Consider the following 134,583-nt stretch of genomic DNA (forward strand, 5'->3'; position numbering starts at 1 on the left):
CATTGGTGACACAGAAAAGGGAGCTTTTACTGCTCTTTCAGGAGGCTGAACTTGAGCTCAGACATGCCAGGCCCTTGGAGGAAACTTTCCCACCTTCTAGTGGACCACAGGAGAGAGGAAAGGGAGCCCCTTCCTGATTTTGCTTAAACTCCTGTTCTATCAAAGGCTTGAGTGAAAAATGTATGATGAACACACTGTCCCTGCAAAACAGAATGTATGTCAAGGCTTGTTGAAATGGCTCAAGGTGCCAAACATGGGTTTCAGCTTCAAGGACCTGCCAAAAGGGGATGTTTTTCCTGAATTTCCTAGCTAGCTGCTCATTTTTCCATCAGAGACCCCCTATTTTACAGGGGTGGTTTGGGGTAGCCCTCCCTGAAGGCTAGGATTGGACTGGAAGACCTTTGATACCTGCTCCATGAAGAAAGCCAGAATGACACAGTTGGAGGAAGTGCTCATAGAGGAGGAAGGAAGGAACTCCTAGACAACAGAGTGGAGTTTAAGGAAGAGAAGGAAATCAGCCCTTTGTATGAGAGACATTTTCCATAATGAAATGCCATAGGGGAGAGAGATGAATGGAGACTTTTTGCCTATTTTCCAGCCATTCTGCCTCTCTCCCCCCTGTTCTACTCCTACCTTCAACAATCATTCCAGGGTGGTCACTGATCAGCCTCAAATGGGCACATGTGACATTGCACAGGTTAGGCCAAGCACAAAGGTAACACTGACAGAATATGGAAGACTTGGGGGAAGGTTGACCAAGTCTACCCCAACCTAGTGAATTTCTCCTCTGTTCCAGAGCTGTTGTGTTTTCTCTCCTGAACCCCTGAGAGCACGGGCATCACTTCTGAGTTGTGGGGCTCCTTGATGAGGAGATGAGGCAGGATGGGCACTTAAAACAGTCAGCACTAGACAGGGCCCAGACCTGCTGAAAAAAACAGACCGTATCATATAAGCTGGATGAATGGCCAGCTAATCACATTGTTTGTCCACCCTTCCTATCACTGGCTAAAAAGACCTTTCCAGAAGCTAAACAGTCTGAGTCCCTGCCTGCCTTCTGGCCCCACCCAGCCTATTGCTGGCTGTGGGTTTAGGAGACGGAGAACTATTGGCCTGTTTTCAGTGGACCTGATGTTCTGGTGTCAGTGAGTCTGGATTGACGTTTCCTGGCATTGCCTCTCCCATTGCCAGCGGCCCTGAATCCCCCTGCAGCACGTGCCCGTGTCCAACATTTCCTGGGCGGCCGTGGGATCCGGTCAGTGCCGAAATCCCACAACCTGGTTTGGATTAGAGGGAACAGTTGTTTTCTCAAAGATGAGGGGTAATTTGGAAGGGCAGGGGAGTGAAAAAAAAGGCTTTGGTCTCTGCTGGAACTCCCTTTGCTGTAACCAAAATCATAGACCTACGACCTGTGATGTTTGGATTGATTGAGGAGTATGTAATTTATTATTTTAGCCCAGTTTAGCCTATTATTCTCTATTTATGCAATGCTCCATACCCACGGCATGGGACTGGGAGTTAGGAGAGCCGCGTTCTAGTCATGGTTCCTCCACTGCTTTCAGCATAACCCTGGGTAAATCACTTAATTTCTCTGTGCCTCTATTTTCTCATCTGTAAAATGGGGATAAAATGCCTGCTTTCCCTCTCTGATCAGACACAGGGGCTCAATCTCATAACCCTCCATGCAGTCCCAGCATTTACCACAGTCACTGGTACCAAAGAAGCACTTAATAAATATCACAATTATATTGGTAAAAGGTTTTACAAGCATAGGAGGGTATGGTACAGTGGAAAAGCACTTACTGGAGTGCTTTGCACACTTTAAGCACTCAATAAATACTGCTGAATGAATGAGCACAGACCTGGGAGTGTCAGCCTTCTCTCTGACCTCCCTTCCTCCTCTCTCGCCCCGCTCCGGTCTATTCTTCACTCCGCTGCCCGGCTCATCTTCCTGCAGAAACGATCTGGGCATGTCACTCCCCTTCTTAAACAACTCCAGTGGTTGCCTATCGACCTCCGCTCCAAACAAAAACTCCTCACTCTAGGCTTCAAGGCTCTCCATCACCTTGCCCCTTCCTACCTCTCCTCCCTTCTCTCTTTCTACCGCCCACCCCGCACGCTCCGCTCCTCCGCCGCCCACCTCCTCACCGTCCCTCGGTCTCGCCTATCCCGCCGTCGACCCCCGGGTCACGTCCTCCCGCGGTCCCGGAACGCCCTCCCTCCTCACCTCCGCCAAACTGATTCTCTTTCCCTCTTCAAAACCCTACTTAAAAATCACCTCCTCCAAGAGGCGTTCCCAGACTGAGCTCCTCTTCCCCCTCTACTCCCTCTGCCATCCCCCCTTCACCTCTCCGCAGCTAAAGCCTCATTTTCCCCTTTTCCCTCTGCTCCTCCACCTCTCCCTTCCCATCCCCACAGCACTGTATTCGTCCGCTCAACTGTATATATTTTCGTTACCTTATTTATTTTGTTAATGAATTGTACATCGCCTTGATTCTATTTAGTTGCCATTGTTTTTACGAGATGTTCTTCCCCTTGACGCTGTTTAGTGCCATTGTTCTTGTCTGTCCGTCTCCCCCGATTAGACTGTAAGCCCGTCAAACGGCAGGGACTGTCTCTATCTGTTGCCGACTTGTTCATCCCAAGCGCTTAGTACAGTGCTCTGCACATAGTAAGCGCTCAATAAATACTATTGAATGAGAGGACCTGGATTATAATATTAGCTCCACCACTTACCTGCTGTATGACTTTGGGCGAATTACTTAAATTCTCTGTGCTTCAGTTTCTTCATCTGCAAAATGAGGATTCAATTCTTGTTCTCCCTCCTACTTAAGACAGTGAGCCCCATGACGGAGCTGATTATCTAGAATCTATTCCAGCACTTAATAAAGTGCTTGGGCACATAACGTGGCTTGGTGGAAAGCGCATGGACTCGAGAATCAGAGGACGTGGGTTCTAATCCCGGATCCGCCACTTATCAGCTGTGTGACTTTGGGCAAGTCACTTTACTTCTCTGTGCCTCAGTGACCTCATCTGGAAAATGGGGATGAAGACTGTGAGCCCCACGGGGGACACCCTGATGACCCTGTATCTACTCCAGTGCTTAGAACAGTGCCTGGCAGATAGTAAGCGCTTAAAAAATGATGGGCTCACAGTCTAAACGGGGAAAAACAGCAAAGCAAAACAGAACAAAACAAAAACAAGACATCATCAAGCTAAATAGAATGAAGGGGATATATACCTCATTAACAAAATAAATAGGGCAATAAATCATATATACAAATGAGTACAGTGCTGAGGGGAAGGGGGAAAAGCAGAAGGTGGAGGAGAGGGGAGGGGGACCACCCCCTCGGGCTCCCACGTGCCCCGCCCAGCCACGCCCCTCACGTGGCTGCACACTCCTCCCCTTCAGTCTCCCACGTGCCCTGTCCCCTCAGGCTTCCCCTCGCAGGCCCTGTCGCTGGCGGGAACTTCGTTTCCAGGGCAACGAGCCAAGCCCCGAGCTCTGACAATAATAATCACAGTATTTCTTAAGCACTTACTATGTGATGATGATGTTGGTATTTGTTAAGCGCTTACTATGTGCCGAGCACTGTTCTAAGTGCTGGGGTAGATACAAGGTAATCAGGCGGTCCCCCGTGGGGTTCACAGTCTTAATCCCCATTTTACAGATGGAGTAACTGAGGCACAGAGAAGTTAAGTGACTGGCCAAATTCAGAGGGCAGACGACTGGCAGAGCCGGGATTAGAACCCATGTCCTCTGACCTCCAAGCCCGTGCTCTTGCCACTAGGCCATGCTGCATTTCTCATCTTAAATGGGGCAGTATTTGGGAGGGCCCGCTGCGGCTCTCCCCTTCCCTTGGCTGTTTGGCGGCCTTAAAGCTCGAGGTTTCCTCAGCAATCGCCCTGGAGAGGAAGCATCACCTTGCGCAGGGTGGGGACTTCAGTAGCACCAGAAGCATAGCTGGCACCTACCCCTACCCCCTCCCACCTGCACAGATTGTTGGTTTCCGGTGCTGTGACCACCCCATGCCTACTTACTCTTGTACCCTCCCAATTGCTTAGTGCAATGCTCTGCACAAAGTAGGGGACCAATAAATACTGTTGCTTGACTGTGGGAAGACACTTTTGAGGCCCACGTAAGGGAAGGAGGATGGAGCACTTGGAGCAGGCGGTTGGGATTGTCCCATATCAAATGTATTCAAATGTTTCCCATTTGGAGGAACACTGTACTAAGTCCAATAAAGTGGATTCCATCCCCGCCCTCAAAGAGTCTATAGTCTAGTGGAGGAGACAAGCAGGAAAATATTACCCATGAACAGGCAGAATGTAAGAGATATGTAGCTATGTTTGTATGTGTGTGTGGGGTCTATACCTAAGTCCTTAGGAGATACAGACTCAAGTGCATATGTGAAAGTAGGAAGGAAAATTGATGAGCTTTCCTGGAGGTGTGATTTTAACAGAGCTTTAAAGATGGGGAGAGTGGCGATCTGTTGGAGGTGGAAGAGGGTGAGAGATGAGAGATCGAGGCACATAAGCCAGTTGGTATTAGAGGAGCAAAGAGTGCAGGCTGGCCTAAAGTGGGAGAGGAGCAAGTCAAAGTGTTTGGGGGAAATCTGAGTGCCTTTAAGCCAAAGGTGAAGCATTGAATAGGCATGTTAAGCTCAAGCTAAACTTATCCAAGTGCCCACCAATCCTGGGTCTAGGGGTTTCCAGATAAGGCCCGCACTTGGGCTTTCTCACCTCTGCACCTGGGGGACTCAAACCTTCTCCCACTCCCAGCTTCATAGGTGATTCCTTTCAAGTTGGGGGGGATTAGCCTTAGGTTTCACTGTCCTAGTGACTGATGGGAAGAAGCAGTGTGGCTTCCTATTACCAGAAAACCCTGCAGCCACTGGATTAAAAATATCATTATATTACTGTTAATACCACAGCTCCATCTCTGAGGAATAAGGCTCAAAAAGACCCATAAGGGTAGGGAAAATATTTTTTAAAATGGTATTTGTTAAGCACTTAACTATGTGCCAGGCATTGTTCTAAGCATTAGGGTACATATAAGGTAATCAGGTTGGACATACTCCATGTCTCACTTGGGCTCACAGTCTTAATCCCCATTTCACAAATGAGATAACTGAGGCACAGAGATCTTAAGGGACTTCCTAAGGACACACAGCAGGTAAGTGGCAGAGCACAATTAGAACCCAGGTCCTTCTGACTCCCAGGCCTGTGCTCTCTCCACTAAGCCACACTGCTTACCTCTTCTTGGTAAGGGGCCCCTCAACATTGCCCCTTGAAGAAACTTGTGGCTCAACAGAACAAATCAATTAATGGTATTTACTAAGTGCTTACTTTGTGCAGAGCACTATTCTAAGCACTTCAGAGAGTACAACAGAGTTGGGAGACACATGTCTATGGCCCAAGGCAAAGTGGGAAGTGGCATGTGAAGCTTTATCATACTCTGCACCACTAGCAGCTGTCTTATTTATAATCTTTGATTTCCCCCACCTCCACAGGAACCTCAAAAACAAAACCAACTCACTGTTTTGGAAAAATCATTTCACCAGTGTAGTTCAACAAGATATTTTATTGGTCCAGCATCGGCAAAATATACAAATTTCTGAAAGGCTTACCCTGTTTATGAGCAAGCATAGCTTTATTCCAGGCAACTGTTTCAGACAAATATACAGAATGCGGCTAACAGATCACATACAGTAAATTGAAAAAAAGAGAGGAAGATAAAAAACAACAACAAAAAAAACCAAGCCACAAAACTCTGCAGGACACAAACACTTTAAATAAATAAATAGCAGTTTTGCTATCAAAATAAAAAAATAAATCTCAAATATTACAAATAAAAACAAGTCATTGGTGTGGTTCAATCCGTTCCTTCCACTCAACTCTTAAAAGCTTTGCTGGCATCTATTCTAGGTATTGAATCAGGATAAAGACGCAGAATTTCCGTGGAACAAGAAGAATCAGCAGTCCCAGCCAGGTATATGCGCCGCGAGGTCCAGAATCCTGCTACAAATCCAGAACACTCAGCTTCCCCGCCAGCTAGTTCTCTAGACAAACTCTTTCCCTTCCTCCTCGGACTAAGATCCCCACCCTGTGTGGTAGTTTTAACGCTTTTGGACACACAATGATAAAACAGTAGAGAAAGATTCCATGGTTGAAATGATTCAAAATTTAAAAATAATAATTTGGCTATGCCTGCAGACCTTCAGTCAACAAAGTATAGACTGAGCTGAGGTACAGCTTTGCCCCCCCATAAGTCACAGAAAAACAAGGGTGCCAGGAGGCAGAGAAGCTGTCCCCTTCCTCCCTAATCCAAAACCGGGTTAGGTCTGAGATGGTGGATTGTCTCCACAAGGAATCAAGTGGGGATGGGGGGTGAGGAGGAAACAAAAACCAGAAAAAAAAAAACATATAGACATCTTCTACAAGAATATGTGTTTATACAGCCTGGCTGCCAATAAAAATATCTTCTAATGGTCAGGGGTGAGGGGCAGGAACCCTGGGTGAGGCCGTTGATGGGCAGAGCACCCGGGCACACAGGTCAAAGCACTAGCTGAGCACATGGGTCATCTCTGCTGCCACTGGCAAGCACCCACAACCCAAAGCCTCCTCTGCCTGCCCACCTTCTAGTGGGGGTGGGAGGCCTTATGCATAGAGAGTGTGGGTTTCAATCCTGGCCTGGGGCCTGGCTGTTAAAAGCCACCCAGAACACTTGCAAGCCAGGGCTTCAGGTCCTACCACCCCCACACAGGGGGGAATTGAGGGTCTCAAATGTAAGTTGGGCTGCCCTCGGCCTCACCCCAAACACGGGGGTAGCAGGGAGGAAGTCATGTAGCGGCCAGGCTTCCCTTTGGGAAACCACCCGGATGAGGACAAGTGGTCCGGAATCTGGACAACTTGGGCCGATAACCCATTCCGTTACCCTGCCCCACACTCTCCCTAAACCATCTGCTCTGATGCTTCCGCCCCTCGGCCCCGCAACCCCACTACCCAACCCACAAACCTTCATAATTCACACTGGCCCCAGTTAGGGACCCAAATAGCTATGTTCCCCTGACTAAAGGTGCAGATTTCTATTCAAATGTTTATGATGAAAAAGTGCAAACACAAGCATTTTAAGGAGAACAGGTTTCTCAGGTAACTTCCAGCGCCTCCCTCAAAGGCAGGGCCAAAGCTGGAGTGGAGGCAGTGAAGGCACTCCACACACTGAGGTCAGGGAGAGGGAAGGGCTGGTCGTTGGGTCGCTACAAAGGAAACATTTTAGTCTCAATCGTTCGTTCCAGCCCGGCCCGCTCAGACCAGGACATGGAGCTTGCCAGGGGTGGGACAGGGAGAGGGGAACCGTGACATGATACAACCCGAAGGCAAACTCATCTGACCCAGGGTTCTCAGAACCAACTTGTGCTCTTGCTCTTCTCCCCAGCTGCCCTGCCAGCCACTATCTTCAACCACTCTCAAGGAAGCACCGTCTTCAAAGGCCCAGTCGGTCTTCTGACTTTTCTAACCCTGGGGCCCACCAGGCTGCAGCCAACAGGGACGCAGCCTTTGTCTTTTTCTCCGGCCCCATCACGGTGAGTGGAGAACAGGAGTGCAGCCCCCAGATTCGCTCTCCCTCTCACCTGATCTTCCCACCCACCCACCCACCCAAGTCATTTGACACCCCTCAGAGGCCCAAGTCAGGCACCATCCTGGAGAATCGGGATGAGGAGAGAAAGACAGGAGACACATACAGAAGTGAACTCTGCCCTCTAGGCTCTGAAGCCTCTCCAGAAGGGTGATTGGAAGATTTGATTTCTACCACCTGGTAAGCACTCTTTGTGCAAACCCTTCCCCCCAACCCCAACCCAAGATTTTGCAGGTGGAACAGCATTTGCAGGTGGAATTAAATCCATTTTGGGGTACGGAAGCAACAGCTGGGATTTCGGCCTTGGGGTTTAGGTGGGTTCTGGCCTCAGGTTGGGAGGAGGAGCGTGAGCCAAGCTTCAGAAATGGAAATGGAATGGTACAGGTTTTGCTTGCTTCGGTGCCCCTGAGGAAATCACGACGGCTTCTGGGAGTCATTCATGTTCTGTTGGGGGAGACAGAGGGGACAGATGTTGTTAGATTATTCGTTCCCATCAAGGAGCTGCAGAGAGAGCAGTTTCATGCAGGCGGCCCTTTCCCCCTTCCTACTACACAACAGAACACCGCAAAGCACCGGCCAACAAGGCAGCTCTCGAGGGGGTAGGGTGGAGGCAACGGGGGTTCCGGGAAGGAAAAAAACTAGTGTACAACAATCCATCCAAGACCACCCAAACAGGGAACTTGCCAGGATGGAATATGCCCTCTGGAACAAAGGCTCCCACTACAATCAATAGTATTTATTGAGCAATTACCATGTGCAGAGCACTGAACTAAATACAATCAACTGACTGACTTTGGAGACTCCATCACAATTGAGTTGGTAGACACAACCCCTGTCCTCAAGAAGCTGACCAGTATCCTTCCTCTTCCTCTGAAGGAGAGGGAGGAAAGAGGGTACAGTGCAGCGCAAGGAGATTCAGCTGTAGTTTTAGGGAAACACTTCTTTGGGACTGAGTGACCCACAGTGAAATGAAAAGGGCACAATAATAACACTGGCATTTGTTAACCGCTTAGTACGTGTCTAGCACTGTACTAAGCCCTGGGATAGACGCACAACTGGACGCCTCACAGAGTGACATCCATCTCGCACTCGATCACTCCAAAGATCCGCTGCCGCTCTGCGGATCCATCTTTCCCCTTCTCCCCCGCAGGTGACTTGGTCGTCGGGAGCACCAAGTGAGGACCAGGGTGCCAGAAAGGAAGCCGGAGCCCTCGTGGCTTGTGTTCTAATTGGTCCCTTGGGGCTCTGAAAGAGTCTCTCTCCCCAACCCCTCATAGCCACAGACAACAAATGACACATCAGGCCCCCACTGACAACACCCAGTGTCCCAAATTGGATTAAAAAATGAGGGAGTAGGGAAGTCCTTTGGCTGTTAGACTGTGCACCCTTAGCCATTAAGTTACATGTCTGGAAGGCCTGCCACCATTTCGTTTCCTCCAACCACCTGTTTCAGCTGGGTTGGAAGGACCACCCAGCTAATCACCTAAAGTTCTGCCAAGACCAGCCCCGCTTCCACCCCTGGCACCAGCTCAGGCAACTCAGAGGAAGTTCTCCATCCCCTGCCTGCTCTACATCACTTTCATCTCAGGGCCTCCCAGAACCCAGGAGTTGCTGGCTGAGCGGTTTGGTCTCTGCACCCTAAATCAGGGGTTTGGTCCTTCCAGAGCCACTCTGCCAGGTCCAGACACCAAGGTGGGTTCCAGTCCAGTCTGGCAGCTTGAGGATCTAGGTGGAATCTAAACTGCTGACTTGACCTCGGGTTAGAGCCCTGTTTTGCCGAAGGGAATAACCCAGGAGAGTCAGCTCCCAAATTAGCGGGGATTGGGTAGGGATGCTCAGAACCCTTGGGCTGTCCTGCCTAGCAGTGGGGATTAACCCAATTACCATTTCACCAGCCTGCAGGGAGAAGCCTTGCTTTCACTAGCATTGAGTTATGGGTTGGTTTTTTTTGGTTTTTTTCCACACTAACCTGGAACGTTCCCCACCTTTCAGCCAAACCAGACCAGGCTTCCCCTTCGCACCCCTTCCCTTCCTCCCCTCCTCCCGGACGACCATGCTCCACAGACACGCCAGAGAACTGCAAGGCCAAGAGTACACATCACGGCTGCTCTCCTTCCAGACACACTTGGACAAGGAATGAGTGACAAGTGGGACGGAGATGGGGAGAGGGGAATGGAAACAACCACAACCCTTGTGGTCTTCTCTGGCCCGAGATGACAGATTCACATTCTCTGGGACAGCCAGTCTGAGCACAGGTCAGCACATCATTACTCAGGGGAGGATTGGTGAGAAGCATGCGGGCGAACTGTTTACCTTTGGGAATATTAGCAAAGAGAAAACTGAGAAAATGTGACAGACACTTCCTCTTTTAAGCATAAAAAGGGAGAGGAAGACATGGGGGGAGATGCCCTTTAGATTTGGACTTCAGGTGTGTATTAGGAATTGGAAAGCAAGAGCCCACGATCCCAGTCAAAAAAAAACTTCCAAACCCTCATTCACGAGTGCTTGAGATTGGAGCAGCCCCCAAAAACTGTATGCCACCTCCCCCGCCCCCCCCAACAACCCCCACATTGTCCAAACCTGAGTTAGGGGTTTGGCTCAGTCTAATCTCAGGACTGAGGCTTAGGTCCTGCTCTGGCCTACCTTCTTCATACCGGAGGCTTCCCGGGGCCGGAGCAGGGACAGCCACTACCTCAGTTGCTCACTGGTGAAGCTTCACCAAGGCACCGGGAACATGCCCAACTGGGTGATGGGGGACCGATTCCACCCTAACAGGTGGATTCCAATGTGAAAGGCCAAAGGAAGGGTCTGGGGAAACCACTACAGAAAAAAAATAGCCCCACAGCTCAAGGCTGGAACTCCTAAACCTTTGACATGGCAGTTCACGAGTGAGAAGTTCTACCTGACGTTAAAGGGGTCGGGGCGAAAGACTTGAAAAAACACAATCCTTTCTCTTTCTAGGCTTTTCTAGCCAGCACCACTGCCGCCCAACCTCTGAATCCCCCATATGCCTAAAATCAACTAGTGCTACGCTGGACTGCAACAGGCCAGGAGATAGGCAGGGAAGGAGGAACCAGCCCCACGCACTGGACATGTTCAACGCTGGGGCTGGGAAATAGGATCGGGTTGGGGTGTCAGGGGTTTCCAGCAGACTTGGTGGCCCCTGAAAAATCAGGTGCAGGCTCTGCCCACCCCGCCATCACGACTGTGAAAACGCCGCTAGTCTTCCCAACAGTGACTGAACACCCAAGAGCACTGAGCAGGGTGAGGATGTCAGTGGTGGCAGTTTTAGGACCCTGGAAAGAACGGTCAAGCGACACCGAGTCATTCACCTCCCGGGACCCAAGTCTCCCTTTGTTCCCACGCCTGGGCAGATCCAGGCTCCAATCCAGGGCAGCTCCAACTTTGGAGCACAAGAACCACCCTGTCAGTCAGGACAGTGGGTGACAGGCAGGGGGAAAAAGAATCACAGAGGAAATACTTACAGACAAGCTTTCCCTAGTAAAGGCTGCAGAGAGAAAAAGGGAAGAAAGGAGGTCAGTAGGAGGACAGACAGGACGAAAGGGTGAATCTGAATAAGCGGAGTCTGTGCTGAAATGCCATTATTATGGCATTTGTTAAGCAACTTCTGTGTCAAGCACTGTTCTAAGCGCTGGGGTAGATGCAAGTTAAAGTCAGCAAGGCCTTCAGCCACAAATCAGGGCTCTGCACCCCAGCAACACTGACTGACTATTGAAAGACAAAGGACTGAAATGAAAGTGAGGGAGGAGAAAGAGGGGAGGAGTGAACTAGAAGGAATCCCTGAAAACACGACCACAGGGGATCATGGGACCCCATTACTATTCTATCTAGGCACAGTAGCAGGGCTTTAGAACTGCTCTTTGGGGTCCATTTGCTAAAACAGGTTCTAGCTCTAGGACCAATTACAAACCCACGGATGAATCTCCGATTTCTTGGTTAAAAAACAATAGATAAAAATTAGCTTCCTGCTTCTGGAACCAACTTACCCCCCAGCCCACAGTAACGGCCCTGTGAGACTTTAGTCTTTCATCCTTGAATAGTAAGGGCCAGAAATTCAATCCAGACATAAATTTTACCCCCACACAGAGCCTGCAAAATAAACAAACCCCCACATTTGTTTTTCCTCGAGCTGGGTCGGTGGCTATTTCATGGCTAGCGTAGCCAGTCCACTCCGGCAGAACTGGCCAGGCTGAGTAGAACGAAGGCCCTTCTGCCTGTGCAGCTGAAGCCAGCCCAGGGTTTCCCATGTCAACAGCTCCCAGGACCAGTCTGTCTGTCCTCTGGAGTCAAAAGCAAGAATGTGGGAGAAAGGCAAGTAGGAATCCTGGGTTTAGCAACAGGGTTAAGACAGGGTCTAGGAGCTACCCTTAGGCCTCATAGAAACCAAGCCCTGAGGGCCAGGAGGAAGGTCTGGGTCCACTGCAGGCCAAGGGGCTTGTTAGGGCTGGGGTCTCTCACACACAGGTGCCTAAAGAGGAACTGTAAGCAAGGGGGAAACCCAAGAACCCAATCTCCTTCGCTTTGTCTCCGCTCTGCCTGGAAGGATTAGATGGAGAGGCAATTTAGAAAGCAGGTTAGAGCAGCTGTGTCGAGAGTCAGAGAGAAGATAGTCAGTGGGGACATCTCCATGCACGCACGGGCAGACACATATGTGTGTGCACGCGCGCGCGCGCGCGCACACACACACACACACACACACACACACACAGAGCAACGAAACCCCGTCACGAAGCCTCCCCGGATCCGGAGCCAGCAGCCTCCCTCCCACAGGGCAAGTGCCCAGAGATTAGCTGGGTGGCATCCCACCCTCCCGGGGTTACTGTGCTCCCTGCCAATGGATTTAGAAGCAAAAGGAAGACGAGGGAGTCAACTGACTTGTCCGGCCAGCTGGGTGGGCACCTCCTGGGGCAGGCAGCTGGGCAGGGCGGCAGAGGTGGAAGCCATATGCTCCTCAAAGCTGTTGATGCGAGGCTTTTTGGTGGGCTCGGGGCTGGCTAGCGGGGTAACACTATTGCGTCTCATGAGCGGATTAGGTCCCTTCTTTGCTTCCTAGCGAGACAAAGACAAAAGAGAGAAGGCGACAGTTACGGTGGGAAGGGGAGGAAAAAAAGGTTCTTGTTCTGGGTCTTAGCCCCCAACCAAATCGAGCGACAGTATGTACTGAGCGCCTGTGTGCAGAGCACCAAGGGAGGGTGCCCAGAGTTTGGTCTCAGGGGGCTGGGCCACTGCTGCTCAGCCAACGACCTCCGAAAGTAGTAGAGAACAAGGGGACATTCCCCCATCCGCTTTTCCCAGATCATTCCAAGAAACACACACAGGGACAGACATGAGTTTAAGGAGCAGGAAGAGGGTGGCGGGAGAAGGGGAAGGAGGTAACACCCTCCCTTCTAGCTCTGGAAGTAAATTTCCACCATCCAGCAGAGCCAGAGAAAGAAGACGAGGGAGAGGGAAAAGAGGGAAAGGAAGAGAGAGGGGCAGGCTCGCTCCTTAGCTTGCTCTACAGCCACCAATAGGGAAAGAAAGAGAGAAAACAAAGCCTTCAAAAGCCAAGCTTGCAGTGGATAAGAGGTTCCCAGCATACCATCTAGGGAGGGAGACCCAGCAAGGGGGAGGGGAAACAGGAGGGGAAACAGCTAAATCTCTGGACTCCTGCAGCTGTCCCAGATGCCTCAGGGCACTGTGGGCCTTGGCCCCACAGAGCCTCAACAGGACACGCCAGCCTCCAGCCTCACTGCGTGACCAGGAACACCTGTGCAGAGCTGCTAGTTTAGGGGAGGAAGTGGACCAGCTCATGCAATGAGCTCAAGGGCAGGGATTTCTCCCTAACTCTCTGCAGTGCAAGACTCTGCCCTCCACTGACTGACTTCTAGGTCTGAAAGGGAATGAAAGGATCTGGGCGGGGGGCACGACACCAATTTTCCAAGAGGATTTAGTTATGCGATGGGGGAAGGGGTAGGCTATTAGTCTTGTCTAAGATCGCCTTTCCAGAATTCAAGGTAGGTTCAAGTCCCTGTTTACCTTTTTGTTCAGAAAGACATAAATCCTGCCTGAAGCAGAGGGCTAGACTCAATGACCCACAGAAACTTCATTAGCCTTATGCTTTTAGGATTCTTGTGCTAGCAATAGAGAAGTACGAGGGTGAACTGTCTCTCTCTGTGATCCTGGCAAATCAGGTAAGTTCTCTGCCTTGGTTTTCCGTATCTATACAATGGATCTGTTAAAGGAGGCCTACTCAAACACTTTGCAAACCTAAAACTTCGGCAGCAATGAAGCTGGCCCAAGAGTCAGTGTGGCTCACTCAAAACCTCAAAGTAAAAAGAGTTCTCTAATTGTCTTAAGTATGGTGGGGAAAAAAGTCTGGCCCTCAGGCTGGAGCCAGCAACCTAATCCAGGTGGCAGCCTATATCCGTGGTTAATCCAAGTTGGCTCTGACAGGAACTCCTGGAACGCCAGGACTCGCTCCCTTCCGGAGAAGAGAGGCGGGGGAAATTCCTAGGATGTCTCCGGCCGGCTGGCCCCGAGGCAGGTAGGAGCCGCCATGAGCAGGAATCATCGTGTCTCATGTCTCCCAGCCTCTCACTCTTCCTTGGCCTAGTTCAGCCCCTTGTTTGGAAGGGAAACTTTCCTCTTGTAGCAGAGCAGCTTGGTTGTGAACCTCAGCCAGGGCTTCTGGCTGTGGCCCATCCCCTGCACACCCTTAGAAGAGGATGTGGGTGCTCAAGTGTACAAATTCTATCTCCCGACAAGGGCACTTCACTTGGCTGGGGGTCCACTGACCAGGTCTTGGCTAAGTTGGTTAACCAACTGGCTGCCTGCAGCCTAAAAAAATACTCCCAGGCTGGAGAGTTGGTGAGCAGTCGGGGAGAGATAAGGGGGGGCGGGGAACCTGGGTGGACACAGCTGGGAACGAGCTCCTGATTGAGCTACCTTCGAGAGGTGGGCTCCATGGAGGGCAGACCAATGATGTTTCTGCCTAGCTTCCCCCACACCACAACAACTTGCCGTCCTGCCCCTGAGCACAAAAAGTACCAGAGCAATCGCATTTATCACAAAGCCACCAGAAACCAAGGGAGTGGGGCCAGGTGAGGAAGGTGAGGGGAGAGAGAGTCCACTTGTTCCAAACAGACGCACACACCCCTCCACCCCAGAGAAACTCAAATAGAGAAGGAGAAGGGAGAAGAGAGAAGATCATGAGCCAGGTGGAAGGTAAGAACAACAGGAAACAGATACAAAGAAGAAAACAAAGAAAAGGGGTAGGTAGAAGAGAGATGATCATGAGCTAGGTGGAAGGAAACAACAACAGGAAACAGAAAGATACAGAGAAGAACAAGACAAAGAAGAGACAGTCACCTGGACTGACCGAAAATTCATGGGTTGGTGAGTAACACAGATGGCAGGGGATAAGGGTGATAATAGAGAGAAAGATGGAAATGACGCAGACTCTTCCTCGCTTCCAGCAGCCAGGGGAGGTGGGTGGGGGGCAGGTCCCAGTGTGGGGAGACTAAGCAGCAGCCGCAATTGACTGCAGACTCACCTCAGTCCTCTCACGGTGCGTGTTCACAGCTTCCACGTTCAAACAGATGGATTCCACACGACAGCCTGCAGGGGAGGGAGGGAGACGGGGGCCCTGTTGAGGCAGGGAATTTCGGCCGCCAAAGCTTCTTCACCACAACCCAGGGCATGGTCCCAGGACAAGGGACATCTTCCGGGGCCAGGTTACGTACCATAGGCGACAGGGGTCAGCTTCAGCACTGTGTGGAGGGGGCACTTCAGGTAAGGCATCTCATCTGAGGAGAGAACAGACCGACCCCATTGAGACCAGATACCTCCCAAGTCTCGATGCCTTCATCCGAGAGACCCTTCTGCCTCTCTGGTAGGTATCATTACCCAGCCCTGAAACATCCCTGGAGCAGTAAAGGGATGGAGACATCAGCTCTCCCCCTCAAAGCAAGAGGCGTCAGGGGACTCTGAAGTGTGGGTGGCTACAATGCTCTCAGAAACTGATTAAGATGGAGAGAGTCCTGAACTGCTTCCCCCTCAAGGGCTGAGAGACAAAGAGCCCTTTCTCTCCTGGTAGCAGTTTGGCATAAGAGAAGCTCAGGGGAACAAGGAGAGGGAATTCGATCTTAGATCCCGGGGTCAAACCCGCCAGTATCAAGCAATGCTTTTAGAGGAGACGTGTTCTGTGAAGTCACTCTCCCTGGGTCCAAATTTTCCACTCATCAGTCTCTCTTCCTCACAAACATTAAGTCCGATAAATATCTGTTCCCTCGCTGCCTTGTGAGGTGTGAGGAGACTAAGATTCCCCTGAGCATCTGGAGGGCAGAGGAGCCAGGAAAACCCTCCCCTCTCCAGAAGGCAGGAATGACAAGAGAGTGTGAGTCCCGCCAGCTCTCCCACCTCCATACCCTGGCCTCCCTGGCTCTTACTGAGCCTACGGGAAAAGCAGGAGGGGAGAATCACAGGCTGTTTCAACTTCTGCCAAGGAAACGCACACCAACTTCCTCTGACCTTTCTTTGAGTAGGGGCTGGGACCACCAAGGCCTGGGACTTCCGCAGAGGGAGGGGGGCCAGGGTGGGGAATGTACCTGCACTCTTGTCCAGGAAGTAAGCAAGGAGGCAGCGCATGACCGCCTGGTGGCAGATGACCAAGACGTTCTCCTGCCTCTCCAACTCCATGATGACTGGCTCCAGGCGTTGAACCAGGTCCTGGTAGGACTGAAAGACGAGAGGGTCATTGCTGCAGAGCCCGACCTGATACTGCCCCAAGGTCAGTGGTTTCCAAAGCACATTGCCTAAGGCTCCTAATACCATGCTGTGCATGAGATAGGAGGGTTAATCTCAAGCTCAGCCCCAGTTTGGTGGCCACCCAGCTATGGCAAGGGACATAAATACAGAAACGAATACCGAGTGCTACCGATTGCCTGCGACTAGAGCAATCTCCCCGTCTTCCTTTGCTTCTGCTCACTTTCCCTAGGGATCTGCTTAAAGACTAAAGGTATTTCCTTGGATTTGCAGATAATGTGCTCTCCATTACTCTCATGGTCCCTACTCAGGCAGCAGACTTTGGAAGCAAAGAGATTGGTGGCTGGAGAGCAGATCAAAGCCAAAAACAGGAATGAAGAACAAAGAGGAGGAAGGCCTGGAAGATACATCAAACCCAACTTCCTTGGAGCCCCTCTCCGTCCCCCCATCCAAACCTGACTCTCAGGTGGGAAACACAGCACTCTCAGCAAACGTACCTCCCCTGACGGATATCGGTAATAGTACTTGTCTTGATCACGCAGAGCAAACTCCTCCGGATATTTCTCCTTTATTTCGTCGTAAGTCATTTCTTCGCACACACCCTGCAGCGGGGGAAACCCACGCATCACTGAGAGGCAACTGGAAGCCAAACCCTCTGGCAAGCCAGGGGAGACCTACTGTGAATTCCTAGAGGGGGCCTGTGCCTCTGGGTCTTATTCTGGGAGGGGCGGTGGCCAGAAGGGGTTCCCTAACCCAAACTTATCACCACATGGGTCACCCTCTGGGAACTAGAATTTCAATCTCTTTCATTCAATCATATATACTGAGTGCCTACTCTGTGCAAAGCACCGTATTAAGTACTTGGGAGTCAGAATTGCTTGGCTCCCAGAAGGGACAGGGTGGACCACCAGCCCCCAACTCAGAGAGGGCAAGGGTGGCAACCAATCCTCAAGTGATCTTTGACTTTAGCACATTTTCACGGCTGACACCCTAGGGGGGCAGCAGGGTGCAAGGAGGAATCTGAGACACAAAGGCTCTTAAGACTCATAATGCCAGAAGCCTCTTCCAACACCTCCCCACCACCCACCAAAGGCTGCTGTCAGCTGAGATCCAGCCCAGAGTTCACACCCAGGACTCAAGGAATCAAAGCATCCAATCTTCCACATAAGTAAGTACTGGGCCTGGGCCTAAGAACCAAATAGTGGGTCTGATGAGAATCTAAGTACACTATCTCCATGTGGCTTGGATTCCACAGGAATGGTGACAGGGAAAGGGAACTCTGGTTAGTCCATGGCAGGCAGATGCTGGGATTCAGAACCTCCCAAGATGGGACTGAAGGGAGGGCCACTGAGTGGGATTTTTCTGCTAAAATCACTGCAAAACCCATCTGTGGAGCCGGGAGCCCGCCACCCTGCCCTAATCTGAACCCAGCCGGGCCGGGGAGGTGATTCCTCCACGCCTTCCCGCCAATCCTGGGCCCTTACCGCATCGATCTCATTGAGAGCCTTCCACTGCTCATAGGGCAGCTTGAGGGATTCAGCCGTCTGGATGGTCCTTTTCAGCTGACTAGTCCACACCTTAAGGTCCTTCAAGTTCTGTTCCTCCACGAACTTGCTCAGGGCAGTGGCAAACTGGGTGGGAACAGAGAGGCCCACAGTGAAGAGTGGGGTTACTGCCTCACCCCACAAACAGGAAAGACCAGAGAGTTATCTGTTCCACCTGCCACACCACCCTCTGTGAGGAAATCCCAGCATTCGAGTTGTGCAGACATGCCACTGGAGCACGTACCAGCTACGCTCACGTGTCTTCAAAGAGAAGCAGCGTAGCCTACCTGGGTTCAAATCCCGGTTCCTGACTTGTCTGTTGTGTGACCTTAGGCAAGTCACTTCATTTCTCTTGGCCTTAGTTCCCGCATTGTAAAATGGGGATTAAGACTGTGAACCCCATGTGGGACAGGGACTGTATCCAACCCCATTTGTATGTACCCACCCTAGCGCTTAGTACAGTGCCTGGCACTTAGTAAGCGCTTAACAAATGCCACAATTATTGTTGTTATTATTCAAAGCACACAAGAGTGCAGGTCAGGTGGCAGCAGCAGAACAAAATGCACAGCCAGTGTGCCCAACCACAAGAGGTACGTCACCACCCCCTCTCCTCCTCTTACCTTCTTGCCCCGACTGGAGAGGCCCAGGTCCCCACCGATCAGCCCCTTGAGGTTGGACTCACTCTCCCCATGACGACACAGGTAGATGGTGCGGGGTTGGACGTGGATGTTCATCAGGTAGTAGACGATTCTGCTCTGGATGTGATCCTGGACCCGGTTCACCAGGAACCGCCGACCGACGTCGATTACCTTGATCAGAGACAGCTCCCTGACAGAGAAGCCACCGTGACAAGGATCAGCCAGAGAAAAGATTAAAGACGGCGGGGACCGGGGACTGCATTATTTGACTAGCCCTGGTTTGGACGATCAGCTTTCCACTGCATTAGTATGATGATGGCTCAATTGTAAGCCATAAAACCTGCTCACGCAGTTCATTTTTCTTGGGAAGATTAAGGCATCCAGAGATTTATGGTAAGAGAACAGTCAATAAATACTATAAAAATTAACAGATAAAAAGCAAAAACATTTCTAGCATTTCCTGGAATTACCGATCATGGTTATCTGGGTCCAGGGGTTGGTAGCTGGCTTGGTAGCAATTGATTCTCTTCATGAAGTCGTCCATGGCATCTGTGGAGTTGCAGCCTCGATAATCTGGGCTAGAGAGTTTAACTTCCTGCAACAGCACAAAAGGCAGCTGGTGAGTCACACTGAAAGGCTTCTGGGCAGATTAATCAGGATTTGGGGACATCACAGAAAATCTCACAACTGGGATTTTCCGAATGCTCCATTTCACCATAGAAGGGGGATACTCAGTCACCAGCTGAAATTTGAGAGAACAGCTGGGCAGAGGGCACAGCCTTCCAGCAGCACTCAGGGGCAACTAGGACAGGCACTCAATGGATTCGTTGGGAGCTGTGTCTCTGGTGGTTTCCTATTTGATACCTGTTCGGGGACTGAATCACCAGCAGCCCAACTCAGCCCACCAGACCTGGGATTCAATCAATGCTATTTGCGTGCATGGCACTGAACAACTCGTACAACAAAGCAGGATGACAGGATTCCTGCCCTCAAGGAGTTTACAGTCTGCCCAAAAGACTAAAAGCTCCTCCTGAAGTCTGAAAACTCCTTGAAGGCAGGGATTGGGTCCCCCCATACTACTAAACTGGACTCTCCCAAGCTCTTTGTACAATGCTCTGCACAATGTAAGCACTCAAATACCAACCTGGAATCTCAGTTGCTGGAGCTCCTCCCCATCCAGCCTTCCTTCCCTCCAGTCCAGAAGACCTACAGTCCACTTGCCACCCAGTCCGTGGGACTCCCTAGGCCTTCCGGCTCTCCTACTTCTGCTTTTGCATCATCTGCCTGACAAACAGCATCCCTACTGCAGCATGCGTGTGTGTGTGCAACCGCAAGCACAAGGTGGGGAGAAGTGGTCAAACCTGCCATCAAGTTGGCTAAAACGTTGATGGGTGGAAAAGTTGAAAAAAGTAGCTCTAATGAGGATTTTGCACTATTTAAGTTTCACTGTTCCCCGAGCCAAACTCCAAAATTTACTGTTTAGACTCAGAGCCCAATCTCGCAAGATACAGTCCATTTGACCATGGTCTCAGTAATCTTCCTAGTGGATCCGGTCAGAGCCATTCCAAGCTGTCCTTTATCCTAGAATAGTCTCCTCCAATTAAACTGTAGCCCTAAGCCACATGCTCCTTAAAAGCTTTCCCTGATTAACCTCACTCCTTCTCCAATCTGTCAGCCCAATCTACAAACCACGACTCACTCCTGTGATTCCTGTAACTACTCTGGCCGTCTGTGGGTTTGTCGAGGAGGGAGTAGAAGCTCCCTGGGGGCAGGAACCTTGGCTATTTGTTTAATATGGGCTCGAAAGCCTAGAACAAAGCTAGCAATTCAGCGAAGACTTGTTGGCAGACATATGCTCTCCTCCTCTTCTCTGCTTTCCAAAACCCCCACCTCCTCTGATTCTGGGAACTCTGCCCACAGGGCTAGTATGAGGATGAGACTATGAAAGGACTTCACATCACAGAAAAACCAGGATGAACAAAGCAAAGCTCTGGAACATGTGAGTGCAAATCTCTCCCGTTACTACAGTCCAATGTTGGCAGATTTAATTAACACGAGGATTGAATGGGCTTAGGGGGGAGTGGCTATTTTTGACTCCATTTGGTAAAAAGCCATTATGCGGCTGGAACTGGCAATGTGCTCTGGTAGGACGGTGGAGAAAGCCACAGAAATAAAGGATCTGCTCCAGGGAAATTCACAATGCTCTTCTGTTGGTGTGAGAGGTGGCAAATGGTTGTTGACCCATCTCGCCCACTCCTCACAGTCTTGCTCTGTCAAACTTAACAGGACCACAGAGGGAAGCAAGAGAGGATTAAGGGCAAAAAAGCACAAAGCCCCCTGGGAATTACAGTCCCAGGCAAGCTTGGGATATAGCCAATGGAAGTTTTATTAAAGCACTTGTAGCCCTGGTTTCATCAGTGGTATTTACTGAGTGCTTACCATGCACAGAGTACTCAGAGTACTTCTGAGGACAACAGAATAGAACTGGGAGACACGTTCCCAGCCCACAGTGAGCTTACAGTCTGGGCGGGGGGAAACTTTAATAAAAATGATTTATAATATGTAACACGTTTCTAAGAGAAAGGACACTGCTCCGGGAATCAGACCTAGTCCTCGTTCTGCCCGCCGCTGGCTCCTGAGGTCATAGATGGCACGTGCTCTTTAGCAGTGTGTTGTACACCCTGCCTGCTCTGCCCTCCGTGCATTGGCGGGCAAATAACCAGAAAAGATGAGAATATGTGACTCTGCACAAGGTACTACTATGATCACTCCTCTGCACAGGACGGAACGCTGAGCTGGAGCAGCCAGTAGACCACTCTTCAACGTGGGTATCTCTGGGGACCCGAGTGGGCGAAAAAGCCCCAAGATGAAGATTCTCTGATCCTTACCATAACATTAGTGGCCACAACGGTGGGGTCGTCACACACGGATTCAATGAAAAACACCTGGAAAAAAATACAAAGAAAAAAACACTGTTTTAGGAAACTAGAGGTGAAATACTAGAACCAATTTCTGAATTATTCTGTACCCCTCTCATAGACAAGAAGAAAAAACAAACTTTCTAGTTCCACAGTGAAGAATAAAAATGATATTATCCCAAATGCTCGAGCTGACCCCAGGCCAAAAGACAGCATGAATAATCTGGAAAAATTCATTCTTCCATTTTTAATGAAATACATTTATCTGTATCAGAGAATTTGAAGATGTCTTGAGTTTACAGATTGGAAAGTAGTATTCCTGACAGAATTTAAGGTCACTTGCTCCATCATTTAACTCTACAATAAAGTACAGTACTCCGTCCTGCTTTGTATTCTCACTTATTCTCATGTGTCCCTTATAAAAGCCTAGATAACTGAATTTGGGGGTAAAGTTAACTTGATTATGTTCCCTGCCCTCCTTGTTCTCTTAGCTATTTTGTGTCACTAAATGTCACTGCAAAACAAATTATCCTGGCCCCATTTTACCATGATCCAGTCAGGCTAAGGGGCTGGCCTGAGTTGACAAAGCAAGTCAGCACTGTCTCTAAGCCCCCCACCTGCACCTCAGTCTCTTGTCCCATCCAACCCCTTAGGAGAAGTCTGGGCTCACCTTGAAGTCATTTTCTTTGGAGAAGTTGACAATCAACTCTCTTCTCTCTCTTGTAGTGTTGGTAGCATCAAAAACCTTTATGGTGACAGGAGAAGGAGAGAGTTTTGAGCTTTCACTGTAGACATTTCCAACCACTTCTTTGAAATTCCCTTAAGAACTATCAAGGACAGAATGGGGGCTTATGGTTGGTCCTTTATTGGAGGTTCTCTGCACTCAACGAAACATGCCAACTATATTTGGCCTAGCAAAGGGAATGTGCACCTTGGTTGGTCATCTGCACACACTGTAGGAACATGTAACTCCCTCTCTCCCTTGCTCACAAGTCAGCTGCTCTAAAAATGAGTTAAGCAGAGGAAGGAGCCACCCAGGCCTGATGTTAACGTGCAACATTCAAATGCCAGAAACTTCATTAACTGCTAACCCCAGTGTCCGGCAGCCATGCCATTACAGAGAGTAGGTCAGAGTGGAGGGGAGAGAGAGAGAGACTGCAAATGAAGCATCCTTCGAAGGAGTCTCCCTTCCTGATTGAGACACGGAGCTAATGAGCTCAAAATTTGGCATCGGATGGGGGAGACCAGCTGGCACCCCGACTTACCGCAATCTGGCCGCCTTCCTCTGACAGATATAGTTTGACATCTCTCAAGGCAGCTAGTGCACACTGCCTGTGAAACAGAAGGCAAGCATGAAAGGGGGGGCAGGGAAGGCTGGAGGTGTTAGGAGGTGAAGTTCTTTGCCAGGAAAGGACAACTGACCTGAATCTTTTAGATGGGTAGATTTGGGACTAGGGAGAATAAATCGCCTTCCAATGTCAACAAACCCAAAAGATAAACCTGCTTTTCCCCTCTACTCTTCTTATGAGGTTCTGCCACGAATAAAGACTCTCTTGACACCAGCACCCAACTGTGAACCTCTTTTCTAGCTTTTTGAAGGACTATCCAAGGGAGACTGATGCTGAAAACACTGGTTACACAAAAAGCAACAGGTTTGGAGAGATTTAAACAGTTTGAAGTTCAGTGATTTTCCAAGCAATCACCCTGCAAATCAGTGGCTAAGGCAAGACAAACCTCACAGCCCTGGCCTCTCCACCCAGCACTCAGAACCCCACACTGCTCCACCCACTTCCGAAAGAGCCCAAGACTGACACAAAGACCCAGCAGGTGCGCTGAATATTCAGGCTCTGCACAAAGGAAGAACTTAGTAAGTGTTCATGGGGACAAGTCCTCAGACCCTTCGAGGGCAGAGGAGGAAAACTGAACTCAGCCCGCACTGACCTACGGACTTTCATGGCCTCCTCGTTGTCAGGGCGGAAGAAACTGTAGGAGCTGTAGTGCCTGACAGCTTCCCGGCGGTATTCTCCCACGTTGAACACTTCAAGGAGGGGAGGAGAAGTTAGAGAAAGTATAGTTAGAGAAAGCAAGATGCAGTCAATACACCATGTGCCTCTTAAGGGGACCCCAAAATTGAGCCAGTCCCGACTGGGGAATTCCTATAAAGTCTCCTTATCCCCACCTTTCACCCTGCATCAGTCTGGTATCTCTGGGGGTGACTTCTCTCCCCATTTCAATTGTTCTTGAGGGCAGGGAGTGTCTCTTCTTTACCGTGGAGCCTAAACCCCTAGCATGGTACTCTACACCCTGTGCCAGTCTCTTGAGATCAGTCGAGGAGACTCGGACGAGGTATGTGGCCTTACGGGTTGGAAACGTGTCTTAATTCTGTTGTACTCTCCCAAGCATTTAGTACAGAGCTCTGCAAATAGTAAATATTTAATCAATATCATTGATTACCTTTTGTCGGGACCCCAATCCAATTGAGGTAGCGGGTCAGCTTCTTGGAGATGTAAGTCTTTCCTCGGGCGGGCAGCCCAACCATAACTATCACTGTGGGGGAATTGGTCAGCTGCGGCCCGCAGGCTGGAAGGAGGAGAAAGGAAAACAAGGTCCTCTCTGTTAAAAAAAAGTCTCAGCACAGTAGCAATGCACAGAAATGAAAAATGAAGCTTTAGTTACCTGTCGCTACTCAGATCTCATTTACACGATACCTTTTTCGAGGGGCTCTGAACTTTGAATGAATATCTTCTAGTCCAACATAGCCTCAGAACAATAAACTGGCACCCCGACCCTTATGCCTAGCTAACACGGCCACCCTTGGGTTCTTTAGCACCATGGAATGGGGTTGCAGGTTCCAACTCTTAGTCAGGAGCCCTAACGACGTGGAGGGCTGAGGAGCTGACCAAGGCCAGGTCAGGGGACGGAGGACGAGGGACAAGAGTATCCCCTCTTAACAGATATGGAAACTGGGCCACAGCAGAGGCTTGAGTTGTCTGGAGCCTTACACTAAACCGCAGAGCCAGAGACCCAGTACACATTATGACCATTCTTGCCAGCCTCTCTAAAAAGCTGACCGAAAAGGAACAAAATAGAAGTTCCCAACCCCATTTCCCTCAAGCAGCCCTGGGGATCCAAATAATGTCATCCCAGTCCTCTGACAGCAATCTAATTCTGCCATCACCCAGGCTTTCCTCCCTGCTTCCCGGCTGGGCCCCGGGCAGTGCTGACTCATGGCTGCAGCGTGATCGGCTGAATGAATGGCAGGTCAGAGAGGACAGCAGACGGGGCCCAGGGTACCTAAGCCAAGCACGGGGCCCTGCCAGAGCTGTTCACCACAGGGAAGCGGGAAGGCCCCTGCCTTCTGCCTTTCCTCCTCTCTATTTCAACTTTTCCAACCTGCTTCTTGGAAATCCATTAACCCAAGAGGACTAAGGAAGTAGTGGGAAGGAGGGCAGGAGGAACTGGGGAGGATTTCTAAGGCAGGGACATGCCTTGCCCACAAAAATATGTCACCGGGTCCCTTCATATTACACAGACTGTCGCACACCTTTTCTGACTAACTAACCTGCTGGGCAGAGCTTCCTTTGAAGCAGGAGAATGAAAGCCAAAGGGTTTGAGCCAAGGAAGTGGCCCTGCCTTGACTGAAGAAAGAGAAGCTTATCGCTTCTCTGGCCAGAAGCTGAGCTACACAAGTCATCAGAAGGGCTATTGGTCCCCTCCCCAGCCCTCTCCTCTCTCCGGGGAGCTTCACAATCACCCCTGGAGTAGGCAGCTTGTTTAGACAGGGAGATTAATATCATACAGACGGGAAGGGGAGGGGGGTAGCAGTGGAGTAAGAAGAGGAGCCCTAGGATACGGTGATCTTGCTTTCTAGCCAAGGAGAGTTTTAATGACAAGAAACCTCACCTTTAAGCTATGCCTCCTAAGCAACCAGTTAACTGGAAGGAGATGCTATCTGAATTCAGCCTATAGTATCTGAGAATGCCATCCTATGACTAACTTCCCAGCTCTGAGAAAGATGAGCATGAAATCAGGCCTAGGGATGTTAAGAAACAGCAGGTCAAGGAAACCCTATTTGAGTTGAGAGGCAACTATTGGGTCAGTGCTTGTTCCCGCTCTCTTTCCCAAACCCAGTCTAGCAATACCAAAAAGGACAACACACAATAGGCAGCTGCAGAGTCAGTCTTCCCTGCTGAAAACTCCCAGTGACCTAGATGCTGTTGACAGATTTCTGGCAAGTAGGAATTTTTCCCCCAGTACTGGGCAGGGCTATCAATGCTTTCGCCACTCCCGGGCCACACACACCGGTAGGGAACAATGGCAGCGCCACCAAGAGCAATGGGCACACAAGCCAAGCATGCTCGGAGGACTCAGAGGAAGCTGGCAGAGCCCGGGGGAATGCTTCAGCAGCAGCATCTTACAGACTAAGAGACAGGCACTGAGCCACTACATGCTAAGTCAGAGGCAGAGCACTAGTGGTCCTGACTCGTGGGCCAGTGACCCCACCGCGAGATCCGTCTCACCAAATTCTCCCCCCTTCTTGGCTGACAGCTTGGCAGACAATCTTCCAAGATGCTCCACTAGCTTGGGCAATGGATGAATCAGGCAGCAGCTCAGGTGTTCTGGGTGGCAGTATTCTATCACCACCTTAGTTTTGTTGGGGGTGGGGGAGGGAGGAGATACTAATTTTCCCACCTTTCTCCCTATTTTCCTTATTCTCCTCAGGTTTGTCATCCCCCAAAAAATCTGATCCCTCTTGCTGTATGTTAAAAAAGATGAATTATTTCAGCATTCCCATAATCCTGTTTTTTGTTTTTTTCCACTGAAGCAAAGTTACCAGGAATCCAACTCCAGGAGCTCCTTAAGAGCATGGACTACTTTTAACTCCTGTGATACTCTCCCATGCTCTTGGTACCGTGCTCTACCCACAGAAGATGCTGGGTAAAGGCTGCCAACCAATGACGTCCTTAACTGCCATTCCTCTGCACCTCACCTCTCACCATCCAGGGCTGATGTTCCTCCTCCCTATCTACCTTTCCCTACTGAAAGTTCACCCTTCCTCATCCTCCCCACAAGCCAGCTTAATTGGGTCAAGCACCAGTCACATGTTCACTAAATTGGAGGGACGATCCCCCGGAGAGCCCAGTTCATGGAACCAACCATACATTCCCCTTCTCCATAGGTAGATACTATATGAAATGCCAAGGCCCAGTATCGTGCCATGCAAGCGGCAAAAGGTAAGAAATGAAGTTGTTCGAACCCTGCAATTACTTAAATGGAATTAAGATTGTTTTAACTTCCCTGGCTTAATCCTACCATGCTTTGTCATCAAAAGTCATGGCGTGGAGGGGTCGGGGAGGGGAGAGACAGGACGGGGCATGAGGACCTAGATGCAGGTAGGGATGAAAATGAAAGTTACCGGCACATCAGCTTTAACCTTTCTATTATGTAACCAGCCAACACCAAGGAGATCTCTTTCACTACAATCTTAACTCAGTGTGTCAGGGGCTCATCAGAAAGGAATGCAGGAAATCCTATCAGGGACTGCCAGGTAGTGACCTGATAACTAGAAGTATTCAAGTTGATTCAATTGGGTGCAAAGCCTGGTCAAATGGGATTAGATAAATCCAGGGATTGCTGGGGCTTGCAAGGTGTGAGATTATTGGAAGGGGAAGAGGAGACTCTCCACTTCCTTTACAGATTCTCCATCTGCAACCAGGGGGACTTCATACACAAACCCCTGAAAAATTACTCTGGCTGCCTTCAAGCCCAGTTCCCTGGTTGAGTTAATTCCACAAGGGTGAGAGCAATAGATTTTAAGGTTTCATTCTGTATCAATCATCCCAAAGGCCTGATTCCTTCCCCAAGCTTAAAATGGAAGAACCCTCAGGTCCTGCAACAAGAGAATTCAGCTACTTCTGTGCCAATCTTCCCTGCCTGACTGGCACCATATGCTCTTCCCTAGATGTTGCTATTTCTCAGCTAATACAGACAACAGCAGGCATAAACCTGGCAAATTTTGATGTGTTTGTCTATTTGGATCTAATCTCTCCCGCTTCCCTTTCCCCTCCATCCTTAAATTGCATGCTCCAAGAGCAGGGAATATACCTGATGCTCTTCCTTCTGCTCCCACTATTCCTAAGTAACACTCATAATAATGTTGGTATTTGTTAAGCGCTTACTATGTGCCGAGCACTGTTCTAAGTGCTGGGGTAGATACAAGGTAATCAGGTTGTCCCACGTGGGGCTCACAGTCTTAATCCCCATTTTACAGATGAGGTAACTGAGGCACCGAGAAGTGAAGTGACTTGCCCAAAGTCACACAGCTGCCAGGTGGAGATGGGATTAGAACCCATGACCTCTGACTCCTAAACCTGTGCTCTTTCCACTGAGCCACGCTGCTTCTCTTCACTCATCTGCCCCGTTAGTGCCGGTCTTGCTCCTGTTGCAATCTCCACACATGCCAACTTGTCATTTTGAGCATAAGGGCATAAGAGAGCAGGTTTCTAAGAGCTAATACCCAGAATGGTGACTTTCTGGTCTATTTATGATCCTGATTGGAAATGTTCAGATCTGTTTAGAGTCCTGGGAGGAGCAAAGATGGGAGTCCAGTTCAGGAAACCATAGGTGTGGTCATTCCCTCTGCTACTATGGCACTTGTCTGAATACTCAGCACCGTGTTCTGCTCTCATTAAGTGCCCAATAGGTAATACTGATTGATTGGATTACCCATTTCTGAGGGCAGTTTGTTAAGAGCAGCAACAAACTCAAATATTTTTTTGAAAAATTAATGGAGGAAAAAAATTCATTGCTTATGTCAGTAGCATTTCAGGATCCTCTCAAACCAATTAAGCCGTTTGCCAATTCACAAACTCACCCAAAAACCTTCCACTTGGAAAATTCCTTCAGGCATTCTTAAAGGAAGCTCTGAGCTCTGCATGATCACCAAAATGCACCGTAGACAGAGGTCTGAAGTGGGAAAGTCTGATAAAAGGACTTCCCAGGGGACTAGTCTAATCGATTTTTTTCTACATTTCTTTACTGGGACACGTGAAAGATTCTCCTTCAGCTCCCTCCCCAAGTTTAGGCGATGATAATAATAATAATAATAAATTGTGATATTTGCTAAGCATTTGTGTGCCAGGCACTGCATTAAGCACTTGGGTAGATACAAACTAGTCAGGTTCGACACTGTCCCTGTCCCACGGGACTCACAGTCTCAATCCCCCTTTTACAGATGAGGTAGCTGAGGCACAGAGAAGTGAAGTGATTTGCCCAAAGTCACACAGCAGACAGAGCCAGGATTAGAACTGTAAGCTTGCTGTAAATAGGGAACGTGTCTACCAACTCTGTAATACTGTACTCTCTCAAGCCTTTAGTACAATGCTCTCTATACAGTAAACACTTTTTTCATAAACTGGCTGTTGTCCTTAAAACATCTGGAAAGCAGCAGCTGAAACCACGAATAAGGAAGCCTCTTATAAAGATGCTAACGGATTAAAGGAGAAGGTCATGTACAAAACAGTCAGAAGGCAATAAAATAAAATAAAATATAAGATACATCTGGCCACAACAGGTAGCAGGCTCTCAGCATCTCTTTTCCTGTGGCAAACTGAAACAGCTTTGACGGCCACGAGGAAAATGAAGCTGCTTGAGGTACTTTAGTAGACAAAGACACCTAATCAGAAATTCCGGGGGCCCCAGGCACTCAGAGGGAATGTGAGCTCAGTCCGAGTTTACGAGGCTGCACACAAATGCACACTCCCGGGGATTCCAAGAATGGGAAAGGGCAAGAGACCATCCATCAGCCTTCAAGCCGACACCCCACCCCCCACCCCTCATATACGCTGAAAGGAGCTGCCCGCGAAGGCTACTGCAGCCAGCAACTTGGCTTTAAAAGGCTCACAAGCTCTACGTGAGAGACGTGCAGCCCAGTGGAGGTTTCATGGATCGGCATCAGAAGGTCGAATTAAAGCATCGCTGCACATTGGCTGGTCGCTCCCGACAAGAAGTCAGACAACTGAATTAATCATTTCACCCAAGGCCACAGAATCCCCCAAATCCCTTTGCAGATTCTGACTGGAGAACTACCCTCTCCATGGACCGTGCAAATCTCGCCTCAAGAGTTCAAGATCACCCTCCACTCCCGCACTATTTACTCCAAGACTGATGTCCCCCCACCCAGCCCCAAAATAGATTTTTACTTTCAGAATTTGCTTTGTCCCAAACAGTACTTCTGCACTTTCTATGATCCAAGGAGATGTACTGAGAGAGGCAAACGTTTCCCAGAAGAAATGGTACAAGCAGCCCAAATAAATCTGCAGTAGTCACTGGCTACTGAACGACAGAAAATAATAATAATAATTGTGGTAATTAATAATTGTGGTATTTAAGTACTTACTATGTGCCAGGCACTGTACTAAGTACTGGGATGGACACAAGCCAAGCTGTCCCTGTCTCACGTGGGGCTCACGGTCTCACAGTTGTGAGCCCCAACCCCTATTTTACAGATGAGGGAACTGAGGCATAGATAAGTGATTTGCCCAAGGTTACACAGCACACAAGTGGCAGAGCTAGAATTAGAACCCATGACCTTCTGACTCCCAGGCCCGTGCTCTATCCACTGCGCCCTAGGCTTTGGGGGACAGGTACAATTTGGGTAACTCGCCCAAGGGGGCTGGCGCTTTGGCTGACACACAGCATTAGTTCAGCTACTTCACTGCCTGGAACCCAATCTTTTTGAGAATTTGGAGCTCGCGGGGAGCCACCCACTAAACTTGCTCTTTTCACCCTCAAACCAGGCTCCTTGGCACCTCGACTCCACTGATATGGAAAGTGAGTACTGTGTGCGAGGTGAAAGCTGGAGCTGTTCCTTATCCTGCAGGTGCTACTTTCTTCCCTCCCCCTACCCTCTCACTCAGTTTGTTCCAGCCACTAATATTCCCAAGGCTACCTATTCAGAGTCAAAGTGAAGTCACAAGTAGAGGCAATTATCCTACGTCAGCCCAGAAAAAGATTGCAGGTGAGGATTTTACCCAAATCATCTAGACAGTCACCTCAATATTCCCTTTCACTTCGGCTCTAAGGACCTGGGCAGTTATTGAGCACAGTTACTGATACAATCAGTTTGGAAAATCTTGGAGATCCAGAACAACTGTGACGCTGGCACCTTTAGCTCCAGAAAAGGTGAGAACCCCAACCCACAAGGGGTCCAGGACATACAACGCTCCTCAAACATTTTGCATTTAGCTGGCAGTGCAGGGAAGTGAGTTACATAACTGCCGAACCTGAAAATGTTCCTATACAAGTCTCCTGACCCAACCATGTCTATTATTCCCCAACGATTCAGTTGCAGTTCTCTATTACTGCATTGCTTAATGGGTTAAAAGTAAAAGAGTACGAGGTGATGCAATACTTATGTCTACATAAGATATCCTATGTATGTAACATGCAGCATTAATATCTGCTTTTCAAAAGAGATCTTCCTTGGACCGCTAAGCCACGGTCTCTTCCTTTCTCTACTCAACCTGTAATTTATTTTGGTGTCCCCGGCTAGACTGCAAGTCCTGAAGGGCGGGGATCTTGTCTATTTAATCTATTTTACTCTCCCAAGTGCGTAGTACAATGCTGTACATAGAGCGCTCAATAAATTTTGACTTATTTCACGCCCCACCAGAAGCGGGGGAGAAAAGGAGAAGCGGGAAAGGTGGTGCAAACGATGAAGAAGGGAAAAGGTTAAAAAACAATCGTGCAACCCAGTCTTCAGTTTAAAACGTCTCCCCAATTGCCCTTCTCCCCGCCACTAGGCCCGGGCCTTTGCAGCAGCCGGGGAGAGGGTGGCAGGAGCCTGGGCAGGTGGAGCAGGAGCAGCCCAGGTAGGAGGAGCAGGGGCAGGAGGAGGAGAAGGAGCCGGGGCAGGAGAAGTGGGAGCAGCTGGGGCAGGAGGAACAGGGGCAGGAGGAGGAGGAGGCACAGGGACAGGAGGAGGAGCTGGGGCAGGAAAACGGGAGCAGTTGGGACAGGAGGAGCAGGAGCAGCTGGAGAAGGAGGAGGAGTAGCAGCAGCAGAGCAAGACGCCGGACGGATGCACCGGCCGCGCTGGTGACTTCGCCAAACAATCCCACTTCCCCCCTTCAAAGCCCTACTGAAGGCTGACTTCCTCCAGGAAGCCTTCCCAGACTGAGTCCCCCTTTTCCTCTGCTTCCCCCCTCTGCAAAGCACTTGTGTATATACATATTTATAATTCTATTAATGATGTGTATATACCTATAATTCCACTTTTATTGATGCTATTGATGCCTCTTTACTTGTTTTGATGTCAGTCTCTCCCCTTCCGTGAGCCCGTAGTTGGGCAGGGCCTATTGGTTGCTGAATTGTACTTTCCAAGAGCTTAGTACAGTGCTCTGCACGCAGTAAGCACTCAATAAATACGATTGAATGAATAACTGCTCTCCCTGGGAGAACTGCACTGTCCTTTCCAAGCGCTCAGTACAGTGCTCTGCACACAATAAGCGCTCAATAAATACGACTGAATGAATGGCTCTGCTCTCTCTGGGAGAATTATATTGTCCTTTCCAAGTGCTCAGTACAGTGCTCCGCACACAATATGCGTTCAATAAATAGGATTGAATGAATGACTCTGCTCTCCCTGGAAGAACTGTACTGTCCTTTCCAAGCGCTCAGTATAGTGCTCTGCACACAGTAAGCGCTCAATAAATACGATTGAAGCAATGTACGGGAGCTGGCCGGGGGGACCCCCGCCTCGGCCCTCCTCCTCCCCAGCCCCGTTTCCATCCCAATGCGGCGCCCGGAGAGAAGCGTGTATCCCCCTACACACACACAAACACACACACCACACACAACACACACCACAGGCCCCCGCGCACGACTTATCTGTGGATAAGTGGAGACGAGGAGGGGGCGGGTTTTTCATTCATTCCATCTGAGCGCTTCCTCTGTGCAGGGCGCTGTATTGAACGCTTGGAAAGTACAATGCAGCAACAAAGGGAGACAATCCCTGCCCACACCGGGTTCACAGTCTTGGGGGGGGGGGGGGGGAGATGGGGCGGGCATCAATAGAAATGCGGCAGAGGCCAGGCGTGGCCCGGCTCCCGGGGCACCAGCGGGGCCCGAGGACCCATCCGGGCTCATTCATTCATTCAAACGCATTTATTGAGCGCTTACTGTGTGCAGAGCGCTGTAGTAAGCGCTTGGAATGTACAGTTCGGCAACAGAGACAACCCCTGCCCAACAACGGGCTCACAGTCTAAACGAAACAAGCAGTCAGGCATCAATACCCTCCAAATAGATAAACGGAATCATAGCTACAGACACATCCTTAATAGAGTAATAAATAATGTATGCAAATATAGACAAGTGCTGTGGGGAGGGGAAGAGGGTAGAGCAGAGGGAGGGAGTAGGGGCAATGAGTAGGGGGACTCGTGGGGGTCCCCCTCCTGCATTGTACTTTCCAAGCGCTCAGTACGGTGGTCGGCACACAGGAAGCGCTCAGTAAATACGATCGATTGAATGATCGAATGAATAACTGAATGAATGAGCCCCCCCTCTACCTGCCCGCTCCCTCCCCAGACCCCCGGGCATCCCGGGGGGCCGGGACACAGACACACACATACACCCCGGGGGTGGGGAGAGGGGGTGTCCGTCCCTCCGGCCTCTCCCTCCCCCAATTTTCGGCGCACGCGGCCCCCTCCCCATCGCACACAATGGCCCACCCGGAGGAGGGGGACTGGGGGAGGGTTGCTCGCACAATCTGCAGGCGAGGGATCCCCCGGCCGCCGTACTCACATCTGCGGGGCAGAGCCGGCCGGTGGTCGACAGGAATCCACAGCTTCTGGATCCGGCTCTGGGTCAGCTCCATGGGCATCTTTCCCGAGGGCTCTCGGCTGCCGCACCCTCCCCGTCCCTCTCCCCCCGCTTGCGTTGGCAGAAAGGGGGGCGGCGAAAATGGTCGAGCGCCGGGGTCCCAAGGCCGCCGCCGCACGCCCTTCCTCCAACCGAGAGCTGAAATTCAGAGAAAGCCTTGAAACGGAGGAGGGAGAAGGGCAGAGCCACAACGGCGGAGCTCAGCCTGAATCCTTCTTTCCCTCCCGCCCCCCGGGGCTTCTCCAGCGGCGGCCTGGGAATCAGGGGCTGCACATGGTGCAACGAGGTTTAGCTCAGCACCCTCGGAGCTGCTGCGTGCAACCCCGGCTGGCCCAGCCCGACCTCCGGGCTGCTGCGCAAACCGATTTCTCACTCTGTCCTCTGTCTCTGGCCGTTCCCCTTCCTTCCTCCCTTCCCTCTGTCTCTGGCTTGCGCGCCGCACTGAGCGCCTCGCTGGCTGCTGCTATTTCTAAAGGTTTGACGCCGGCCGGTAGAGCCGGCGGCCCCCGCCCACGTCAGCTAAGGGGGCGGGGAACATACTTTCGGTCCCAGCCCCCAGGCGGCGAGACAGGCGAGGGGGAGGAGGGAAAGGGGAAAAGAGGGAAGGGGGGAAGGGGGGAAGGGAAGAGGGAAAGGGGGAAGGGGGGAAGGGAAGAGGGAAAGGGGGAAGGGAAGGAGGGAGGAGGGGAGGAGGCGAGCAGAGGAGGACGCCCCGCTGCCGCCCCCTACCAGCTCAACCCTGCAAGTGCAGCCGCCCTGCCCTCCCTCCTCCATCCAGCCGACGATGATGACGATGGTATTTGTGAGGCCCTTATTACGTGCCCAACATTGTTCTAAGCGCTGGGGTGGATACAGGGCACCCCCCGTTGGCCCACGTGCGGCTCACAGCCTTCATCCTCATTTTACAGATGAGGCACAGGGAGGTTCCCAGCTCTGCCACTTGTCAGCTGTGTGACTGTGGGCAAGTCACTTAATAATAAGGTTGGTATTTGTTAAGCGCTTACTATGTGCAGAGCACTGTTCTGAGCGCTGGGGGAGATACAGGGTCATCAGGTTGGCCCACGTGAGGCTCACAGTTAATCCCCATTTTCCAGATGAGGGAACTGAGGCCCAGAGAAGTGAAGTGACTTGCCCACAGTCACACAGCTGCCAACTTCTCTGTGCCTCGGCTACCTCATCTGTAAAAGGGGGATGAAGACTCTGAGCCTCACGTGGGACCACCTGATTGCCCTGTATCTACCCCAGCGCTTAGAACAGTGCTCTGCACATAGTAAGTGCTTAACAAATACCAACATTATTATTATAAATTAAGTGGCTGGCCCAGGGTCACACAGCAGACAAGTGGCGGTGCCGGGATTAGAACCCACGTTCTCTGACTCCCAAGCCCGGGCCCTTTCCACTAAGCCTCGCTGCTTCCCATCACCCCGGAGCCCTGGGGCCTAACTGTAAACCTCGGTTAAAACAGGTCCCCGAAATCTCCAGTTCCATCTGAATGGGCGTGTTCTCAACCGCCCCCCCAGAACTGGGCCGGGCCCAGGAGGGTGAAGACTTGGGCGCTGCCACAGATTCATTTGTTGCTGAATTGCACTTCCCAAGCGCTTAATAATGTTGGTATTTGTTAAGCGCTTACTATGTGCCGAGCACTGTTCTAAATACACAGTACTTGGTACACAGTAAGTGCCCAATAAATACGACTGAATGAATTCAATGGGGCAGAGATGGATGGGTGGCTAGGTTTGGTGCTGGAGGGTTTGTAAGAAATGAGTTCAGTGGGATCCTTAGATGGAAATCAAATGTTCCCGGGGGATGGGGGTAGGGTCAAAATCTGGGAATGGGAGGGAAAAGGGAGGAGGAGGAGGAGGTTTTAGATTATAGTCTTGCCTGAGCCTCCATTAAGAGGTTGGCATTTGAGACCCCACCTGGGGGGGGAAAAAAACCCCAAAACTGCTATCATCTGGGGAGGGTGGGGCACGGCCAGTCTGGACCAGACGATGTCCACCCGGATGATGGGGAAGGAAAAAAGGAGATAGAAGGTTTCTAATGCCTCAAGCGTCTGGGAGGCAAGTGTTCCAGTGAAGCCGATGGAGAAACGACTGCCTTTCTAGGACAAGGGGAGGGGAGAGTGCTAGGCGGCGGTGGCACAGGTCATCAAGCTCCAGCGGGATACAGGGCGAGAGCCAGGAGAGCTGGCCAATAAGGGCTCGACGGTTGCCCCACCCATCCCAACGGACGAGTCGCCTTTGCCTGCAAAATTCTGGGGCGCCGCTGTCACCATGCCCTTGATCTCACCTTCGAATTACTGCCGGGTTCTAGGCCTCAGGGGGGCCGCTCCGCCACCATTTGTAAAAAGGGAGGCACATCTGGGGACCCCGTTTAGCCCTTTCCCTATCACCTTAAATAGCAGGTCATGTAAAGTACTTTTGGCTCATATGTAAAATAAAATACATCGATACCCACTTGTATAATGAATCACTCATGGGCATTGAGTTAGCGATCGTGATCTAACGCTGTGTAATTCATATGACAGTTGTTTAGGTGCTGGCCTTGACAGGACCCTGCCTTATTTGGAGTAGGTATAAAATAAAACAGAGATAAAATGGTTATTTCGTTTTTCGTCCTATGTATAATTCTCCACTTGCCTCTAGCCCTCCGTACCTAAGAACTCAGGTAACTGCCCCCCCCCCTACCATTTATGTACAAATCTTGAAACTATGTTGCTTCCCCCATCTATAATTTATTTTAGCCGTGTCTCCCCAGGAGATTATACATTTCCCGAGGGCACGAATGGGGTGTGAACCCCACTGTACGCTCCGGAGCGTTTAGAACAGTTCTCTAACCCGGAGTAAACGCTGAGCTACTATTCACACATCGCTTAAACACACTGTAACCCATTTTTCTCTGGACTATTATAGTTAACTCTCCAAGTCGGTAGAAACTATTCACCGCGCAGTACGGTGTCCACTACAACCGGACCTAATTGATAATCGCCTCCTACATCTGTAGCCTCATTCATACATAATTCCCTGCACATAATCGGAATGAGAATCTGAAGCGAATTGGTCTCAGGCTTGGAGAAAAAGGGTCCAGGAGCCGGTTGGAAATTTCAGGAACTTTAATTGGAGGGGAGAAAACGGAAGAGCGCCGCCAAAGGAGAGCTAAATTTCAAAACGAAGAGGGTTGGGCGGCTCCTGCTACACGACACGTCCGCCAGGGCTCCCAAGAGAAGCCGCCCTCCCGGCTGGGCTGGGCTGGGCTTGCTCGGCTGGCTGGGCTGGGCTGGGCTGGCCCGGTGGCTCGCTTTCTCTCCGGCCTGGCCAGCTACCGGGATGTCGCCTCGACCCCTGCCCCCACCCTTTCTCTTCCAGACCTCCCCAAACACAACCCACAACACACACATACTCTCTCTCCTGCCCCTCTCCCCCTTTTTCTCTCCCTCTCCCCCCCGTCCCTTTCCCCCCCGTCCCTTTCCCCTTTTCTCCTTCTCTCCCCTCTGTCCCTGTCCCCCCTCCCTCTTTTCTCCCTCTCCCCTTCCACTTTTCTCCCTTTCCCACCTCTCCTTTTCTCCGTCTCCCACCTTTCCCATTTCTCTCCCTCTCTCCCCACCTCCCTGTCCCTCTTCCACCTCTCTCCCTCTCCCCCACTTTTCTTCCTCTCCCACCTTTCTCTCCCTCTCCCCCCTCTCCGTCCCTCCTTCTTTCTCCCTCTTCTCCCCCCTCCCTCTTCCTCCGTGCAGGGGCACCGATTTCCCGGTCAGTTCATTCATTCATTCATTCAATAGTATTTATTGAGCGCTTACTATGTGCAGAGCACTGTACTAAGCGCTTGGGATGAACAAGTCGGCAACAGATATCCGTGCCCCCGCCCAGACCCCGGCCACCCCCTTCTCTCTCCCTTCTCCAGCCCGCTTTGCTGACTGTCTGCTTTCTGCAACCCCCAGCAGCTGCTCAGAAACCTGAGCGGCCGGGGCTTGTTGTTCTGAGGGGCCAAAACGGTGCCAGGGAAGCAAGCCACCCTGTCCACCTTCCCCTGGATTGAAGACCGGGGCTGGAGAAAACACTCTGGAAGTCGGGTTAAATCAGGGAATCGGTTATCAGCTAATTGGGTCAGGAAAATACATTCCTCGCGTTGGAAACTCATGACAAATCTGCTCTACTGTGTAATTTTTTTTCCCTTAATACTGGTAACACGAGAGATTTGTTTTTCCCCCATTTCAAAAAAACCAACCGAGACATGCCAATGACAGCACGCCATTCTCCTGCCACGGCTACTAGTTATCTTGTATTTTGTGCATCAGCACCGACACTCTTGGAAGAGATGGGGGGGGTCTGCTTCTGCCTGCATCTCCTACTTTTCAATTCCTCTTACTTCAACTTGCTATTTAACACCACCATACCACCCAAGACTTTCATCGTAAAAAATGAAGGTCATGGGTCTCTTGCCCCGCCCACCTCCCCAGCGGCAGAAATGACAGTAATCACGACGCCCGAAAGTAAATTCAACTCTTCTAAAAGCCTCTCACTGGGCAGCATCCAAATTGGCCAGCACAAATCCGCAAGGGAAGCGTTTTCTTCGCCCTCCCGCTCCATGCTAGGCAACAATTATAGTGTCATTCCAAACAAGCAACTTTGGAAGTTCGGGGGTGAGTTTCTGACTGACACGTTTTAGGAAAAGGAGGGTGGAGGGGCCCAGGCAGATGTAGTATGTTGATTTCTCCCCTATTTTCTACGTCACTCGGAGGTAACTGCAGCATCTCTTCCTCCTGCTCCCCTTCTCACTCCACATAGGCCCCCTCTCCAAAAAGGTTCTGTAATCATAAAACTCCACCTAAGTGAAATCCTCCCTATACCTGCCTCCTTCTTAGTCACACAGATTCTAGGAAGCGTGAAGACGGATGAGATGTCTTGCAATCGGTAGCTGCCAACAATGGGGGATACGAAGTGCCATTATTTGATCTTTGAAAATGCTTGATGCCTTTGAGTGAGAAGGTAAAATGATTCATCCACCATGAAGCACAGGGGACCCTCCCTCCTTCCCTTTCCCCTCAAAAAAAAATTATAACTATGGTATTTTTGTTCTCAAAAAGATGAACAGTGTTTTGGGGTTTAAAAGGAAATAGCATCACCCACTCAGTTCAGGTTGAAGATGTACTTTGGATTTAGTGATGCACTGTGGCAATCGACTGCACCGGGCAAGGCCTCACTCAGCTCACCACTGGCTCCTTTCATTTGAAGGGTCAGTAATAAAGTTGCCAGATTCACTTTCCTGTCAATCATAGGAAAATGCATTGGTCGGGAGAGGGAGATTGGGCTGAACCAGGCTCTGGTTGTGTGTGATCTCCCTAGCCCTCCAACTGCTCTCCCTCAAAGCTTCCCAAGACCAGTGCTCTCTCCCTATCACTCTTTATCACTTGCAAGGAATGTTCTGACAACCAAACAGGGTCTTTCCCATATTATTCTATTAGAAGCCCATCCGATTTCTCTCAAGACTGTGAGCCCCAGGTGGGACAGGCACGGTGTCCAACCCGATTTACTTGTACTAACCCCAGCTTGGTACAGTGCCTGGCAATGAATAAGTACTTAACAAATGCCAATATTATTATTTCCCTGTTCTAAGGTGTATATACGTGTCACGTGCCACGTGAGAAGCAGCGTGGCTCAGTGGAAAGAGCACGGGCTTTGGAGTCAGGGCTCATGAGTTCGAATCCCAGCTCTGCCACTTGACAGCTGTGTGACTGTGAGCAAGTCACTTAACTTCTCTGTGCCTCAGTTACCTCATCTGTAAAATGAGGATTAAGACTGTGAGCCCCACGTGGGACAACCTGATTCCCCTGTGTCTACCCCAGCGCTTAGAACAGTGCTCTGCACATAGTAAGCGCTTAACAAATACCAACATTATTATTATTAGTTGGGTGACCCCCAAGCAAAATCACTTCTCCATAAGGCCTTCCCCAGCTAAGCACCCATTTCTTCTACTCTCCCTTCTGTGTCACCTTTGCACATGGACTTGCACTTGGATTTGTACCCTTTATTCACTCCACCTTCAGCCCCACAGCTCTTATGTAGATAGCCATAATTGATTTATTTATTTTAAAGTCTGTTTCCCCTTCTAGACTATAAGCTCTTTGTGGGCAGGGAACTTGGTTACCAACTCTATTATAGTGTACTCTCCCTAGCTCTTAGTACAGTGCTCTGCACATAGTAAGTGCTCAATAAATGATTGTTACTATTTGTGTATGTGTGTATACAGTACTGTATAGCTGTCAATATTTGAAGAAAAAGCTGCTGATAATGTGTGGTCACCCACTGGGGTGTGTGAATGTTGTTGAAGGATACCATTGGGCACACCAATATAGTGTGTTATGTATCTTTTCTCATTTCTAATCCAATCAGGTGATCACTGCTGATAACCTGTCGTAGGTTGGGAAAATATTTTACATTCTTTGAACCAAAAACCCTAAATAAAACATTGTTTTCATTGTCTTTTTAAAAAATAAAAAATACTCCTTCTCTTTAACTATCCAAATGATTGCAGTAGCTAATTCTTGAGTATCCACAATTAGCGGAGAAATTGTGCAGCTATTCAAGAGGGATATGAAATGGAAAAGGCTGAGCATCAAGGGTAAGCAGCCTGTAGTCAGTGGAGCCTGAGGCTACTGTTATGGGTGTGACACTGCTACAACAACATAATAATAATGATGGTATTTGTCAAGTGCTTACTACGTGTCAAATACTGAGGTAGATACAAGCTAATCAGGTTGGACACAGTCCCTGTCCCACATGAGACTCACACTCTTAATCCCCATATTGAAGCAGCGTGGCTCACTGGAAAGAGCACGGACTTTGGAGTCAGAGGTCATGGGTTCCAACCCCAGCTCTGCCACTTGCCAGCTGTGTGACTTTGGGCAAGTCACTTAACTTCTCGGTGCCTCAGTTCCCTCATCTGTAAAATGGGGATTAAGACTGTGAGCCCCACGTGGGACAACCTGATTCCCCTGTGTCTACCCCAGCGCTTAGAACAGTGCTCGGCACATAGTAAGCGCTTAACAAATACCAACATTATTACATTATTATATTACAAATGAGGTAATTGAGGCCCAGAGAAGTTGAGTGACTTGCCACGGTCACACAGCACACAAGTGGTGGAGCCTGTATTAGAACCCAGGTCCTTCTGACTCCCAGGCCCATGCTCTACCAGGCCCATGCTCTATCCACTAGGCTGTGCAGGAAAAGTCAAAGGGAAGACAGGCACAGGGTTAGTAAGAGCTTAGTCATCTGTCATAGATAAAAACTAAAATAAATGATGGCATTTGTTAAGCGCTTACTATGTGCCAAGCACTGTTCTAAGCGCTGAATAGATTCATTCAGTCATTCAATTGCATTTATTGTGCTTACTGTATACAAAACAGTGTACACTCAATTAACTCAAAAAATTTTTACCTTTAATACCAGTTTCCATTTTCTCAACTTAAATCAATCGATGGCATTTACTGAGCAGAGCATTTAACTAAGCACTTGGGAAAGCACAATACATCAGAGTTGGCAGACACATTCCCTGGCCACAACCAACTTATAGTCTAGGGGACTTTAGAGTTGAGTGTAACAGAAGTAAGCCTCAAAATGACAACAGAATCCCTAAATTTATTTTAAGCCTCTCTCTTATCTTGAGGCCTTTTACCTGGTACAGCCAGATGGAACTCACTATTTCAGCACCCAAGACTGTGATCACTGATCCTTTGAGTATCCCTGAACCACCTCCTCCTCCAACCTGGAAGGATTAGGTGGGTATTAAGGATTTTCCTCTGCTGCCTTAAAGCATGGCAACGGCATCCACTCTGAGAAAAGCAAAACTGCCCGGATGCCAGCAGAAGCTTGGAGCCCCACTGGATTTCAATGGCCAATGCTTTTTTCCATTTTACCAGATGATTATGCCTCTATTTATCCCTTAATCAGTAGCTCCTAGTAGGGCCATGATGGGCACCGAGTTTTGGTGAGGTCAACAACAACCACACAGGCTGCTCCTGCAATACCAGGTGGGGAGCTAGTGGGTGCCAAGTGAGCGGGGCCCAGAGCAGAGGCCGCCCCGGAGACTGACAGGAGGGGAGGCATTGAGGAGGGGGAAGCCTAAATTCAGGCGAACAGTGAGAAGGCTGGGACGAGAGAGAAGGCTTGGGGGAATGAGGAAACTCCCTTGATAAAGATAAAGATACGTTGAGTGCTGCAAGACCAAACACAGCATTATTTCTTCTGAGAACCATCGCCCAGTGACCTCGTACCTACAGATCTTATATATGGCAAATGCTATGAGCTCCAAGGCGAGCGTTATGAGCCGGGCTGTACCTGGATATTCTGGACTCTCCACCTACCCTGCTCCCTCCAAAAGAAGGTGGAACTGAGGGATACATCATAGCAGTCTTCCCAACAGTAAAGATTCAGTGATTTTTAAAGCAACCAGTACTTATGATCACACCACTTATTGGAAATTTAAACATTCATTTTTTAAATAAGAGACTGATTTTCTTTACAGTGGGGCCTTGTGTGTGTGTGAGTATGCACTTTACAATGAAAACACAAATGACCCTGATATACTGTAAAAAACATCAGTCTTTATTGAACTAACAATTCACCGACTGAGTAGAACATGGATAGAGTCAAACACATTCTCTCTTCTCCACTTCCCACCCCACTCATTATTATGCTTGAAAACTCTGAAAAAAAGCCCCGCACAGTATTCAGTTAAAGTGCAATACTTAAAAATATGCAAGAATTCCATAGCTACAAGTGGAGAAGCAGCATGGCCCAGTGTAATGAGCATGGGTCTGGGAGTCAGACGACCTGGATTCTAATCCCAGGTCTGCCAATTGCATGCTGTGCAACCTTGGCCAAGATACTTACTTCTCTGTGCCTCAGTTCCCTTAACTGTAAAATGGGGATTAAATACCTGTTCTCCTTCGTACTTAGACTGTGAACCCAATGCGGAACAGGGACTGTGTCCGACCTGATTAACTTGTACCTACCCCAGCACTTAGAACAGTGCTTGATGCGTAGTAAGTGTTTACGATTGAATGAATGCTTAATAAATACCATAAAAACAATTCTGAGAAACATCCCCCCTCTCCCTTTCCAGTCCTCTCATCATTTTGGTTTTCTCATCCTACTCACACTTCCAATGGAGAGAGTCCCTTAGCCCAACAGCAGAGAGATTGATCTTTGGGTAGACAAGATCTGGGGCAAATTTATTTACCTCTTACAAATTAATGTTCAGAAAGGAGAATTATGCTAGAAAAGGTCAGTCTGGAGGGTTTTTTGCCTGTATTCTGAAATCCTATATTTACCTGAAAAAGGACTATTGTGTCAAGGATTCATTCATTCATTCATTCATTCATTCATTCATTCGTATTTATTGAGCTTACTGTGTGCAAAGTACTTTACTAAGCACTTGGAATGTACAATTTGGCAACAGAGAGAGACAATCCCTGTGCAACAATGGGCTCACAGTCTGAAAGGGGGAGACAGCAAAACCAAACAAGTATGCAGGCATCAATACCATCAAAATAAATAGAATCATAAATATATACTTATTAATAAAATAGAGTAATAAATAATATATACAAATATACACAAGTGTGGTGGGGAGGGGCAGGGGGTAGAGCAGAGGGAGGGAGTAGGGGGAGTGGGGAGGGGAGGAGGAGCAGCGGGAAAGGGGGGGGCTCAGTCTGGGAAGGCCTCCTAGAGGAGGTGAGCTCTCAGTAGGGTTTTGAAGAGGGGAAGAAAGTTAGTTTGGTAGATGTGAGGAGGGAGGGCATTCCAGGTCAGTGGTAGGACGTGGGCCAGGGGTCGAAGGTGGGACAGGCAAGAAGGAGGCACAGTGAGGAGATTAGCGGCAGAGTAGCAGAGTGTACGGGGTGGGCTGTAGAAGGAGAGAATGGAGGTGAGGTAGGAGGGGGCAAGGTGATGGAGAACTTTGAAGCCAAGAGTGAGGAGTTTTTGTTTCATGTGAAGGTTGATACGCAACCACTGGAGGTTTTGGAGGAGGGGAATGACATGCCCAGAGCATTTCTGTAGAAAGATAATCCAGGCAGCAGAGTGAAGTATAGACTGGAGCAGAGAGAGACAGGAGGATGGAAGATCAGAAAGGAGGCTGATGCAATAACCGAGTCGGGATATTATGAGAGATTTGCCCATTTGTATTTTAGTAATAATTTCAGTAATTGCTCACACATTCTCCCTTTGGGGGATTACAACCAAAAATACTGTGAGGATAATCTGTTTTGCAAGTGCTGAAAATAGTTAATCCATCAATGGTACTTAATGAACACTGTACTAAGAGCTTGGGAGAAAGCAGTACAACAGAGTTGGTAGACATATTCCCTGCCTACAAGGAACCTACAGTCTAGATTCATTTTTGGCATTTGGATTCCTGAGAGTTTGTCAACCTTCAGGCTCACAAACATTTTTCTTGATCTATCAATCAATCCACCAATCAATGGTATTTATTGATTACTATGTGCAGAGCACTCTACTAAGTGTTTGGGAGAGTACAACAGAATCAGCAGACATGTTCCCTGCCCACAAAGAGCCCTTCTGATTCTCCACAACACAGAGCTGATGCATTCAATGTCAGGCCCAAAATTGTGGTTTTCTGATCAATAATAGCTCTTTGAAGCCTGTCCCCTTCCAATATTCATTTCTATTTCAAATCCCTGCCTTCCTTTCACCCCCATGCTCACATTGAAAAGCTGGTCCTATTGGCATCAGTGCCATTTGGGGTTTATTTCCTACAGAAGCAGCATGGCGTAGTGGATATAGTAAGGGACTGGGAGTTCCCTTACTATAGGTCATGAGTTCTAATCCTGGCTCCGCCATTTGTCTGCTGTGTGACTTTGGGCAAGTCATTTCACTTCTCTGTGCCTCAGTTACCTCAGATGTAAAATGAGGATTAAAGTTGTGAGCCCCACGCGGGACAACCTGATTACCTTGTATCTACCCCAGCGCTTAAAACAGTGCTTGGCACATAGTAAGTGCTTAACAAAAACCATCATTATTACTCAGTGCCTGAGTGACCTCATCTGTAAAATGAGAATTGAAACTGTAAGTCCCAAGTGGGATAGGGACTGTGTCTAACCTGATTTTGCTTGTATCCATCCCAGTGCTTAGTACAGTGCCTGGCACATAGTGAGCACTTAATAAATACCATTATCATTATTAGTTTTTTTTTTTTTTTAGAAGTTTTGCTTGTGGCAGACCCAACTTCCCTGAGAGCTGAGTGTCAGGGCCAAACTAGGCAAACTAGGCCAGGGCAGTTGACGGGGTGAGAGGTAAGAGGTCTTCCCCCTTCTAGACTGTGAGCCCATTGTTGGGTAGGGACTGTCTCTGTTGCCGAATTGTACTTTCCAAGCGCTTAGTACAGTGCTTGTCACACAATAAGCACTCAATAAATACAACTGAATGAATGAGGGCTGGGGGAGGGACAGAGGCAAGCAATAATATGCAGAAGTGCTACCACAGAGCAGTCACTGCTGAGTAGGGAGAAAAGCACAGCTGTCCCCTGAAGACACCATCAGAAGTTGCAAAACAGAAACATACATCGTGTCACAAGGCCCCATTGCAATGTGAGCACTGATGCTAGTCTAGCTGTTTGATGAGCAAATCAAAAGCATAAATCTTCTCTCTACCCCCATTCCCTTCACCCCACCAAAAAATTTCGGCAACTTGGACTAGAAATGGAGAAATCACTCTGATTACAACTTGGGAAAATCCATCCTGACTCAGTAGCTTAAACACAAGCCCCAACCTCCCCTTAAGATTGTTGACCTCAAAGGGACTAAAGGTTGTCCTAGACTGTGTGCCCTGTGTGGGACAGGGACTGTGTCCAATCCAATTATTCTATATCTGCCCCAGCGCTTAGCATGGTGCTTGGCATATAGAAAGCACTGAACAAATATCACAATTATTATTATCGTTGGCATGGGTTATGGAGGTGGAGAATGTTAGGAGGGGACAAACTGATAAGCCCCACTGAATGCAATAATGGGAGAGCTCTCCTTCCAGGATGCCCCAGGCAAAATGAGGGCTACACCTGACAAAGCAGTGGCCTCAGCCTCAATCAATCAATCGATGGTATTTATTGAGCACTTGCTCTGTCCAGAACACTGTACTAAGCACTCGGGAGAGCACGATTGAGTAGGCAGACATGATCTCTGCCCTCAAGGAGAATTCAGTTTAGTCAACTGAGTTTACAATCCCACCTTTGGTGAGTTCCCAAATAACCAAATAAGCTACAGTTGGGGAGATGGCGGGAGACTCAGAGATTTCATTACCTGCCAAAGAAGAAGAAAATCCTAAAACATGGCTCCCAAACACAAAAGACTTGGAGAGCATTTTAGTAGCTTGTGTTTGATTCCTGTGCTGTAGTGACATCCCCTCATATTGATCATCATGTTATCATTCATTCATATTCAATCATACTTATTGAGCACTTACTGTGTGCAAAGCACTGTACTACGGTATATTGGCAGATGGATCACAAAGAAGTTTCAGGCCCTGATCAAGGTCACCCCAGGCAGGGATGGAGTCTGTGAGGGCCAACGCCATTTATTATATCAGGGCCAGACTCCACCTTTTGTTTACTCTCAGTCTGACTTTCTTTCCATGTAGCTGTACATTCCCATGGCATTACCTCTAGGCTCAGGAGACTGATTAGCTATCACCTGCCCCACAAACCATTTGCTTTATGGCACCCTGTATCCCTGGAAACAGACTTTGTCAATGAGACCTATTCAGCCTTCTCCATCCCATCTCCTCCCCCCTAAATCCGGGCTGCCGTCTAACCCTTTCTGACTTTGCCCTTGCTGCCTCAGGATTCAGCAAGGTGAATCAGGCCAGAAGGATCCGGCCCATTAAAAAAGAGAAGTTGGAAAAGGGGGAGGAGAGGGAAATAATCTTCTGTTTATTCTTCATGGGCTGGGCAACTCTTTTGAATTTCCCCTTCCATGAAAGTGGGTCCTTCATCACAAAGCAGGAATAATCATTAACTAATAAATACTTAAAAGGCATTGTGTAAATAGCAAAAGGTCTCATAAACAGTGAGCAACAAGGGCTGGAGAAAAACAATGCAAAGGCATTACTCAGTCTTCTTAAAAAAAAACCCCACATTGTTCCTACCAACAGGCATTAGCGTCATTCCAGTGGTGGAGGAGCAGAAATCTCAGTGGGGAAGAGGGGCAGAGCTGGGGGCGACTATCACCTCGGGAAAGCCATATACTAGGGGCATCAGATTAGAGTTTAGGATCCACTATAAGTGTCCTCTCGTTGTACAAGGAGACTGTTCTAACCAAAGGCTGTATAACTGAAACTCATTAAAATGAACCCATTTCTCAGTGCAAAATCAGTCAGCCTGTAGGGTTTATTGAGCACCCATTGTATCCAGAGAACTAATTAGATCCTGAGTACACAGTCAAAGAGGGGCTGGTTACAGACCTAAAGTCAGTCACTTATCTCCATTAAGAAGCCAAAAGCGGGCTTGTTGGCACGGCAAGCTTGAGTGAAAGGTCAGAGGCAAAAGAGTGAGAATTAGAGCCGCCCATGTCTCTCTACCTCCATTCTGAGTTCCTCCAAAAAAGATTCCTCCGTATCCCTCCCCTAGGGAAGGCAGAATATTTCTAAAGTGAAATGAGATTTGAGTGGTAAAAGGAGGTGAGATTGCAAGCCCAAATCCCCCCAAACCCACCACAAAACATGTAGTGCAAATCAGTGCAAAAAGAATCTGTGTAAAGAGAGACAGCTGCATTTACATTGTGCTGACTGCCAGAGCCTTTCTGAGGCTAAAAGCAGGGCTAGGAGCTGCAACTGGAGAGTTACCAGTACCCTACCAGTCTTGGCTACAGGAGGGAGAGTTAAGCAGAGGCATACCCATTCCATTCCTAGCTTGGGCAGTGGCTAGCGAGTGGAAGGCAATCTGCTAGAAGTCAAAACTCCCCTGTGCTGGGCAGCAGCGGCACTGGAAAGAGTAGAAGGCCGAGACTCAAGTTAACTGTGCAGAAAGCAATGGTAAACCACTTCTGTATTATTACCAAGAAAAGTCTTCAGATACACTACCAGGAAGGTTGCAGACGGAGAGTGGGGCGTCCTGGGAAAGATCTGTACACAGAGTCCCTATGGGTCGGAAAGACAAGGAGCTGCAGATGCAAATCAGCCCCAGGTCAGAGGCTCAGAGGCTAAATACAATTCAGCTCTGTGACCCCTTAGCCTGTGAGCTCTATGCAGAACAGGGACTGGATCTGACCTGATTCTCCTGTATCTACCCCAGTCCTTAAAACCACAGCCCTTGGGAAGTGGTCCTCTTAAAAGCCTTCGTGCATTCCTAAAATGCTCCCTGCTTTTCAGTCTGACCCTTAAGGTGAGAAATTGGTAACCAAGTCCCCAAACCCCCCCAAACATCTGTCCACCCCTCCACAGAGACCAGCTCTTAGACTGATCCAAAAGGATGTGGTTCCAAATCATGACTAGGGTCCTCCCGTGGTCCTGCTAGCTACCACTGTGTGGTATTAAAGAGAAGCAGCATGGCCTAGTGGATAGAGCAAGGGGCTGGGAGTCAGAAGATCATGGATTGAAATCCCTACTCTGCCACTTGTCTGCTGTGTGACCTCGGGCAAGTCATTTGACTTCTCTGTGCCTCAGTTACTTCATCTGCAAAATGGGGCTTGAGACTGCAACCTCCACTTGGAACAGGGGCTGTGTCCAATCCGATCTGCTTTTATCTACCCCAGAGCTTAGTACAGTGACTGGCACACAGTAAGCGCTTAACAAATACCATAATTATTATAATTATTATTACTGGCTGCTTGCATTTTAAATGAACAGCAATGTCTTGCAGAGCCCATCAGCTACCAAAGGGCCTGCAAACAATGGCTCTGAGTTCAGACTCCCTTGGTCCTCTCTGGTTGCTGGGAGTGCCAAACTATCAGACCATATTGTAAACTCCTTGAAGGTAGGAGTCACATTTACTAAGTCTACGGAACTAAATCTATCTGCGAAGAAGCATGGACTAGTAGAAAGAGCTCAGGCCTGGGACTCAGGGATCTGGGTTTTAAGAGAAACGCTGCTTTCCAGGACCTAACCCAGCCAGACCTGAGCTTAGTCCAAGCCCAAGTTAAGGCCAGCAAGAGCAGTACCTTACCCAGCCTGGCCCCTGTCTTTCTATTTTAGGTGGCTTAACTTGACTTCCCGGTGTCCAGGTGGCTCCCAGGAACAGGTTTTGCATGTGTCCTAGAGTGACCTTGCTCACATTCAGGAGTCTACCTGAGTTCACGGGTTAGAGAAACTAAAATCTGCCACGCTCCCATCTGTGAATCCTCCCCACGGAGATGAGCAGACCCAAAAAATGAGGCCAGTATTTTGTTTACAGTCCAGAAGGTAAGTTCGGTTAGCCTCCCAACAGAAACTTTCCCTGCCTACCCCGAGGGGGAGAAGAAGGTTTAAAGGCCTGAGAAGTGCTGTTTCCAAGTGTCCCAAAGCCCACAGTGGGAACACAGTGTGTTTGGAACTAGCAATGAGGGAAGTGGTGTTGGCGGAGACGTGGACTCTAAGGTGACTACGGTACGTCACACAGAACTCAGTACACCCAGTTCTGTCACAGCATGTGCACTTTCACCATCCTTTTTGGTTAGATCATTACTAGGCAATTACGGACCGTTCTTTAGACAAAACAAATCTCGATCCCTCCAGCTTTCAGCTATCTATAAATAACTTCGGCCTGTCTCCTCCATTAGATGGTAATTTCTTAGAGGGTAGCATACTTGGAATTGCTTAGTACAGTGCTCTGTTCATAGTAAGCGCTCAATAAATACTATTGAATGAATGAATGAAGCACTTCCCAAGTGCTTAGTTGGTGTTTAGGACTTATTTAGGTGCTTAATAAATGTCACTGATTGATTGGATCCTGGGGGTTGCTGAGTTGAAGGAAATTGTTGGGTGTGGCACTGAACATCGTGAGCACTAGATGAGATTTCCTCAATATACAAGAGACAATTTATTGTTTATTTATTGAGTGCTTACTATGTGCAGAGCACTGTGCTAAATGTTAGGTAGAGTACAATACAACAGAATTAGCAGACATGTTCCCTGACCAAAACAAGCTTACAGTCTAGAGGGGGACAATTTTACATTTTAAGAAACTGGGTGCGGTTTCATCCTCAGACCTTAACTTCAGTTCACACCTCGCTCACCCTCCTTAGTGGGTCCTTTGGACTCCAGCCCTGGTTGAACTGGGGGCTTTCCCCCTTCTGACATTCTCGACCCCGTCTTCCAGCTTCGGGATGGCAAGAAAGTGGGGGAGCTCTTCCCTCTTCCCAAGCTTTCCTCCCATCATTCATTCATTCATTCATTCAATAGTATTTACTGAGCGCTTACTATGTGCAGAGCACTGTACTTAAGCACTTGGAATGTACAATTCAGCAGCATATAGAGACAATCCCTGCCCAATGGCGGGCTCGCCGTCTAATCAGGGGAGACAGACAGCAGAGCATAACAGAACAAAACAAAAACAAGACAACATTATCACGATAAATAGAATCAAGGGGATGTATACCTCATTAACAAATTAAATAGGGTAATAAATAATATATACAAATATTTAAGTTGCAGTTCTAGAAGACATCATGAATCTGTTGCAGACTCCTTTCATTCTCAACACTCTCCCCGCTTCCCACCCGCCCCACCAAGTTCCATCAGCTTTCCTCACACAGGGCTCTTGTCCTGACCAGCCCTTGCCCCATCAAGTCGGAAATAAAAGTTCAGCCCAGACCTTGGGTTCACATTCCAAACACGGCTGTTTACTTGGCCGAGGGATTCTAATGGGTGTCATATTAACAAACTTGCATAAATCAGCTGTGCCGGGCACCCCAACAACAATAATAGTAAAGATCATGGTATTTGTTATGAACTAATTACGTGCCAAGAACACAGCAGGCAAGTGGTGGAACTAGGATTAGAACCCAAGTCCTCTGATTCCCAGGACCGTGTTCCTTTCACTAGATCAAGCAGCTTCTCAGGGAGTAAGTCAATTATGGAGAGGGAACATGTCTGCCAACTCAACTGTACTTTACTCTCCCAAACACTTAGTACAGTGCTCTGCACTCAGTAAGTGCTCAATAAATACTGTTGATGATGAAAGTGCAGCCCTATGCCAGCAAGGTTGGGCTAGGGGATGGACATTCTCTATTTGAATGGCTAGAGAGTCAGTCAGTCATATTTATTGAGCACTTATGGTGTGCAGAGCACTGTACTAAGCACTTGGGAAAAGTACAATACAACAATAAACAGACACATTCCCTGCCCAAGACGAGTTTACAGTCTAGAGCAGGAGACAGACATTAACATAAATAAATTACAGATATGTACATGAGTGCTGAGGGGCTGGGAGGGGTGATGAATAAAGGGAGCAAGTCAGAGAGAAGCAGAAGGGAGTGTGAGAACAGGAACAGAGAGTCTAACTGTATCGAAGTCCTCTGCAGAGCCCAAAGGAAGGCTTGTGGTGGGTTGTGCGGTTCTCAGAACCAATAAACGGGTCTAAGAAACTAAAGCTGATCATTAGGGTTACAGCATGGAGGACCTGGAGATAATCCAACCCCACGGGGTGCTCATATCCAGGTCAGCAAGCTGGACCGTGATATCCAGATGTAAACATCGTCAGCACAGCATTAACACTGCCCTGCCAAATCCTGGCCCCTGGGAGCCAGACTCCAGCTAGTTGGGTCAGAAAAGCCCTAATTCCATCCCCTCCCATAAAACCCATGTCCTCCTCCATCTTTGGGTCTCTTTAAAGGTAAAAGAGTCCCACAAGGTGGGGAGAGTGATATCTCCTGCCATTTGCCGCACCCCACCCACCGCAGGAGTTTGGGGGGCCCCTCCAGCTTCAACACAACATGCACTATGATCTGCTCTTTCAGAGAGTCTTTGCCCACTGGGGCTCCCTCGGCTTTGGCTCCGAGGGCTGCAGGAGCCAATCGCCTTCCTGGAAGCGTGGCGGCTCAGCAGCGTGTAGGTGCAGGTCCCAACCGCCGCTCTCAAATGACTCCGTCAGCGGGGACTTCTCCACTGTCAGTGTCCAGGATCATTCTGGGTGTTCCCAGGATGATGGCGTCACCACATCTCTTCCTGTCACACGAGTGGTTTCCTGGCTTCCCTTCAGTGACTACCCCTCAATGACTAATTCTCCAGATGAAAATAGAGCAAGAAAACTGAATCAATCCTCTGCATCTCTCTCAACTTAGCCTGAGTTTTCCAAGGTCCTTATGTGCATTACTCATCACAACCCCCGAACCCAGGCTGGAAGCCCTCTCCGTTTTTCAGCCACCCCCACATATAAAGCTTTCCAAAACAGGGGGCCAACTGCTTGAGTTCCATTGCCCCCAGACCTTCTGGCGGCTGGATCCGGGAGCTTCAGAGCCTCACACCAGGGACAAATGATCAGGCTTGGCCAGCTGGAGAGAAAGGGGGGAACCCAGCCCTATCCTTAACCCCAATCTTAACTGTTTCTAGCTCAAGCCCTAGTCAGTCTCGGTGGTATTTCTTTCTCTGTTAGTGGCAATGTCAGATTTCTCCAGGGATCAACTCTCAATCGCCTGGGACACAGATGTTGATATTTGGCTGTTGGCATGTCTTCTCCCCCCAGAACTGACTTCCCCCATCTCCAAAACGCAGAGAGAGAACTGATCTCAAAATTTAGTGCTGAGGACTACATTTCCTACTGAAATACAGCAAAGACTTCCTGCTTTTGTAATAGGATGGCTGGGGTGCGTGGGGGCACTGGAGAAGGTTCATAATGAGGATTCAGGTGTTTGTATCACCCCATGACTCCCAGGATCCCTTGGGAAGCCACGCACCTACCTAGACCCCACTCTCCACCCCATCTCCAGAGACAAACTAGAAGCTCTCCAGAGGTGGGCCCCTCTCTGGATCTACCCCAGTGTTTAGCAGCGGGGTTTAGTAGAAAGAGCACAGGCTTGGGCGTCAGAGGTCGTGGGTTCTAATCCCGACTCTGCCATGTGCCTGCTGTGTGACCTTAGGTAAGTCACTTAACTTCTCTGTGCCTCAGTCATCTCATCTGTAAAATGGGGATTAAAACTGTGAACCCCACGTGGGACAACCTGATTACCTTGTATCTACCCCAGCGCTTAGAAGAGTGTTTGGCACACAGTAAGTGCTTATCAAATACCATTATTATCATCTATTAGCACATAGTAAGCGCTTGATGAATGCTATAATTATCACAAATTTTTTTTACCAAGTATAGCTCTCCTTAAGGGAGACTGCCCAAAAAACAAACAAATGGGTTTGGAGCAAAAGTGGTCTTTGACTGGCCAAATGACAACTTAGATTAGCATAATTTTGGGCACATCATCAGGAGGACTAATTATTGGTGAAGACACTAGTGCTAGGAAAAGCCCAGGGAAAATGTGGAAGACGCAGACCAGCAGCCGGATGAATGGAAACCATAACAATGATATTGGAAGAACTGTTAGCAAGGTTACGGATTATGGAAGAAGACAGGACGTTCTGGAGAAAATATATCGTTAGAGTCGCTAAGAATCGGAAACGACTCGAGGGCACTTAATAATAATAATAATAATAATAATAATCTCTCCAGCGTTGAGCCAAAATAAGAACAGGGCCAGCACGACGGGTGCTATTTAGTGTGGCCATCTGTCCAGGTTTACACGGGACAGTCAGTTTTTAGTTGAGATGCAGTACTGCCTGAACCTTCGTTTTACTGTATATTTAGAATACTTAGACTATCCTTGAACTCTTCTAGTATCTTTAGAATACGATGTTTTACTGTTTCCTCTCCTCCTTACTTTCCATTGCCCAAGTGCAATAGAATTGGTGCTTCTCAAACTATCCTCTTTATACACACAGCAAGATCTAGCATACACCATCAGGTCCAGGCTACCCTCTCCCTTTAATTCTCTCTTTCAGACAGTGATTTTTTTAAATGGTATTTGATAGTAATAATGTAATAATAATGTTGGTATTTGTTAAGTGCTTACTACGTGCCAAGCACTCTTCTAAGCACTGGGGTAGATACAAGGTAATCAGGTGGTCCCACGTGAGGCTCACAGTCTTAACCCCCATTTTAAAGATGAGGTAACTGAGGCACCGAGAAGTTAAGGTCACACAGCAGACAAGTGGTGGAGTCAAAATTAGAACCCAGGTCAACCAATATTTCTTCAGTATTGACAGATAATTCCGCTGAGTCCAGAAAATTCAGGGAGACAAAGTGACAAATTTCCTGAAGACAGGAAATGGAAAAAAACAAACATCTCAGAGAACCCACATTCCTCTGTTATAAATGAGTAAGACTTTTACATATCTACTCTCTTCTCTCTTAAAAGCAAATCACCAGACCCCGTAAGAAATTAGACCCAGGCTAATGAAATTGGGCAGTGTGCAATAAGAATTGTACATAAGTGGAAATCGCGAGTCACCCAGTGTTTCAATGGGAAGATGCTGGCGAGTGTGGGAGGGGAAGGCTAAGGAAGCTACCTTGACCAGATAGGGGAGGGGGATAATAGGAGAGGTGGGAAGGGGGCGTTTTCCTCAAAGGTCCAGCCTGGCTCTGGGTCACCCCCAGTTTGAAAGAGCCCTGAGAAGGGTCCAGGAAGCTGGGATTCCTCTGGGCCAGTTCTACTTTGGTTTGGAATCCCCTAGGGAAGCAGTGTGGCCTGGTGGATGAAGCACAGACCTCTGAGTCCAAGGACCTGGGTTCTAATCCCTGCTCTGCAATTTGTCCGGTGTGACCTTGGGCATCTCATTTAACTTCTATGTCCCTCGGCTACCTAATCCTTAAAATGATGGCTAAGAGTGTGAGTCCCACGGGGGCCAACCTGACAACCTTATATCTACCCCGGTGCTTGGAACAGACCTTGACACATAATACATAGGCAAGTCACTTCACTTCTCTGTGCCTCAGTTACCTCATCTGTCAAATGCGGATGAAGACTGTGAGCCTCACGTGGGACAACCTGATTACCCTGTATCTACCCCAGCGCTTAGAACAGTGCTCTGCACATAGTAAGCGCTTAACAAATACCAACATTATTATAGTAAGCGCTTAATAAATACCATCATTATCATTATTATAGTAAGTGCTTAACAAATACCATAAAAAAGGGTCACCCTGGTCTGCACCCACACCTCCGGGGGTGGTCTAGAACCAGAAACCGGTGTCCGGGGGATGCTGCTGCCCCTTATGGGGCTGGATTTCTCACCCAGCAGATGCTTACCCCGGGGACTGCAACCCCCCACCCCCTGACCTCGCACCCCTCACCCTCCGGCCACCCCAGCCACAACTGGAGTCCCGTCGGTGAGCGAACCAAGAGGAGGGGGCGGGGGATTGGAAAGGGAAGAAGAAACGAGCTGGGCTATTGACTCTCCGATAAAAAACCCAATGCATTCCCTGCCTTATGCAAGCTCTTTCCCGGCTCGGCAGGAGTCGGTGCAAGCTAAAAATACCCCGGGGTCTCCTTCGGCTCCCCTCCGGTTCTCGGCAAACAAGCCGTCCTGTTTACACGACCGGGCGCTCCCAGAACTTCTTGGAATTTTTTTTTTTAAATAAATCCCCGTGGGCTTCCCCGTGAGGTCCCCGTGAACAGCGGCGGAGGCTCAGGCCTCGGCCACGTGCACGGGGGCGTGGGGGGGGGACGAGGACCCGCCCCCCCAGGACCAGGCCAAGCCCCCCAACCCCACCCCCACGTGCGCGGAGCGTGGACAAGCCCTGCAAGGCCCAGGGCCGCCTCGTGTTGCACCCGCAGCCCGGATCGGGGCGTGGACATAGCGCTCATTTCATTATTTATTTACTTAAATCATCATCATCATCATCATGGCATTTGTTAAGCACTTAGTATGTGCTAAGCACTGGTCTAAGCGCTGGGGGAATAACCACGTAGGGCTCACAGTCTTCATCCCTATTTGACAGATGAGGTCACTGAGGCACAGAGAATAATAATAATAATGACGGTATTTGTTAATTGCTTACTATGTGCAGAACGCTGTTCTAAGCGCTGGGGGGATACAAGGTGATCAGGTTGTCCCACGTGGGCCTCACAGTCTTAATTGGAAGCAGCATGGCTCAGTGGAAAGAGCCTGGACTTCGCAGTCAGAGGTCATGGGTTCGACTCCCGGCCCTGTCACTTGTCAGCTGTGTGACTGTGGGCAAGTCGCTTAACTTCACTGTGCCTCAGTTACCTCATCTGTAAAATGGGGATTAACTGTGAGCCTCACGTGGGACAACCTGATGACCCTGTATCTACCCCAGTGCTTAGAACAGTGCTCTGCACATAGTAAGCGCTTAACAAATACCAACATTATTATTATTATTAATTCCCAAGCCCGGCCTCTTTCCACTGAGCCACGCTGCTTCTCTAAACATCAGTGATGGTATTAAGCGCTGAGAGGCATAGCTTAGTGGTAAGAATCCGGGCTTGGGAGTCAGAGGTTTTGGGTTCTAATGCCGGCTCTGCCGCTTGTCAGCTGTGTGACCTTGGGCAAGCCACTTAAGCACGGCTCAGTGGAAAGAACATGGGCTAAGGAGTCAGAGGTTCCAATCCCCGCTCTGCCATGTGTCTGCTGTGTGACCTTAGGTAAGTCATTTCACTTCTCTGTACCTAAATTACCTCATCTGTAAAATGGGGATTAAGACTATGAGCCCCACGTGGGACAACTTGATTACCTTGTTTCTTCCTCAGTGCTCAGTGCTCAGCACATAGTAAGCACTTAACAAATACCATCATCATTATTATGATTTATTAAAAGAGCCCGAGCTTGGGAATCAGAGGCCATGGGTTCTAGCTCTGCCACTTCTCTGCTGTGTGACCTTGGGGAAGTCACTTCACTTCTCTGGGCCTCAGTTACCTCATCTGTAAAATGGGGATTAAGACTGTAATGATAACCTGATTACCTAGTAACTATCCCAAAAGGACACAGTAAACGCTTAACAAATACCATCACTATTATTATTACTAAGCGTTGGGGTAGATTTATTCATTCATTCGTTCGTATTTATTGAGCGCTTACTGTGGGCCCAGCACTGTACTAAGCAGTTAGAAAGTACAATTCGGTAACAGAGAGAGAAAATCGCTACCCAACAATAGGCTCACAGTCTTCAACCCCATTTTACAGCTGAGGGAACTGAGGCACAGAGAAGTGAAGTGACTTGCCCGAGGTCACTCAGCAGACAAGTGGCAGAGCCAGGATTAGAACCCATGACCTTTTCCTGCCAGGCTTGTGCCCTAGCCACTAGGCCATGCTGCTTCATCATTATATTGATGCCTGTTTACTTGTACTGATGTCTCTCTAGACTGTGAGTTTGTTGTGAGCAGAGATTGTCTCTCTTTATTACTGGACTTTTCCAAGCCCTTAGTATAGTGCTCTGCACACAGGAAGTGCTCAATAAATATGACTGAATGAATGAATTTCTTGCCCCCTCCTCCTCCTTTTGACCTTACCCTCACCAGGAAAACACCCACCGCCTGGACTCGGCCTCCCCTGGCTTAAAGCACGCCCAGTCGCTTTCCCGGATCAAAGGGGACGGGATGGGCAGGGGTCGATCTGGGCTGGGGATCCACCCCCAGAATCCACAGCTGAAGGGGAGGCAGCTGGGGGGGTCACCTAAGGGCAGTGCTTATCACTTAACCCTTATCCCCTCTCCCTGGTGAGCCCCTACACCTCCTCCCCTTCCCCAACCCCACAGATGACTATGTCAAGGGTAAGGTCAGCTAGGCCGAAAAATCCTGCTGCTTCACATCTGGGGCTTGGGGAGGTTCCTTGGGCTTGGGAACGGATGGGGGCCTGGGCCTGTGGTTTACAGCAGGAGCACAACAGGCGAGGTGGAATAAATGATTTGTTCAGTTCAGTGCTCTCAGCACAACATAAGAACTTAATAAATACAATTGATTGCTTAGTTGCCAAGGGACAAGTGATCACCCAGCCCTCAAGGAATAAGGCGGTGATGGGGCAGGCTCACACTCCAGCCCCAGCCCTGATACCACCAAATCAACTGATAAATTTATTTTATGGTATTTGTTAAGCGCTTATTATGTACCAGGCACCGTGCTAAGTGCTGGGTGGGGGGATACAAGTTGATAAGGTTGGTCACAGTCCCGTCCCACAAAAGGCTCGGTCTTAATCCCCATGAGGTAACTGAGGCACAGAGAAGTTAAGTGACTTGCCCAAGGTCACGCAGCAGAGAAGTGGCAGAGCTATAATTAGAACCCAGGTCCTTCCAACTCCCAGGCCTATGCTCTATCCATTACGCCACGCTGCTTCTCTATTTATTGAGTGCTTACTGGGTGCAAGGCCCTGGGCTAAGCACTTGGGAGAGTACAGTGCAATGGACTTGGTAGACATGATCCCTGCCCACAAGGAAGTCACCAGATCAGGGCTGGTTGGCTAGGAAGAGAAAGCCAATCAATCAATGGTATTTACTGAGCGTTTACTACGTGCAGAGCACTGTCCCAAGCATTTGGGAGAGTTCAATACAAGAGAGTTGGTAGACACATTCCCTGCCCACAAGGAGAATGCAGTCTAGAGGGGAAGACAGATAGTAAAATAAACTATGGATATATATGTAAGTGCTGAGGGAATGAGGGTGGAGTGACTATCAGCTACTTAAAGAGGACAGATTCAAGTGCACAGATGATGCAAAAGAAGGAATAAGGAAAATGAGAGCCTAATCAGAGAAGGCCTCTTGTAGGAGAAAATAATGATGGTATTTTTTAAGTGCTTACATTGTGCCAAGCACTGTTCTAAGCACTGGGGTAGATAGAAGGTAATCAGGTTGTCCCACATGGGCTCACAGTCAATCCCCATTTTACAAATGAGGTAACTGAGGCACAGAGAAGTTAAGTGACTAGCCCCAGGTCACACAGCTGACAAGGGATGGAGGTAGGAATAGAACCCATGATCTCTGACTCCCAAGCCTGTGCTCTTTCCATTCAGCCACACTGCTTTGAAGAGGGGAAAGTGGTGTTCTGTCCTACATGGAGAGGTGGAGAGTTCCACGCTAGAGGGAGGATGTGGGCAAGTAGCTGGCGATGAGGTAGACCAGATGGAGGGAAGTGTTTGGCCTGGATGGTAATTTTGCTTTTATACAGTATTTATTAAGCGCTTACTATGTGTCAAGCATTGTTCTAAGTACTGGACAAGATATACATTTATCAGATTTGACACCACCCCTGTCTCACATGGAGCTCCCGGTCTGTGGCTGAGTGGAAATCGCCCGGGCTTGGGAGTCAGAGGTCATGGGTTCGAATCCTGGCTCTGCCACTTGTCAGCTGTGTGATTGTGGGCAAGTCACTTCACTTCTCTGTGCCTCAGTTACCTCATATGTAAAATGGGGATTAACTGTGAACCTCATGTGGGACAACCTGATTATCCTGTATCTCCCCCAGCGCTTAGAACAGTGTTCTGCACATAGTAAGCATTTAACAAATACCAACATTATTAAATAGGACAGAGAACAGGTATTACATAACCATTTCACAGTTGAGGATATTGGGGCACAGAGAAGTGGAGTGACTTGCCCAAGGTCACTCAGTGAGCAATTAGAGCCAGAATTAGAACCCAGGTCTTCTGACTCCCAGCCCCACGCTCCTTCCACTGGGCCATGTTGTCCCCATCCAGCATGGCTATGGGAAGCAGCGTGGCTCAGTGGAAAGAGCCCGGGCTTGGGAGTCAGAGGTCATGGGTTCGAATCCCAGATCTGCCACTTGTCAGCTGTGTGACTGTGGGCAAGTCACTTAACTTCTCTGTGCCTCAGTTCCCTCATCTGGAAAATGGGGATTAAGATTGTGAGCCTCGCGTGGGACAATCTGATTACCCTGTGTCTACCCCAGCGCTTAGAATAGTGCTCTGCACATAGTAAGCGCTTAACAAATACCAACATTATTATTATTATTATTATTATTGTGGTAGAAAATCTTGCAGGCACTGCCAGGCGCTAGTGAACGAACTCAGGTCACAGGCACATTCTCCCTCCCTCCCTCCCCCCAACCACTCTGCCCTGCCCGGAAAAAACACGAAAAGTACAGGAAGCTAAGAGGGAGTGTCTTCGGGGCAAAGCGTTCAAAACCTTGAATGAGACTGGGGGTGTGGGGAGAAGTGGGAGTTGAATTATGAAACCCACTTCCAAGTTAAGGCTAAGCACAGTCTCTCCTGTGGCTAGCAGGCCGGGAAGTAAGGAGCCAGGTGAATAACAGGAAAGGATGCGGGGCAGAGAGAAATAGCCGGGTCAGTTTCAACCACAGATAGTGAAAATGTAGAAACAAGGCAGAAGGATACTGCTATCTCCAGCCGCAGATAAAGACCTCCTCCCTTTCCTCCGGTTACCCCGGGTTTACTTCCTCAAACAATCAAGCGGGGGGGGGGAGGAGGGGGACTAATGTTTAGGTAAAGACTCATTGGGTAAAGATAGTTGCAAATACGCTGACCTAGCAGACCGGTGAACTTGCTTAAACTTTCCCTAAAGTTCAGCTTATCCAGAGGGCAGGATGTGAATCTGCGGCTCGGGAGGGATGGATGACAACATTCCCGGGTCCCAATGGGCCTCTCGATCAAAGCTTTCTTTTTCTGTCTTTGACGGAAAATGGGGAGTTCTTTCCCCGTTCTAACCCAGGAGTCTACCCAATCCAAAACTGAAACCGCGTTCGAGAGTCTGGAGGCTGCAGGGATCCACCGAACTGGTCAACCTAATGATGATAATTTACTGTGATATTTGTTAAGCGTTTCCTTTGTGGCAAGCACTGTTACAAGCACTGGAGTAAGCACAAAATAATCAGACTCGGCCCCAGTCCCACAGAGCTCACAATATAAGGTGGAGGAGAAAGAACCGGTATTTAAATCCCCATTTTTACAGTTGGTTAACTGAGGCACAGAGACGTTATTTATATATCTTGCTCAAGCTCACACAGCAGGCATGTGGTGGAGCCTGAATTAGAACCTAGGTCCACTGACTCCAGCCGAGTTCTTTATCACAACAGGATTTGAGGAGGGTCAAGGGTCAAGTCAAGGGTTTCAAGCTGACCTAGCACATGACAATGAGCGTTTGATTACCAGAAGCGGGTAGGGGTTTCTGGATTCCCCGCTTCCCTTTGGCTTGACTCTGAGGCTTTGAAACAGATAATAATATCAATTAGAATACTTAAGTGTTGACTATGTGTCAAGCACTATTCTAAGCACTGGGGTGGATACAAGATAATCAGGTTGGTCACAGACCCTGTCCCACATGGGGGTCACAGTCTAAGTAGGAGGGAGTAGGATTTAATCCTCATTTCACAGATGAGGAAATTGAGGCACAGAGAAGTTAAGTGATTTGCCCAAGGTCACCCAAGAGGCAACTGGCCGTGCCGGAATTAGAACCCGGGTCTTCTAACTCCCAGGCCTATGCTCTTTCCACTTGGGCACATTGCTTCCTACGATCAAGGCCACTCCATGCCTTTCCTTTCTGTGCCTCAGTTTCCCCAGCTACGGCAGGTCCCAAGCCTGTGTGTCCATTCATTCTCCCTTATCAGGCTAAGGAGGCGATAACTTTTACATCCTAAGGTCAGAGACACCTTTTGAAGTCAAAGTATTCAGAGACCAATAATGAGCTGTCAGGCTAAAGGGCAGGTCATCTCCCATTTTCTTATCTTAATAGTTTCAAAAGATAAAAGGACAAGTGGCAGGGGCCTGAGCCTTCTCTCTCTAGTTCCCTGCAGCCCCATGTTTGGTGAGTCAGATAGATCCAAGGCCCCAGAGGAATAGGTCAATTCTGCCCCTCACCCGGGGATAACCGAATGCAAACTCTGACACCCAGAGGCAGCTCTTTGCCAGAACAAAGTGATAGCTAAATACTATTACTACTACTACTAATAATGATGGTATTTGTTAAGTGCTTACTATGTGCCAAACACTGGTCTAAGCGCTGGGATAGATACAAGGTAATCAGGTTGTCCCACGTGGGGCTCACAGTCTTCATCCCCATTTTACAGATGAAGTAACTGAGGCAAAGAGAAGTTAAGTGACTTGCCCAGTCACACAACAGGCAAGTGGAAGAGTCAGGATTAGACCCACGACCGCGGACTCCCAAGTCTGTGATCGCCACTAAGCCACGCTCCTTTTCTTGCATTATCCCGGCTCTGCCACCTGTCAGCTGTGTGACTGTGGGCAAGTCACTTCACTTCTCTATGCCTTAGTTACCTCATCTGTAAAATGGGCATTAACTGTGAGCCTCATGTGGAACAACCTGATTACCCTATATCTACCCCAGCACTTAGAACAGTGCTCTACACATAGTAAGCACCTTACAAATACCAACATTATTATTATCCAGCCCAGGGGAGACCCACACAACCAGTTCTGGTCTGATCAAAATGATTTTCAGAGACAGGCAGCAGCCAAATGACTTCTGACCCCCACATCTGGCTCCTTAGAAGGTTTCTACCAAGAAGGAAATGGGGAGGGCTGGTTCCAATTTGATGCCACTTGGTACCAAGAGCCTCTCCTGAATCATGGGAGAGACATACTCCTCATTAAGGTGATGGAGGCAATGGACAGGCAGGAGGGAGAAGTCAGGGTGGTTTTGGCAGTTAATGGCTAATTTGCTGTTTGCCTTTTTTAAAAAATGGTATTTGTTAAGCGCTTACTATTATATTAAGCACTGGGGCAGATACAAGATAACGAAAGGGACAACCTTTCCTGGGGGAGGCCTAGGGAAAGGGCAGGGGAATGATTACTGGGCCCCAAAGGCAAGCTTAAATCTCCCAAAGATCACTTGGCACTTTTCTCTCCCAGTTGCTCTTGGAAAGCAACTCATTTCTACCAATACCAACACCAGACAGAGCCCTTAGAATATCAAACATTGAAAATGTTTTTGATTATTACACTGAGCAATGACAACAAAAATAATAAAAGGGGCAGAAGCGGAAGTCTCAGGAGAGACTCACACACACCTATGCAGAGTATCTCCTGGGGGTTGGTCCCTTCAGACCTACAAGCTGGAAGAAACCCAGTCTCCTGTCAGGAACCAGGGAAGTCCACCAAATGGAGTCCAGGAATGCCCAACTCGGGTTGGATATTAAACGCTTTCAGGTAAGGAAGAAAAAAAATAAAAAAAACTGAGGCCTTCTCCCAGGAGAATCAATCCTTCCCGGTACTGGCCCCAATAAACAGACTAGAGCTCCCTCCCACGATCTGTGACCTACAGGGCAAGGACTAGGGAAATCCCAATGGGAGGGAGGAGAGTAGCTGGCACATGATGCATGTCAATGTCTCCTCATTGAGAGGCCAACTGGCCTATGATTGCTGATCACAGTTACACTACTTCCCCCAAGCGGCACACCTCCTCCAAGAGGACTTCCCAGACTAAACCCCACTTTTCCTCATCTCCCACTCCCTTCTGCATCACCCTAAATTGCTCCCTATGTGTATATCTCTGTGGCTTTGTTTATTTATATTGATGTCTCCCTCCCTCCCTCTAGACTGTGAGTTAATGTGGCAGGGAATGTCACGGTTCATTGCTGTACTGTACTTTCCCAAGCACTAGTACAGTGCTCTGCACATAGTAAGTGCTTAATAAATACGATTGAATGAATGAACATTAGTACTACACACCCAGCTGGCTAATTCAGATTCTGGATAATGATTGGACTCAGGATTTATTAAAGGTCAGTCTGACTTTTAGCAAACTTGAGAGAGCAGCCATAAGCCTCATCAAAATAGCAATAATTGTATCTGTTAAGTGTTAGTACACAATAAGCACTCAGAAATGATTGGTTGCTTACTCTTTGCCTAGTACTGTTCTAAACTGTGGGATAGTTTTAAAGTCAGACACGGTCTTTGTCCCACATGAGGCTCACAGTCTACATAAGAGGGAGAACAGGTCCTGAATGCTCATTTTACGGATGATGAAATTGAGACACAGAAAAGTGAAGTGGTTTGCCCAATGTCACACAACTGGCAAGTGAGGGAACTGAGATTAGAACCCAGGTCCTTTGACTCCTAGGCCCATGTTCTTTCCACTGGGCCTCACAGCTTCTCCTTAGCCAGCCCTGACTTCAACATTGGTGTCTTCAGTCTTTCTGGATGTGGGGGAGGGAAGGAGTAATTTTGATCACATCAAGAAACTTGAATCATTCATTCAAATTTATTGAGAGCTTACTGTGTGTAGAGCATTGTACTAAACACTTGGGAGGGTACAGTATAACAATAAACAGACGCATTCCCTGCCCACTTAGACTGCTCTGTGCCAGAGAAATGCTATGTGATCTTTGTGAGGTCTTTCAACTTCTCTGGGTCTCTGCAAGGAACAAATACAGGTCGCCCTTAGGGGTAGTCTCAGGGCAACAACCTGAATGTTCTGGTTCCCAGGACAATGCCAGAGTTCTTCCATTGGCAAGTTGGCAGTCAACTAGCACTTAAAACAGTGCTTTGCACATAGTAAGTGCTTAACAAATACCATCATCATTATTATTATCTTGCTTGGGCCCCGCAGTCTGACCCAAACAGGGAATCTGAGTGGCCAGTGCCCTGTTGTACGTCTAGGAGGGGATCAGGCACTGCAAACAGATGGTAATATGTCTGTTCCTCCCACATTTTCTCAGCTCTCTGTATTCCCCTGGCCTTGTGCAGAGTTGTGGGGCTGTGGGGAGGTGGGAGAGAAGAAGGGCTTGGAAGAAAACTGAACAGAAAGAGGTCACCGATGCCCTGCTTTTTTCCGGAGCCTGAGGAACCCCAAGGTTTAACAAGCACCGGGTGTTTACATTCAATTTCTGGGCTTACGGCAATGCCTGCTGATCCTTCCCAGTTCTCACTGCTATTCATTAGATGGCTTGCGCTGCCAAGCATTTTCCGACAGTGAGTACAAGTAGTAGGTCATCCATCCTCTTGAGAGGACGGCACCAGTGCTGCTAGCCCGGGATAGATTAAGGTCCTAAGGATTAAGGTCGGGGATAGATTAAGGCGCTGGGCCCAGGGCAGGCAGAGCCTATGGAGACCCCATCACCTAAATTAAATGTTCTCCCTCTCCCTGTGCAGCTGGACCAGCAGCCAAGGCTGGTGAGGGGTTGGGTCGGAGTCAGTGAGACTGCTTACCCCTTCCCACAATTCCCCCCAGAGAGGCACATACATCAGGAAAGAAAAAAAAATCACCCCAAGCTCAATTTTCCTTTGATAAATGTGAGGCTGAACTTTCTGGGGTCAGAAAGTCGGGCTTCTAGCCATCAAGTGGCCAAAAGTGGCCACTGTCTACTCGGCATCAATGCAGATGATCGAAGGCTCGGTAAATAACGACAGCTAACTGCCTTTGCAATTACAGAAGGAAAACACCATCTACTGGGCCCTACACCCAACCTCCAAGCCCTCCAAGGCAGCGGGCCTGAAGGAAGGATGGGAGTTTTCTAATGTAAACCCCAGGGTTTACATTCTTGCAAAATCTTTTGTTAAGGAAAACTTCACCATAGTAGCCACCCATTCCAACACCGTGCATATGCCATCAACCTTAGTTCCACAACCCCTGAGCTCACTCTCACCTACCCATGACTCCCTTGCTCATACTTTCTCCACGGCCTAAAACTGCCTCTCCCTACATATACGAAAAGCCAGCACTCTTTCCATATTCAAAGCCCTACTAAAATCATAACTCTTCCAGGAAACCTTCCTCAAGTAACCTCTCACCCCCCACCCTATTTTCCCTCCCTACTGCCTCACCCATGCATTTAGTCCCATGCCCTAAGTATTTAGGTACTCGTCCCACTCCCACACAACTTTATGTACATTTCTTTATACTTGGTTGCTTCCTTTAACTGTAATTAATTTTAATGTCTGTCTCCCCAACTAGACTGTAAGCTTCTTGAGGGTTGGGATCATGCATTCCCCCAGCGCTTAGTACAGTACTCTGCACCAAGTAGGCACTCAGTAAATACCACGGAGTCCAGCACTGCAGTACACTTTATCCTAAACAGACTAGCATTTTGGAAGAACATTCCCTAATTTCCCCAGTGGTATTCTAGCTGAAGTGCCAAGTGAAAGCATTCAATTTGGCAAAACTGAGTTTACCTTTCTCTCCTGAGCTCAGACATTTGTTGTGAGGACAGAATTAGATATGTCTGTTACACTACTTTGGAAAAATGAAAACACGCTGCTAATTCAATGTGGGATTATTTCTATTATCTTCTTGAGAGGAGGAGCCCTGAAGTCGATGATACTAAGGCCTCTAGGCCACATCTCCAGCTTAGACCTGCTAAAGGTACTATTATTATCATTAATAATAATAGCATTTATTAAGTACTTACTAGGGTCTTAGCATTATGCTAAGCACTAGGGCAGATAGAGGATAATCAGATCCAGTCCCTGTCTCACTGAGGAATAGCCCAAGATGGAAAGAGAACAAATATTTTACCTTTATTTTAAAAATGAGACGACTAAGGTCCAGAGAGATTAAATGATCAGCAAGGAGTTGAGCCGGCTCTAGAACCTGGGTCTCCCCATTTCCAAAGAAGAAACTGAAGCCAGACCCAGGCCCTGCTTCTAACTCTGGCCAGTAGGACAATACCAGGCCCTCACAGTTCTTCTCTGGGATGAAGCCATTAGCCCAGCCTGGCCTAAGAGCAGCTCCCAGGGCACCTTCAGGCCCTCAAAAACGTTGGACTCCCTGACATCCCCTCAGGGGAGGCAGAACGGGGGCAAAATAGTATAAAAATCAGCACTCATTTCTCTTCTGAAGGTGTACATATACTGTAGACACCCCCCCACACCCCACAACACCACCACCACCAGAGTGCCTTAAGACAGAGCTGTGGCAGGCCCCTAGCCTTCGTCTTGTCTTTGCAGTCAGGGCAGACTGCCCAACAACCCAGCAGCAGCTGGACCTGAGGGAGAGGATCACGTTTTTACTTTATTTCCAATTGCTAACCATTGGCCGTGTTAGGCCCGCCTCGGGTGAGGAATATCCCTCCAGAGTCAGTACCTATAAAAGGCAAAACCCCAGAGGCAGCTTGCACAACCAGGGAGTCTGAGTCATCAGGCATTTTCTGCTCACCCAGTGGGCCCAGCCTGCCTGCCCCCTAGCGAGAGCTAACACTGCCCTGGGAGATGCCAGGCCGTTCACATCTCCTCGCAGAGGACACAGATGCCTAGAATGGGCCACACTGGCAGCCCACGTGGCCGGTCGGCACACAGACGCCTAGACTGTGCTACACTGGCAGCCCACGGGGCCAGTCGGCACAGATGCCTAGGCTGGGCCACGCTGGCAGGCCAAGGGGCCAGTCGGCCAACCACAAGGAGGGACCAGAGGAGGGAGGATCACTCTCTCACCCACCGCTCTGCTTTGGGGCCCTAGCCCCACCCCCTGCAGGTGACAGCAGGGCCAAAGCCGGCTTAGTGTCTGAGATCAAACTCCAGATCCTAGGTTGGCCAAGCAATTGAAAGACACCCTCCCCTAGTAATCAGACTGTGAGAACATCTTTCCAGAAACGTGTTTTGGAATGTGATACGATGCTCCAGACGATAAGGTTGGGTAGCTTATGGATTGGGTCACCACGAAGGGGAGGTTCTGCCTTCTCATAGAGCTGACTCCATGACAAGTCACTCACAACATTTGATTCCAATCCCTCCCCCCTCCTTCTGTGATATTGGCAAGTTCAGAGCGTAAGGAAGCAGTTTTTTGGAGAACCAAAGGTTCTTCGGAAGGGAGGGATAGTTCATCACTTGCATTCAACTTAGTGAGGTAGTTTGAAGCATAAGAGACTCAGCAAGGTGAAAATCGAACCTGGGAACCTGAAGCAAAGAAAATGGTTTTCACATTGATTGATTTCCTAATCACCCCCACCCTCACTGTGGGTCAACCTACATCTCCCTAGGATGGAGGGGTTGCAGCAGTCAGAGGTAGGGCAATGCCTGCTGGGGCAGTGCCATCAATCGTGAAGGCTTTTTCTCGTTGTGGGCAGAGAATGAGTCTACCGATTCTGTTACACTGTACTCTCTTAGTCGTTTAGTACGGTGATCTGCACAAAGTGCTCAATAAATTTAATTGATTGACTGAAGAACTACCCAAGACATTTTTGGTGGGTTGGTAAATTCACCAGGAATATGGAAAACAGCTGGCTAATGTGAGCAGCGGAAACCACAGGAGCTACTGAGGTGGCCACCTTGGCCATCGTCTGCTGGTCCGTGGTGCTCTGGCCAAGCCTCCTAACTACCCAATATATTAGTTTATATTTGCTAAATGTTTTTTTTTTTTTACAGAATTTCCTACAGGTTACCTGAACCCCCAAAAGGCCACATGGGGTAGGTATTGCCTGACACCTTCTCTGTGTCCCCTTTTTTACAGATGGATACACTAAAGGATAGGAAGATAAGCAGAGGCAAGATTGGCACTTGACTGGCTTATCCCCCAATCACCCGGGCTACTGAAGCAGCAGTTTCTGGGTTAAAGGACTCACTCACTTTGGGGATCTGTTTTTAACAAAGAACTACTATGTGGCTTCAGCTTCCCAAAATGCCTCCCTTCCCAATTCCCATTGCTGGTAAGGAGAGCAAACTTTTTTTTAATGGTATTAAGGATAGACTATGTGCCAGGTACTGTTTTAAGCACTGGGACAGGTACAAGTTACTCGGGTTGTACACAGTCTATGTCTCACATGAGGTTCACAGTCTTACCCCATTTTACAGATGAGGTAACTGGAGCACCAAGACATTAACTGACTTGACCAAGGTCACATAAGAGACAAGTGGCGGAGCTGAAATTAGAACCCAGGTCCTTCTGACTCTCAGGTCTGTACTCTATCGACTATTATGCGCATAGGACCCCACACACTCCACCACTGCCCAGAGATCCAAAGGACCCTAAACAATTCCGAATGAGGATCAATGAGGGGAGGATCAATGAGGCGCAGAAAAGAGATGTGATCCCAGGACAGATAGCCAGTATAGAAGTGCCTGCCTCTCAGATCCTCTTCCTCCCCTTATCTGCTCTCACATTCAAGAGCAAATTATACTAAGTGACTGTCTCATTCCACCCCAGAAGGAGCTTTACTTCAGGGGAGGGGAAAGTGTTCTTGCTAGCTTTGGAGAGAGAGGCCTTATAAAGACTCCATGGAAATGTGTGCAGTGGGCCAAGGCCAGAGTTGCACACAATGCAGCCAGGGAGGGATTGGCAATTAGCATGAATTAAAAATTGTTTGATGTGAGGGAGAGGACACACTCTACAGAATACAAATGACTCTGGAAACTATGAGTCTGAAACTCCAATGGGTGTATATTCTCCCAGAGAGTTATTGTCCATACAAAGGCAGGATGCGTGATGCATATACATAGCTGAGTTAGATTTTGTAATCCACCCGTGCCAATGGGATTTCTGGATTATAAACATTCACAAGAGCCCAGCACACTCCAACCTTTCTTTTCAAGTGCCAAGACCGCAGACTCTCAGTTGCAAATGAACACCTGCCATAGGGCTTTACTTTTGAGGTCGGTACCCTCGCATCTCAGTGACCACTTGTTTTCAGCTTGTAACAGGGTGACCCGGAGAGCCGGGGCCAAGGGGACGGGGAGGCTCTGAATTGGGATTCAGGACTTGGGGTTGCAATTCTGGTTCTGCCCATATCAGACAGGCTATGTGACTTTAGACAAGGCACTCTCCGGGGCTTAGTCTCCCCGCCTCTGGGAGTGACTAGCTGACCAGGAAGCCAGGAAGATTAATTAAGAAATGATGATAGAACAGGCATTGATAAAGTCTGCACATGAATACTAGCAGTTCTAAGGGACAACAAAAAGGAGTCTGACAGAACAAGGCCAGCTGAAGGGCTTTCAGCTGCACCTGATCATCTGACTGCAGACAGTCTCTGCAATGAGAAGCTATTGGGTGAATCTGATAAATCTGTCATCCAAGGAATAGCCTTGTATCTACTCCAGCACTTAGTACAACGCCTGGCATATAGTAAGTGCTTAACAATACCATTTTTATTAGCCCCTTGGACTCCACTAACCCTGGTGAAGGGGGAGGACAGGAGGGTGGGGTGCCGGCACGCCTCTCTGTGGAACATTAAGGTTCCTTCCTTAAGACTGTGAGCCCCACGCGGGACAGGGACTGCCTCCAAACCGATTTGCTAGGATCCACCCCAGGGCTCAGTACAATGCCTGGGACATAATGAGCACTTACCGGATACCACAATTATTAAAGATTTCCCTGTAATGACAGCACTGAGGTGTCCAATCAATTGCCCGAGGGAGCTTGGATGAAAGCCTGCAAAGCCCCCAGTGCATTTCCCACAAAGTCATGCAGTTCTCTCATTTGACCTCCTAGCATCCTTGAGGGGTAGGATGGTCAGTTTCTAATGCCCCATTAGCGGGTGAGAAAACTGGGCATCAGAGGGGTAAGGTCCCCACGGGTCGGGGCCAAATTGTGGCTTGGGTCTCCCGGCCCCCGATCCTTTCCAGGGGTCTGCAGCTCCGCAGGGCCACAGATCTATGCTGGTAGGATGGCAGGGAGCAGGGAGTAAGGCCGCGTGTGCGGGCACGATGTCTGAAGCACACATGGACACATGTACATAGGGAAGCAGCATGCCTAGTGGCAGGAGCACTGCTTGGGAGTCAGAGGCCGTGGGTTCTAATCCCCACTCCGCCACTTGTCTGCTGTGTGACTCTGGGCAAGTGCCTTCACTTCTCTGTGCCTCGGTCACCTCCTCTGTCAAATGAGGGATGAAGACTGTGAGCCCCACGTGGGACAACAGATGACCTTGTATCAACCCCAGCGCTTAGAGCAGCGCTTGGCACATAGTAAGCGCTTAACAAATACCAACATCGGTATTACACACACAGTCTCTCCCTCACCACAAGAAACTTCTTCGGCCAAAGCTGTTGTTTCTGCATCGTCCCCTTGGGCGGGCGGTTGGGTTCAGTGGGAGTGAGTGGGGAAGCGTCCCCGACCCTTCCCAGTGCCCCTGCCCTTCCTGACACCCCCGAAGGGGTCCGGGGTCGCTGGGGCGGGGTGTTCATTCATTCATTCAATAGCATTTATTGAGCGCTTACTATGTGCGGAGCACTGTACTAAGCGCTTGGAATGTACAATTGGGCAACAGATAGAGACCATCTCTGCCCAGTGACAGGCTCACAGTCTAATCGGGGGAGACAGACGGTCAAAAACAAGACAACATGATCAGGCTAAATAGAATTAAGGGGATGTACACCTCATTAACAAAATAAATAGGGTCATAAAAATCTAGACAAATGAGCACAGTGCTGAGGGATGGGAAGGGAGAGGGGCGAGGAGCAGAGGAAAGGGGGCTCAGCTGAGGGGAGGTGAAGAGGAGAAGGGGGAGGGAGCAGAGGGCGGAGGGGGAGCAGAGAGGGAAGCAGGGGAAGGCCTCTCGGAGGAGGTGAGCTCTCAGTAGGGCTTTGAAGAGGGTATGAGGGGTCGGGGTGGCGCGGGGCAGAGTGTGAGGGGTCGGGTCACGTCGGGTGTGTCCCTCAGGGCAGGAGCGGCGGCAGGAATCTCTCCGTGCATGCGCCTCGTCCCCGGGAGGGGAGGGAAAGGGGGTCTTACCTTTCCTGAAGGGCATCGCGGGAGGGCAGCAGCAGCCCCGGGGGGCAGCAGCAGCAGCCGAGGGCGTCGGCGGGGCCAGAAAGTGAACGTGTTGGGGCAACTCTTCTCCCCCCGTGCCCGGGCCCCAGGCGCGTCCCCGGCGAAGCGGGAAGCGCGGCAGCAGGAAGCGTTGGGCGGGCTGCGGGGAGGAGGAGGCACCCATCACCCCTCCCCCCGCCGCAGGGGGAGGAAGAGGAGGAGGGAGCCTCGCCTCCTTCCACGGGGAGAGGGGGAGAAGGAGCAGGCAAAGCGGCTATCCAGCTCCTCCTATTTATCCTCATTGAGCATTTAATCATTTTGGTATTTCTTAAGCGCTTCCTAGGTGCCGAGCACTCCTCTAACCGCTGGGAAGATCCAGGGGAAACGGGACGTGGGGCTCCCAGGCTTCACCCCCATTTGACTGAAGAGGACATGAGGCTCAGAGAGGTGAAGTGACTGACCCAAGGTCACCCAGCAGACAAGTGGCGGGGCCGGGATTAGAACCCACGACCTCTGACGTCCGAGCCCGGGCTCCTTCCCCTGAGCCACGCTGCTTCTCCTGTTAAGCGCTCACTGTGTGTCAAGCCCTGTTCTAAACGCCAAGGGTACATACAAGGTCATCAGGTTGCCCCCCTTGGGGCTCAGTCTTCATCCCCATTTTGCAGATGAGGTCACTGACCCGCAGAGAAGTTAAGTGACTTGCCCAGAGTCGCACAGCGGACAAGTGGCGGAGGTGGAATTAGAATCCACGACCTCTGACTCCCGAGTCTGTGATCGCCACTAAGCCACCCCATGGGAGACCCACACAAACAGTTCTGGTCTGACCCAAATGATTTTCAGAGCCACGCAGCAGCCAAATGACTTCTCTGACCCCCGCATCTGGCTCTTCTGAAGATCTCACTGAGGTGCGGAGAAGTTAGGTGACTTGCTCAAGGTCCCACAGCAGACAAGTGGCGGAGCCGGGATTAGAACCCACGACCTTTTGGTTCCCAGGCCCGTGCTCTGTCCACTATGCCAGGCACTGCTTCTATGAAATTGGGGCATTCATTAAGCACTTACTATGTGCCAGGCACTGTTCTAAGCGCTGGGGTAGGTCCTAGTAATTAGGTTGGTAGCAGTCCCTGTCTCACAGGGGGCTCACAGTCTTAACCCCCGTTTTGCAGATGAAGGAACTGAGGCACAGAGAAGTGAAATGACTTGTCCAAGGTCACCCAGCAGACAAGTGGTAGAAGCACCAGGGTAGACAGATGCCAGGTAACCGTATCACACACGGCCCCCAGCCTACATGGGGTTCACAGTCTAAGAGGGAAGGAGAAGAGGCATTTTATCCCCAATTTAGAGATGATGAAACTGAGTCCCAGAGAAGTGAACATGACGCAGCAGACAAGTGAGATCTAGGACCAGAACCTGGGTCTCCCTTATCCTGTTCTAGTAATAATTATGATATTTGTTAAGCACTTACAGTGCCAACAGCCCGCACTGTTCTAAAGCACTGGACTCTTTTCTAGCTGGCTGGACTTGTCAGCTGTGTGACTGTGGGCAAGTCACTTAACTTCTCTGTGCCTCCGTTACCTCATCTGTAAAATGGGGATTAAGACTGTGAGCCTCACGTGGGACAACCTGATTATCCTGTATCTACCCCAGCGCTTAGAACAGTGCTCTGCACATAGTAAGCGCTTAACAAATACCAACATTATTATTATTATATTAGATCTAATGCCCCGGTCATTCCTCTGCTGAATAGTGGGCTCCCCAAATTTATCACTCGGGACCAGGAGACATCCCCTGGAGAATTCTGGTGGTGGAGAGTAGAGCACTTGCTATAAATAAGGTTAGCTATAGAGGTGCACTAAGGGTTGGGATATGGGCTACAATTGGGAATCAATTTTTAGTCCAGTGGTCTTTGACTTTACTTTAGAAATGTCATCCTATATCTGTTACATTGTACTCTCCCAAGCACTTACCACAGTGCTCTGCACACAGTAAGTGCTCAGTAAATACGACCGACTGACAGGAATGGCATGATTCTGATGCCTCAAGTGCAAAATGCCCTTTGGACTACTTTAAAATGCTTCTTTATGAAAGATGGGATCAGAATTTAAACCACTTGGAAATACCACCAGAAATCATTCCCTACAGGGTGGAGCAACCATGCATCAACTTGCCTGGGGCAAGTAAACAGAACTGCCTGGGCCAGTTGAGACAGATGCTGGCACCTCATTACTATCATCCAGGTCGTTTATTGAGTACCTACCACAAGCAGAGTAACTACACTAGCTGCTTGGGAACACACCCAAAACAAACAAACAAAAATCCCCACCCCAAGTAGCTTCCAACCTAATGGGGACATAGGAATATAATGGTCAACTGTACAACAATTAAGTGTAAGGGTAGTGCAAATAATAATCATGAATATCAAACAGGTGAGTAAAAGGCCAAGGGTAGACAGAATTGAGAAATGGAGGGGATTGGTCAGACTATACGACATGGAGGAGACGGTTTTTTAAGAGTAGTTCTGCTAATAAACTCCTGCCTGAATTGAGGCAGTTTAGGAGCCATCCCCCAATTTTTGAGGAACCCCTGAAAACACAATGCAAGAGAAAGAAGTAAAAGAGGTCAGAGAAATGGGGTGGGGCTTGGGCCACTCCAAAAGGGTGACGAATGGCAAAGGCATACAACAACTGCTCTGACACTTTCTTTGGACTTGGAGGAGTCCAAATAAATTATTCATTAGAATTTGTGAAATTTGTATTAACAGTTATTAACAATATCCCTGCAGGGTATTAATTTTACCCTCTGGGATAGGCCAGATCAGGGGGATTTATATTTAGCCGCTGGGTCGGAGACGACTCGACAGCGTAAAACAAGACAAGAATTGGATTAAACACATTTAGGGTTGTGTTGGAAAGAGCAGTGCAGGTGGAGATCCCTCTTTTTGGAAGTTACCTCGTATACCCCAGAGCTACCAGAAAGTTACTGGAGATCTGGGAAAGATTGAGCGAAGTGCTGGGGGATGGGGGGAGGGGGGTATGGTGATGTATGTGGGGGCCTGTGTGTTTTCAAGTTGCATTTCCCGGGGAAAGGATCTGGACAAGGTGAAGAGACACAAGTACAGTCCGGTCATAGGTATATGGCATATCCTTAGGAGAGGAAGTGACAGTGATCAGCAGGGTCTTTAGGGAACTTGCCCGAGTGTAAACTCCTTGAGGCAGGGAACATCTCTTGCTTCTGTTGTTCTTTTCCCAAATGATCCCAAAGTGTTTGCCCCCAGTGCACACTCCATATACTAGCATTGATTACTACTGGTAGGGATTGGAACAATAAGGTGGGCAGTTGCCTGGGCTAATGAAAACCAAACAAGCCTGGTGAGAAGCAGCACAGCCTAGTGGGATAGCGCATAGGCCTGGGAGTCATGGTTCTCATCCCAGCTCCACCATTTGTCTGCTGTCTGGCCTCGGGCAAGTCCCTTCACTTCTTGTGCCTCAATAATCTCCTCTGTAAAATGGGGATTAAGACCCCTGTGTGGGACAGGGACTGTGTCCAACCCTATTTGCTTGTATCTACTCCAGCCCTCAGTACTGTTCCTGGCACAGAGTAAACACTTAAATACCATAATTATTATTATCCTCTCAGTCTCAGTTTCCTCATCTGTAAAATGGGGATTAAGACTGTGAGACCTTTGTAGGACAGGGATGGTGTCCAACCCACTTATTTTGTACCTACCCCAGCACTTAGTATAGTGCCTGGCACATAGTAAGTGCTTAAGAGGTATCATGAAAAAAAAGCAGGGGTTGGTGGATGTAGCTCCCAGGCTGGCTTAGAGGTAGGTCATCCAACATGCTGTCGACTGTGGGCTTAGGAAGCCATGTCAGGCCTCTCTAGACTCTAAGCTCACTGCAGACAGGGAATGTCTACACACTCTGTTATATTGTACTCCACCATGCGCTTATTACAGTGCTCAGCACACAGCAAGTACTCAATAAATATGATTGATTGATTAGGTACAGAGGGTCCGGCTGGTTCAGGCCAAGGTTCAACAGAGCACCAATCTCACGGATCAGAACCAGGTCCATTCTCAGGGGCTGTGACCCTCCTTCCTCTGAAACACTAAAGCTGGAGACTGTAAGCCCGTTGTGGGCAGGGTCTGTCTCTCTTTATTGCTGAATTGTATTTTCCAGGCGCTTAGTACAGTGTTCTGCACACAGTAAGCGCTCAATAAATATGATTGAATCAACTCCCAGAGCAGCAGAGCCCAGCAGCAGGCCAGGTTATGGGCTGACTCATTTCTCTCTCTCCCTTGGCCTGTAATTGGGATCATTTTTATAGTTCCGTGGAAGTCAGGCCATTTCCCCTGCTGCTCAGGGCTGGCTCTTTTCCCTGCAACCTTCAGCCTTCTCAGCTGATGAGTTTTCCTGCCACCCCAAGGATGCTGGGGCTTCCCCTCTCTCCCCAAAGCTAGATGCACTGTTTAATCCCTCACAGCAGGCCTCAACTCTGTCCTCACAGAATGGAAGAAAGAAAGCCCGCTGAGAAAGGACCATGGATAAATAGCTCACAAATGGTGAAATAGGAAGCAAAACGGATTTGCCAAGCCTAGCCAAGGGGATTGTGGAAGAGCGCTGAACTAAGAAATGGGGGAGAACAAATAGAGGTAAAAGATACAATCAAGAACTCCTTCAAGGGGTTCTCAATTTAAAGGAGGAGGCAGACACTAAATCGCATTTTGGAGGAAAAAGAGGATGGAAAAAAAGTGAAAAAGTGCTTATAGAATGTGTAAAAATTCCTCCCTGCCCAGGAAGGGAGAAGCAGCGTGGCTCAGTGGAAAGAGTCCGGGCTTGGGAGTCAGAGTTCATGGGTTCAAATCCCGGCTCTGCCATTTGTCAGCTGTGTGACTGTGGGCAAGTCACTTAACTTCTCTGGGCCTCAGTTCCCTCATCTGTAAAATGGAGATTAACTGTGATCCTCACGTGGGACAACCTGATTATCCTGTATCTACCCCAGCGTTTAGAACAGTGCTCGGCACATAGTAGGCGCTTAACAAATACCAACATTATTAAAAATCTATGTACCTAAGCCCTGCTGGTGGTTGGGAGTCCAAAATTACTGAATCAGTAGTTGGGAAGATAAAACCTGGGGAGAATAAAATTGATTTGGAAAGCCTCCTGAAGGAAATGGGATTTCAGAAGACTTTGAAGAAGGGAGGGCTAGGATCTGCCAGATTTGAAGGGAGATTGAGTTTCAGGACATGGGGCTTTTCCCAGGCTGGAGTGGCATTCATTGACAGTGGGCACGGCTAAGTGAATTTATGGACAGTTGTCAACCCTGACTGGGAAAGGCATTCTGGTCTCTACAATCGCCCGATGTCACCTGAGGATGCAAACCAAAAAATCGATGAAAACTTAATTGAATTACTCACAGGACCCTGCCTGGAGGTGGCTGACTGTTGCTGAGGCACCGTGTTGGATCATTAATCCCTCGAGTTACTTATCACACAGCAAAATTTGGGCAAAAGGCAAAGAACCAAAAAGCCCACCCTCCTCCCTCCAAGTTTTGTAAGCCCAACCCCACTCCCTGCCCTCAATTTCTGACCTCCTGTGTCTACACTTCAAACTTCCTCCCCTCAAGTCCTCACCTCTTCTACTTCTAGTCTTGAATTTTTTTTTTTTTTTTTTAACAGCTCCAACACTACAGAGATGCTGGTGCTTATCACTTCTGCCGCTGTGGGCCCCGCTCTTTGGGACTGCAGAACTGGTGGGGAGAGGGCTGCGTGGCTGGCCGGATCAGGGAGAATAGGCACTCTGGAAGGTGGGATTGCAAGCTGCAGAAAGGGCCAAGCACCAGATCCTGTGAGGCAACCCAAGGGGGAGGGAAGAAGCAGGGTAATTTACCTGGTGTGTCCTCAAAAGCACCAAACCAAAGGCAAAAGATTTCCTCAGGAAAGGAGCCTCAGAGGGCCAAGGGAAAACACAGCTCACAGTTCAGTTTGGGGAGGCAACTCTTTTTAATCCTCATTATAAAACTCTAATCCTATTTACACCTCCAGACACTATTGATGTCTAGCAAATTGCCCTTTCCTTCTGCTAATGAATCTCAGGAAAGGGAATTCAGGCCTGTGTGGATAGATTCACCTGACCTATGATTAATTCCTACCTTAGATGGACTGCAGGAAACAGACTGGATGTTTATTATTAAACATTTTTCTAGCCTTTTATTGTCCAGTGGCTCACCATCATTCACATTGTCCCCTGGAGACCTTAGGCCATAAATCCAAGACATTCAATCGCCTGGCCTCCATTTGACAGGTGGGCACAATGAGGCTAAAGAAAGACAGTCGAATCCTGGCAGAGCTGGGATGCATGGACTTTGAATCTCCAGTCTAAGTCTTCTTCAAATGCTGCTTGCCTAAAAGGAGGAAAGAGGACAGTTTCCCTGTGGAGAGAGCACAGGCCTGGCAGTCAGAAGACCTGGGTTCTAATCCCACCTCTGCTATTTGGCTGCTATATGTTCTTGGGCAAGTCTCTTAACTTCTCTGAACCTCAGTTTCATCTGTGCCTGTTCTTCCTCCTGGACTGTGAGCCCCACGCAGGGCAGGGGCGGGGTCTGACCTGATTATCTTATATATACCCCGGTGCTTAGAAGATAGCAAACCCTTTACAATACTATTACTAGTCATTATTATAACTATTATTAATAATAGGAAATGCCTTGCTGAGTCCAAACCAATGGCCCATTCAGATCAGCATCCTGTCTCCAGGCAACAACTAGATGGTTCCCATTCTCACATCCCCGGGATCAGAGTGGACCATCCACTCTCCTTAATTTTCCCCCTAACCAGACTGGCTCTGCTCATCCTCTTGCGGTCTTGTCCTCCCCCTGACTCTCCACAGGATGCCTCAGCTTGGAACTCCCACCCAGTATGAGACCGTCCACCACCACCACTCTCCTGACATTCAAAGCCCTCCTAAAATCCAGCTGCTTGCTGACATCCCCCCTCTGGCCTGGAACTCCCATCTCCTTCATATCCAACAGACAACCCATCTCCCCACCATCAAAGCCCACCCCAAAATAACATCTCCTCTAAGACGACTTCCCTAAATCACATCCCCTTCCCCTAAAGCACTTGATATTCATTCCCCCCTTAACAATTATGTATTTATCCTTATTGTCTTCCCTGTATAATTTAAGTTTCTTGTTGGCATGGATAGTTTCTACCAACTCTATCATACTGTACAGTGCTCTGCAAAAATAAGAGCTCAATAAATACCAATGATTAATTGAAATCCCATCTTCTTCAACAAGCCTTTCCCGAGTAAGCCCCCAGCACTCTGAGCCATAAAATTTAATCAGTGAACTCTACACTTAACTAAGCAGCAAGGCCTAGTGAAAAAAGTAGGGGCCTGACCTCATCTGTAAAATAGAGATTCAATCCTACTCCCTCCTACTTAGACTGTAAGCTCGATATGGGAAGAAACTCTGTATATTAATGTCTATCTCCCCCTCTAGATTGTAAGAAACATCCATGGAATGTTTCTGTTTAGTGTTATATTCTACTCTCCCAAGTGCTTAGTATAGTGCTCTGCACACAGTAAATTAATAAATACAATTGAATAAATGACTGAGAATATTCAACCTGATTAACTTGTATTTACCCCGCTGTTTAGAACACTGCTCGGCACATAGTAAGCACTTAACGAGTACCATAATCATTATTATTACTTTGCTTCAGGATTTGTCAATTGTTACATTGCAGTACTCTAAATAAGCAAGTGTCTATTCCTGACATTTTCTGGTCATCTTCCCCTCCTAACACCCACCCCCCTTCACCTCTTTATGGGACAGTAGTTGAAGTACAGTTCCAGGAACTTGTCACATCTCAGAACCAAGAGAATTCCTGGTTTGTAGCAGACTGAGGGAGCTATTTATGGTCACTGAGACTTCCTGACTGTCCCAGTGACAGGGACCATCGCCTCCTGAGACTCAGCAAACACCTCTCCAGCTGCACAAACTTCCTACCATGCCACGGATTTCAAACTAATCATCTCAGACACCTGGGAAAACAGTTATTCTGGCTACAGGGCTATAGTAATACTGTTTCTAAAAAAAGTCATGCATTTCAGTGGGTGAGCAATGGCCTGGGATTCAAGGGAAAGAGGAGGAGGTTGGAGGAGGATCAAGTATTTATCTCCACTCCTCTCTGTCCCAACTTGTTGACTTTCCAAGGACCAGTCACAACATTCCAGCCCTGTTTTCCCATCTTCAAATGGGAAACTTCTGGGAAGGCCTTGGAAGCTCTTAACCAATTAGAAAATATACAAATCTCAAGACTGGATATTACTCTGGTTCAAACTTTCATATTCTAGTCAGACTAGAGTACCAGCTTTCTCATTGGCCTCTCGATTTCTTCCCCCCTTCAGTTCCTACTCCAAAAGGCTGCCCAACTCATCCTGAATCATCATTCAACGTGCTTTTTTTTTGATAATGGTATTTGCTAAGGCCTTAAGATGTGCCAAGCACTATTCTAAGCGCTGGAGTAGATACAAGGTAATCAGGTTGGGCACAGTCCCTGTCTCATGGGGGCTCCCAGTCTAAATCCCCATTTTACAGATGAGGTAACCAAGTTCCATAGAAGTGAAGGGACTTGCCGAGGTCAAACAGCAGATAGCGGCAGAGCTGGGGCTAGAACCCAGGTCCTTCCGACTTCCAAGCCTGTGCTCTTTCCAATGGCTGCTCATTTTTCCTCCACATCAAAAACAAACAAACCAAACCAAAAAAAAGTCCTTACCATTGACTTTAACACTCTTCACCAGCATTCTTCACCTGTTATTCCCTGGCTCTCACTCTCTGCTCCTCCCAAATTCAGATAGCTGATTTCTAAATCATGACTTTTCAGAGAACAGAGCAGGGGCTTTCATTCTGGAATAGATAGGGAGGTACCAGAGGGAGAGACCCAAGTTGTCCTCAGCCCGGCAATCAGGCCTTCAGGCCCCAGATGGCATAATTCGGGCCCCGACCAGGCCCATCCTTGTTGCTTTGGTGATGGATGGGAGGGTCCTCAGTGATGCAAGATGGAACCTGGTTGGGGTGGGAGGGAGAGGATGTATGGAGGCAAAGTGGAGAACTGGTGACGATTCATTAGGGAAAGAGTAGCAAGTTGGAGAGAGAGTACATTGATGCAACGAAGCTAAGCAGAGTTCGGTACTGCGCTGGCCCAACCCAACCTACAGACCTAGGATCCTTCAGGCCCCGAACAGGGCTCTCTCAGAACATGATTTTCGCTAATTCTAAGGAAGACCATTTCTTGGTCTTTTTAAGAAAAGTCGGTGGCATAGGGCAGTGAGATAGGGTTGACGTTGATAGGGCTAGAGTTGACGGTAATTTTGTCTACATCTTGGGAATGTGAGGACAGAGAGAGGGAAGAGGCTTTCGGTCCTTACGGTTTTCCTGGTGGTTCAGGAAAACCCAGGCCCGGCCCAGGCTGCAGATAGTCTCCATGGAATGTGGGGCCCAGAAAGCAGAACAAGTTACACCTACCCGGATGAGAGAAGAGCAAGTTCTGGAAGTCCAAGGTTGAGTTTGAGTTTGAACTCAAGCTTCTTAGGAGTGAGCTCCTTACAGCCTTCCTAAGGCCTCGGTCACACTTGCCCAAATAGTCTGAGGAAGCACCAGGAAGCTGGAAACAGGAAAGTGATACCATCCTGGTTTGCAGCTCTGTCTCCGGACTGACAGTGAATCATCATGGAAGAATTAAAAACACTTTCACGTTGACAGAATACCTTTCCCTGAGTGGCCAAAAACACTTTGCAGATATTTCATTGATCACAGTACGCTTTTCATTTTTTTTCTTCCCAGGGGTGCTATTTCTTGGTCCAACAGCCCTGTGAATACACAGGAAGTAATACAGGTAACACCACATCTCCATTTTTCCGAAGAAAAAACACGTAGAGAAGAATGTCACCAGCATAATAAACAAAGGTTAAGGTAGAAAAAACATCACCTGGTGTTCATCCCAAGCGCTTAGTACAGTGCTCTGCACATAGTAAGCGCTCAATAAATACTATTGAATGAAGTGTTCCTACAAACATTTGAGGAAGTCTGCCTTGAGAATTCATGATTCCTGTGTAACAAACAAGAGGAAGGGGAATTGGTGGGTGTGGAGGCAAGTGAGGCAGGAGACTGAAAGCTCATTCATTCACTCAACTGTATTTACTGAGTGCTTACTGGGTGCACAGCACTGTACTAAGCACTAAGCTCACTGTGGGCAGGGAATGTGCCTGTTTTATTTTTATTCTGTACTCTTCCAAGTCCTTACTTAGAGAAGCAGCATGGCTTAGTGGAAAGAGCATGGGCTTGGGAGTAAGAGGACATGGGTTCTAATCCCAGCTCTGCCTCTTGTCTGCTGTGTGACCTTGGGCAAGTCACCTAACTTCTCTGTGCCTCAGTGACCTCATCTGCAAAATGGGGATTAAAATGGGGAGCCCCATGTGGGACAACCTGATTACCTTGTCTCTATCCCAGCACTTAGAAAAGTGCTTCGTATATAGTAAGCACTTAACAAATACCATCATTATTATTATTATACCAGAAGTGCTCAGTAAACACGATTGATTGACTGAAGAGCTTGGGAGAGTAGGAGGAATTGACAAGCCTGTCAGAGGGGCTCTTGGAAGAAGTCTAAGGAACCAAAATTGAAAAGCAGAGTGGCATAGTGGAAAGAGCACTAGCCTGGGAGTCGGGGGACCTGGGTTCTAATCCCAGATCCATCACTTTTCTGCTATGGAACCTTGGGCAAGTCACTTCACTTCTCTGTGCCTCAGTTACCTCATCTATAAAACAGGGATTAAGACCGTGAGCCCCAGGTGGGACATGGGCTGTGTTCAACCTATCTTGTATCTAACATGGCGCTTAGTAGAGCACCTGGGACATAGTAAGTGCTTAAAAATTATTTTAAAAAAAAAAAGGAAAAAAAATTCCTTCTGTGAAAGGACATGAATTTCATCAGGGTCAATCTGACAAGGATTCAGAGCTGAAAGATGACAGATGAGCATGTGTCATCAACACAAACAACAAGTGTCAAGAGGAGAAATGACTTAAGGTTAGTACAGGAGCCTTACTTCTTACATCAGAGGGGCAGCCTGGGAAAGCTGCCAAATAGGTTTGGACTCACTCAGGACCTCCTACTAAACATGATCCACTTTTCGGAAGTGAGTTCTTCACCGCCATCTCTTTTGGTTTGCTTATGGTTAGGTTCTATCTTTTTCTCTTGAGTTCCCTGAAGGTGGAAACAAAGAACAACCCTTCCAGTTTCCACCCTTCTGTAAATTATTTTGTGTCTGTCTCTCCTGTTAGACTGCAAGTTCCTTGAAGACCGGAACAGTGTCTTTGACTTATACTCACATGCATGTTGTACCCTGTTCTGCCTTTAGTAGTGCTGCAATAAATACAATTGACATTAATTTCTAAAATGAATCCCAAGGATTCCCCAGTCATTTTCTATTCCTTTAGAGATGCAGCCCTCCCAGAGGAAACTGCCCAACAGGAAGACAGGATACAGTCCAACATTCAGAATCTACTTAAGATACATTTTGTTTGACACTGATTTCACACTAAATTGCCCATCTCAGGCTAAAAGAATCACATGCTGCTTGTCTCAGATTGGGGGAATTGGAGTTAACACCCAGGGGCCTTAAAGGTTAATTCTGAGCAATTCGGGTCAGTTCCAGGCAAGTGGAAATCTCATAGGCATGTGAGTTGGGTCAGCCAAGGATCGGGCGGGAGCCAGCAGAATTTCCTAAGAAAAACCAAATCCTCAAGTTGGAGATGAGTGCTTTGGTTCTTCCCCCTTGGGGCAGGTCAGATGAATCGGCGGGAAACGTTTAGTGCCTTTAGCAACCTTATGGTTCTTTTTTTAAGAAAGCCAAGACAGAATGCCAACCACCCTAGCCCAATCCATTAATGCCTACCTATCAGCAGTGGCCTTGATTTTCATGAGAATCTATGGTGTCAGCTTTCTCTCTCCTTACTACTCCTGGGAATCTTCGTCTCATCTATTCTGCTCTTCCAAGAAAGCTAGTGTCCAGGTGAGTCACTCTCTTAGTGAATAGCATAGCCCAAAGACCCGAGCCTCCTCTTAATGGTGGCTGAAGCCTGAAATCAATGAGAAAAGAAGCAAAAATGCTATTGCCTCTCATTTGAGTGCTTCTTGGCACTCAAGCTAGTTGCTGTTCATAATTTATTCATTTTGAAATTAATTTCCTCAGAGTTTCTGCATCTTTCCTCGTCAGCAAATCACATGGGCTCAAACAACTGTATCCTAGTGCAGAGAGCATTGTGGGACCGTCCACTGGTTATATTATCAATCAATCAATCAATGGTATTTGTTGAGTGCTTACTATGTGCAGAGCACACTACTAAGCTCTTGGGAGAAGATAATATGAAAGTTGGTAAACATGCTCCCTGCCCACAAGGAACTTACAGTTCAGAGGCAGATACAGACATTAATATAAATTACAGATATGTACCTAAGTGTTGTGGTATTGGGGATGGTGAATATCAAGTGCTCAAAGTGTACAGATCTTATCTTTTCCAGCCTGGCACCTCTCATAATTCTCTCAAGGGCCACTTGGACTTCCCCTTTTCTGAGGAGGGCCTGGTATAACTTGGGATAAATTAAAACCATCTCAGAGAGAGAACTTCAAGTCACTGTGGTTTACTGTTTATTTCTACTGCGATACCAAGAGAAATTGCTTCAAGAGAAGACTCAGGATGTAGAGCTGGTTAGGGGAAATTTATTTCCTGAACTTTTCAGGACACTTTTAAAATAGAACTTCCAAGCACTCAGCCATAATTAACGTGAACGCACCTGATAAATAGCCCAGCTCAGGGGACATTATGTAATGTGGCTGAAGTGGACTGAATTTGTTCTTAAAATAGACATTTTCAAAACTTCTAAAAGACTTCCAACAGTCAAGGAGTTGTAAACCCCAAGGATGGTTCACAGATGACTCAGAGGGAGTGTAAGGGGGTGAACCATGCTTAAGCAGAGAGGATGTTGGATCTGTAGGAGGCAACTGGGAGAGATGTGGATAATGAGGGCAGAGGAGTGAATTAGCAGCAGATATTTTTAATATTGGATGAAAAAAGAAGCGCAGAGGAGTGACAGGAGGTGGCTGTCAAAGAAGGAAAAAAAAAATTGGCTGTTACACATGCTAACAATCTGGGAAGTTCCGGCTACCCTACAGCTTAGCTGAAATTTTAACTGGTCTAATATAATTTAGAAGGAAACTAATGAGACTGTGATTTGCCTTTGGCTCTTGTCGATCCGAGAGATGTTATAATGGGAGAATTAGGGAAAAGGAGAGTTGCAGTGGACACAAAGATTAGCAGGATTCACAGGGCTGGAACAACAGGGAGAAGCCTCTGACTGTGCTGAATGTGAATGAGAACCCTCACCCAAGAAGAGGGGAATGGAAACTGATTCAGTTAATTTTTTCGGGTCCAGCTAGCCCAACTTAACCATTCAATCCCCAAATGCACCATTAAAACAAACTAGCCACTCACTCCCTCGGTTCTGTGAAGACAGGCCCATGTCTGTTGTTAAGGATGACTCTTGAATTTGACCTCACTCTCCATGGTAGGTGTTCCACCAATGTGCGGGGACAGATTTCTTTCTCTGGCCTCTCTAGGGCAGGCTTTGACTCCAACAAAAAGGGAGGGAAGGCAGAATTAACTCATTGCATTTTAGTGAAGCCTATTTCCTTAACTGTTGGGTCTTCTCTTCCCCACTGCAAATACTGGATCTCACATGTCCAGGTAAGAGGTTTTTGAAAACAAGTATTCAAAACACTGATTCAGAGCTGCAAGGGGAAATCTTTGACACTATGACCCCCAACCCCTCCCCGTGCCAGGCAGACAGAATGAGATTAGGGAGCCACATCTCCAACACTCTGTATCAGCCCAACAGCCTGATTTCCAAAAAGCAGTGGAGGCTTTTTATGTCCCTTCACCATCCACCCTCAGCCACATTTCCCTTTACCATCCACCCTCAGCCACATTCCTCACCCCTCTGGAACTGAGTGATCTCCAGATGCCTCCGGAATTTGGGAAGGCTCCGGATGGGACGAAAGGGTGGGGAGCAGGGCTTGGGAGAATACAAGAGATTGGGAGACTCATTCTCTGCCCCTCCTATAGAAGGGGAGACATATATTAATAAAAAGAAATAAATCAGGAATAGGTACATAAGTACTGTGGAGCTCAGGGAGAGGTGAGTAAAGGGTGCAGAGTAGAAAACTGAAACAAGAAGAAAAACTGCCAGACATCCCCAGACAGCAGCTGTCTCCTGGACCAATAGGGAAGCGCACTCAAAACCCCACTCCCACAGCCAATCCACTTCTGCAGCCCAATTGTGCTGCATCGTACAGCCTACTAGTAGCGATTCTCCACTTGCTAGCTGGCCGTTTCTGATTCCGCTCCTGCTTTTGAGTCCGAGCCCGACATCGGCTGGTCACCGGCTTTATCCCATGCAGATCCGACCAGTCTTTCACTCAGCCCTTTGAGCAACGTCTTTGTCCCATCTCAAGGGCCTCCTCTTGCCCTGTCGATTTCTCTCCCTGAAGAGGAAGAGTTCTTGCTAACCTATATGAACATTTATCAGGCCCTGGCTTCCATTCCCACTTCCACTGCTGGATTTTGACTTTTCTAGGACTCTGCAATCGTTCTTGGTGTCCCTCCCCCCTCGACCCCTTGAAGGTGGCTCCAGGCAGGGCTCCCTGCCACCTTGCTGGGAGTTTCCTATCCTCTGCAGGCAGCAACTGTATCTAGGTCTTCCTATCTTGGAACGTGGAGGACCTGAGATGGCTAATAATAATAATAATTGTAGTAGTTAAGTGTTTACTATGTGCCAAGTACTGAACTAAGCGCTGAGGCAGATACAAGCAAATCGGGTTGGACATAATCCTTGTCCCTCTCAGTCTGGCTCAGTCTTAATCCCCTTTCTACAGATGAGGTAACTGAGGCAAAGAGAAGTTAAGTGACTTGCCCAAAGTCACAAAGCAATGGCAGAGTTGGGATTAGAACCCAGGTCCTTCTGGCTTCAAGCCCATGCTCTATCCAATGCGCCAGACCCATCTCCACCACCCCAAAAGTCCTAGACCGAGGGAGCCGAATGCCTATTGACGGCCATGCAAAACAGAACCCTGAGCACCCTCTGCCACCTCCCCCCCCCCGCCAACCTCCCCACCGTCCCATCCCCAGTAGCCACGAGTGTTTGGCCATCTTGCCAGAGCTGAGACTGGGATGTTCTTCTGAACTGAACCCCTGCAGAACAACTCCGGAGAGCACTAGACTGGTGCTCCCAGCACCAGAGTCAAAAAATATTCAAATGAAAACAGTGAAGCTCTGGAAGTTTGCACCTCAGGCACTCGTACTAGTAACCTCTGTTAAAAAATAAAAATAAAAATCCCAAGTTGTGTAGGTGGACCTCCTTCAAAATATTCCACTCACCCATTTCTAATACCTTCATTAAAAGTAACACAGTTGGGGCTCTACCTGAAATTCTCACCTGTCCCCTGGGATGCCATGCTGGGGCACTAAAGCACAGATAATGTCACAATTTCATTCTGCCCCTAACAAAACGAAGATCAGATCATTTAACCCAGAGGAGACCCAGACTAGACTCAGTGACCTTTTCGAGGTGAGTTTTGAGCCTCTGAAATAAACACCCCGAAAAAATAATTATTGCCACAAAATATATATTACAGTTTTATTTATATTACCTAAGAACATTTGGAAATCCTTTTTCAAAAAGGATAAAAATATATTCCTCTAATTTCCAAACGAAGTTTTGTTTCTCCTATTGGCCACGACATCCTTCCAGGTCAATGAATGAATGGCTCCCCTAAACAACCCGGCTCCCTGGGCCCCAGCTCCCATTTTAAGAGAAACTGGCATGTCCAAATGAGATGTTCAACAAAGAGTGGAAGTGGGGTTGGGGGTAGAGGGGCAGAGTCTAGGCTGAAGCCAAAGAAGGGCTTGGATGGGCACGCTCTCCTGCCCCAGACACTGCTCAATACTGACCATTTCACCATTCCGTCTCTCCCGGCCCGCCGGCTCTTTGTAAGTCACGCCTGTGTTTATATCGCAACGGGGCAAGGTTTTTGCCGCACTCCTGGAATCCTTTCCACGGCCGGACAATCGGAACAGCAGGAGTGGCGGCTGCCTTTTGCCCAAGATTACACAGCTTATGCAACGGTAGGGCTGGTGTTGTGGTAATCTTATGCAAGATTCAGAAATCTTGCACAAAATTTAGCCAACGGAGGCCAAGCCCTAAGCAGGCCACCGGCTCCACCCCAAGGTAGGGTGGTTTCACATTGGGTCTGCTGAGGCTTGACTTAATCTGTCACTTTTGATCTTCACTTAGATCTGGCCTTGGACCTCCAGAGACAGAAGGCTTTGGTTCCGCCGGTTTCCTGGTGCCAACACACACAAATGCTTCCCGTGTCCTTGGGTCGTTCTGGGGCGCCGGCAGGTGACTAACGTAAACCTTTTTTCGATTCTTCTCGCTGTCCGACAGAGGTTTTTTTTTGCAAAAAACTCACCCTGGCCCACCGGGGAGGGGATGGTCTCTTCACAGGTGGTGGAGAGTGCCAAGCCTGTTCCTTACCCTCGGGGATCTGGAGCTCAGCTTTGAGACGGAGCAGGACAGATGACAGAAAAGAGAGAGAGACTCTTAAAAGCATCACTTACTGCGGTTCATTTTCAAAGCCTGGTATTGGGGCCGGGGCCTCTCCAGGAGGCAGACGGAATGTCTCCCAACTGAGGGATCGGAGACCACCACTCTCAGATCCTACTAAGAAATGCAATCCACTCTGGTAGTTGAAAACAAAGAGACAACCAGACAGGCATGGAACTTATTTTTTTCAGGGTTTTATACTATAAAAAAAGCCACAAAATAAAAAAAAGAGGGGGTGGGGGAGAGGAACCGGTCACATGAGTCCAAAGAGTCCTTGCAGAGAGTCACCTCCTGGTGGCCCAGCAGCCTCCCACCCTGTCCTCTTTGCTCTTGGCCAGTAGCGCAGTCAGATTGGCCAGTGATGCCTGTGCTCAAGTTCTTAAAAATAATAATAATTAAAAAAAAAAATCACACTTGTTCCGCCAGATCCAGGACCCTGAACTTGTCCAAATTGTAGAAACAAGCTTTCACCACCCGGCCACCAAAATACCGCCCGTTCAGATCAACGACAGCTAGAATGCAAACAGAAAGGAATGATTAAACACACATGTACTTTGAATGAACACCAAAAAAAAGTTTCAGGATAAGAAAAAAAATCACAAAATGTGTTTTGCATACTGATAACCATACCTAGCACATTCTTTTTTTTTGCCCCAACTCAAAACAAGTTCCAGATTTATTTGGCAGAATAAATTTACCTTACCTTTAATTGCCGATTCAACCCTCTCAAACTCTAAAAATATTCTTACGGCTTCATCATCGGGGGCACCGGGAATCTGGAATGCAAACATTTACATTGATAAAAGGGTTGGGGGGGGGGTGTGCGGGGGGGGTGGGGGTGTGTATGTGTGTGTGTGTGCGCGCGCGTGTGTGTGTGCGCGTGTGTGTGTGCCTCACGCTCTCTATTTGCAAACTTCTATTTTGTTCAGCTGCTTTAGTCTGTCCTGGCACCTTAAACGTTGAAAAGTCCACTCTAAAGAAATCATCCTGGGCCCCAAACTCAGCATTAGGCAGCCAAGGTTTCTGAATACGAAGCAGGTAGAGACTTGACAATTATGTAACACTTTCAGGGAGCACTCAAGTGTCAAGCCTAGCCTGGGTTAAAGCACCCACTTAATTTCCATGTTCACCCAAGGGGTATGTTTTTATTTCCCTGTCCACTCAGAGACAAATATGTGAAGAGCCAGGCCTGGTCCACAGCAGAAAAGCTGGAGGATGCAGGATGCAAATATTTTTGCCACCATCTTATAATAATAGTGATATTTGTTGAGGGGTATGTGCCAAGCACAGTACTAAGCGCTGGGATAGAGGATAATCAGATTAGACCCAGTACCTGTCTCATGTGGGGCTCACAACTCTAGGCAGGAGGGAGAATAGACAGATTCCCATTTTACAGATGAGGAAACTGAGGCACAGAAAAGTTGCCCAGGGTCACACAACAGGCAAGTGGCAGAGCTAGGATTAGAACCCACGTCCTGCTGGCTTCCAGGCCCAGGTTCTTCCGACTAGGCGTGCTGGCTCTCTGGTGGTGCTGCAGTGAGCACCCTCTACTCCACCATGTCACCTGCTCCAGTCGACTGAAAGAATGAATGAATACTGGTCCCTGTAAGGCCTAGGTGATATTGCCCAGAATTTGCAACAAGAAATGGATTATCTCCTCCTCCTCACTGTTTCGATTTTCTCTCTCAAAATGGTAGCGTGAAAGTGGGCATCACTAGTCACTTAAGATCTGGGATCTGGGAGGAGAGTCTTACCTCAAAAATGACACATTTTCCAACTTTGCCATATTTTTCACATTCTTCCTTGGTTTCGCCTTCCAAATCTTCATCGACCTCTCCAGCCCCTACCATGTTCTGGGAGCAAAACGAAGAGAAATTCAAGACCGTTGACAATGTTTATCCCGAGAATAATGCCCCTTGAAATGTGGAATCCACCCAACTGCCAGGTTTGCAAATTACAGCTCTCTAAAGAATCTAGGTATGACACAGAAAAATTCTACCACCAAATTACTCTATAGGCTGAAGCTGTCTCTTTTGAAAGGACCCACTTGCCATCACAGATACAACAGGGCCTATTTAAGCAGCAGAGTAATTCAGGTGAACGTTGAAGAAACTGAACTGGAACCCTATAAACGCTTTTCTTCTAAAAGGAACCTAAACACCAAGGAAATGCTAGATATAATGACTTCCACATGTGAACAACAGAACGAGGGGGCCAAGCCTGGAAATAGCACCTAGACATTTACTAGAGTAACTCATCTTAAATAGGATTCTACCTTAAATTTTTCATGACCACCAATATCCTTCTAATCCCTTCAAAAACGCTGGTCTAGATCCCTTTCAACACATAAAACCTCCCAGCACCTTACCTGAATTGTTCCCATTTCTCTTTCAATGGTCTCTTTGCTTTGGGCTAAGAAAGCAAGATGACTGATGTCCTGACACCTAACATCTGATGTGTACTTTAAGCAAAAACACCCTCCAACTATAAATTATTACTTCAATTAATCGACACGTGTAGGGTATCATCCTCGGTACTTGGGAACGCACGACAGAATTGGCAGAAACAATCACTGCCCACAGGGAGCTTCCAGTCTAATGATGCATTACTTCACTAGCCCTTGGCCATATGTCATATAGAGAGTTGGTGCACATAATCACCACCACCTCCCCGCCCCCAACCTTACGACCCTTCCTAATTCTCAACAGAACCCTAAACCAAGGATAATGAAATGAGAGGCACCTTTTTTTGACTTACCCTGAGCAGGACCACTTTAGTAGGACATTTAAGAATCTCAGTTAGTGGATTTGAATCTGATTTCTTGGAAGCATCTGTACCAACAAAACAGGAACCACGCTGCATGTTACGAACAAATAGAAAGCCCGTTTCTCTGCCGTAATGAGGAATTCCGATCACCCATTCGGTGACAAACAATGCTGAGCTGTCCCTGAGGTGACCTCGAGAACCTGAGTGATCGTTCACTGAGAGCACATGTAATAACCAAAGCCACTGCCTTTGTTTTAAGCCACATTTATACAGTGATCTTTACATATGTTTTTAAACAGTGGCTTCTGCTGACAGCTGGAAGCGATTTTTAATTATTCCAGGGGCTCCAAATACCAGAGTCATGCTAGAATGAAAAACTTTTTCAGGTGAATGGCAGAACACGGAAACCGATGCTTGGAAGAGGTTCAGAGAAGCCTGAGGAACACAGTGCCAGGGATGAAACCCAGATCAGAGCAGGGAGTGCCTCAGCTTACACGAGCCCTGTCTGATGGGTGGCCGCGGGCCCAAAAAGCTGGCAACAATTCAGGACAAGCCTGCACCCGAGAAGTGCCATTTCATTTACTCTCCACTCCAGCAGTAAAGGCATCAGTGGTGGTGAGGGGTGGGACAGTGAGCTGATAAAACTGTGAACAGCAGGCAAACCTGGACTCGTCCCAGGCAGAGCAAAATTAAAAAATTTATATTGATGTTTCTGTCTCCCCCTCTAGAATGAAAGCTCATTGTAGGCAGGGAATATGTCTGTTTATTGTTATATTGTACTCTCCCAAACGCTTAGAACAGTGCTTTACACACAGTAAGCACTCAGTTAATACAACTGAATGAATGAATGAGCAGAGGCACAGGGGCCAGAAAGGCTACTCCCATTTCAACCAAGAGCTGGGCCACTGCACAGACCCAAGAGAAGCACAATGGTTCATCAACCCCCGAATCAGCAGGCTTCCTCTCGCCTCACTCCCATAGTGTAAGGCAAATCAACGTGTCCACGTGGCAGTGAAACAGCAAAGAACAAGCCAAAGACCAGAGGCTAATAAATTCACGAGAAATTTCAGATTGGAGTACCCTAGAGTGAAAAAAGAATTTCCACTATAGGAATGAGTAAGTGGCAAGAAAACAGCCGTATGTGGTGTGAAAACTGGCTAAATGCAAATCCACCTGTGATCCTCCATGAAACCACAGGAGTTAGATGCGTGTGAGAGAAAGGTAGAGAGAAATGGGAATGGAGGATCATTTTCATGGGTTTGAGCTTTAGGTGCCAACTCCATGGAGGCAACGGGGGCTATAGCCCCAAGAGCATTCAAGCTGGACTCCTTTGGACCTGAGGGTTTTCAATCGGGCTGAAAGGGCCCCAAATGATGGCTCTCTAGCCTGTTATTCATTCATTCGGTGTATTTACTGAGTGCTTACTGTATGCAGAGCACTGTACTAAGTGCTTGGAACAGAATACAACACAACAATAAACAGACACATTCCTCTTTGAAGCCTGTAGCCTCCCATTCCCCTCTTTCCGCCCTCGTACTCCCAGCAAGAAGTGGGCCATCATCGCTTTGGACCCAATTAAAACAAAGGAAGTTTGAGCAGAAGAGATGCAGTATGGCCTAGTAGATAGAGCCCGGGTCTGGGAATCGGAAGGACCTGAGTTCTAATCCCAACTCTGCCACTCGTCTGCTGTGTGACCTTAGGCAAGTCACCTCACTTCTCTGGGTCTCAGTTACCTCATCTGATTAAGACTGTGAGCTCCCCATGGGATACTGCAGCCAACCTGATTAGCTTGTATCTACTGAAGAGCTTAGTAGAGTGCCCAGCATATACTAAGTCCTTAACAGATACCATTAAAAATAAATAAATAAAATCTTTCAAATAGAATTGGTTTTCAAGCTATTGTTGGAGTCACATGGCGCCTTCCTAAAAGGCAAGAATAAACCACTCGTTTAAGCAACACTACTCTTTTTGGCCTAACAGGCAGTGGGAGGTATAGAAGCAGTGTGGCTTAGTGGAAAGCACACGGGCTTGGGAGTCAGAGGTAGCGGGTTCTAATTCTGGCTCTGCCACTTGTCAGCTGTGTGACTTTGGGCAAGTCACTTAACTTCTCTGTGCCTCAGTTACCTCATCTGTAAAAATGGGGATTAAGACTGTGAGCCCCACCTGGAACAACCAGAAAACCTTGTACCTCTCCAGCGCTTAGAAAGTGCTTGGCACATAGTAAGCGCTTAAACAAATACCATTATTATTATTACTTTACAAGGTCCTGCTCAAAGCTACCTGTCAACCCAGGGCCCCTGAATTCCATTTCTTCACTCTATCTACCGGATCTTTTCTTGTACCTAGGACTCTGGAGAAGAGAACAGCTTCAGTAAAGAGATCTACTGCAATATACGTCGGGCCCTACTACCAAGTCACCATTCGAGTTTCCTCATCATCTGTTAAAAGGATCGGTTGCTTTCCTATCAGTCGCAGGGCCCAACTTTCACTCTAGCCTCACCTCCCGCCTACTACCCCTTCTTCGGTCAGCAGGCGGAGCGTACCTTTCTCTGTGGAGTCGCCGATAATGATCTTGCCTCCTCGTTTGCTGGTCTTCTCTACCGACAACGCCGTGCTCAGGCCCTGCTCGTGCTTCCCCAGCCCCTGGCCTTCTCGGAAGCCATACTTCTGCATGATTTTGTGGGCTACGGTGCCGCTGTGGGGGTGAAAAGCATCCATCAGTTTCCCTGGAATTCACTTCCTCCCACCGAGGCGATACACCGCTATCAAAGCCATTAAGAGTTTTCGACAAGGTAACATGACCCAACTATAAGCTGGTATTTCCCCAAGGAAATTAGGCCATCCCAGTCTTATACGAAAAACCCTGCGTGTGGAAATATCATTGGGAAAGTTTTTATTGAGTAGATTGCATCTGCCTCTCTGTTTCAACAGTAACTTTCTTCAGCTGAAGGTATCGGAATAAAGACTTAGAAAGATTGCATTGTAGAACGTATTGGGCTTGGGGGGAGGGAAGAGGAAGAGGAGGAAACTTTTTAAACCAAGAGGGACTGGAACAGAAAGCCCTTTTCAAAAGCCAGAGGTCACATTCTGCCACATCTAGCCTCTGCTGGCTTGCTCTCTTAGTAGCTGGAATGCCTAGAAATACAAACACATAAAGATGGTTCAGGGCTAGCTATCTTCCCCAGAAACCTTGAAAACAGTAAATCCACGGGATGGACGAGGAATTATTCATGCTTGGTTTCCTCCTAGTCTTGTGGGCTCTCGCTTCTCTGCTACTCTGGTGACCCATGCCTCCAGTCAGGCTGAGGATGGGAAGCGACGTGGGGAAGTAAGCCCCCCCTGCCAGGCAGCAGCTGTCAATCAGGAGACGCCCAGCCAATTATGAGAGGTGCCCAAAAACACTATCTCCCGACTAAAAGACCATTCCCCACGACGACTTCTCAGCCCCACCTGACTCAATTGCAGCAGAAAGGACCAGTAACCAATAACCCTACCATTAGATGGCATGTGAGTCTGATACCTTTAAGACGTGGACCGACTCTGGAATTTTTTTCAATTGCTCTCAGATCCAGCCAGGGGGTGTCCTGAAATGTCTCAGGGCCCGTAGCTGGACACCCCGAAAATGGCACCCAGGGCTAAGGATCCTGGATGGACCACATCTGAACCACAATATCTTGGCCATTCACTTTCAAACAGCACGAAAATGAAGCAATGCCCACATTAAGTCCACCGGACAGCATTTGGTTTATAATGCCTTGGAATATATTTATAAATACAGGTTTGCTTGGAGCCCAACAGGTTTGCACAGAGCAGAGCCCTCTGGGTTAGAATGTGCTTCTCAAGGGCTGATTCTGGAGATTAAATGGCTCAACCACAACCATTTTAGAGTCTCCTGCTGCAGATAAAAACAATGGACTCATGGCAACTACGGTTTGGAACACAAGATGGCTTTGAACAGAGAAGCAGTGTGGCCTTGTGGATAAAGCAAGGGCTTGGGAGTCAGAAGGACCTGGGTTCTAATCCCGGTTCTGCCACTTGTCTGCTGTGTGAACACAGGCAAGTTACTTAACTTCTGGGTCTCAGTTATTTCATCTGTAAAGTGGGGATTAATAATGTGAGACCCAAGTAGGACATGAACTGTGTCCAACTTCATTAGTTTGTATCTACCCCAGGATAGTTCCTGGCACACAAAATTTTGTTGTGGGCATGGAATGTGTCTGCTTATTGTTATACTGTACTCTCCCAAATGCTTATTACAGTGTTCTCTACACAGTAAGCACTAAGTAAATATGACTGACTGACTAGTAAGCGCTTAACAAATACCATTAAAAAAAAATAAAATCTCCCTACCTGCACAAAATAGAGCAATGAAAAATCTTTACTGTTTTACTTATGAACAGGGAGTGTATCCCAAATAATTACCCCATGTTGGCGAGGAAGGAATTACTGGGTCCCGTTGGAGATCGCGGCCTCTCCTGCTCATCGTACACAGGGGGAGGAATAGCAGCTTTGGAAGATTGGGAGCGAGACCTTGACTCCTCTTCAAAGGGAAACTCTCTGGGAACTGAATGGGGGGAATTTTAACATACAAGAAAAGTTTAACCAAGTTTAACATACAAGAAAAAGCGTCACACTTTACAAGCAAGGGTTGATTCTTCGCACAATTACTTGACTTGTGCTGTTAGAGAGAGCTGTTACATTAGGCTTTCAACTCCGGGCCAGGAAAAATTACAATTTTGTTATCATCACTTTAGGAGAGAGGTTATTTGATTTGGCCACCGAAATGGGACAAGACAGGAGGCTTGATTGAGAACAGAATAGCTTACGCTTCCTACTCGAATTCGTTGAGTGGAGGAGGTCTATAAAATCGGGGTGGAGATGTCCCCGATATGGAATGTGGAATGACTAATCAGTGATCTTGGAGCACTTTGTTAATATGAAAGGACACAGAAATGCTTACTTAATAATAGGTTTAAACTGGAGCCAAGGCTTTAGGTTTAAAAATTAGGTAGAATTTCCCAAAAGTGAGGACTAAGCCACTCTGAAACCCAGTACCAGGGGAAGTTGGTGCGCTGTCTGCTCCCACGATGTTTAAGGAAAGATGGGCACCTATTTCTTTGTGGGTAGTTTAGTTTGGCTCTACCTGGAGGCAGGGAAAATGACCTCAGTGGTTTCTCAAGGTCTTTTTCCAGGTTTATTAAACCTGATGGCAGGTTTATTAAATCAGAGTAATCCGTGCCACCTTGTGGAGGGTTCACATGCTGCACCCGAAGTGCAAACTATTGGGCCAACCAAATTTTTAAATCTGGGGCGACCCTAGTTGGCATAATTTGCATTTGTTTGTAAACCAAGGATCTTAGTTCTCGCATATAAAACTTAAAAAAAAAAACCCCAACTGATCTGTTGTGCTTCAATTTTATCCTTATGCTGAAACCGGATATTTGGTATAACATTTGGTAGAGAAGCGGCGTGGCTCAGTGGAAAGAGCCCGGGCTTGGGAGTCAGAGGTCATGGGTTCTAATCCCGACTCCGCCGCTTGCAAGCTGTTACTCTGGGCAAGTCACTTAACTTCTCTGTGCCTCAGTTACCTCATCTGTAAAATGGGGATTAAAACTGTGAGCCCCACATGGGACAACCTGATGACCTTGTATCCCCCCAGCGATTAGAACAGTGTTTTGCACGGAGTAAGCACTTAAATACCACTATTATTATCATAACATCAGAAAATGTGCCTTTTTTTTTTAAAAAAAAACAACAAACAAAAGTGGGAAGGGAGAAAAGAGGGCCTGTGAGTAGGTAACAGCAAAAAGGCAAGGTAAAAACCCTTTCCCAGAGTTCAAAACATTCAGGTCTCAGGGGTCAAGATGAAGAAAGCTAGGCTCTGCTTCTTGCCCTTCCCTTTCCCAGGGTAGATCAGCCCAGCACTACAGGCTGTTCCCCCCAAACCAGGACTATTCATGACAAAGATTAAGACAGAAAGAAAATTATGAACTGGGAACATCTGGCTGCCTCAAATTATGAATTTCAATATCTGGGCAAGGACTAGGTAGAGGAGCAAGGCGTTAGATGTACGTACGCTCTTTGTCTTTCTCCACCAGAGAAGTTGGGGGGGCGATAGCAGCACCTCCCATACCTGCAAGAGCAAATAATGTCAGTGAACAAAAGCTCTCAGGCACCAAGATTCTGCCAACTGGCCTGTAAATAATACAAAGAACAAAACAAATATTTCTGCAAATATTTACGTTGGATGGAGAAAGGGGGAAGGGAAGGGGTGTGTGTAATATATCACCATCCCAGTCCGTGACTGAAACTAAGACTCCCTGGTCATTCTAATGCCCACTTCCTAGGTGGAAGAGGCATTATCAACTTCCTCTAGATTATAAGGTTCTGACAGGCAGGGAACAAGGCTACCAACTGTTACTTTGTACTTTCCTAAGTACAGTGCTCTGCACACAGCAGGTGCTCAATAAATATCACTGATTGACTCCCTGAGTAAAGGCAAAGGGCTTGACCAGATGACCTCTCTGTGTCGATGATTCTATGACATACGTGTGTGTGTGTCTGCACATGCAGGAGAAGGGGAGGGTCCTGCCTTGGGATCCCCAGCCAGCCATCAGTCAATCCAGGCATCTATGGCTGCTCCTCCTCTTACCCATCACACATCTGTGGACAGGGAGACAACCAAACGGGTCTGCTGGGGCAGCGAGCCAGATGTCGAGGGCTGCCGTGGCGAGGATGGCTGCTCGCAATCCCAGCCAAACAAAATGGGACTCAAAAGGAATTCAGGCATATCCACCAAGGAAACAAACGTCAAAGGATCGAGCACCGATTGTTACAGTGGAAGACAGAAAAATCTGCAACTTACCCCCAAACCCAATCCAATGTAGACATACATAGAGCTACAACACCTAGTTTTTTCCCCCCCAAGCAACTTGCACCAGGGGGTACCTGGGTACACTTTCATAAGGGTGATAAATACACAGGCTAGGCTGAGGGCCTCATTAAAAGACGCTGGTTGGGGGATTGAAAGGCAGCAGTGGCAGAGGAAGCTGGATAGCTCACAAGAGACCTGGGCGTTGGGAGCCCATGTCCACCCTCTCTTCCCATTCCCACGCAACTGCTGCTCTTCCCAAAGGGCCCCTTGGGTCGGCTTTCCTTTCCACTGATCCACTGCAGAGGAATTTCGGTTACCAGCCAACATTCTGTGCAACAGTGACGCAGAGAAGTATTGGGAACAAAGATCATTCGGTTATACCCAATAGAACCTACATTAAATCCCCACATACTCTGGAAAGGTTCCGGTGTATTACGACCACAACACGTGGCACCACAAGACCTAAAATCCTCAACAATCTCCAAACAATGCACACACCCCTTGAGTCCAAGGACTGCCAGGTTTCTGGTTTTCCCTAGTAGCGGCACTCTGGTGCCAGTAAGTGGAGGTTTTACAAATCAGCGACTGATAGTGTGGACAAAAGAAATGCTCTAACTTCAGTTTGCACTCCAAAATGCCCCAACTGGTTGGCTAGAGAGCTTAAAAAGAGGGATTTAATACAGCTAAAAGGCTAGACTCAAGAAGGTGAACAGCCATTCTGAAACCACGTAGTTCCCAAGTGGGTTTCTGGTGAGAAAGACGTTTTTCAACAGAAATGAGAACTATATCAGTAACTTGATGAAAACCAGCTGGCTTTGCCATAACCACAGAAAGTTACAATTAACTACTATGTTCTCCTTCCTTACTTCTTTTTCTCCTTTCTCGTTCATAATCTTCATCTTCTTCTGAATCTGGGTCTGGTCGCCTCGAAAACCCGCTAGCTTCATGTCTGTCTTTACGTCTCCTAAAATAACAGATGGTAAGGAAAGCATTCACCTTAACTTATTTTTTGCTAAAGGCAAACCAGAATCAACAAATTTACAGCTATCAGATGGAGAGAAGTCTGAAAATGTATGACTGATGTTGATCCCAAACAAAATGCTAAGAAAACCTTGGGGATAAAAAAGGGTTCTTATGTAGAATAAATTTCTGACACTTTCCTGCACCAAAAAGGCTTCACCAATCTAATTTTCTCAGAATCCTTTTATATACATTTGTTGTTGGTGAAACAATAAGCAATATGGAATAAAACATTGATCACATATGAATAGGAGCTATTCCTTCAAATTTGGGAAAAAAATATCAGTGGAAAATGAGGAAAATCAGCTTTATTCTTGGCTCAAAAAGTGCTAATGTTAAAAGCTTTTAAACATTTTAAAATAATTACCATTCCAATAGAATTAAGGACCCCAAAAGAATCTCTAATGTATGCATCTAAGATATTTCTCTAGTCACTTGCCTAACCACAACTTAGAGAATGAGCTTTGAGTGTTTGCACCTTGAAATAATTATTTTCCTGTGACGTTTTAAGAATTTAAGACTTGAAATAAAAAGAATCTAGGTTTCCCGCTGTTGGGTTACACTGCTCAACTGCAGCACAGAGCACTGTAAGAGCTCAATAAATACGACTGAATGAATAACATTAATCTAAATGACAGTTGGGACTGGTACTAAAATAAATCATGAAATTAATACTAAATTCATCCCCAGGTTGTCCCTCAACATCTGGCAGGCCACTACTCGTTTCATTTTCAAGGTCATTCTAAAATCACATTTCCTGATTCATCTCCCATCCCAACCAACCTATTCTCCTCAAGGGTGGGATCGTGTCTACTAACCATTATAGACTCTCAAACCTATATTACAGTGCTCTAAACAGAGTGCAAGCTTCATAAATACTGCTGAATTAACTGTAGAGCCATACCTATAGATGTAATTTAGAAATATGTGTTAAACGTCACTCTGAGTTACTCCGGGATCAACCTGGCCATAAAAGTCTTGTAGAGGGTAGAGCACAGGTGAATATTTAAGATGCCAAACGATGACAGAAGGTGAATCCCACTAGACTATAAGCTCGTAGTGGGCAGAGAATGTGTCTGCTAACTCTTTCATTGTAGGAGAAGCAGCAGGGTGTAGCGGATAGAGCACGGGGCTGGGAGTCAGAAGGTCATGGGTTCTAACCCTGGCTCCACCATTTGTCTGCTGTGGGACTCTGGGTGAGTCCCTTCACTTCTCCGGGCCTCAGCTACCTCATATGTAAAATGAGGATTGAGACTGTGAGCCCCACGTGGGACAGGGGCTGTGTCCAACCCGATTTGCTTGTATCCACCCCAACACTTAGTACAGTGCCTGGCACATAGTATGCACTTAACAAATGCCACAATTATTATTATTACCCTCCCAAGTGCTTAGTACAGTGGTCTGCACAGAGTAAGTGCTCAATAAATGCCACTGATTGATTCAATCTTAATGTTTAAGAAAGAAAAAACACCAGAGTCAAAGCAACCAAATTACGTTGTAGGCAAAGAAGATCACTGGGGCTCTCCCCAGTGTTTGTGGCAGTAATGGACGGAGCTGGTTGATTCTATTTATTGCTACCGCTTTTGTTTGTCTCCCCCGATTAGACTGTAAGCCCGTCACTGGGCAGGGACTGCCTCTATCTGTTGCCGATTTGTACATTCCAAGTGCTTAGTACAGTGCTTTGCACACAGTAAGCGCTCAATAAATACTATTGAATGAATGAATGGTTAGGAAAAAAAAACCAAACCAAAAAAACACACAACCCATCTGCAGGCTGTAATAATCCCAAAACTCATACCAAATAGCCTTTTCCCCCACAAGTAGTCTCATGTCTCTTGGGCTTGGTGCTGTATCTAAATTAAGCTGCAAGTCAAGGGATCACAGATCTGGGTATCTGGCTCTCAGCATCCCATTTTATTTTCACTTGCCCTTTAATAATAATTGCAGTATTTGCTAAGCACATTCTAGGAGCAAAGCATTCTGTACTAAGCGCTGGGGTAAGCAAGATCATCAGATGAGACACAGTCCCCATTCCACATGGGGCTCAGAGTCTAAATAGGAAGGAGAACAGGTAGTGAAACCCCATTTTATATATGCGGAAGCTGAGGCCCAGAGAAGTTGTGACTTGCTGTGGCCACAGAGCAGCCAAGTGGCAGAGCCAAGACTAGATTCCAGGTTCTCTGACTCCCAGACCCATCATCTTTCCACCAGGCCATGCTGCTTAAGAACCCTTATAAACACATGATTAATCAACGGACCCTTAAGGCTTACTTTTGGATGGTGAGGGCCTTCCTTCACTTGAAAACAAATTTTTGTGGTCACCAACACATTTTCCAATGGACTCAAAGGAGGAGAACCATGGATGGCCAAGAACTCCGGGCTCAAACTTACTTTTCTCGTTCTTCGATCTCCTTCTGCCTCTCTAGCTCCCGCTGTCTTTGGCGTTCTTCCCTCTGACGTTTCACCACTTTCTCATAATCATTGGGGAACATGGGATCATATTCATCAGCTAAAGGAATTAAAACTTCTCCTGCAGAAAATCCACTAGGCACAGGATCCTGCAGAAGACAAGCAGAAATTCCAGGTGGGGATATTAATGTCACACCAAATAGTTATTACCACAACATTTACCGGGGGCTACAAGTATGACATTTCCCCGCCCACCATGAAAAAACAATGCATAAGGAATCCTTGGGGGGAAAAAGTATTACTACATAGGACAAACTTCTCGCTCATTTCTTTCGTCTTTATACTTGAAACTATAATCCAGTTCCTCTTATCTAATGGAGAAAAAAACACTCTTCCTACGGCTCAGATTATATGTAACTATGCTGTATGTCTGTCTCCCCCATTAGCCTGGAAGCTCTTTGTGGGCAGAGAATGTGCCTTTTACCTTCGGTGTACTTTCCCAACCACTTAGCAGAAAACATCACCCTCTGAAGGTGCTCAAATACTGTTGCTTCATACCACCACCAGTATCACTACTCCTGTATAATTACAACCTTCAGAAACAGAAGACACGTTCCATGAAAAGAAGGATTTTGGTGAAGAGAAAGAACCACCACCAATTCTCTGTAACAAAAGGAAACATTAACTCTCACACATATCCCCTTCGACTCCCTCCGAATCCAACTTTAGTGTCTGTCTCCCCTGCCAGACTGTAAGCTCCCTGAAGGCAAAGATCATATCATCCATTACTTCTGCACTTTCCTTGAGTGCTTAGTACAGTGGTCTGCAGGTAGCGGCCACTTTATAAATATGACTTCTTGATTGACAAAGAGAAAGTGGAGACTTTTCTATTTCTTTCAACTGCAAATTGGATGCACGAAGGCACCATGCCTACCTAGCCAGAAGGGACAATGTCTGTCAAGGCTATCACAAAACTCAACAAAACGGCAGCCGCCACTTGCCGCTGTTGTTTTTGGACAGCAAAGGGCGGCCCTCCCCCGGACCGTAACCAGCCTAGTCTAGGGTCTCCCAGAAAGGGGTGACAGCCACTAGAAATTACTGGAAAGAATTTCGTGAGATATGAAATGTCTCTGAAAAGCACGTTTACGAAGCAGAAGGCAAAATTTTATAGGAAAATTGAAAAGTTTCAGGGAGCAGAGCCCTCAGGCGGGGCTTCCGTTTGATCTGAATTTACCTTGAGGCCGGCAGCTACGTGGGGGGGCGTATCCACGATCTGCCGGTCGTCCGAAGAGCCGCCTCGCTTCAAGTCGATTACTGGAGCGAGAACTGTCGTCTGTTTGGTCCTTTGGCTCTAAAATCAACACAACATAAAAGCCATGAAAAAATGCATTGATGTCACCCAGAATTCTCCATTTACAAGATGGCTTTTTTTTGGCAAGTAAACTTCAGGATGTAGGAACATTAGCCTGGTATGACAATTTACTTTAACCTCGTGTTTAATCTTCCATTTTTAGCCTCCACCGGACTTCTTTCTGCAAACACACATTTCATCCCATGAATTCCAAAGAAGGCTTGAAATTAGCATGGGTGCTATTTTTCCTAAGTGACTAGCTCATGAACTGGGGCACCTGAAAACCCCTATTGTGGGTTCTCTTTGTAAGAGCCCAAGAAAAGAGAGTTGCAACATTATATCAAGCCATTTTATGTTAGTAAAAAGCCTGGCTAGATGGTTTCTTTTCTGAACCTAAAATTTTCTTTGTTTTGTGGGGTTTCCCCACCGACAAATTCAACACCTTTAGAATTGAATAAACTACCTGGTTTTCTTAGAATGTGGGGGTGGCATTCTTGCAAAACCCCATGTTAAGGAAAACTCACATATGCTCGCAAACTGTTTCTGATGACACTCCAATTTGCTTTGTCCAAACCAGCTTTTGTTGTCCCTAATTTCCCAACAACATTACAATGTAGATACAGAGTGAAAACCCATATTGTGGCAGGCTTGAGTTGACTTTAACCATCAGTACACTTTTAAAAATAATCCTGCTTTTCGAGAAAAGTAACATTCTCTCTGCAGAGACTCAGCGTGTAAAAATAATTCAGTTAGAACCAACCCCATCAAAATTACCACACCGACAACTGGCAAGTGTGGTACTAGTTTAAAGAGTAAAACTGGGACTTCTGGAGCTCTGGGCTCTATTTGCTGTCCTATGGATGATGGTTCTTCATCCTTCACCTTCTTCAACCAGGCCCAGAATGGAGTTTCTAGTCAGCCAGTCAATCGTCTTTATGGAGTGCTTAGTGGGTGCAGAGCACTGTACTAACAGCTTGGGAGAGTACAACATAAACAGGCATATTCCCTGTACACACTGCCTGCCTCATTAGAACGACACACTCAGATTACGTTAGCCTTGTTTCCGCTGCCCCTTTCTCTGCTAAATGAAGAAATACATTTGTCCACACTGGACCAAATTCTATAGCCATTATAAAACCCCTAAGATATTGGCTACCAAAGTATGTGCTGTGTATAACATGTGCACTCTTATTTCATATTCCTATAGGCCCGATTTCTTCATTAGCGATAAATTTTCAGTGCAGATAAAGCCAAAATCTCCCTTTCCCCTCTCAAACTCAGCTGGAATCTCTCCTACAGAATATCGTCATAGATTTGGGCTGCACTGAAGAGTACAAGAAGGATTTCCACGTTCCGCACAGTTCAGCAGACCCTTAACCTTGAACTGTGTCACAGGGTGGGACGGGAGGGGTATGCAAAATGAGCACATCCTCATTTCCCTCAAGAAATGAATTTAACATTACGCCTTCTTGCAACATTAAAATCTCTAAAAATCTACCGTAAATGCTTTCAGCAGTGAAGTTCTTTTTTCCACTCGAAACAAAAATCAAACTGTAATAATAATAATGTTGGTATTTGTGAAGTGCTTACTATGTGCCAAGCACTGTTCTAAGCACCAGGGTAAATACAAGGGAATTAGCTTGTCCCACGTGGAGCTCACAGTCTTTATCCCCATGATACAGATGAGATAACTGAGGCTCAGAGAAGTTAAGTGACTAGCCCAAGGTCACACAGCCGACGAGTGGTGGAGCTGGGATTAGAACTCACGACTCCTGACTTCCAAGCCTGGACTCTTTCCACTAAGCCCCGCTAATCTCACAAGTCTTGGAAGAATGTGAAAACAATTTATTCTGATGGGTAATACCAATAGGGGAAAAGCAAAATAACATAGATTTGTTCAAATGCAATCAGTGATATTTACTGAGCACTTACTACGTGCAGAGCACTGTACGAAGCACACAGCTTGGGAGAGCACAATACAAGAGAGTTAACAAACATGTTCTCTGCCCACAAGGAGCTTCCAGTGTAGAGGATGCTAAGGAAACTGGATCTCCTTCAATTTTCTATCAGAAATGATCGCTTCCTTGCTCATCAATTTATTTAAAAACAAAGTTTCAGTCCACAGTTTAAAGGAGGATTTAGGGCCATCAAAAGACTAATAAAAATTGAAGTCTCCCATTTAAAGGCCCATGGTTACTTTAACACAGGCTTAGCAAATATGAATCAATCGACGGTATATACTGAGCGCTTATTATGTGCCAAGTACTGTACTTATTGTTAAGAGAGAACAATACAGTAGGATTGGTAGATACGTTCCCTGCCCACAGGGAGCTCACTGTCTAGAGGGGGGGTATAACTCGAAATGATCTGACACCCATATATCCAAACTTCCTTTATCAATCAATGGTATTTACTGAATGTTTACTGTGTGCACAACACTGTACTAAGCATTTGGAAGAATACAACAGAATTGGTAGACAGGTTTCCTGCTCTAATAATAACACATTTATATGGTGCTTTCCTTAATCGTTTTAAGAGTCCTCACATGCAGTACTCCCTTTACAGATTGGGAGCAAGTCACTGTGTGACTGTGGGCAAGTCACTTAACTTCTCTGTGCCTCAGTTCCCTCATCTGTAAAATGGGGATTAAGACTGTGAGCCCCACGTGGGACAACCTGATTCCCCTATGTCTACCCCAGTGCTTAGAACAGTGCTCGGCACATAGTAAGCGCTTAACAAATACCAACATTATTATTGGGAGTTCATTCAATAGTATTTATTGAGTGCTTACTATGGGAGTTCAGCGACATGTCCCAGATCCCAAAGCAGGCCAGGGGCAGAGCCGGGATCAGATGCCTGACTCCTAGCCCTGCACTCTTTCCCCTAACCCACCTTGCTCATAATAATAATTACCGTATTTGTTAAGTGCTTACTATGTACCAGGCACTGTTCTCACCTTCTGCTGAACCCACCTCGAGGGAATGCTGTCTAATTTGGCATGCGCTGAGCACTTCAGTACTCGGATGTGTAAGCATAAATAACATTTAGCACCTTGGGACTTTAGAAGTAAACAAGAGAAAGTAGAGAAAGCTCAATAAAGTCAGGTCATTCGATTCTGAAAACTGCCTTTGGTAGAATAAGAAAGGTTTGCTATGTCAAGAGGTTTCCCAGAGGGTGTGTTAGGGAATTAAGAGTGGGAAATTCCTGCCTCCTGCTGGGGAAAGTCTGAAACTTTGGTTTTGAATTTTCCATTGATGCTGTCCTCTTTTTTTTTTTTAGGGACAACTTTACTTCCTCAAAGAGATAATTCAGCATTTGCCAGATCACACCACAGGAGCAGCTGATAAAGGGAAATGCCTGAAAAGAACACATCTTCGCTTCAAAGATGCAGCCTCCTGCCTTAAGGTGGAAGAGCAAAGTCCTTCTCTGCAACATGGCAATTTCCCTAGAAGTAGCACTAAATTTACTGATTTTGCAGGCCTTGGCATTTTGTCTAGGTTTTTGAGACAATCGGGTACTTTTGGCACTAAAATAAATGTCTGGCATCTTAAAAAAGGAAAGGTTTGCGTGCCTGGAAAGAGAGACAAGACAAAATATTCTGGACAGTGTGCTAGTTCCACTACAATATGAGGGGATTCGGGTCAAACGAGGCTTTCAGGCGGCAGGTGGCTCTTGCCCCAGTGCAGTTTATGAGGCTCCTGCTCTTCTGGCCACCACCCAAGTCGAGTGGCTTCTGGGCCAGCTCGGTGTGGTATGGATGGCTGTAGACTGGATGCTCCTTGTGGACAGGGGTCACATCTATCAACACCGCTGCACTTTCCCAAGTGTGGTGCTCTGCACCCAATAAGCCCTCAATAAATACCACTGACGAATAATGCTGCTGTCTCTGGCTGGGGTCAGCGATTGAGCATATGGGATCAACTCTCAGTCGCTGCCACTAAAGAAGTGAAATGACTTACCCAAGGTTGCACAGCAGAAAAGTGGTGCACTGCCCTTGTAGCTCAGGCCCCCTGCGGTGGGACCAGAGGAGTCCTGTTATGGGCGAGTTTCAAACCACCCCACTCGGTCCCATGCCCAGGATGGGGCTCTATGATGTGGCTTGGAAGCTGTGCTTTCCCAGATGGCTCAACGTACTTGGTAGTGATAGGAGAGGAAGGTTAAAAGCCCAAATTTAACCCAAGGGCACACCAGGTAGCTCTGCAATCAAGCCACTTCACTGCTTCTTTTTTTTTAATGGTATCCGTTAAGCGCTTACTATATGCCAGGCTTTGTACTAAGCTCTGGGTAGATTCAAGGAAATCAGGTCGGACATAGTCCATGTCCTACAGAGGGCTCACAGTCTTAATCCCCATCTGACAGACAGGATAACCAAGGCACAGAGAAGTGAAGTGACCTGCCCATGGTCACCCAGCAAACAAGATGGGGAGTTGGGACTAGAACCCAGGTCCTCCTGACCCCCAGGCCTGGGCTCTATCCACCAGGCCATGTTGCTTTTGAGGGAAGCAGGGTTTCCATGCTGGAAGTTGAGGGGAGCACTCTCCAGATTCCTGCCCCAAACTGTCAGGTCCCACTCATTCCTCTCCTTAACCCCACTGCAGAAACATCACTGTAATAATAACAACCACTACCACCATCAGGATACTACCTTAAATTTGTAGAGTGCTTTCATTTTTCCAAAGTACTTTCACATCCATTATCTCATTCTATCCTCACACAACATTATCTCTTGAGGAGGGGAGAAGCAAGTACTATTAGCCTCACCATACAGATAAAGAAAACCTCATAGAGAGGTTAATTGGCTTGCTCAAGGTCACCCAGCAAGCCAGGGGTAGAAATGGGATTAGAACCACATATATTAAGACCCTGATTCTTTCCACCACTGCCTGTGTCCATGTGATCACTCACAACCTTCAGATTGTAAACTCGCTGTGGGCAGGTAATGTGTCTTCCAACTCTGTTGCATTGTCCTCTCCCATGTGCTTATTACAGTTCTCTGTACATAGGAAGTGCTCAATAAATACCACTGATTGATTGATTGTGCCTACATCCCCTAAGGCAGGGAAGCTGCAGGGACCACATATGAAGCGTGGCCTAGTACCAATCAGCCCAGGCCTGGGAGTCAGAGGACCTGCATTCTAATCCTGGCTTTGCCACTTGTCTGCTGTGTGACCACGGGGAAGTTACTTAACTTCTCTGGGCCTCCCTCACCTGTAAAATAGAGATTAAACAGTTAAACAGTTTCCTCACCTGTAAAATAGGGATTAAATTCTACTCCCTTCTACTTAGATTCAGAGCCCAGTGTGGGACAGGGACAGTGCCCAACTTAATTATCTTGGACCTTCTCCAGCGTTTAGTATGGTACACGGTACAAAGTAAGCACTTTAAAAGTACAAAAAGACAAACAAAAGCCAAGCATCAGACTTGGACTAGGTATTATTTTTACCTTAGCTTGGGTCAGAGCTGCCTTTTTCACCTGCAGCTGTGACTGCAGTAGTTTGAAGTTCTTGGACCAGCCTTCTGTTTTGGAATCACTGGTCTCCACTCCCAGGTCATCATAGAGGGACATTTTCTCCTCAATTCAAAGCTAGGCGGGAGAGAGGGCAAAAAGGGAAAGTTAAAGAGAGCACAACTAAATGGCAAGAAGAAAGCAGAGGTTTCCAAACCTTCTATTATAACAGAGGGCTCAGACACAAATTCAGTGCTAAGGGTCAGAATATCAGCATTTAAAAATTTCCAGGAGCACGCCACATGGAAAGATCATGCACACGATCTCCCCAGTTGTCGGGAAGGAGAAGGGAACACAACCCCTGCTTAACTCACTCTTTCTTTTAAGAGGGAATAGAAGTTGGGGCTCTTACATGCATTTTTTGTTCCTTGAAACTCAGAATATCAGGAGCCAGACATTTTCTCAATTTTCAATTCTACTTTTATTTAAATGGCAAAAAACAGAGCAGAATGTAATGTAAATACCCTCAGTCCTTGGACTGAGTTCTTTTTAAGTGTAAAGATAATAAAAACCCATTGGCACATACAGCACAAGAAATAGTAATGAATAATGGATACTCTTGTACAAAATTTTCCCAAGAAAAATGGGCTTTTGCATGGGTGAGAATCTGCAGAGCTGATTCAAGGAGAAGGAGGTGTATCTGGTGACTAAGTTACCTCTCAATCTAGGGTGGTGAATAGACTAAAGAAAAATGCCAAATTTATTGAGTGCTTATTTTATGTTCAGCACTACACTAGGCACTTGGGGAACTACAATACAAGAGTCGGTAGGCAAAATCCCCATCCACAAGGAGCTACAGGGGGAGACAGACTTTAAAATAAATTACAGGTAGGAGAAACAGTAGAGTGTAAGGGCATTTACAGTGGGGTTGGACTTCACAGATTGCCTTGTAATCTTCCTGGATACGTCTCAAGTCCTGGACCTGAGCTGATTTTCCTGCTACGCTAATCAATGCAACTGCACACACGGGGTTCCATTCTGCCGTGCTGTGTGTTTGGCTACCACCCCATTAAGGGATTAGGGACCATTCATCCAAAAGGCGGGTCTGTCTGGACAGGACACACTGCAGTGGTGGAAGAAACAGTGATGCGCACGTGGGTGGCCACGGTGTAGGTACGACAAAGCCATTCCTTCTTAATGCTGGGTCCTGAAAGATCACAACTCCTGCTTTAGGGGAGAACTCCAAAATCAAACACCAAGATAGAGAAGCCCCACTCCCGCCCTCATGCTCGGTAGATAACATGTAGAGGGCAAGGATCAGTTGTTCAGACTTTTCTCAGCCATAAATTATAATAGTTGGAAAGTCAGTTCCTAGAAGGCAGGAATTGGATCTCTTTGTGTTGATATGCCTACCATTGGATAGATTTTAACCACATAATATCGAAGCCAGCGACGACAACATTTAGAGGTAGAATTCATCAGCCTAGAAGCAGCTGTAATTACTAATGGCATTAGATACTGTAGGTGTTTCTAAGCCAAGGCTCTGAGCCTGCCACCTAGAAGAAATTTAAGGTTCCAAATGAACAAAATCAGAAGAGTATCAATTGATCACAGTTACTGAGCACTTTCTGGGTGCAGAGCACTGTGCTAAGTGCTCGGGAGAGTACACTGTAACGGAGTCAGTAGACATTCCCTGCCCACAAAGGGTTTACAGTCTAAGGTAGAAACGGAACAGCAGTTTATGCAAGCTCAAAGTTTAGATCACTGGTATGTTTTCTACAGTGGCTTTAAACTTAACTGCAGAAATTTCATTTTTAAGGGCATCTTATTTGTCCCTTGTATAGTATCACATCTTCTCCTTTTTCAGGTGGACGTTTATGGAAACGTGATCCTGGCTAATCTCTCCTCTACCAGAAGGAGAACCAGAGGCCACTTACATCCTGCATTTGTGGGGCAGCTTCTCAATAACCAAGTGAGGAATCTGGCAAGTATTACCTCCACCCCAACCCCCCAATTTCAAATGAGAAAACTGAGGCACAAAGGCATTATAGCATTTGCCAAAAGTGATGTAATAAATTGGGGTGTGGGGGGGTGGAGAAAGAGGGACGGGTCAAAAAAAAAAAAAATAGAACCCAAATTGTCTGAAGACAGTTCAGGTCATGTTCCTAAAAAAACCTGTTGCCTCTAATGGATTATTTTCAAGCCTAGAAGCCGTTTTCTAATTTTGTGATCATTTAGATAATTGTTGGCCGTTGGGCTTTAGGCTGTAATTATAGGGTCACATTTAAAGACCATTAAATTCTTTCACTACTTTCCACAGGCACTACCGGAGCGATCATTCTGGGACTCAACCAACACAAAACCAAACTGCCAAGAGTTTGATGTTACGTTCATAACCCCAGACCGAACTCCACAAGTGGAGAGGGAATGGAGGAGAGTCAGGAAAGGAGGCACAGGGTGAGCACCCCCAGAAGCTCTCTTAGGTGCCCGTTAGGCACTGCCAGTTACCTCTGGCATTGCCACTTCTTGCCCTGCATGTGAAAACATGAGGAGTTTTAGGAAATCAATCAGTGGTATTTCTTGAGTGCTTACTGTGTGCAGAGCACTACACTAAGCACTTGAAAGAGTTCAATGAAATAAAGTTGGTAGACACTTTCCCTTTCCAGAAGGAGAAGCAGCCCCTGACAATTGCTTGCTGTCTGACCTTAGACAAGTGACTTAACTTCTCTGGGCCTCAATTTCCTCAACCTTAAAATAGGGATTAAATACCTGTTCTCCCTTCTACTTAGACTGTGAGCCTGGTGTGGGACAGGGGCTGTGTCCGACAATTCACGTGTGCCTACATCTGCACCTAGAACAGTGTCTGACGCACAGAACGGATACCTTCAAAAACAAAAGGAACTTTCAGCCTATTGGGGGGAGACAGATACTAAAATAAAGTACGGATGAGAGAATTGTAGGGTATAAGGGAAGTGCTGTGGGGCTGGGGTGGGTATCAAAGTGCACAGGAGACGGCAAGGGGAGGGTAGATAAGTGAAGACACGTACAGTCTTCCGCCTCCACTTCTGGTCACGGGCCCCCCAACCCCCTGCCTTGACCAACGTGTACCCCAAAGGGGGGGGGGGGGTGGTCTGGGTAGGGGATCCGGAAGGCGTGACTTGAGGCCGGCAGCAGCTGGGGTGCACCCCAGGGGACCAGAGGGGGTTGTGGCCCCCTTCCTGAGACCCAAGCGGCATCCCTCACTCGCAGCCTGGACAGCTGAGCCGACAGCCTCGGATCGAAAGCCCTTCCGACCTCCCTTCGTCGGAGAGTCAAGTAGGCCTGGTGTGAGGCTAAGAGTGAAATCAGAGACCCAAGAATTTTCCGCCCCAGATCGTGGCTTTATTCGAGGAACACATCCTTCAAATAAAAGCTCCACAAATAGTCTCCTCCACAAACCTACTCCTTCCAGGAGCAACGGCCCATGCCCTAGGACCCTATGTCCAACCCTTGGCCAGATCGCCAGCCCTTCTCTTCCTGTTTCCTGACCCCTGGCTTTAACTTAGTAATTATTTAACCTGCTATTTATAAAGCCAGTGTGCCAAACACTGGGCCAGACACAAGATAATCAGACCGGATAGTCCCTCTCCCACGTAGAGCTCAGTCTACAAGAGAGGACTGAGGAGGAAACTGAGGCCCAGAGACGTCAAATGACATGCCTATGCCTCTCCCCACTTCAGGCCATACTTCACTCTGCTGTCCGTCTCCTTCTCTGGCCTGTAAGTCTGTTGTGGGCAGGGATTGTCTCTTTATTGCTGTACTGTACTTTGTGCACCTGCTCTGCACAAAGCAGGTGCTCAATAAATGTAACTGAATGAATACAGCAGGCAAGTGGCAAGGTCAGAATCAGAACCCAGGACTCCCGATTCCAGCTGTAATTTTTTTTTAATTTTTATGCTATTTGTTAAGCATTTACTGTGTCAAGTGACGCAAGTTAGGGCGGAAATAATCCCCATCTTACATGAGGCTCACAGTCTCATTGGACTATATTTATCCTAGAGCTCAGCACAGCGGTCGGCACATATCACCACCAACGCAGCTGCCCAACAAGCAGCAATCAAACATGACCTGCAGGGACATCGCGGGGTACCGGAAACTTCAACTTTTGGCCCTGTTCACCCAGACTCAACCTCCTACTTTAGTCCAAAGTGCAAACTGGGAAGAAAGCGGGAGCTCTCGGACCACTTGCGAGCAAAAACTGGCCAGCTCTACGTTAGCACGGCATGTTAGAGGACGCTCTCGGTTGGAACCAAACCTGGTGCCAGACCACGATGAGAATACACCCTCTCCATCGACACCCACTCCCTTGGAGAACTCATTCAACTCACATGGCTTCAACTTAACCCACACTAGGCAAGTGATTTCCAAATCTACATCTCCAGCCCTGATCACTCTCCCTCTCTGCAGTTTGGCATCTCCTGCCTTCAGGGCATCTCTATTTGGACGAACTGATGTCACCTTAAAAGTCAAAAACACAACTCATTATTTTCCCATCCCAACTCTGCCCTTCTCCTGACTTTCCCATCACCGTGCACGGCACCACCATCTTCCTGTCTCACAAGCCCATAACCCTGGCAGTCAATCGTATTTACTGAGCGCTTACTGAGTGCAGAATGCTGCACTAAGCGCTTGGGAGTGTACGACAATATCACGAACACGTTCCTGGGGAGAGGGGGAGTGAGGGGGATGTGAGGGGGATGTGAGGGGGGGTAAGGGAGGGAAAGGGGGGTGTGAAGGTAATGTGAGGGGGATGTGAGGGGGGTGTGAGGGGAGTGTGAAAGGGTATGTGGGAGGTTGTGAGGAGGGTGTGAGGGGGTGTGTGGGGGCGTGTGCGGGGGGGTGTGAGGAGGGGTGTGAGGAGGGGTGTATGTGGGGCTGTGTGTGAGAGGGGTGTGCGAGGGGTGTGAAAGGAATGTGAGAGGGATGTGAGGGGAGTGTGAGAGGGTGTGTGGAAGGGTGTGAGGGAGTGTGGGGGGAGGGTGAGGGGGGTGTGAGAGGGTGTGTGGGGGTGTGAGGAGAGTGTGAGGGGGGGTGCGGAGGGTTGTATGTGGGGTGTGGGGGGGTGTGTGTGAGAGGGGTGTGCGAGGGCATGTGAGGGGGTGGGGGGGGTGATTGTGAGGAGGGTGTGAGAGGGGTGTGCGGGGGGGGGTTGTGTGACGGGGGTGTGCGGGGGGTGTGATGGGAGTGTGAGGGGGTGTGTGGGGTGTGTATGTGGGGTGTGGGGGGGTGTGTGTGAGAGGGGTGTTTGGGGGGATGTGAGGGGGGTGTGCGGGGGGTGTGCGGCCCCAGGCGGGCCCCCTCCTCCTCCTCCTCCTCCCTCTTCTCCTCCTCCTCCAGGCGGGCGCCGGGGCAGGGGCGCCGCGCGCGAGGCCACTCACCGGCTGGGCCGGGCCTGGCCGGGCCGCTCTCCCCATGGGCCGGTCCGGTCCGGGCCGGGGCGGGGCGGGGCGGGCGGGACGGGACGGGACGGGACCGGACGGGCCGCGGCGGCAACGTTGTCGGGACAGGAGCCGCAACGGCAGGCCGCGCCAAAGGCCTAGGCCGAGGCCCCAGACCAGCGAGACTCCGGCGGCCGGGCGGGGAAAGAAGGCCGCCGCCGCCCCCTGGGCCTTTTGGGGCCCGGAGAAAGAGGGGGGTCCCGGGCGCGGCGCTCGGCGCTCTCGGATCTCCCCTGCCCCCTGGCGGTGGGAGGTCGGCACAGCGCGCTCGCCTCGGCGCCGCTTTCCCCCTCCCCGGCTGAGCCAGCAGGTGCCGCTGCGGCGCACGTTTCTCCCACGGGGAAAAATCCTCCCCCGACCGTCCGTCCGTCTTCCTCGAGCGCTCACTCGACCGTTCATTCGTCTGTATCGAGCGCTCACTACGTGCACGGCGCTGGACTGAGCGGTCGGAGTGTCCGATTGGGCCACAGAGAGAGACGATCCCTGCCCAACTAATCAACGTCTGCCGTGGGACTTTAGGCAAGTCACTTGGCTTCTCTGGGCCTCGGTGACCTCCTCTGTAAAATGGGGAGGAAGACTGTCAGCCCCACGTGGGACAACCTGATTACCCCCTATCCACCCCAGCGCTCAGAACGGTGCTTGGAACATAATAATATTACTGATGATGGTGGTATTTGTTAAGCACTTACTATGTGCCAAGCACCGTTCTGAGCGCTGGGGTAGATACGGGGTAATCAGGTTGTCCCACGTGAGGCTCACAGTCTTCCTCCCCATTTTACAGAGGAGGTCACCGAGGCCCAGAGAAGCCAAGTGACTTGCTTAAAGTCACACAGCTGACAGGTGGCAGAGCCGGGATTAGATCTATGACCTCTGACTCCTAAGCCCGTGCTCTTTCCACTGAGCCTCACAGCCCTCAACAAACATCATCATTATTTATTAAAATAATAACAATAATAATGTTGCCTGAGCACTTCCTATGCGCCAAGTGATGGAGAGAAATACAAAGTAAGCTGACTGGACAGGGCCCTGGTCCCATAAGAGGGTCACAGTCTAATAGAGAGGAAGGAAAAACAGACATTGAATCCCCATTTGACAGAGGAGGAATTTCAGATACAGAGCTGGCGTGGCCTAGCGGATAGGACACGGGTCTGGGACTCGGAGGACCTGCATTCTCATTCTGGCTCTGCCACTTTTCCGCTAGGTGACCTTGGGCAAGTCGCTTACCTTTCCCGTCCCTCGGTGTCGTCATCTGTAAAATGGAAATTAAATCCTACTCCCATTTAGACCGTGAGCCCCATGTGGCTTATTTGCTCACCTACTCCAGTGCTTAGTAGGATGCTTGGCACACAGCAGGCGTTTAACGAGAGCCATTATAATTGGAGAAGTTAAGTGACTTATCCAAGGTCACGCAGCAGACATGTGGCAAAGTTACAGTTACTGAGCAGCTACTGTTTACCGAGCCACCTACTACCGGGCTGCGAGAGTACAGTGGTACAATCCCCGCCCACAAGGTGTTTTCAATGTAATGAGAGTTTTACAGTCTAATGGCTCAAGAAGGGGGATAGGATTAGGATCAGATAGAGGGTGGTGTAGGTTAAGGTGGCTCTCTTTCAGAGTCACAAGCTGGACTTCTTAATATCAAGCAAAAATGTGGAAAACACATCCAGTGCTGAATTTATCCCCTGGAATGGGCAGCTCATAGACTTGGGACCTTTGTGTGGGCCAGTTCAGTTATGAAAGTAAAAATTAAATCCTTATTTCACATTTGTAAACATCTAAAGTACTGCACTAATAGATTGATCTTTCATATAAACTAAGCCATATAACTATGAACTTTGAATATACAGTTGGTTTAGATTTATTTGTTTTAACCAGTTTTGTTTTTTTTTTTAATCTTCCTCTGCCTCTTTGTTTTGGTACTGTGTTTATCCACTCCCTACCCTCTCTTTCCCTTCAAATTCTGAATCCTTCATGGACCGGGGTTACTGTCTGAATTAATAACCATGTCCTTTTCCAGGCACTCAAAATAATGTTTTGCACACTGAAAGCACTTCATAAGAAGTGTGGCTCAGTGGAAAGAGCATGGGCTTGGGAGTCAGAGGTGATGGGTTCGAATCCCGGCTCTGCCACTTGTCAGCTGTGTGACTGTGGGCAAGTCACTTCACTTCTCTGGGCCTCAGTTACCTCATCTGTAAAATGGGGATTAATTGTTAGACTCACGTGGGACAACCTGATTACCCTGTATCTACCCCAGTGCTTAGAACAGTGCTCTGCACATAGTAAGCACTTAACAAATACCCACATTATTATTATAAGTGCTAGTATTGATTTAGGATTAGCTCTCTATTCCAATCTGATCTGCCTCCAATCTTTCTTACCTGTCTTGTCATTGTTTCTGACAACAAATTCCCAGCTGTCATTTTATGACATAATTAATTTGGAGCACTTGCCGCTTTTTCTTTCTTCTTCTCTTTGCCATTACAGCTCAATGCCAAATCATCGATCGTCATCATCAACGGTATTTTTTGAGTACTTAGGGTGTGCTGAGCACTGTACTTAAGGGCTTGGGAGAATACACGACAACATATTTAGTAACACATTTCCTGCCCACAGTGAACTAACAGTCTACAGGGGGAGATGGAGATGAATATAAATAAATAATTTATTTGATTATATCCATTGCCTCGGTAACAACGGCTTCAAATGTAGGACGTCTTCCTAATTGAGGCCTCCTACTGCATTTTTGCAACTTGGTTTTTCCATTTTCACGAGATCATTGATTTCTTATTTGATCTTTCTCAACCAAATTCTGGTTATCACCTGCCATATAACCTGGCCTATGGTTGGTTCCCATTGTTTATATTCATAAATCACGTTTAACTGCCTAACAAATTTCAGTGGTTTTCTTTAAATCCAGCAACTGGCTCTGGCAGACTTCCCATCTTATTCTAGAATATCCTCTCTTAAGGGAACCGGTTCCATCATTCTTCCCGTCTTGCTGGGAATAGTCCTCACTCTTAAAGGTAATGGTCCTCATACTAAGCGCGTCCGGTGATGACGCTAAAAAGCACCAACCAGTTGTCATCATTTCAGAGAAACAGCCAGGATGTTTTCTACAAACGGCTGGACGCCCCCAAGTCCCCCTTTTCCTAGTCCGTCAACAAAACCTCATCTCTCTTCCAAAATGGGGGAAAGTTTGAAAAGTTTCCCATCACACAAGTGCAGGGCACCCAGGCCGCAGGAAGAACGCTTATCTCCTGAGTAGGCACTCTGGCAGAAAGATCAGTCCGGTGGTGGTACATTATCTCTACCATCACACGGCATATCGTCAAGCCCCAGAAAACCAACAGATGGAAGGTAAACTGGGTTACAGGGAATTTGCTTTAGAGTGCAGCTTCTGGTGGCTGCATTGATGTGGTCTTTGATATGTGGTCAAGTCGTCAAAAGTCAGACAGGGACTTTCTTGGTGCCATCAGAAACGGGAGTTTTGCTTCATCAGAGAGATGAGCTAGATTCAACATCCCTGTGGTGTTTTAAGCTTCCCCCGCCACCCACTCCCCAGAAGGAGGGCCCTCCGAGAACCCCTGGCTCTCCCCGGGGGGCCTGGGCACCGTCCCCGTCCCCAGGCTGAGGCCTATCTGGATCCCCGCTTTCCCTAGATCGCACACACCTATAGCTTCCGGTGGGCCTTTGCCCCTTTGGCACCAGGACAGCCATTTTCATCCTGGCTCCGAGACCCGCCGTCTGGGTAGGAGGAGGGCGCCGTTCATGGCCGCAATGCCCCTGAGGACAGGGTCGCCCAGTTGTTAGAGGGGGCCTGGTTTAAGGCGGCACAGAAATGAAATAGCTAGGCGGCCTCCCCCGCACCAGGCTGTCGCCACCACCAACACCGCCGCCCACCCCCTCCTAGCCAGTAGTGCTTAGGGTAGTTTACCTTAAAGTGAGAAAATGAGAGCAACAGGAAGTGCTGGAAGGGCCAGCAGAAAGTAGCAGGGGAACTGAGTATGACAGAGCCCCACTTTTATCCAAGTAAATCCTTTAAACAAATTCTTCATTATTCCCCCAAACTTGGGGTGTCCCACTCGAATAAAGGTGAATAACAGAAATAATAATAATAGTACTTGTTAAGCGCTTACTACGTGCCAAGAACTGCCTCGATCTTGTCTATCTCACCACGGACCCCTTCTCCTTGTTCCCATCTCGGTCCTGGCACTCCCTCCCACTTGGTGTACGCCGGACCTCACACTCTCCAGCTTCAAACCTTCATGAAGGTCACATCTCCTCCAAGAGGCCTTCCCCGATTAAGCTCTCTTTTCTCCGGCTCCCTCTTCCTTCTGCATCATCTGTGCACTTGGGTCTGTACCCTTTGGGCATTCGGTATTCACCCCACCCTCAGCCCCACAGCACTTACGTATCGATGCATAAATTATTTATTTACATGAATGTCGGTCTCCCCCTCTAAACTGTAAGCTGGTTGTGGGCAGAGAAAGTGGCTACCAATTCTGTTGTACTCTTCCAAGTGCTTAGTGCAGTGTTCTGTACACGGTAAGGGTTCATTAAGTACTATCTATTGCTTGATTGATTGATTATGGCCATATCCTAACACTCCGCTGCTTCCCCTACCTGTAACTGATTTTAATGTCGGTCTCTCAGACTAGATTGATGGCTTCTTGAGATCAGAGATCTTGCCTACCAACTCCATTGTATTGTATTCTTCCAAGGACTTAGTTGAGTGTTCTGCTCGTAGTAAGTGCTCAATAAAGACCATTGATGAATTGATTGACTGGCTGATGTGCTCGGCAAAGGCCAGACCTGAATAGGGCCTCGTTGCCGGTTCTGAGCTCCGTGATTGACGAGGAAGGTGGAAACCTTGGAGGAAGCTGGGTTCTAATCCTATCTCGGCCACTTGACCACTGAGTGACCTCGGGCAAGTCGCTTAACTTCTCTGTGCCTCTGTTACCTCATCTGTAAAATAGAGATTAAGACCGTGAACTCCATGGGGGGAACAGATCGTGTCCAACCTCATTAGCTTGAATCGATAGCACTTGGTACAGAACCTGGCACAAAATAAACGCTTAACAAATACTGTTTAAAAAAAAGGAGGCTGAGAAGAGAGTCAGAGAGCTTATTAAATGGTCAAGAAATAAGATCTGGGAAGAGCTATGGAGTTGTGCAGGTGGATGTGTGTGGGCTGGAGAATGACTGACTTCCACCAGAGTTTCTCCTCCTGCAGTGGGGAGGATGGGAGAAGGGGAAACTCACTAAGAAATCAACAGTGGAAATGCAGGTCAGATATCTGGAGAGCAAGGATGGCTAGTCACCGGAATGGGTACCTGAGGGAGATTATATAGAAGCTGCTTCCCAGGAGATCACCCAGTGAATAGTAATAATAATACTGATGATATTTTTAAGCATTTACTATGTGCAGAAGTACCATGCAAAGTGCGGGGATCACCCCAAAAACAGATCCAACACAGTCGCGGTTGACCTCGGGGTTCCCAATCTAAGATGTAGTGAGAGGTTGAGTATCTTATCCCCATTTCCCTTAACGGGTAAATAGAGGCAAGAGTCTCGTCTGCCCAGGGTGGTTGACCTGCAAGCTGGCCTCTCGGACAGGGGGGTAGGCAAGCTGTCCATCCAACTGCCTTGAAATTCCAGTGTGTTCAAACCTTTCTTTGCTCCCAGAACCCTTTGGGGCTCTTGCTCAACCTGGTACCACGAATCCAGAATTGCCCTGCCGAGCGCCGACAAACAGTCCCTCCCTCCCCTCTTACCTCCCTCCCCTCTTACCTCCCTTCCCTCTTACCTCCCTTCCCTCTTACCTCCCTCCCCTTTCTCCGTTCTCCCACCCCAGGTAACAGGCTCCTATTGACTACAAACAGTACTCACTCTATCTACCACATCATGCAAAGCGACCACATACACGTAAAAAGGATGTCTTATCAAAATATCTAGAATGGTGACCTTCAAAGGCACAGAACGAGAAGTGCTAATGAATTTCTTGTTATTTCGCAGCGGTACTTTTTAAAAGAAATTTTTTCAGGCCCTTCACAGCTGAGACCTCTTCCTGGAGCAAAAACAAATAAAACTTTTCTCTCTTCAAAAATGGTTCAGAAACAAAAACAGTTCCGTTCCCAGCCAATTTTTCGTTCTCCTCCCTAGCACGCGGGTCGGGGCTCTTCGTACTCCCCTCGTCTAGAAGGTGTCCGCCTCCAGATCTCCTGCAGTCTCCAGAAGAAAGAACTGAGAAGACAAACCTCACTGTTATTCACCGACTCACCCCATGCTCCGAGAACCGAGAAATCTCTAAGAATCCTGAAGTGAGTACAGTTTTTGCTAAACCAGAGGCCGGGCAGTAGCGACCACCACAAAATCCACAGCCTTGAGATCTTTCAGAAGTGAGCCTTAGGCTTCCCTCTGTCCGGAATACTTAGCCTCTGAGCCCCTGTATGGGACGGGGACTGTATCTAATCTGATTGTATCTCCTCCAGCCCTTGCCACGAGGTTTGGCATATAGTAAGTGCTTAGCGAATACCGCTGTTAGGTGTTCTTTGGGGCCAAGATTTTGCTTCCCAAATTAGGGTGATCCGGGTGATCCTCTCACCTTCAGGGCTGGCCCGGGTGGTTTTAAACTCCCGCTCTGAACAACTGTCCCAGTCCCTCTAATGAACCCTGCATCCTTAAAGGCACAACCCACATATGAGCAGTGATGCCATTTTGGATCTATGGCTCCTCTTCCTAACTCCCCACCCACCATGCCCTGTAAAAATATTTGTTAAATCAGTCAGTCAATCGTATTTATTGAGCGCTTACTGTACTAAGCACTGGGAAGAATACAATATTACAGACAATGAGCATAGAGGGGAAAATAAGCGCTTACTATTTGCCCAGCACTGTGCCAATACAATCAGATCAGGCAGAGTACCTGTCTCACCTGGAGCTCCACGTCTAAGCAGGGAGGGAGAACAGGTATTTAATCCCTATTTTACAAAGGAGAAAACCGAGGCATGGGGAAATGAAGTGACTTGCCCAGGGTCACACAGCAGGCAAGTGGAAGAACCCGGGTCCTCTGACTCCCAAGCCCAGGCTCTTTCCACTAGGCCGTGCTGCACGCTGAGAAGCAGCGTGGCTCAGTGGAAAGGGCACGGGCTTTGGAGTCAGGGCTCATGAGTTCGAATCCCAGCTCTGCCACTTGTCGGCTGTGTGACTGTGGGCAAGTCACTTAACTTCTCTGCGCCTCAGTTCCCTCATCTGTAAAATGGGGATGAAAACTGTGAGCCCCACGTGGGACAACCTGATTCCCCTATGTCTACCCCAGTGCTTAGAACAGTGCTCGGCACATAGTAAGCGCTTAACAAATACCAACAAATACCATCTCGAGTCGTATCCTGCGCCCTATCCAGCACCAGCTCCGGGACTGCCCAGGACGGCCCACCGATGCCATCTCTGTGGTATTACTCATGGCCCAGTACAAGCTGACCAGATCTTGGGGATCACGATGAGGGATGGGGGCAGGGCCAGAAGTGGGACCTCCAAGGAGTGGGGTGAAAAGGCAAAACAGAGAGAAGGTGAGAAAAACACAGAGACCGACAGATCGGGGGACCGAAAAAGGAAGCGTCAAAGATACCCACAACATACAGACAAACCACACAGAAATGATCACAATGACATCCACAGAAATCCACAAACATCCAGCTTAGATGCACGTAGACATTCACCCCTACACATCAGCCACGCTGACACCCACCCACTGATACCATACCAATTCTCTCTCCTCACTTACGCCTCGGCCAGCTCCACTGCTGACTCTCTCCAAACCCGGCCTGGTCACAACCCAACGAGAAAGAGGCACCATCCCCACTGCCAGCCGCGACTGCTGGCACCTCCACTATCGTTGTCCCAATCGAAGGATCCTTCTCCTGTCACCTGGCCCAAATCAGGACCCTTAGTGGGTTCTGCCTTTTGGTGGATGGATCAAAACCCAAGAAGCAACATGACCTACTGGAAAGAGCACGGGCTTGGGAGGAAGAGGACCTGGGTTCTAATCCCGGTGTCACCACTTGACTGGTGTGTGACCCCGGGCGAGTCGTTTCACTTCTCTGGGCCTCAGTTACCTCATCTGTAAAATGGGGATTAAGACTGTGAGCCCCATGTGGGACAGGGACTGTGTCCAACCTGATGAGTTTGTATGTACTCCAGGGTTTAATACAGTGCCTGGTGCACAGAAGTGCTTAACAGTACCATAAAAAGAAAAAAAAAGTCCCCCAAAAGCAGAATCATCCCTCCATCTGTGGGTCATCCAGTCAACGCACCCCAGAACCTCGTTTCCAGCAGCCTGGCCCAGGTCACTGTACTTGCAGGCCTCTCTGGCCTCCATCACAGTCCAGTCAGCCCTGCAGTGGGTATCACCTACTCTCTAGTTTGCTCCTCTCCCCACCCTCGACATCCCCTTCCCAGCATCCCAAGCACTTAGCCCAGTGCTCCGCACAGGAAGTGCTCAATAAATACCACTGAATGATTGATGGATTGAGTGACTGCTCTTCACGCATCGGTGCCGGGTGGAATATCCGCCTTCCACATCAATCAGAGCTTTCCAGAAAGAGCCCATTGGTCCTGTTTTTCTGCGCTTCTCTGTGAACCCACTAAAGTGATGAACATGTCCATCAGTCAATCCATTCATCAGTGGTATTTATTTGAGCACTTTGTGCAGTGCACTGTACTAAGCGCTTGGGAGAATACCACAGAATTGTACAGTATAGTACAGTACAACTGAAGACATATCTTCAAGATGCCTTTTGTCTACCCCTCTAGACTGCAAGCTCTTGGTGGGCAGGGGATGTTCACTGTTGTATTCTCCCAAGGGTTTAGTACAGTGCTCGGCATAGTAAGTGCTCAATAAATACGATTGACTGGCAGAATTATCAGACAAGGGCAGCATAAACCAAGAATGCTTTGTATAGACCCCACTGAAGGTGTCCAGGACTACTGTAAGGTCCCGAGCTCTTTATGTTTGGAAGATCTGGACCTAGAGTGAGGCCCCATTCCTACTACCGATGTATCCGACTGCAAAACTCCCAGCTCTCTCCTCTATCACGGGGGTTGCGTTCTTACAAAGCCCTGCATCAAGGAAAACTTGTACCACAGTATTTTCCCATTTCTGACGCTATGTGCCTCGGTGCCCCCCAATAGGCTCATACTGTAGGGCAGATCTTTCCAAATTCCCAGCTAAAGCACACAGCAAAGACATGTGTTAGGAAAGAACTGGGAAGCACTGTGGCCTAGTGGATAGAGCACGGGCCTAGGAGTCAGAAGGACCTGGGTTCTAAACCTGCCTCCACCACTTGTCTGCTGTGTGACCTTGGGCAAGTCACTTCATTTCTCTCTGCCTCAGTTCCCTCATCTGTAAAATAGGGACTAAGTGTGTGAACTCCAAGTGTTACATGGACTGTGTCCAACCTGATAAATTTATATAATAATAATAATTACTATTATTAATAATAAGAATGATAACAATAATTGTGGTATTTGTGAAGTCCTTCCTGTGTGCTATGAACCGTACTAAACGCTGGAGTGGATAAAAGCAAATCTGGTTATCTACCCCACTGCTTAGAACAGTGCCTGGCACATAATAGGCCCTTAATAAATACCATTAACAAAAACAAAAGACAACTGAGAGTACTTCACACGGAAACGCAAGGCAGGATCACGAACAGTGAGTCCGGAAACGCAGTCAAGCCACAGACTCCAGAACAATGTCCGTTACGTCACCCTTTTCCTGGGAAGGGCACTGGAGGGCTGGATGATAACAGAATGCCCAAATAATTGCTCTATGGGGATCTGAAATGGGAGACTCATACACAGGTGGACAGAGGAAATACTTGAATCCATCAATCAATGGTATTTATTGAGGGCCTACTGTGTGCAGAGCACTGTACTAAGCACTTGGGAGAGTTGGTAGACACGTCACCTGCCCACGAAGAGCTTACAGTCTACACCTGGAACTGCTTTAAAGACAGCAAGAAGGAGAAATAAAAACAGTGTCTCAACCCTGAAGGTAACAAAGGCAGGAAGGGGCAATCTTTACAGTCACGTGAGAGAGAAGGGCTTATTAGTCATTCAGTGGTCTTATCAACCACACCCACCCGCAGTGATAAAATCTCCCAGTCAAGAGCATCGTGTCAAACCTGAAAGACGGCCACTAATTGAGAACACAGCTCCCTTCATGGGGAGTGCAGTGCAAAATTGATACCTTCTCAAAACGAAACGTAATACAAGGGCTCTTCACTGCTCTCTCCCTACCATGCTCACCTGTCCTCTCAAACTGCTTTCCTTCCCGGACATCATGACCTGAGCTCCCCTTTCTTCTCAAAGCTTGAGAGGAGACCACGAGTGGCCTAATTCCATAGCTTTTATATTTATTCCTGGACACTGCACAGTGCTTAATTTGAAACAGTTTAATGTGTCAGGAAACCGGTCTGCCAAATCTGTTACATTGTACTCTCCCAAGTGCTCAGTACAGTGTTCTGCACCCATAAGTACTCAAGAATATGACCGATTGATTGATTAAAATGAAACATGTGCCAGGGCTCATCCAAGTTGCAGTCCATGGCATTGGGCACATACCCAGACCTGTCATACATGCACTGAATCCTAGCCCTGAGCAAGCTAACTCTCCTTGATCCCTACCCCTCTCATCCCTAGTCCCTGTGGGAGCTACCACGGCAGCCCCCTAAAAGAATGTTAGGGGAGACGTTTTCAGCTCTCCATTGCTGATTAAACATCTAGAACTATTCGCTCAATCCATCAGTGATATTTATTGAGCACTTACCATGTGCATGAATCAATCGATCCATGGTATTTATTGAGCATTTACTGTGTGTGCAGAGCACTGTTCTAAGCACTTGGGAAAGTGCAATTCAACAGAGTTAGTAGATGCAATCCCTGTCCTCTGGGAGCTTACAGTCTAAAGAGCTTGGCGGCTTCTCCCTTTTGGCCTTTTTCGGAAACGCCTAATCGAGACCCTCGTAATTTAGGGTTTGGGTAAATATCCTCTTCTTGATCTGGGGCCCTGAATTCCCAAACCCCAAAGAGATTATTACCAATTACAATATTATATATAGTACTATATATGACCTCCTTCGAGCACGTAGCCTGCATCCAACAAGACACACCTTTCCCATCTTAACCATTGTGGCTGGAGCAGTCTTACCTAAAAGGTCAGGGCCTCAAAAAAGGTGCATTTTCATCAGTCAATTAATGTTATTTACTGAGCATTTACTCTGTTAAGAGCAGAGGACTAAACACACAAGAAAACATAGTACCGCCTAGGAGAAGCGCTTTAGGAGAGGCACTGTGGCCTAATGGAAACAGCATGGACCCAGGAGTCAGAAGACCCCAGTTCTAATCCAGGTCTGTCCCTTGCCCGCTGTGTGATTTAGGGCAAGTCACTTAACTGGTCTGGGCCTCACTTTCCTCATCAGTATAATGGGAATTAAATTCTTGCTCTCCTCTTACTCAGTCTATGAGCTCCATGTGGGACCAGGACCGTGTCTGGTCTAATTTTTGCTTATCTACCCCAGCTCTTAGTTCAGTGTTTGCATCTCAGTAAATGCATAAAAAATGCTATTATTATTATCATCATTACTATTACTAGTAGAGTTAATAGACAAGTTCCCTGTCCTCAAGGAACTTAAAACCTGGCTGGAGAGACAGACACTACAAACAAATTATACATAGGGGGAAGCAGCGGAGTTTAGAGTTATTCATTCATTAAGTCGTATTTACTGAACACTTACTGTGTGCAGAGCGCTGTACTAAGTGCTTGGAATGCACAATTCGGCAACAGATAGAGACAATCCCTGCCCAGTAGTGGGCTCACAGTCTAAAAGATGGGCTCATACATAAGTGATGGAGGGAGAGGAAAGGTAGGAGGTTCCTACACGCTTAGTGGATGAGGGCTCAAGTACAGAGGACAGAGTGTGCAAGTGAGCCTCGAAGACACACTCATGGGTGCAGTGTCCCCATCGACAATGACATCTTTGAACGGAGGGTCCTCTCTCTCTGAGGTTCCCGGGACTTTGGCTGCCCTCGAAGGCTGTTCCTGCTGGTGTCGACTCGCTTCCCCTCAGGCTCCGTGGGAAAGGGAGCTGGTTCATTGCCCAAGTGCTGACTGGATTTGGCTACATTTCCTCTACATTTCCTTGCTGTTGACGCCAGTTCTGTAGCAGCTTTTCTGGCTGCTCCTTTGTTCTCCAGAGAAGACAACGGAAGCATTCCAAACCTCACACCCGGCTTCTATCTGGGGATGGTGGCGGGGGGTCCCTAGCTGTCTTCAGGGGTTTGATGGAAACAGGGGGCAACATGAGGAAAAAGCCTCAGAATTTTGCAGAGGGGAATTGAGTTGGGTTACACTACCTTTTTGGTTTCCACTAAAGCCCTGCACCTGGTTCTCCGCCCGCTCCCCAGTCTGTTCTGGCTCCCCCTCCCCACCCTACTACTCCTGTGACTGTGGAGTGATAGAAGTCATGAGACCATTTTGAGTGATGGGGAGGTGGCTGGCTTGGATTTGAATATAAAGGGATATGGTTGTGTCTGTGTCATTTTTACGGTACTTGTAAAGCACTTACTATGTGCCGAGCGCTGTACTAAGTCTGGGGTGGATACGGGACAATCACTTTTGGACACAGTTTTTGACAGACCCAGGACTCACAGTCTTAAATTGGGGGGTGGAGGTTTAAATCCCCATTTTACAGGAGAGGTAACTGAGGCTTAGAGAATTGACCAAGATCACACAGCAGACAAGTGGCAGAGCTGGGATTAGAACCTAGGTCCTCTGATTCCGAGGCCTGTGCTCCTTGAATTAGGCCATAAGCACTAGAAGGGGCCTCAAGAGGTCATTTGGTCCATCCAGCCCCTTGCCTCCTAGGAGGTATTGGGATCCAGGTGGAGAAAGGAAACTGGATGGGAAAAGAGACCCGATGGGTAATCTGTATCCATAACATTCATGGGACTCTAGTCACGGAAAGCCCTGGAATCTAACGGAGTATCCCAGCACCTTAGAACAGGGTCTTTTGTAGACAGGGGCAGGGAGAGAGGATTAAGAAATTGAGGCTCAGCTGAAATACGAGGAAAGATCTGATTTTAAATCCTGTTAATTGATGGTTGAAGGTAGTAATTCTACTAATTCCCAGGTTCCTTTCTAATTTCCATTTCTCTTCTTCCCGGCCTCCTAGACACTCTCCTCTATCTCAGTCCACACCCTCTGGCTTCACTGGAAACTCTACCTTGAAATTCAGCTGCCCTTTTCTCTTATCTTCCGCTCTCTACCTAAAGGATTTACTTTGGGGCGAATTTTGATGAAACATCAGAATAGGAGAAGGTGGCCTCAATGTGGTTTTCATTTCTCATATCTAATATGTTGGGTTTTCCACCCCAGCATCAAGCAGAAAAACAGAGTTGGGTTTTTCTGTTGTGTTGGAGGTTTCTATTCCAGCTGATGGTACGGGAGATTGTTTTCTGGATTGGTTGGGTGTCTAGGGGAAGCGATGAGGGGCCAGGATTAGCACGTCAGTTTACAAGAACTACTGGGGGACCTTCTTGGTATAATGCTAGTAGTAGTAATGCTATGGCCTTATTAAAAGTGCATCTCCCCCAAGAGGCCTTCCCTGACTAAGCCCTCACTTCCTCTTCTCTCACTCCTTTCTGTGTCACCCTTGCACTTAGATTTGCACTCTTTATTCACCCTGCCCTCAACCCCACAGCACTTACATACATATCTGCCATCGATTCATTTATATAAATGTCTGTCGCCCCCCGCCCAGACCGTAAGCTCATTATGGGCAGGGAACGTGTCTACCAACTCTGTTATATCGTACTCTCCCAAGTGCTAGAAGAGTGCACAGTAAGTGCTCACTAAATCTGATTGCTTGATCAATTATTTATGCCCACCTAGATTATGAGCTCGATGGGGTATGAGGATTGTGCCAAGTCTATTTCGCTTGTATCTACTTCAGAGCTCAGCACAGTGCTTGACACATTAGGAGCACGTAACATATTCCATAAGAAACTAATCAATGACATGGCCTACTGGGTATTCGGCATCTGGGAAGAAACAAAACAAAGGAATTAACAAGTTCCCTACCCACAGAGCTTTAACAGTCTAATGGGGGAGGATGATTTGCAAAATGTTTCTGATTAGTGGGAGCGGCTGGAAGAATGAACATCAGATATGGAGTAGATATAGGAAAAAATACCTGAATATACAACTGAATATACATATATCCCTAAGAAGTAGAGATGGCTATGAATATACATATAAGAACCGATGCTGGGGGTGGCTGTTGGGTGGTCAGTGACTCGAGACGTTGAAATTAATCAGTACAGTCTTGCTGAAGATGGCAGGGGTAGGGAGAGGGCCTCACCTGGGCTTTGAAGAAGGGAAGGGCTGAGGTTTGATAGATTTGGAGGAGAGGGAATATAGGATATTTCTGCAAAATGAAAAATAATCCTGTCCCATTCCAAGGTGGCTGTTATTTTTGGTCAGAGTGGGGGTGGGAGCAGGGCACAAGGGACAGGCTAGGGTTGAAATTGCCTGGGTTTTAGTTCTGCCCCATCAGTGTGCCACTGGATGGTTTGGTCACTTAAACTCTCTGTGCCTCAGCCTCCACGTCTATATGACTGAAGGAATCTATATACTGGGGTTACCTATCTCCAGGGATAATATGGGGATAAATGAGATAACTGCTTTGGAAGACTTTTGGAAAATAAAATGCATTCTGGGAATTCGAGATTGATTTTCCAGGAAAAGGACACATAACAACATTCCTCTTGCTACACCTGAGCCCTCTGGGAATTTACAATTTAAAGCAGCATGTGCAGGTGTCTGCATATCATTCATTTATTCATTCATTCAATCGTATTTATTGAGCACCTACTCTATGCAGAGCACTGTACTAAGCACTTGAGAGAGTAGAATACAACAATAAACAGACACAAGACCAGCTGGGTGAATTCCACACCACCATAAACAGAAATCCTTAGGCCTTGGCCGGATGGGGTGGTTTTGTGTATGGTTTGGGTTATAACTACCCCAGCACTCGGCACAGTGTTTGGCACATAGTAAGAGCCTAATATATCTCATCATGGAGAGAATGCATGGTCTGTGCAGATGATTTGAGGGGAGACAGATGGGAGGCAGGCTTTCTGTATAATGTGGTGTTTTGTGGGGAAGGGAAGTGGGCTAGTGATCTGGAAGTCAAGAGTGCACAAAGGAGTTAGCAATCCTATAAAGAGAAGAATCATACTGGTATTTACTGAGCACTTACTGAGTGAATACACTGTATTGAGCACTTGGAAAAACACAACAGAAGCAGAAGATACGTTACAGAAGGGATTTGTAACTCTTGGAGGTTCTATCCCCACTAGACAGCATGGCCTAGTGATCAATCACGGGTCTGGGAGTCAGAATGACCCCGTTCTAATCCCAGTTCCACCACCTGTCTGCAATGTGACCTTGGGCAAGTCACTTCACTGCTCTGGGCCTCAGTTACCTCATCTGTAAAATGAGGATTAATACTGAGAGCCCCAAAATGGGACAGGGATTGAGTCCAACCCGATTAGCTTGTATCTACCCCAGCGCTTAGTACAGTGCCTGACACATAGTAAGCACTTAGTAAATAACATTTTAAAAAAACCAAAACCCAGCCTTTCCTGGGGTTCACAGTCTAAATGGAGGAAAATGGATACTCAGAACAGTAAGAATGAAATACGAACAACAATATGGAGTAAATTAGACAGTCCCCAGTACCAGTGTATAAGCAAGTTGGTGAGGGTGGGAGGTGGTAGTGATCACAAGGTCTCTGGCCTGAGCCACGAGGTTGGAGGATTTAGCACCTTGCTGAATTTTCTACCCTGCTGCCCACGGATCCCCTCCTCTCTGCCGCTCACCAGGGCAAGATGACAATCTGCTGGAGCCAAAACACCCAGGTTTCCAGTTACTCTTGGGATTCTCTCTTGGCCAGTCCAAAAGCCAGGGGTGGCCACAGTCTCTGGATGCTTGAGCTTTTGGAGACAGGTTAGACCACAAGACTGGCAGGTCAAAGGGCAGAGGTCTTTCTCCTGGAAACTGATGAACCTAGCAGTGATCCTCAGGGACTTAAAGCTTCTCAGAAAGAGAAATGAGCAGGTGATAGTTTCTCCCCATTTGCAAAGAAAAAACAAAAAACCCAAAAGCCTAGTTCCTGGAAACTTGTCTGACTGCGCTTAAGAAGTCTAAGTTCAGAGCTGACTGAGAAGAGGTTTATGCCTCCTCTTATGCCATAAGCAGCCAAGAGGGGATCTAGGCCAGACTATTGTCATTCCGCTTCTCTGACTCACATCTAACAGACTGTCATCAGTATGGTCTCATGGAAAGAGCAGGGGCCTGGGAGTTGGAGAACCTAAATCCTAATCCTGGCCCTGCCTCTGCCTACTGGGTTAAGTCACTTAACTTCTCTGTGCCTCAGTTTCCTCATCTACGAGACTCTTGGAGGACAGGGACCATGTCTAATTTCCATCTGCGACCTCTTTTCCAGTGCTTAGTGCGGGACTTTATGCACGGCAAGTGCTTAATGCTATTAAAGCTACTGCAAAAATGAAGATTCACTACCCATTCTCCACCCTCCTTAGACTGTGAGCCCCACATGGGACGGGGACCATGTCCGACCTGATTATCTTGTATCTACCCCAGAGCTGGTAGAGTGCTTGGCACTTAGCTACTGCTTAAAAAATATTTTTATTATTTCTCGGGTTGGTAGCTGTGGAAAACAAAAGTACAGTCCCAAAGGACACAACTCCCTCCTCCTGCAGTGAACCGGGGTGAGAGAGCTGAGATATTTCCTAGGCCACGATGCCCATGCCTTCCGAGCTGCTCAAATGGCTTACAGACAAGGAACCCGAGGCACAGAGAGGTTAAGTGACCTGCCCAATCACAAAACAGCCCAGTGACAGAGCTGGGATGAGAAAGTGGATCTCCCTACTCCTGGATCCATGCTCTTTCCATTAAACCACACTTCTTCCCTGGAAGGAAATTGGAAAGAACATCTAGTCCGGCCCCTCTATCCCAAGCAGGTGGCGCCTAAATCATCCAGGGCAGATGGATGTCCGCTCTATAGTGTATAGAAAAAGGGAATCAATCATTTAATCAATCAGTCGTATTCACTGAGTGCTTACTGTGTGCAGAGCACTGTACTAAGCTGTTGGGACTTAGTACAGATTTGGTAGACATGGTTCCTTCCCCCAGTGAGCTTACAGTCTAGAAGCTGAGACAGACATTAGTATAAATAAATTATAGATATCTACAAAAGTGCTGTGGGGCAGAAGGAGGGGCAAATAAAGGATGCAAATCTTAAGTGCGAGGGTGACGCAGAAGAGAATGGGAGAAGAGGAAATGAGGGCTTAAGCAGGGAAGGTCTCTTGTAGGAGATGTGCCTTCAGTAAGAATTTGAAGGTGGAGAGACTGATCATTTGTTGGATGTGAAGAGGGAGTTCACATTCTCCTTTGGTAGCCTGTTCCTGTGCTTAACCACCAAACTTTTAGGTTACAATTAAATCCCAGTTCTTCATGAGTCATCTGTGGAGCTGGGGAACTGGCTAGGATCCTTCTGATAAATCAATTAATTATTCAGTGACATTTATTTTATTGATCGGTATTTAACAATGGTATTTATCCTTTTCACCTTGGAGAGAATAACAGAAGCAAGATGTATATTCCCTGTCCTCAAATAATTATAATCATAATTATATCATTTATTAAGCACTTACTATGTGCCAAGAACTGTACTAAGTGCTGGGGTCAGTTTGGACACAGTTCCTGTCCCATATGGGGTTCACAGCCTAAGAAGGAGGGAGTAGGATTTAATCTCCATTTTTCAGATGAGGTAACTGAGGCACAGAGAAGTTAAGTGACTTGCCCTAGGTCACCCAGCAGACAGGTGACAGAGCCAGAATTAGAACCCAGGTCCACTGACTCCCAGACCCATGCTCTTTCCATTAGGCCACCCTGTTTCAAAGATCTTACAATCTAATGGGGAAGACAAACTTCTTATCTCCAGGTTGAGCAGTTCCAATCCCTTTGACATTTCCTCAAATAATACATTTTCACTCTTCTGCAGCCTCTCTAGCTTGTCCACATTCCTTGTAAAATGCAGTGGCCAAAGCTGGAGAGACTGTTTGGTCTGAGAGCCAAGAACAGTTTTCCAGAAAATTCATTACAAGAAGTAATGATAATGCTGCTGATAATGCTTTCCTACATGATATGAAATGTTTGATCTTGTTGGTTTTTCCCTAATTTTCCATTTCCTTCCTAGGAGATTATCCTTATCAAGAGATTATTAATAACAGGTTTTGGGTAGAAAATCTTGAAGCAGTTTACTATTTTTCCTAGTCCTAAGCTTTAAAAATTCATCATCATCATCAATAACTCAGTGGCATCTACTGAACATCAGCTTAGTGCAAAGCACTGTACTAAGGATTTGGGAGAATACAACTGAAGAAAGATACACTGCTCTCCAGGAGTTTACAATTTGGCAGAGACAGACAAAAATGGTATTTAGAAGTAGTGGGGACAGGAGGAAGAACAGGGGTATAACAGGAAGCAGTACATGTGTATCAGAATGAAATACCCAAATAAATAATTGCATATACAAATAAAAATAGACGTGAATACATATGTCTTGAGGGTAGGAATGGTAAAAAAAGGTGTTGGGGAAGTTTGACCTGGAGAAAATAATCTATGAAAAGATTATTTTGATACTTATCAACTGAGCTGCTGGTATATTTTTCACTGAACACTATCAAGAATTTGGGTTGCTGGAGGAGGATGGGTAGCCAGACCAATAATTTTGTGAGATTTGGGAATAGGATTCATTTACTATTGTTATTATGGAATTCAGTAAGCACTTATTATGCCTCCACGTCCTCTCCTCCAACTCTCTCCTTGATCCCCTCCAATCTGGCTTCCTCATCCTTCACTCCATCGAAACTCCCCCCACAAAGGTCACCAATGATCTCTCTCTTGCCAAATCCAATGGCCTTTAATCCATCCTCCTAATTCTCCTCGACCTCTCAGTTGTCTTCGACCCTTCTCCTGGAAATATTATCTAACCTTGTCTTCACTGACCCTGTCCTCTCCTAGTTCCCCTTCTATCTCTCAGTCCGCTCATTCTCAGTATCTTTAGTGGACTCTCCCTCTGCCTCCCACCCCCTGACTGTGGTAGTCCCTCAGGGTTCAGTTCTGGTTCCCCATCTGTTCTCCATTTACACCCACTCCTTTGGAGAACTCATTCGCTCCTATAGCTTCAACTATCACCTCTATGCTGATGATTTCCAAATCTACCTTTGCATTCATTCAATAGTATTTATTGAGCACTTACTATGTGCAGAGCACTGTACTAAGCTCTTGGAATGTACAAATCGGTAACAGATAGAGACAGTCCCTGCCCTTTGACAGGCTTACAGTCTAATCGGGGTAGACGGACAGACAAGAACAATAGCAATAAATAGAATCAAGGGGATGAACATCTCATTAAAACAATAGCAAATAAGTAGAACTAAGGCGATGTACATTTCATTAACCATCACCTCTCCTTCTCTACAGTCTCACATTTCCTCCTGCCTTCAGGACATCTCTACTTTGATGTCCCACTGACACCTTAAACGTAACATCCAAATCAGAACTCTTCATCTTCCCACCAAAACCCTGTCCTCCCCCTGACTTTCCCATCACTGCAGACAGCATCACCATCCTCCCTGTCTCACAGGCCCGGAAACTTGGCATTATTCTCGACTCATCTCTTCCGTTCAACCCACATATTCAATCTGTCACCAAATCCTGTCAGTTCCACCTTCAGAACTTTGCCAAAACCCGCCCTTTTCTCTCCATCCAAACTGGTACCACATTTACCCTATCCCATCTTGACTACTGTATCGGCCTCCTTGCTGACCTCCCTGTCTCCATCAATCAATCAATCAGTCATTTATTGAGCACTAACGGTGTGCAGGGCACTCTACTAAGCACTTGGGAGAGTACAAACAGCAACATAACAGACACATTCCCTGGCTGCAGTGCATATTTCATTCTGCTGCCCGGATCATTTTTCTAAAAAAAAAGTTCAGTCTATGTTTCCCCACCCCTTAAAAACCTCCAGTGGCTGCCCATCCACCTCCACATCAATCTGAAATGTTTTACCAGCCACTTTAAGGCACTCAATAACCTTGCCCTCTCCTATTTTACCTCACTGATTTCCTACTACAATCCAGCACATTCACATTGCTCTCTAACACCGACCTACTCACTGAAACTCGATCTCATCTATCTCGCCACGGACCTCTCGCCCACATCCTACTTTTGGTCTTCCCCTTCATATCCAATAGACGATCACTAACCCACCTGCAAAGTCTAATTAAAATCATATCTCCTCCAAGAGGTCTTATCCAACAAAGCCCTTATTTTCCCTACACCCTCTCCTTTCTTCATCTCCTTGCACTTGGATCTGTACTCTTCATTCACTCTACCCTCAGCCCCATAGCACTTATATACATATCTATAATTTATTTTCATGTCTGTGTTCCCCTCTAGACAGGAGTCTCTTTGTGGGCAGGGAACATGTCTACCCATTCCGTAATACTGTAGTCTTCCGAGTGTACGGTACAGTGTACTCTTCCAAGTGTGCAGTACAGTGCTCTGCACAAAGTGCGTGCTCAATAAATCCGGCTGATGACAAAACTTTTCTTGCTGGGGTAAATTCAAGTTAATCGGATCGGTCACAGTCCCTGTCCCACATGGGGCTCACATTCTAAATAGGTGGGAGAATAGGAGGGGCTCACAGTCTAAATAGGTGGGAGAACAGGAATCTATTCCTCAGTTTACAAATGAGGAAACAGAGGCACTGAGAAGTTAAGTGACTTGCCCTAGGTCACAGAGCAGGCGACCCACAGAACCAGGATTAGAACCCAGGTCCACTGACTCTCAGATCCATTGTTTCCAGTAGGCCACACTGGTCCTCTGAGGTAGAAGAAAGGACGAAGGAAAAATCTCCTTTTCTGGGATTTGTAAGAAATACAACGCTCTTTCTTGGAAGACTTTCTGAGGCTATAAGATGGACAAAATGGCTTCCCCTAGACCCTTAATTGAGAAAGATTAAGAAGCAATGTAGCCTAGTAAAGCACAAGCCTGGGAGTCAGCAGGACCTGGGTTCTAATCCCAGATCCACCACTTGTCTTCTGTGTGATCTTGGGCAAATCACTTAACTTCTCTGTGCCTCAGTTACCTCATCTCTAAAATAGGAATTAAGACTGTGAACCCCAAGTGGGACATGAACTGTGTCTGACCCGATTAACTTATATCTATCCCAATGTTTAGTACAGTGCCTGGTACATATTAAGTGCTTAACAAATACTATAAAAAATGATACTTTGATAGCCACCATTGGGAAACTGAGGCTGGCAGAGGTGACTGAATTTGCTCAGGCTTGCCACCCAGGAGTCAGGGGTAGAATTAAAGCAGGGAC

General features: G+C 47.8%; 2 protein-coding genes across 7 annotated transcripts; both read right to left on the reverse strand.

Annotated features, from left to right (window-relative positions):
- Positions 1–7,743: 7,743 nt before the first annotated feature.
- On the reverse strand, positions 7,744–71,047 carry PFKFB3 (6-phosphofructo-2-kinase/fructose-2,6-biphosphatase 3). 6 transcript variants are annotated; one of them, XM_029077519.2, is made up of 16 exons: positions 33,923–34,005; positions 33,305–33,520; positions 23,957–24,082; positions 23,444–23,540; positions 22,768–22,834; positions 22,173–22,247; positions 21,473–21,529; positions 19,055–19,179; positions 18,567–18,774; positions 17,887–18,033; positions 16,900–17,004; positions 16,246–16,375; positions 15,382–15,444; positions 15,192–15,256; positions 12,533–12,706; positions 7,744–8,080 (listed from the first exon to the last, which is right to left on the reverse strand). In XM_029077519.2, exons 2-16 carry the CDS (start codon positions 33,381–33,383, stop codon positions 8,051–8,053), a joined length of 1,548 nt encoding a protein of 515 aa, XP_028933352.1. In that variant the 5' UTR covers positions 33,384–33,520; positions 33,923–34,005; the 3' UTR covers positions 7,744–8,050. The 6 variants fall into 6 exon arrangements, with proteins under 6 accessions (XP_028933352.1, XP_028933353.1, XP_028933350.1 ...); XM_029077520.2 differs by lacking the exon at positions 33,923–34,005 and adding an exon at positions 33,756–33,905; XM_029077517.2 differs by lacking the exon at positions 33,923–34,005 and adding an exon at positions 11,122–11,144.
- Positions 71,048–87,863: 16,816 nt separating this feature from the next.
- RBM17 (RNA binding motif protein 17) lies at positions 87,864–113,177 on the reverse strand. The gene is made up of 12 exons (XM_029078265.2): positions 112,979–113,177; positions 107,559–107,699; positions 101,999–102,115; positions 100,747–100,913; positions 98,202–98,299; positions 96,538–96,594; positions 94,884–95,025; positions 93,005–93,156; positions 90,453–90,526; positions 89,450–89,548; positions 88,399–88,471; positions 87,864–88,207 (listed from the first exon to the last, which is right to left on the reverse strand). Exons 2-12 carry the CDS (start codon positions 107,679–107,681, stop codon positions 88,104–88,106), a joined length of 1,206 nt encoding a protein of 401 aa, XP_028934098.1. The 5' UTR covers positions 107,682–107,699; positions 112,979–113,177; the 3' UTR covers positions 87,864–88,103.
- Between the last annotated feature and the right edge of the window lie 21,406 nt (positions 113,178–134,583).

This window comes from Ornithorhynchus anatinus, chromosome 13 (assembly GCF_004115215.2).
Source record: "Ornithorhynchus anatinus isolate Pmale09 chromosome 13, mOrnAna1.pri.v4, whole genome shotgun sequence".
Taxonomy (NCBI): Eukaryota; Metazoa; Chordata; class Mammalia; order Monotremata; family Ornithorhynchidae; genus Ornithorhynchus; species Ornithorhynchus anatinus.

What these genes read in the sequence shown, in the direction of transcription:
- PFKFB3 (XM_029077519.2), bottom strand. Translation starts at nt 33,383, where the DNA reads ATGCCCATGGAGCTGACCCAGAGCCGGATCCAGAAGCTGTGGATTCCT. An exon ending in TTGTGGCCACTAATGTTATG is followed by an intron (nt 19,180 to 21,472) that starts GTAAGGATCAGA and finishes GTGCTGTTGCAG; the next exon opens with GAAGTTAAACTCTCTAGCCC. An exon ending in CCACCCAGCTGGCCGGACAA is followed by an intron (nt 8,081 to 12,532) that starts GTCAGTTGACTC and finishes CTCCCCCAACAG; the next exon opens with AACATGAATGACTCCCAGAA.
- RBM17 (XM_029078265.2), bottom strand. Translation starts at nt 107,681, where the DNA reads ATGTCCCTCTATGATGACCTGGGAGTGGAGACCAGTGATTCCAAAACA. An exon ending in CTAAAGTGGTCCTGCTCAGG is followed by an intron (nt 89,549 to 90,452) that starts GTAAGTCAAAAA and finishes TTTTGCTCCCAG; the next exon opens with AACATGGTAGGGGCTGGAGA. An exon ending in GGTTGAATCGGCAATTAAAG is followed by an intron (nt 88,208 to 88,398) that starts GTAAGGTAAATT and finishes TTTGCATTCTAG; the next exon opens with CTGTCGTTGATCTGAACGGG.